The 109,807-nt window shown below is 42.0% G+C and overlaps 3 protein-coding genes and 1 long non-coding RNA gene across 4 annotated transcripts; 3 read left to right on the plus strand and 1 right to left on the minus strand.

The window, feature by feature from the left end:
* The first annotated feature begins 1,853 nt into the window (after positions 1-1,853).
* LOC117462830 (phosphatase and actin regulator 1-like) lies at positions 1,854-29,019 on the plus strand. The gene is made up of 10 exons (XM_034105167.2): positions 1,854-2,482; positions 4,444-4,599; positions 10,538-10,618; positions 12,268-12,471; positions 14,952-15,294; positions 17,902-18,104; positions 24,743-24,899; positions 27,387-27,442; positions 27,908-27,969; positions 28,858-29,019. The coding sequence occupies exons 1-10, from the start codon at positions 2,200-2,202 to the stop codon at positions 29,017-29,019; spliced, it is 1,707 nt and encodes a 568-aa protein (XP_033961058.2). The 5' UTR covers positions 1,854-2,199.
* A 371-nt stretch (positions 29,020-29,390) lies between these two features.
* LOC139435617 (uncharacterized) lies at positions 29,391-32,937 on the plus strand. Its single transcript, XR_011644844.1, has 2 exons — positions 29,391-30,382; positions 30,516-32,937. It is a non-coding gene; the product is annotated as an uncharacterized lncRNA (long non-coding RNA).
* Positions 32,938-35,342: 2,405 nt separating this feature from the next.
* phlpp1 (PH domain and leucine rich repeat protein phosphatase 1) lies at positions 35,343-83,455 on the plus strand. The gene is made up of 17 exons (XM_034104322.1): positions 35,343-37,284; positions 64,612-64,808; positions 65,717-65,842; positions 66,619-66,767; positions 70,696-70,842; positions 72,494-72,721; positions 74,254-74,456; positions 74,785-74,845; positions 75,481-75,576; positions 77,429-77,584; positions 77,878-78,078; positions 78,544-78,706; positions 78,837-78,967; positions 79,557-79,670; positions 80,131-80,325; positions 80,450-80,678; positions 80,790-83,455. Exons 1-17 carry the CDS (start codon positions 35,664-35,666, stop codon positions 82,098-82,100), a joined length of 5,328 nt encoding a protein of 1,775 aa, XP_033960213.1. The 5' UTR covers positions 35,343-35,663; the 3' UTR covers positions 82,101-83,455.
* A 66-nt stretch (positions 83,456-83,521) lies between these two features.
* Positions 83,522-92,364, minus strand: mep1bb (meprin A subunit beta b). The gene is made up of 13 exons (XM_034104863.2): positions 92,331-92,364; positions 91,497-91,571; positions 91,352-91,395; positions 91,184-91,262; positions 90,107-90,224; positions 89,769-89,947; positions 89,104-89,328; positions 88,713-88,865; positions 87,862-88,077; positions 87,290-87,757; positions 87,004-87,183; positions 86,576-86,717; positions 83,522-84,056 (listed from the first exon to the last, which is right to left on the minus strand). The coding sequence occupies exons 1-13, from the start codon at positions 92,362-92,364 to the stop codon at positions 83,834-83,836; spliced, it is 2,136 nt and encodes a 711-aa protein (XP_033960754.1). The 3' UTR covers positions 83,522-83,833.
* Positions 92,365-109,807: the final 17,443 nt, after the last annotated feature.

The following is a 109,807-nucleotide window of genomic DNA, read 5'->3' on the forward strand; positions in this document are numbered from 1 at the left end:
TTACACAGAGATTGTTCTAATTTATTAGATTTACATTTACGAGTATGTAAAAGTGCAATATAGGCCTAACAACTTAAATCTAACAACAGTTATTCTCTGATAAATGAAACCAAGTGATATACTGCAGTACTCAGCACCGCCTGGCACAGAAGGTAAACACACTGCCAAATACGACCATTCTTCCTCACAGCTGAAAAATGGCCTGTCTTGTAGCTTTAATTAATTATTTAAGGTTACTTGTAAAAATGATGTAATAGGAAATTGAGGCCGGAGTGGCTCGGGCTTAACGAGGCCCATATAAATCAACATACTTATGAGGTCATTGCCAGCTTTGAACCTTAAGTACATCTAAAGATAAATCAAGGTCTATATGCAGAATAATGGTGGAGGTAAGTATAGAGATAAAGGTACTCAATGTCCTGGTTTATGGATTATCAGAGCAGTAAAACAGCAATATAACTGTTTAAAGCCCCTTACTCTTTAGTTGTATCTCATTCAAACACACATGCAGGCACAATTGGCTGGATTCTTATCTACCTGATGCCTGACTTTCACTCCTTTACTTGTTAACATCTTAATCTTTGTTGGACATGTTTTCCAGACACAAATATTTCTTTCTTGCATAGTAAACTACCAAACGTGAATGCAAGAGAGTGTAATTGTGCACTGAAAAGAGGCAACTGAGGGCAGCCGCTGCATTTACTGCAGTAAATGAAGTGCCTCTGTCTCTCATTTCAGAGAGGGCTTTGATGTCGCTGGAATAAGCTGCAGCTCACAATTGAAGGAACATCAAAGATACTCTCCCCCCAGCCCACTAACATTGAATGCTCCTCTGTAGAAAACGTGATTGGAAATGCCATTGGGTCCGGTATCCTTCCCATGATTAACGCCTCATTAATTGGCCATTAATGTTATCAATTACCCACAAAATGTGCTCAGTAACTTCAGGGATCAACCAAATTGCTGTTTGGAATTTGTGGTGTAAAGAAGGAATATTTGATGCTGGCTTTTGAGCTCCCTCATTTGAAGTATTGAGCTTTATGATCACTGATTAGGGTCCCTTTGCTCTGTTTCATTTCTTTGATTTTAATTCTCTGAGCTCTTGTTTGTTATCATGCCCAACTGATGTAGAAGTTTTATTTTTGCACTCACTTCTCTCAGCGCTTTCATGTAAAGCAGATTTTTTAAACCTCACTCAATCTTTTATTTTTTGTAATAAATACACAGAAAATTAGAGGATTAGAGTAAGGGGGGGGGGGTCATTTGAGTCATTTGTGAATGATTTTGGGTTCATTGATGTATGTGTATCGGAAAACTTCATAGACAGAACATTTACTATCATGTTTTACGATTCAAAATCCATATTAAAGTTTTTAGGTACCAAAGGGCTTCATTTTTGATCGAGTCTCTTTCAGTGTTTACCTATTATAGTCACTCAAGTAGGAATTCAATACCTCAAAGGGCTGTTTAAGGAAATCAGTTATCAGTTTTTCATTCGTTTTTGACTTGCCAAATCGTCCAATAAGTGGCTCTTTGCCCCTTAAGTATTTACTTTATCTTTTTCTATAGTCTCAGTGTTTCAGATAAACTGACATTCTTTTTTGGATAATTCTCTGAGTTTAATTTTATTAGAACAAAAGTACACTATATATTTTTTGGTAATTCCTGACCAAATGGTGGATATAGTTGTTTTTCAGTTTTTGTATGCAGAAAGGCTCCGGCATGTAATTTAACCTGCTAAAAAAGAATTTGAATCTTTTTATCAGTCGAGTAACTTTTACCTCTGTCCACTAGCCTATAAGAGGAAGGCATGGTGCAGCCAATCACAAACGCTCACTGCTTAGCTCCTCTAATCGTGGATTAGCTACAACCGACTGCAGTCTGCATCTCTGGGAGGGAGAGGTGGTCACTGCCATTCACTACTCAGCCTCTTTTTTTTATTATTAGCCCACTTGGATCTGGCAGCAGTGTTTTTTTTCTCAGCAGCAGCTGTAGCTACTTTTGCATTGCGCACCCAAGTAGGCCAGCTGCACATTACTGTGATCTCAGGTAAAGGTGTGGGGGATTCAGCAGGGAGAAGCGGCTGATTTGGGCTCGATGGAAGCTGCTTCTTTACACTAGGTCAGGTAGGACTAAATTAATGGCCCTTTAATTTAAATCCACACCGTCGTAATCAAAGCGCACTGGTCCGTTTTCGCCATGTTTAGGACGGTCCATTACCCGACGGTGGATCCTGCGCCCACCATCATGCACGGCACTTGGCTTACCACGGGGTGCCGAGAAACGCCCGTAGCGGTGCAGAAACCTAAGAAAAAAGCGTTTAGCCTGGTCAAAATAATGTCTCTCAGCAACAAGAAAGGGCACGGCCAGCATCCACACCACAACAACAATAACAACATGCCCTTTACGATCCACTGTCACATCGGGAAAGAGATAAAGCACATTTGCAGCAATTGCAGCCGCGGGAACGACACACAGGACGGTGAGTAGCTCTGGAGCCTTGTGTGGTTTCGCCCATAGTAGCCCTGCGGTACTGCCATCAAGCATGTAGCCTATTTTCCCTCAGTCTGGCGATGTCCATGCCTCTGATCTCCATCGTTCAATATGTGTTGCGCCTCCTTGTTATAATATTCTCTAGTTACTTGAGTGCATACATTTCTACTGTGAGTCACTATTGCTGTTGTTGAAGCTGCCTTTAACTGGATCAGAACTTATTAATGCTCTGAGTTCAATTTGTTGGTTTGCATGATAACATTTTCTGTATTTTGTGGTCTCCTTAAATCACAAGATAAATTATATCAATGTAGCTTTTCTAGCCTATTGATGCCATTAAAATGTCATGAAGCTGTTTACACAAGGCCATTTCCAGTTCAGTGTCATTACATCATCAATGATCCATCTTGGTATGCAAACAAGTGTTTTTAATTAAAAGCAGCCACATCAGTGTGTGTGGAGAATCTAGGCTATGTGCAACATGGTGAATGTGGGCTGGTGTGTGCCTGTTGTCATGAAATGATCACCTGATGTTAGGATGGTAAAGATATCTGTTATTGAAGTGAATAAAAGTGTGTCATCTTTGTGTCTGTCAGTACATAAAGATGGTTGGTACTTTGCAGTTGGAGGTTACTCTGCTTCTATTTTCTTCCTGTCTTTATCTAGCTTTTGGTCCCCTAATGAAGTCATTTGAAATCTCTACTGGTTTCAATTAGCATCGACTGTAGATCTATTTATAGGGTCGTGTGGTGACAGGATGGCTAAGATGGTTGCTTCTGAGGCTCCGGAGCATTTCATTGATGTTTCGTGGGACTGCATTACTGTCACATTATTTATCCTGCTGTCACATTTAGGAGGTGACTAGGCTGCAAAATGATATGTCCATGTTGGCAAACATTGTGATGTGATGTAATTATTGACAGCATGTCACGGGTGATTATCTGACGCAATGTAGTGCCACTGACAACTGATGCAACATGCTGTGCTGGAGGTCATCATGCATCCAGAAGTCAGTCTGTTGAAAACTAGGCCATTTCTGTTTCTGAATAAATTTTCCAATTTTTTTTTATGTGTCCATTCATTCTCCTCAAACCTGTCAAATGTATGTGAATGGTCAGCTTTCATTGTTTTACAACCTATTGTTGCTCTCCAATGCCTGAAATGTTGACGTCTGGCAATGCAGGACTATGATATCATTGCAAATTAGGCTGTATATCAGAAAATAAAAGCAGACATGATGGATTACCAAAGCAAGTATCACATCTCTTGAATATTCATTGTATACAGTGAGGAATTGAAGGGCTGCCTAGAAAGCAAAGTCATTAAATAATATTTATATATCTGAAACATTTGTATGATTCTGTGAGTGCTGTTTATAAAGAAGACTATATTTAAATGTGTGTGTTATATCGGATTTGAGTTTGAAAACCTCTTTCCTCCCTTGTGTTTGGTTAGTGTTTTTTTTGTAGTCCTCGATTGCACCATTTTGCAAATGTAACATGCATTCATTTTCTCATTTAGTAGTCCGTGTTAAAATAAAATACTTAACATTCCTGGCCTAGGATATGCAACAGTATTTCGAAGTCTAACGGGCTGGGCCTTGTGAATATTTGATGAGGAGTTGAAAGATTTCCACTTAATGAGGTGCTTATCAGACTGTTGGTGTGTCTTGGCAAGCTAATGACAGCCACTCAATGTGAACTGTTTCGACTGGGAGCGTATCCTGCCTAATACTATCTGGTGTGCAGGTTTGTTTATACTCTCTCAACCTCATCCAGATAGAAGAATTCAGCAGGCTACTTGGCACAGATTTGTAATGCTTGGTTCTTTGTGAGCAAAATTGTCTGCTGCATTCACTTCTAGCTCGCCTGCATTACTACTGGAATATCACCTCCTCTGCATTCTCACCTAAACTATACCCTGTTTTTATTTTTTTGAATTCCCTTACAGCCGAGGAAGTAGAGAGGCTGGCAGCCATGCGTTCTGAGTCTGGCACCCACACTCCACCCATCCGTCGTCGGAGCAAATTTGCTACTCTGGGACGCCTCCTCAAGCCCTGGAAATGGAGAAAGAAGAAGAGTGACAAGTTCAAGCAGACATCTGCTGGTACGTGACTTTTTTTCCTCAATACTATGTTAATATAAGCACAAAAACAGTTGCCAGGTTCACCATAAACAACCATATTGTGTTCTACCCTGTCTGGTAATGGGAAGATTATTCAGTGTATATTCTTTAACAAAAAGTATTAGGTTTCAGTCTCCAGGGTTATTTAAAAAGCATCAAATTGATTCAGCAAAAGTGCAGCGTTGGGGTTTCGTGTTGTTAGTTCTCTTTGGAGTTCCTTTTATCTTACAGGCCAGTATTGTCAGGGGTAAGTGAAGGACATGCTCTGTTCAGATGTGCCTGTAGTTATTTTCCTTGGCTGCAACATCATGAATATTAACCTCAGCCAGGTAGACACACTGAGGCCCTTAGTCAGACTGCAGGGTGGAAGCAAACTCTTGCTTGTCTAGAATATGAGCAACTGTACAGACTTGTATCCAGGCCTACCTGGAAAAAAATGCTTTGATTAAGTAATATTAAATTGGCATATTTCAGGTGTTAATTTCCTGGATGAATCAGTCTCACAAGCACTATAAATGTATTTGACTTTTTGGTAGGTATTACCTTTCAGCAAGGATTTGACTGTTCCTGTTCCCAACATGTTTGGCTGTAGTCTGTTCCTGTTCTGTACATGATTCGCCTGGCTATATTTTCTCTTGAAAATGTGTTTTTAGCGAAACCCCAAAAATACATTACAAAATATGTATTTGCTTTAGAGGCTTGACTTTCCTATTTTGCTGTATTTTAGTAGTGTCTACTCATGAAACAATCATGTAGATATGTTCTGTTCATTGGTCCACTGAGCCACTGTCTATTATAACAGCATCTCCCCTGTTGCAGTGGAGGACAACAATGAAGATCTGAGCAAACAAAAAGGCCTTTTTTCTCCTACAATGTTGTTAATGCACAGTGGAGTTGAGCTCTCTTCATAACTTTTGTCTTCCACTTGTTTTGTATGCATAAAACGGCTGTCTCCACATCATTATTTTTCTACCGTAGTTTGATTAAAGCGTTTTTGATTTCAGCATGATGGTGGATTATAACCCACCAGTATATCTCACTGGAGCGACTAAGTGGAATTTCAGTTTTTTTTTTTTTTAAAGCTTAGGCGAAGTGCATTGTTGAAAGAAGCCCCAATGCTCAGGCAGGTTATTTAGTCGCTGTGACGCCAAAACATCTGCGCACACACTGTCACTTCAATTTCAGCAAGAAGTATTGACCTGACTCTCAAAGCCCCAAACAAGGGAAATGTGATCTGCACCCCTGAAGGCGGCAGTGGAAGTATAGAAGTCACAGAAGAGTGAGCCAGTGCAGTAAATTTAAATGACAGGAGGTGGTGCAGGGATTTTTAAACTGCAGCCGTCAACACATAATACATGTGGATTTCAACCTGCAGGAATAATTGCTGTCAAATAAACAATGTCTCAAATATCTACAACTGTGTAACCTGAAAGGGGTCACTAGTAGTGATGGACCTGCTTTAATGACAGACGTTTACTATTTCCAAGGAACATTTATTAAATTAAGGCTATTGAGTCCATTTTTACAAAACATATTTAAAAACTCTGTCTTTTTTATTTTATTATATTTACAGTATTTTCAATATCTAGGATAATATGTGCTGGTGCACATGATCATGTTCACCTTCTCAAATGTTAAACGCGCGCTGTGTTTTCTGCCAAAGTGTGTATATATATATATATATATATATATATATATATATATATATATATTCCATCCAGGGAACGGCACTGATTCCACTGGTGCATGAATAGCTCACTCAACAGAGTGGAGTGGATTCAGAGCAGTTAGGTTATCTAAATACATCTTAAATCAGATTTTTAAAAAAAAAAAAAAAGGTCAAACTGGATTTGGATAAAATACTTTGGTTGACCATTAGCCCCTTTTTATTTTATTTATGTTTTTTAAATGGAGGAAGCACACTCTGCCTCTTTGCATCTGCCATCATTTAATTCGTCAACAATAAAATTATGATCCTATTCATTTAGTTGACATAAGAAAAATGAGGACTCATTATTATTATTATCACCTATACTTACTGTACCAATACTTTCAGCCTTGTTCTACATGGGGAAAATGTACTTTATGCAAGTGAGCACTCTACATGTATCTCATTAAAGACAAAGTGCACTGAATAGTCAATATCAATGTCACGTCTGTCGCCCTATACTGTTGATTACGTTTCCTGTGTCAGTGGGTAGCAGAGCAGCCACTGGGCATGCAGATGTTGTCGCTGATAATTGGACACTGAGCACAGTAGAGGATTATGAATGTGTTGTGATATTAAGCAGATGAAGGCTAGCTCTGGGAGCCTGTACTCTTCACCTCAGGAAGGAAGGAAGGAAGGAAGGAAGGAAGGAGGGCCTGACAGTGAGAAGTCTTATCATGCTGTCTTATCATGCGGTCTTATCATGCTCACTAGATACTCACATCTAGTTTGTATCACAGAGATTTCACTGGGCAGAGATTCATCAAAAGAACATACATGAGGTAGTGGGATGTTATCTTCATTTTGTATTCCTGATCCAATTAGTAAGTATTTCCACATGAACATACCACATATCACAATGTTTGCTGTTGTGTTGGCATATTTAAAAAAGGAAATCTTACTACTACTATATCTACTGCATGAAGAGGAAAATGCCACAATGCTGTATACTTTTTATAAATAATGGTTGCATTAAGCCAGCATCAAGTTCCTGAAGTGTTGACCTTAAATAAGCTTCTCATTGATAAAATACTTCATGAAAGTTTTTATACAGTTTTTGTCAGGCTGAGGCTGAGCGAATTGCTTCAGTAAAAGCCTTCACTTTGAGCTACTGCGCCTCAGGGTTGGTAGGATGTGTTCTGACTATCTGGGTCACTTCGCCGTGGAATATTTTGTTCTCTTAAAACTAAGAGAAGTGTTCTCAGATCAATATGGCTGTACTCGGATATGCCAGTTTCATTTAATATGCTGTCAGCTGAGGCTCCCGGATGAACTTCTAATCTTCTCATCTTGGTACAGATTGAGTGGCTGTTGGACAGCACTTGGGCCACGGTCGACTGTCCAACATGGAACTTGGTTGATGTTCAATCGACAGTTTCTACTTTTTTGTACTTGCAGTTTGCTGCCCACTTCAATTAGTCGACCTCGTCTGTATAAAAAAACAAATTACAAGTTCACAGTGGATTCGAGTCCCCTGACAATCCTATTCATGATCAGATTCACACTAATATTCTGACTATCTGTTGCAAGTTTCCACACTGAATTTCTTTTTTTGTTATTGCTCTCACAGGACCTTCATGATGAAATGAACATGAAATTCCACTTATTGCACACTATTAATGGATTCATAAAATATTAAACAATATGTTTTTAACAAAAGCAGCCAGTGTTTTAACGCCAGACTCGACCAACTGAGGTGTCCATTTGAACAATTTCTTCTATCTTTTGTTTTATGAGCACACGAAAGCTGTCCATCTGAAGACTCATCCTTAAAAAGGCTTTTGAGTTAATGACATTATGTAACTGTGCACATCCAATCACAGAGCAGTTATGTCATAAAGCTTTGAGTAATTACTTTTTATTTTGGATAAAACAGCACTATAATCCCTGAACATATCACAGCACCGCCGGTCAAGCATCAACCTCTAGCCTCGGGTTTCCCACACTGGCAAAGAGTCGATGCTGATGTTTTTAAACAGATTTGTCATTTTGATTGGATCTGTCACCCAAAAAATGGTTATTGATTTGTTTCTTTTTTTTTGTAACCCATAGCATAGGTGTTAAAGTATTTATTGAAGCTGAATTCATGCAAGATCTTTTGTTCTGGAATAAAGTGTTATTGAAGGATTTAATTGGAATGAAGAGGCTGAACATAGTATTGTATAACATTTGCTTTTTGTTTTTAATGATGCACATCCTGTATAAAGTCTCACTAGTATAATATTGAGACTTCTATTAAAAAGCACAGTTGTTGCTTCTTATTGTAATAGAACAGTGGGATGAAAACCCAGTGCCAGGTGCAGAGAAGCTTGTTATAAACTTTCAGAGTACTACAAGGTTTACTTTTGTCATTAGCCAAGTACTGCTTGACAGGCAAACATTATTAATAGAAGCCATTCCACTTTCTGAACTGTTGTACCTTTTTTAATGAAGTTTGAGAATGCACAGTTACAAAGAAGTGAACTGTGTGTTGCCTCTGGTGCTTTGTGGAAAACATTCTAGTTGCTTTCACTCCGTTAGAAATATTCCTCTATTTTGTGTCACCTTCTCGTTAGTACATTTATGTATTTATGTTTTATCACTTTGACCTGACCTAATGTTACATTTGCTGCATCTGGGTGAAAGAAATCCCTTTTTTTTTTAGATGGACCGGTCAGCATTAGCATCACAAGTAGAAACTATAAATGGCACATTTTCCTTTCATTTCACACTTTTCAATTTCACACTTTTCAATTTCACACTTTTCAATTTAACACGTCCTAAGGCTCCAGTGGAGAGCATTCTCTGTATTGGTAATATTTTGGTCACGTATTCTGCTTTAAAATGCTTGCTCTGCTGCTTAACTAATTTATTGCTTGGAGCTGATCTCAAATGGGCTTCTCTTCAAAAACTTTTGAAGTATTGAGTGATATTGAACATCTGGTATCCTTGAGGAATTCATAATGGAGCATACTGTTTGGTGCTAACTCCCTCTGCTAGGGTATTTTTGAACACTGAGGATCCTAATTTCTGCCCAGCAGTTCTGCCTCTCTGACATTTGTTTGATTCTGATTTGTGTTTGTTAATTTTGGAGTCTCAGCAGTTGTTTTAATCCACTGTGTTGTGACTGAGGGCAAGGCAAAGAGAGGTCAATCTGTCAGTCTTTTCATGAATCCACTCTGAGGATGTATTAGCATGCAACACACCACCCTCTGATCGAGCTTGGCCAAGACTTCTGTGTCATGTAAAGCCCGCATGGCACAATCTATGATCTTTCTTTTTAAGCAGGAGCTACAGACGCCTGCAGGGAGATTCCTGCACAGTGTGCTCGAGTGTTGTTGCTGATCCCCGCTTCACATCCTTAATTAGTTTTTATGCAGGGGTAGAATCTGAATTAGCTAACATAATTTGTAACCGCTTTTGTCCACCTATTGATAGAAGATGTTAAGTGCCTCAACTTTTGAAGCCTAAAAATAGAAGCAAAAGCTATTATCTTGTGCATAATGAATTACAATGAGAAGTGGTGTAGGAATTTCTCCTCCAACCTTTATCTCTTTTCGAAATCATAGTCAATTAAGGTTTTTTTAGCTGAAAGTGGACAGAAGAGTAACAGATTATCTTGACACCAAGTTCCAGGATTTGTTCTCCGATTAAATTGCTTGGAATCTTTTTATATTATAAAAGATTGCAAGATGTATCACTACACATCCATGTACAGCAAGACCAATACTCTTAGTGATGCAGTATTAAAATGCATTTACCTAAAGGATACATTTGGTGGTAGTGCATATTATCTTTTGCCTTATTGTTAAATCACATAACAAAACCCATAAATGAATTGATCCTCCTATCCCCTGTGTAACCAAAGCCTGATAGACCTTTCTATCAACATCTATAGTTTGCCAAAAACGATACAAAAAACATACCCCCTTCCTTATTTTGCTGCCATAAATATTCCGGAGCCCACCACAGGTATATTATTCCACAGTGGAAAAACAGTCCCAAGAAAACAGTCCCCCTACTAACTTGAATAATGTATACTTAGATCTACAGTACTATTTTTAAATATAAAACTATACATTTGGGAACTCTTTAACACGTGTATGTCTTTAGAAGGAACAAAAGGATTGTGCCTGAGACTAATGCATGGTTACATTTGCTCTTTTCATTTAGTGTTTGATGGTTTGACTAATATGAAAAACATGAAAACATAATCATCCTTTTTCTCCACAGCTTTGGAAAGGAAGATGTCAATGCGACAGAGCAGAGATGAGTTGATCAAGAGAGGAGTGCTGAAAGAGATCTTTGAAAAAGGTGAGCGGATATTATACGGTTACAGTTTTATGCAACCGAGCTCCAAACTCTTAGTTTTAAGTGGGCACTGCAAAAATGGTCATCAGTTGTTCATCTTCTCATTAATCAGTAGTCTCTGAAGTGGTCTTTTCAGAATTTGGATGGGGCATTGAGATATAATCTTTCATTATAGACATTTTGTTGGATTTCATAAACTCTTTGATCTTGATTAGATGTGACACTTCATATGTGCATATAGCTGCAGAGTTTATTTGAGCCTGACAGCGGGGTGCTCCATGCCTCAGGACATAACAAATAAAGTTACTTCTGCTGAGAACGCACATTGACTCTAAACTCACAAAGGGAAAAGAGAAAATTAGGACGTTTGGGGCCTTTTTTCATATTTTACTGTTTCAATTATTTTCTTTTTAATTAAAAGAAATCTAATGTATATTTTCAAACTCAATAAATACAATTATAAAAGTTAACTTAATATTTATGAAATGCTTGTCTACTTGGCTCATGTGTGCCGTAAGTTTACAGAAACTGTCTTGCTCAGTTCCTACAAAAAAACCGAAACTGAATATTTTCCTCCCCTATTTTTGCAAAATGACTGCCTCTCCTTACGATGCCCAGTGACAATCTAGTTTCCATAATGAAAAAGCTTGTGTTCATAGCTTGATAAATGAGCAGTGGTTATTTGTATGCATGCAAAGCAAACGGTTACTCTATCTATGAAAGCAGTTACAGTTACAGTTAGCTCTGACATACCTTTGATGTATATAGATATACCACACATTTCACTTTGTTTTAAAAATGTCACTTTGGTGCGCTCGAAATGGATCCAAGGGCAAAAATATAATTATAATAAAATAGATCTCCCGTTGGCAGAATTGTGTCAACCTTTCATGTGATTGGCTGCTGGATTGTAATCGGCTTTAACTGGTTGCTGTCTTTGTCTGGCACTCGTTGTTCCTGGATTAAATGTGGCACACGTCAGCCAAACACTATCACTAGCCTAGTTTAGAGCTAAATGTTGCAGAGTCTGCCTGCTCAATGGCTGGATTTGAAGATACTTTCAAACTTTTCCTCATAAGAATGTTTAAAAAAACGATGGCCTTCTGCAGGTCTTTCTGTTTGAAAGCTGGTTACAAGAATGACTTGTGACTTGAATTTGAGATAATGCATTAGTAAAAAGGGCAAAAACTCCCTTGGAAAGCTTTCTGAATGTCTAGAGTCTTGCCTGTCTCCCCAAATCATACAGAAGTTAGCATTCTCATGGTTTTTGTTTGAAAGGCTGTTGAGTCAAGATTTAGGAACGGGATAGACTGCTCTGAATTCAAATGCATTGTTTGTCAGAAAATGTAAGCGCCATCGTGAATTGCATTGTCAGCCTTAAAATGTGATCATGCAAAAAACATCAAATGGCTCAGTGCTGTAAGGAATTAAAAAGAAAAAGTTCTGTCAAACTTCTTGGCTCTTCTTTTGTCTGCTGTGTGTCGATAAAAAGCTCATGGGTTGTTAAACAGTCATAGCTTTCTGAACCCACTCCTCATTGTCTCAACACTCACCACTCTAAGTTCATTTTTAAACTTTGTTTGAACAGACTTCTCTCTGTCTTAGTTGTGATGTTTTCACTGCTCGTCACACTTTCCCTTTGTTGTGTTTAGCAACCGTTGAGTTCCGATCCTCGATGGACGGTGGAATCTGCACTCAGGAGTCCTCAATTAAGTCATCCATGGTTCTACCCTCCAACAAATCTTTCACCTACTCGAATGACCATCAGGATAAACCCGCCAAGCCGCCGCTGTACCACAAAAAGCCTCCTGCTCTCCCTCCAAAGCCTTTCTCTAGAATCCCGAAACATAGCACAGGTCAGTATTCTTACTTGATTTCCCTTCTAGTATTTGTTGCACCCGACTTGAAGTATTACCAGTGCCGGCCCTAGACTTTTGGGGGCCCTAAGCGAGTTTTGGCTTGGGGGTCCCCCTCACTCGCGTTCTCACCACACACAACACAGAACCAACTTTTGTCTTATGATATTAGCATAAGCACACATATTGTATAAATAAGCATGTAAACGCTGTGGACCTAACGTCCTTTAGGGGGGTCCTCACCTCCTCTAGGGGGTCCGGGAGCATGCTCCCCACCTCCTCTAGGGGGTCCGGGGGCATGCTCCCCAGGGAAGATTTTTTTTTTTTAAATAATGAAGTTAAAAGCATCAATCTGGTACACTTTGAGAGCAAAATTAAGAGATCTATGGATACATCTCTCAACACCCATTTGAAACTGAACTGTAAACAGATTTTTCTTTATGGATATTTTACAAATCACTTAAACTGTATTCTTGTTTTGTCATATAGTATTTCATAACTGTTTTTCATTTATCCTCTCTGGCTGTCCATCTCATAATGTTCACATAGAAACTAGCTGTCAATAGGAATATCATTCAGAAGAATTATAATTTCTTCACAAAAAGAGGTTGCACATTTAAATTCAGGTGTTGTTATGGCAACGTCAGTGGCCAAACAGCCACATTTACTGCTGCAAATACGTTCAAACATGCTGTCAGCACGTAAAGCAGTGGCATGCCACCATTTCAGCTGACTTTTTCTCATAAATACTGTCACATAACATCCATATATTTCAGTGCTAGGTTGATGCTTAGCTAAGCTAACGATGAAACACTTTAACTGACAGGACTCAGGATCAACTGTGTATTGTAAGGTAGCTTCTAGCTTCATGTTGAACAGTAAGTCAACATTTCCCAGAGAGCTTTCTTTGAAATCACCAGATAATGCTAAAAAACATTACATTTAGATTGTATGACAAAGTGTTTATTTAATATATCTGGCTAGCTATAGCTACTTGCTAACGGTTTAGCTTACCCCCGCGATTCAAAGTAACGTCAACGTAGCTGTAAGTTATGCTTTGCTTACATGTTCGCATAACTTGGAAGTTTACTGACATTTACATACCTTGTTTACCTGGCTCAAGTGGTGGCTCTGGGGTTGTTGTGTGAGCCACCACTTGAGAATTGTCGTCTTTTTTAAGAAAATGTTTTCTTATGTCCATCTTCAAAAACTCTGAGTCCGACTGACAGTTTATTTTAAACATTGTCACAGCTCACAGGATAGGTACCTGTGAGCCAATAAGACAGATATTTATTTCCATTCAACTCTCTGGTTGGTCTGGTGTCTTGCCTCTGTTGCATTCACTGAACACAGGAAATTACAATCCTGCCGTCCTCTCTTGTGTCATGATGAGGTTCAGGTAAAAATGTATTATATTATTGACTCAATAATATAATACATGACTTTGAGAGTAGGCAATCTAGGCATATTAACACAATTAATTAAAAATACTTATCACAGCGACGGTGTACTGAGATTTTTTTTTGTTGCTAGGGGGCCCCTTCGTGGCTACGGGGCCCTAAGCGGCCGCTTATGTCGCTTAATGGGTCGGGCCGGCTCTGATATTACTATATTATTGTTCTTGTTTTGACAAATGAGCCCCGCCTTCTGTTGCTTCCAACCCTACCTGCGTTGCCACACATGGAGCACAGGATTATAGTAGTCTCATTCAATTCCCCTGTGGTCAGGTCAGATGGGCTGTCTCTGTCATTGCCAAACTGTCAGTCAGAGTGAAGTAGCATTACCCTGGCCTAATTCCTGCTGTTCTGCCCTGAAGTCTAAGCCATGTCTGATTGACCATGAGCTCTGTTTAGCTCTCTGCAACAACAAAGTGTAGTGAAAGCCATATAATACCAGTTAACCCAGTATAAAAGTTAAAGGTCCCCTATTATACTGTTGTTCATCAATATATTATAGGTCTTAGATATATACAAAACATGTCTCTGAAGTGGCTCGAAACACCAAACAGATCATTGTAGCATCCCATAACCCCCTCTGTTTTCAGCCCTGTTTCCAAAGTGCTGATTCTCTGTCTGTTACTTTAGATGAAAATAAGGAGCCCCTCCCTTCTGAGAGATATTTGGTTAAAAAGAACACAATGGTGCTCTAGGGGGAGATTCAGATGATAAGGTGGTGGTGGTGGGGGGGGGGGGGGTTACCTTGGTTGGTGATTGGCTAATGGTTGCACTAGCCAAAAAATCGTTATGACATCATTATGTGGCCAAAATCTGATCAGCTCATTTTCAGACAGGTTTATAAGGTATATAAATGGATCATGACCAAAAGAGAGAGAATCTTTTTTCCTGAAACGTTCAGAATCTCTTCACACAGAGGGGACACATGTTGATGTATAAAAGACATGGAAAAGTGGATTTTGCATAATAGGTGACTTTATAATTAATGATTCTGTCCGCCCTGATATTTTTTTTTTGTCTTTATAGATTCTTGCCAGCCAATGAAGTTGACTTGTATGCGTGGGGGAAAGCACTCTCCACCCCTGCCTCCAAAGAAAGTGATGATATGTGTGCCTCAAGGGGGGATGGACTCCAACTCCCCGTCTCCGTCGCCCAATCCCCTCTGCTCTATGTCCCAAAAGTGCGGCCCCCCCCAGGGCATGCCCCACCACCACGGGCCCTTGCTGCCCTCTCAGCTGGCGGCTCTCTCCAGTCTTCATCAGAGCCGGGGTCACCCGTTTCGGCTTCAGTACGGCAGCTTGCACGCACCCAGCCGGATCATCGAGGAGCTCAATAAAACCCTGGCACTCTCCATGCAGAGGTTTGAAAGGTTAGTAGACAGCAGTGCTCAGGACATTACATCTGATTGTGCTCCAGGAGGGAGGGATTATGGATCAGCATCTATTTGTGTATCAATCTGTACCTCCTTGATAACGTCTGGTTTGAAGTTTGACAAAACTCTGTTTAATAACTGCTAGAATCCACTTCAAGACAATGGTACTTGCGTACCATGCTGCGAATGGATCTGGCCCTTCCTACATCCAGGACATGGTTAAACCGTACACCCCAGCACGTGCACTCCGCTCTGCATCAACCAAACGGCTCGCTGCACCCTCGCTGCGAAGGGGACCCAAGTTCCCATCAGCAAAAACACGTGGGTTTGCTATCCTGGCTCCAAAATGGTGGAATGAGCTCCCCATTGGACATCAGGACAGCAGATAGCTTACACACCTTCTGGCGCAGACTGAAAACTCATCTCTTTCGACTCCACTTCGAGCGATAGAACTATTAACAAAGCACTTATATACTAATAAAGGGCTAGCTTATCTAAAGCCAGTTGAGTAGCACTTGAAATGTTTTTGCTCTATGAAGCCTGATGTACTTATATGATTCTGTTTTCTTCAAGGTTGTATTTTGTTGGTCGAACGCACTTATTGTACGTCGCTTTGGATAAAAGCGTCAGCTAAATGCAATGTAATGTAATACATGCAATGTTTCATGCTGGAATTTCAAATGTACTCCAAATGGAAGTAGCTTCCTACTGATTGGCCATAGGGGTGCCGCTCACAACACTTTTCGTTTTTTATAAATAATAATTGTCCTTCACTTGATTAAGACTGTGGATAATTAATCTCTTCTTTAGCAAAAGCTGTCACCAAAGCAGCACTAATCAGACTAATTACTGAAAAAACATTATAATTAGCCTGAGTGTCCTGTTTATTTGGTTTATTTTTGTGTCGACTTGGCCGCTACTCTCAAATACATCCTGGTGTTATTGAGGTCGCGTCCTGCAATGTAGAGCTGGTGTACTGGCCTCACAGGGCAGTTTGGCCTATTTTTGAAGTAAATGTGTGTATGTGTGGGCACCGGCTCATGGAGTAGGCGTCCCTCCAGCAGTGGGCCTGACATAACATGACCAGCTGCTCTTTACAAAACTGCATTTCTTCTTGTTTGGAGAAAGGGACATGGTAGCGGATTGGACATGATGTAATCTTTTACATTAGGATTGATTTTTCTCCAAAGCCATCTCGGCAGGGATAAGGAAGTAATGGTCTCGACATTGCTCACAATTAGTCTGAAAGCTAGAAAATGTTTTACGTAAAAATGGCTACTTCATAAGTAGCTCCAACTAGATTTCGCCTTATCAATCTGTCAAATATGCAACCTGTTAGCACTTGATGGCTCCTGCATGTTTATTTCTGTCAGTCTTGTTTTGAATTATACAAGTTGTATAATCAGTTTTCTGTGTAGTTCGGGGGATTGCATGGCATTGCGTAGGACTGCAGAGAATTGTACTTGGTCTGTATTCAGGCTCTTTGTACTCCAGTTTCATTCAGATGGGGTTATACATATCTTCTCTCTATATACTTGGATTAAAAACCCACTAAGCTATCATGGACCAGAAGCCCTTTTATTGTTTTAAAGGTCCCATGTCATGGCCATTTCCACTGATCATAATTCCATTGTTGTGGTCTACTAGAATAGATTTATACTGTGCAATTTTCCAAACTCACATTGGTTTCGCATACAGCATCTCTGTAAAGTATGTGTATTCACTCTCTCCACTAAACGGCTCGTTGCAGCTCTTGCCCCCCCCTCCCTGTGAGCCCAGTGTGCTCCGATTGGTCGGGACGTTGTGAATCGCGCTGAGCTCCGTGGAGGTGTGGTTTCCTTGTTTAGCGATACACAGCGAAACACAGCCAAACTCACCCTGAGCACACACAAAGTCACAGCCGAAGTAAAAACAATAAGTGTGGCTTGATATTGAGTAAGAAAAAGGTTGATAAACGCTGTGAGAATGGGTCTGCAGAGAGAATTTCGCCGCGATCCCAACTGTCTGTTATCAGCCTGCAGCCAGGGAGGAGAGATCAGCAGAGCTGCATGCACTGAGTGTATGAGGAAGTCCGTGGATTGGTCAATTTGGACCAATCAGCGGGGGCTTAACGTAACGGCTCCGCCGATTGGTCCATTTCGTTCCGGGGACGACATGACATCATGATGTCCCCGGAAGAATCAAATGGACAGTGACGTATCTCCAACGAGGCGTTTTGGGGAGGTATTTTTTGTTTTAGAGTTTTACTCCCTACATGGTGTACTTTGAGGGTTTTGACTCTGCAGACCGTTTACATGCATAAAAACCTTCATAACACACAAGGGGACAGGCAATAACCGGAAAAGCATGACATGTCACCTTTAAATCACTTTGTTTCCCGGATTGAGAAGGTTTGTGAGGGATATTGTTTCAATAATGCTATATATCACAAACCATATTGTAAAAAAGACAACCTAGAGCTAAGCTTGATGTAGGACGCTTCATTTTCCTGCACTGTTGAGGGGATGGGCAGGTTCATCCTAATGGCAGGGCCAAATGTCATGGTCATAAGTTTGATCCATTATTTGAACGCCCATAAACACCACCTCCCTTTCTCTCCACCAGCTCTGCATTGCACGGCGTTGGTCATTGTGTTCCCCTGGACCGGAGAGAAGTGCCGTCTGTGATCATCGACTACGAGGATGATAAGGAGAACATGCCCAACGAGTGTGACTATGAAGATCTGCCTAGCATGTATAAGGACGAGGACGATGAGGAGGATGATGATGATGAGGATGACGACGAAGATGACGACACAATATTTACAAGTGAGGGGCATCAAGAGTGTTTTATGTTAAATGTAATTGCGTTCATGAGTTCATAGCAAAACACTTCAGATATAAAGAGGGTCATTAAATCTGACTGACTCAGTATTGATTTATTTATGGTAAGGATAGCTCGTGTTTACATATAAGATGCCATATTTGCCTGAATAATCCTGATGGACAGTACTGCTAGCTTCACCTCAAGGCTTCTGGATCTCAGATGTTTGACCTTCAAAGGAGAGCCAACATATAAGGTTCACAGAAGTGTATCCTGCTGTCCCACATTGAAACACTTTCAACCTCTCAGCAAAACTATAGGTTACTTACGTAACCCCAGTTCTAACAGTAACATGAAGTGAGATGTCTCACTATGGATGCGCCTCAATGCGGAGCAAACAGAAGCATCAATCTCATTACGCCAATCCTGATTGGCTGGTGATCTTGACGTCAGCGTCAGGGAATCCACCCCTATAAGTAGCTTGCGCTACGTCGCATGCGTCATTCAAAATAAGCACCTCTTCTCGCTTCACCATAGCAAGGAGGGCCGTCTGGTGAGACATCTCACTTCATGTTACTCTGAAACTGGGGTTACGTAAGTAACCTATAGTTCTCATTCATAACACTCCGTTCGATGTCTCACTATGGGATATTGTAGCTCCCGTATTGCCAGGCGAGCTTATCTCGAAATTCACCAAACCAACCAGAATTTAACAGGTAGAGCTCTGACTCAACAAGGTGCCCAGCACTGCTCGGGCCACACTAGGAGCAGAGACGTCTAGCCTGTAAAAGTGGACAAAAGTGAGCGGCGAGGACCAGCTCGCTGCTGCACAAATGTCTTGGATGGAAACACCCTTGAACAAAGCCCAGGATGTAGCCAGACCACGAGTCGAATGAGCCCGCAGACCCGAAGGTGCTTGCAAACCCTGACTCGTATAGGCCAAAGCAATTGCCTCCACAATCCAGTGGGAGAGTCATTGCTTAGGCTTGCCCTTCTGAGGGTTAGCCCAGGACACAAAGAGTTGGTCATTATGACGAAACTCTTTTGATCTGTCCATATATGTGCGTAAAGCACGGACTGGACACAGCAAATCCGGCTGCTGTTCCCCGGAGGAACACAGCGGCGGAGGAAATGCCTCAATGTCAATTGGGGTACACGAACCAACCACCTTAGGTATAAAGGCAGGGTTGGGCTTCAACAACACTCTCGTTTGCCCTGGGACAAACTGAGTGCATGAGGGATGTACAGACAGTGCATGAATGTCACTGACTCGCTTGGCGGATGCCAGGGCCAGTAACAGCACTGTCTTGAGTGACAAGTGCTTCATGTCAGCTTCTTCAAGGGATTCAAATGGGGTTAGAGTGAGCCCACCTAAAACCACTGCCAAGTCCCATAAGGGCACCAGCGACCTGGAGACAGGGAGGAGCCTGCGAGCCCCTTTCATAAAACGGCAGACCAAAGGATGTTTGCTAGCCGTCTTACCCTCAAAGCCCACATGGCATGCAGCAATAGCAGCCAGGTACACTTTGATCGTAGAGAAAGCTCTGTGTTTATCGATCAAGTCCTGTAGAAATGATAAAATCACCCCGACAGGACATTGAAAAGAGATGTCCTTTTTGAAGGCACCACTCCTCAAACACCCTCCACTTACAGTCATAGAGAGACCTGGTGGAGGAAGCTCTCGCACTCTGAATAGTGTTTATCACCTTCCGAGGGAGTCCCACTGTATTCAGATTGTACCACTCACGGGCCAGGCCCATAGTGCCAAGCGCTCTGGGTGTGGGTGAAACATCGCCCCCCCCGCCTGAGACAGTATGTCCCTGCGTAGTGGGAGCTGCCATGGCAGCTGATATATCTCCGCCAGCCAGTACATTGGCCAGTGCAGAGCTATCAGAATAAGTGTGTGGCGTTGTTCCCTCACTCTGGCCAGAGTTGGGGGTATCAGAGCCAGGGGTGGGAACGCGTACAGAAGGCCCGGAGGCCAAATGTGCGCGAGCGCGTCCTCGCCTAACGGTGCGTTTAAATCGCGCATCGAAAAGAACAGCTGACATTGAGCATTTTCTTTTGATGCGAACAGATCTACAGCGGCTCTACCATAACGCACCCACAGCTGACTCACAATCCTTGGATGTAGAGTCCAGTCTGCGTATAGTGGTGCACCTCTAGACAGTAGATACGCCCAGAGGTTCATCACTCCTGGTACGTGCGTCGCTCTCAGAGAGAGGAGACGTCTGCCGCTCCATAAGATCAGTTTGCGTGCCAGCATGTGTAACTGGAGAGAACGCAAACCCCCTTGGCGGTTTATATACGATATATATTGTGGTCGTATTGTCTGTCCTCACGAGGACATGGTGTCCTCTGAGAAAAGGCAGAAAGCGTTTTAGGGTGAGGAACACCGCTAAAAGCTCCAGGTAATTTATGTGCGCCCGCCGGAGGTCTCTGCTCCAGAGACACCTCACCGGGCGACCTTCATAAATACCTCCCCAGCCTATCAGACATGCGTCCGTGGTGACCACCTTCCGTGAAAGGACAGCACCCATAGGCACGCCTCGTACTAGAAAAGTCGGGGGAGCCAGTAGCGCAGTGCCATTACGCATTTCACAGTAACCATTACTCGGCGCGCAGGGTTTAGTTTTAGAGCGGCTACCCAGCGCTGAAACTCCCTCATGTGTAAGCGTCCCAGTCGTACGACCAGGATGGCTGACGCCATGAGCCCCAGTAACCGCAGGCATGATCTGAAGAGAACATGTTTGCGCAGCTGGAAATGAGCGAGACCAGCTCTGAAAGCTTTCACTCTTTCCGCTGACAGGCGGGCTGTAAACGGCACCTTGTTCAGGCGTAAACCCAGGAAGAGTATAGTCTGTGCGGGGCACAACATGCTCTTCTCTGTGTTTATCATGAAACCCAGGTTGAGCAGGTGCTTTACGAGGGCATTTGTCTGCGTAATAGCCTCCTGCTCCGACTGTGCGTGAAGCAGCCAGTCGTCTAGGTAGGTCGCCAGGCGAATACCCTGTTGTCTTAACGGGGCTATCGCGGCTTCCGTACATCGTACAAACACTCTTGGACTGAGAGACAGACCGAAGGGAAGTACTCTGTATTCGTAACAGATCCCCTGAAATGCGAACCTCAGATATTTCCTGTGTGGAAATACGCATCTTTCAGGTCGACTGATGTAAACCAGTCGTTTTGTCGCACGAGACGCAGCAGAGATGTGTGAGTGAGCATTCTGAATTTGTATCTTTTTAGATATTTGTTCAGAACCCTCAAATCTAGTATTGGCCGAATCCCGTTTGGGAACGAGGAAATACTTGGAATAAAAGCCACTCTGCTCGGCGGGTACTATAGATATAGCCCTCTTTTCTAGAAGTGAGAGGATCTCTCTCGCTAGAATATGGGCTGACTCTCCCCGGGCTTGTGAATACAGAATGCCCGAGAAGCGAGGGGGGGGGTGACAGCGAATTGGAGTCTGTAGCCCCGTGTTACTGTCTTGAAAACCCAAGCAGATGTTGTGAGCATTTTCCACTGCATGCTCCTTAGAGCCAGCGGAGATGTCACGTCTCTTACCCACTGAGTCTCTATTTGTTGTGTTATGGGGCCCTCTAGTGTCTGAACACGGTGGTACCCCATTTCGACAATCCCCACCGACACTGCGCATGCGCGTGACGGTGGTGCCTTCACAGACCCATCTATTATCCGCCTTTTGAGAGAGGCTGTAGCTGCTCTCAGATGGGGAACAGTTGACGGACTGTTTATTGTTTTTATTGTTTTTCTTTTCATTTTTTTGAGCTGCGCCCTTGGCCTGAAGCCTGGATGCGTCAGCGGAAAATGGTTTATGTGAGAAACAACAATATTGTGACATGTGTTTTTGCGGACTTGAGGATGGTGTTGAGGCATCTCTCGAGGCGGCGGAAACACATCTAGAGCTGGGGAACCGTGGACTTCCAGCTCTGTCACAGAGGGGAGAAGGGGGGGGGGGGGGGCGCTGTCAGGCTGCCCGCTTCTTCCTCGACTGCTAGCCGAAATTCTGGGTTGGCTGCGCCTGGGCTGCAGCCGGAACCGGAGATTTTCTAGGCCAACTCGCCCTCGTCTCCTGCCTGGGCTGGGGACTCGGGCGGGCTGCGACCTCTGCTGTTCTGGTACTTTGAACCGAGCAGGGTTTGAGGTAGCTTGGGCGAAGGACTGCCGCTGTGAAGGCAGCGGCTGGACCCTTCGATGGAGACAGAGGTGGAGGGCCTCGTCCTCCTTCTTTTTCGACTCGCATTTCCTCTGCATGGAGGCGAGAGCAGAGCCGAAAATCCCCTCGGGAACGATGGGAATGTCTAGCATATCCTCCTTTTCCCGGTCTGGGAGGTGGGTGAGGTTGGGCCATCTAGCTCTTTCCTGCACCACCATGATCCCCATTGCCTTGCCCGTGGCCTGGACGGCGCAGCGTTGAACACGGAGACAAATGTCTGTGATCGCGGCCATCTCGTCCAGAACGGCCGGTCCAGGATTGCTTGACAGATCCTCTCAGAGCTCCGCTTGGTATGCGGTTAGCAGCGAGGAAACGTTCAAAGCCCTGGCGGACAACGCTGCGGCTCTGTAGGACCATTCAGTCATGGTCGACTGGAATCGGTCCGCCTTCGCTGGCAGCGTGGGGTTCCTGCTTGGTGACGGGACCAGCCTCGATAGGAGGTGGGCTGCCACCAGCGGATCCATAGGCGGTATGCGGAGCAGGCCGAGCCTCTCCATACCGTCACAGTCTAGGGAGGAGGCACCCTGGATTGGGGCCTTGTTGCTAAAGGGCCGGTCTCTCCACGAGACCGACACCTCATCCAACATCTCCGGGAAGACCGGGAGGAGTTGCCTCTTTGTCCTCGTTGCTTGGGGAAAATGTTTCCCCTCGTAACGGGACCTGGAGGTCTCCTTGGCCATTTCGGGCCACGGGATGTCTAGTCTGGACGCGGCACGCTGACACACGGCCTGCAGGTTCATGCTCAGACAGGGCGAAGCTGGTGTGCTATCGCCCGGGAGAGCAGCCATCGCTCCCGGCTTTGCAGCCTGAGCCGATGACACGAAGATATCGTCTTCTTGCACATCCGAATCAGACAGGAGGAACTCAGAGTCATCCTCTTCGTCTTCCATATAATCCAATTCCAGGACATCCTCCGCGGGCGAAACCATGGTGAGGTCCAGCCGGGAGCCCCAGCTTGGTAAAGCGTGGGGCTCCGTTATCGCATCTCTTGCCGCCACCGGGTCCCAGCCTGACACGGCGCGGGACTCCTGTTCCGCAGCTGCCGCTGTTGATGAGCCCCAGACCGACACAGTGCGGGGCTCAATCTTTGCGGCGGACGCCCCCACGTCTTGATTGCCAGCCGGCAAATCAGCAGACATGAGGGGGTCCTGTCCCAACAAGCTAGCTTGGCGTGCTAACCGTCGGCGGAGGCGCTTTACGGTGAAGCGGGCACAATGCCCGCACGAGCCGGGGTTGTCAATAGCCTCTTGGGCGTGTTCCCGCCCGAGGCAGGACGAGCAGACCTGGTGTGAGTCTTTGCCTGATATTTTCAACCCGCAGCCGCAGAGCCGAGCCTCCGAGTTCCTGACTCCTCTGGTGTGAGGGAGAGAGGCGTCCATCTTGTTCGCCGCGTGGCGTGGAGAGGACCCGCTCGTAACAGGGACGTTGTCGAGAAAAAAAATTCTTCCAACCAGTCCTTAATCCGGAGAAAAAAAGGACGGTGTAGATTTTTTTCTCAAAGAATATGAACTGGTGTGTTAATATTCTTTAATCTTTTCCTCCTCTGTGAGAGAAAAAGAAAAAACGTCCTTGCTACCATGGTGTCGGTAGTGAGGGAAAGCAAGCTAGCAACAGGTGTGTTGTTAGCTTGAAAAAATCAAAACCTTACCTTAATTTCCGAGGAAAGAAACGGCAAGGTCGATTGTAATACTAACTGGTGTGTTAGCATTAACAGTCTTCTTGCGAAGCAGAAGAGTAGCCGGCGAGCGCCCGTCGACCAAAAGTTAGCTTTGGGTTCAGTCTGTGGACTGTTAAGCTAGCCCGGCTACCATCGAGATGTGCTCTGAAGTGAGAAGAGGTGTTTGAATGACGCATGCGACGTAGCGCAAGCTACTTATAGGGGGTGGATTCCCTGATGCTGACGTCAAGATCACCAGCCAATCAGGATTGGCGTAATGAGATTGATGCTTCTGTTTGCCCCGTGATGAGGCGCATCCCATAGTGAGACATCGAACGGAGTGTTATGAATGAGAACCACTGAAGTGTGCAAGCTGTAACCTTGTTTTAACATGGGAGCATGTTGGAGTTTTTAAAGGTTGCGATCGGCCATGTGTGAGGGATTTGTTTAATATGCCAAACCATGACTTAAATGGGTATTGGGAATATGAGTTACACTTAAAGTTACAGGACACTTTGGAAAGTAATATTCTAATCAAACATTTCTTGTATTATACAAAGCATCTGAAAGTACCCATGAAATAATCAGTCATATCCACATACTGTAGTTTAGACCACGCTCAGAGTGGAGCAGTATTCTATATTTGTAGTCTTTGCAAACGTTTTACAAAATGTAGAGAAACAGCACAATGATGAAAGCAGGAAGAGAGCAGTTTGGTTAATGCTTTACTCTTGTTTAACCATGGTGTTTAGGTTCCCTGGCTCAGAAGGTGCTAAGGAAAGACTCTTTGGCCATCAAGCTGAGTAACCGTCCTTCAAAAAGAGAGCTTGAGGAGAAAAACATCCTGCCCATGCAGACAGACGAGGAAAGACTAGAGTCTAGGCAGCAGATAGGCACCAAACTCAAAAGGTGAGTGCACAGATGCATCTTTAAACATGTACACAAACATGCCTAATTCATGTGTCAGGTATTTTCGGTGACACCTGATTGATGTTCCTGTAGCAAACTCAACGATTATTTCTAGAAAAAGCACTGACACTACTCAACCAAACGGAGCATTTTGTCTTTCTCTGTGCCATCGATGGCCCAATATCCTGGCTGTTGGAACTGTGCCTTTTTTCTTTTGAAATGCTTTTATATCCTTTCATTATTTCCCTTCCCAACATTCGATAAGGATAAATGCTTTATCTTGTTAAAATGAGGCTCTGAAAATGGAGCTGACCTAATTTCAGCACTACATCACCCCCCCTCTCTTTTTTCTTCTTGTCATCTCTCTTGCTCGCTCTCACTCTCTCTACTAATCTTTATCTTCCTGACTGACTACCTCCCTCGCTAACTGAATCACCACGGTGATGCATGTGCCAAACTATCTCCACCCGACTCCTCCACACAGCAGCACCACGCAAGCCACTTCGTACCAGCAGTTTACACACACACACACTAGCCTGCTGCAGTGCGTACAGATCACAGGATTTTGTATACATATGTTGAGATCATAAATCTAGTAATTGAACAGATCAAACAACATAATGTTTTTCCCAAATGGATCGCACGGCTCATTTGATTACACTCTGCTCTTTGAACACTTGCCTCTCTGAATGTAATGTGTCGAGAAAGGAAAAGACCGCCAAGTGCTTGGGTAAAAAATGAAAGCCGGATAGTATAATAAGATATGAAATGTGGGAAATATTGTCGCAAGTGAGGGATGGCGTATTATCTAAAGACATTGGCACAACTCTCTATTCCCCACTGTGATTGGAACACAGTGCTTGTTCCCAGAAGGCTTGCCTGCTTAGTGGTCCTGTTCCCAAAAAGCTCAGTCAGTGTCCTTTGCACCGTGTCATCTGATGCACAATCCCTAATTCCATGCTTTTTGCTAACGGCATTGTGTCCTGTAATGTTGTTGCTTGTGCCAGACCACTCAGAATTGATTATGATAATGCTATTCTGGGACGCTCTGACCTCAACTTATTTGTATTGTAATTCAAGAATTGCAAGTATTATCCTTGAGAAAGTGAACTAGTGCGTTTTTAGCTAATAGACGGTGGTTACTTTTATAGGTTCTTTATGTAATAATTAGTTTGTCTGTTAATGGATGGATTTTGACATTTGAGAAATATTTTCATTGGCTTTCTTTCTGAGACTTTGATGACGAGATGGATTTGGCTGTCGTCAGATAAATGTGAAGCTACACCCGGGAGAGGCTTAGCTTAGCATAAATACTTATATATATATAATATAATGTTTACACTAGCTGCCTATTTGCTGGTGTGAGGCTGAGATAATTCTCCGACCATTCAGAGTGGCAGAAAGCTCTAAACAGAGATGTGAGTGTTTTGACTTTTCCCGAAGATGAGACAAGTCGGTCTGAGCACAGAGACTGTTGAGCATACAGTAGCTTGCGGGCCGAGCAGTTTCTGATCGCTGTCAGATCATGAACGATAAGGAGAGAAACATCGATCCAGTGTCTAGCGTTATGTCTGCTCCCGCAGGGTCCTGACACAGTGCTATAATAAGAGTCCCCAGTTGAGAGCACTTGGAGCGACCTTCCAGAAATTGCTTTTGGATATCTTAGTTATTCCCCTCACTTATCAAATGAAAATTGGAGATAGTCTGTGCAAAATGTATCTCTTCTGATGTTGCTAAAACAGTCGGACAGAGTCTGGCCCTTTTGCCCCTGTATCGTTGTCTGTGTAGATGTGTTTAGTAACTTTATTTTGTCTGTCTTTAGTGTAAAATACCTTTTTAAGTTGTCCAGTGTCATAGAGCCTTATTCGACAAGAGCTGAGTCTTCAGGAATAGCTGGCATTTACCAGTGTTTTTCCTCCCTGCATTAACCACTGCATTATCATGCAGTTATTCCGTTGGAAAAGAGGGATTTGGGATCAGAGCCGACTACATTTTTGGGAAGTGCACCTGTCAAGCTGCCGTGAGGCAAGAGCTTAAAAAAAGATGCAAATCTTTCAACTAAGAGAAAAACAACATTGAACTCTGTTGCTCATAAATAAGTTGTACTGTAAGTCAACTTTGAGGTAATGTTTATTTTATTCAGTTTGGGACTAGCACATTGCATTTTACTCTAAAGCCTAGGCTTGACAGTTGGAGAAGCCCTCATTTAGTGAGGCAAAATGTGAATAAGATAACCTTACGAGGAGCTGCTGTCAAATTGAATACAGGACGAAATGGAGGGAAGAAAGAAATTAAGTGAGCAGCTTCCTCTGAACTACACGGAAGAAGAACCAATGAAGTGTCTGCAAATATATTCTTTTGACAGTTGATGATTACATGATATTTAGTGTAAAGCAGGTTCATTTGCATCTCATATTGATTTAATTTTGACCCTCTGACCTCTTGCCTGTGAATATGTGCTGACCATTAATATATGTCTCTAACCAGGCGCTTGAGTCAAAGACCCACAGCGGATGAGCTGGAGCAGAGGAACATCCTCAAACGTGAGTGTCTTAATATATCTCTAAGCTGCTGAAGTCACTTCATAACTGTGAACAGTTTTACGAAAAAGGCCAAAATGTGCAAATTAGCTGACGTTGAATTCACTTCAACACCTGGATACATTTACGGAAGATCTAAAAACTTAGTGTGATCTGAATCTTTCCCTTGTAAAATAAAGATGTTTACTCTTCAATAGGTTAATCACTTGATCAGAAACATGGAACAAAAAGCCTTGGGACAACTTAAGAAGAACAAAGCAATCATTCTCCCCGGTTACCCATTCCTAATAGCATTAAACAGCCAATGATGGAAACTATTTTAGGCTTTAGGAAATTATCCAATTTAGTTTGAATCTAATGAGCAACATTATGCAAATGTTGTGTTAGTTTCTCTTTCAGTCATTTCTAAATATTTCTTATACAGTCTACCGTTTGCAGAATAACCTTCATCCCCTCATGTTTTTGCAGCTCGCAATGAGCAAGAGGAAATCGAGGAGAAAAGGGAGATAAAACGAAGGCTGACACGAAAGGTGAGTCTAAAATAGCTCCAAAGGTGCAAAGCCACATTTGATGTTTAAGCTTCTGGGGGGGGTAAATTGTGGGCCAGGATAAACAAACACTTTGGCCGTGACTCATGTGTAGCGAGAAGTAAGAATCTAGTCCGTTGGAGCCCCAGCACCGAGCGCTCGGGCCTCCCCTGGAGACGCTGACGTCCTTGTAGTCCTTGGCCCTTCAGCATGTTGGCTGCCAAATCTTTGGACCCCACAGGGAGGTGTTGAGCATGTTCCCATCACTTTAAATTAGATTATAGCACTTTCTGCTCACCTGCAGACATGCTGCTCAAAACAAAAATCTAACAGCTGTCGGAGGACTTTATTGTGTGCATCAGTCAATGATGCTGTGTTAAACAAAATATGTTTTATGCAAAACGCCCAGCCCTGTACTGTACATCTAACTAAATATGAATCTTTAGAACATAAAGCATTTATAGTATGTAAACCAATTTATGAACTTAAATACATTACCAACTTTTGTTTTTAGGACCTAAATACATTATTAGTATTGTCTGAACAAAACGGAATTTTGGAGGCCTTAGTTAAAATATAAATCTGACAATATATCAATTATTTCTAACCTAACTAGACAATATGGCACTTTGATGGGCATATATTGGTCAATTTGTCTGCTTTGATGTCAGATTAGCGTATTTATGATGACATCCTAAATACCTCTGCAGTATGATATAACTCCTCCTACGATACATTTGCTTAAGGAATACTGGATGGGCAAGTCTTCTTTTGTAATCTTTCTATAAGGATTTAAATGCAAATTCTGTGAAGCTGCCTACCGGGACAGTGAATAGAATTACTCTACCTAGTTTTATTTTTGTCCAACTTTTTTTTCTACTCTCTTTCCAGCTAAGCCAAAGGCCCACTGTCGAGGAGTTAAGACAGGCCAAAATCCTCATCCGATTCAGTGACTACGTGGACGTGTCCGTTGCCCAGGACTACGACAGGCGGGCAGATAAACCCTGGACCCGGCTCACAGCAGCTGACAAGGCCAGTATCACATACACTTAGTAAAATAGAGATAATCTTTGAATAATCTAAAAATCCCTTCTTGCCTGCTTTCAAATGTCTTCAATCATGCTACCCTTCCCCCCCCCCCCCCCCCCCCCGTGCCTCTTATGACGCAACCCGTAATGCAGGAGAGAAATAATGTTAGCAGGATGTGTTCCTGTGCTTTTGTTACGGCCAGTTCCACCTCAGCTGTTTGTTTTTCCTTTGTGAGTAAACACCCTGGAGCACTCCTGCTGCACACTTCCCACCTGCCCCTGCGTCTGACTTTTAATGAGCGACGCTTCCTCTTTTGTTTCTGATGATGCGCAGTTCTGAACACGGCAGGTCACACCTGAAGAGCTCTGTGTAAATCACAGGGATTCAGCGTTTTATTATGAAACAACTCCCCTTACATAAGAGAGTAATCGGACAGGCGCTTAGGACCCCTCAGCCACAGCGAAGCTCTGCTGACTTTTATTTTCCTGCTTCTATCGTCAAGCACAGATTTATACATTGTTTTGTTCTCGTGTCGCAGAAGCATCCTCATGGCAGAAGACATTCTTTTGCGTCATGCTGAATAGCAGAAACAATGACATCACTGGTCCGGGTTGCTGTCACAACTAAACATTTTAGAGCGGATGTTGGCTTTTTTATTTGCTGGAAATTTTACTCATCGCCACTTTGAGTATCTCTTTGGCATCATCTTGTCCTTGGGCAAGACACACAGCCCTCCACCGCTCCAGTGGTGCTTCTTAAGGCAATGATTCACTGGGTATTGTCCCAAATGTGAATGTGTATCACTATGAATGGGAAACAGCTTTGGTTAGAAGCTAAAAACCGCCCCTGCAAAGAGATGTTTGTCTTTTTTATTTAAAGTGATGTTAACCCTAACATGCATACATCGGGTGTTTAAATAACCCGGGGATTATGTTTGAGCTCCAAGGATTTACAGCCTGTTACACCTAAAACACTGTACAGCTTTGCATTGGTCGAATCTAAAAATGCGATTTCAATGGTTTTGCAATGTGTGTTTTATTCTGTGTATACCACTTCATTATAGTGTTAAACCACTAGATGACAACCCAAGTAACAGCGACACATTGTGTTCAGCTACTTGGATGTAGATTAAGGGCTCTTGTGATGCGAGAGGAGAATTCAGCAGAATAATAATTCAATTCATGTCCTCAAGATGGGAGTAAATGATGCATGAAGTAGCTAAAAGGAAGTAGTCAAGGCTTAGAGGCTGCAGTTTGTGTACTAAGCCTCTGCAGCTTTTCTCAAATGTCCCTCTTGTTTGCCCTCTGCAGGCAGCTATACGAAAGGAACTCAATGATTTCAAGAGCAATGAGATGGAGGTGCACGAGTCAAGTCGCCATTTAACCAGGTAACGGTTAATATTCATTACTATGTGACCATGAAATTAAATGTACACAGCAGCTTTTCACAGTATTGGCTGTGCGATGCAGTGAGTTCTTTCTTAGGTGATGATATTGACACTTTTTGTGTTCTCCTTTTAGGTTTCACCGACCATAGTAGACCATCACTGTCTTGAGCAACGCCATGCCGGCGCTCTCCTCCACTGAGAACCTTAAGTGCTGGACGGTAAAATGGTGGCCGTTTCTACAATAAGGCCATGTCTTCTGAAATGCCTTTTTCAAGTCCCACAAAACTGAGTCAGTACTACGCTGCAAGATGCAGACCCCCACTACTCCGTACTACGCTGCAAGATGCAGTCCCCCACTACTCCGTCCACTGTAGTAGCACACAATGACTCCATTTGATTCACATTGCCCCTCTATGGAAATTGCCTGGCTGTCTCTTCACCCTCTCTGCTGCGCTCTCAGACAGGCGCTCAGTTCTGCGACATTTGGAAAGCGGGTCTCTTTTTGTTCGGAATTGATTGACACTTTCACCATTTTCTGAGGCAACCGTACCTTGGTTCATCAATAGCACCAGTGGACTTGTCTCAGTGGAGATGTTATTTGTTCCCTCTTCTTTATTATGCTGTCAGTCTGGACTCCTCCAGCCCTTATGGACAACTCTTTTCGAGGATGCAGGCTGTATTGTTCCGAGCTCACTACATCAGCAGGAGATCCATATTCACTGCACCTGCTGGGACTCGTAAACAGCTTAGACGAAGAGGAGGGAGGTCAAAAATTAGAATCATGTGCAATATTTATTTGCTTTTCTTAGGCTTTAGCACCCCCTACAGTCCCCTCGGTGTCATTACTATGTACTGTAGTCATGACTTCTGTTCTTCCCTCATATCATATGTGCAATTCTCAATGTACTGACAATGTTGTCATCTAATTGCTAACTGTGAATTTGAGAGTTTGGGCAATGCCCCCACTCTCTCCAAATGTACATTTTGTTTATACTGAAGAAAGAAAGTTACATTTAAAGAAGAATTAAGCGTGACCAAGTTGTATTCATGTTACAATCTTATTCATTTATTGGAAAAACTTCAACTGGCAGATATATTCTGGTTCCAGTGAGTGCCACAATTATCCGTTTTTATATTATTTTTTCAGTTTTTAATTGTTTTTGATAGAGGCACCTAAATAATTTAATTTCCATGTTTGTACATGTCCTAGATAACCAAGAGTTTGATGATCACGACATTATGACTTACATTTGTTGTGTTTGAAGCAGTTTTCTTTGTTCATAATGAGCATTGTTATACATTTTACTTTTCTACTCATGTCATTATAAGCTTTTGACAAAGCAATATCCGTTGTTTGTAGAGAAATGGTTAAACTACAGGTGTACTCCCTACCATTTTTTTACTGTGCTTATACACTACGCCTCACTTCAGGGTTTCACTTTTCTTTTATACTTTACTTGAAGAAGGCTTTATTCAGGACGACCTTTTTCTGCATTTTTCTTCACTTAGTCTCCAAGAAATCCGAATCTTTAACAGCTTTCCAACACATTAGGACACGATTTGATTCAGACTGAAGTCTATAATTAAACGATGATGCACTTTCGATTTTAAAACAAGAGTACAGATACAGGTGAACTCATCGATTCAGGATTTTTACATTTTTATTGCAAACTTCTTTGCACTGTTAAGAGTTTGGCTTTACAATGGTCACTGTTTTAAGGTCAGGGCCCAGGTGTGTATACTATTGTTGATTATCTGATCTGTGACCATATTGTCTCTTCACTTTAATGCTCTTGTTAACTGATCACGGATCCTACACCAGTATTGAAATGCTCATAAGCTTTATGTATACTGATTTTTTTTAACTTTTTACTGTATTACTTTTAAAGTTGCAATATGAAATTCTAGTTTGTCAGATGAAGATAAGTAGTGGAAGTGAAAGGCTGTTGGCCTCCTTCTATAATGTATGTGTCTTCAAAGTAAAATGTGTTTTCCCTTATTTTCAAGGTCTCCATCATTGATGGATAGATGACCCGATAAAACCTGGAAACTGGGGAAATGAAAATTGTTCTGCACTTTATGGTTTGATGTAAACAATGGATGATTTTTTTTTTTTGGTTTGGAGCAGTTTATCCTCAGAATCAGGACAAAGTAAATTCTCATGTAACAATTTTTTTAATCTAAATTGCATTGGGTCATCTTATCTTAGAGACTTTGAAGTATGAGGTATATCCGAACCAGCTTCTGTATGATTCCAGCATCATGTTTTATTTTTATTTTTTTAAATGTTCCATTTATAGGTTCAAAACAATAGAGCATTAACAGGAATGAATCCAGACACTCCAGTTGTCATTTCAGCTCTAAGAAAAAACAACCTTAGCCTGAGGTTTTCCATTTTGCTGGAATCAAGGAACATGAATTCAGCAATAATCTGTTTCCTTTTACATGTTGTGGAGCAACTGAATGACTTTGAAAGTGTTCTTTTTTTCATTTTTGAAATACAGAATACCATGTAAAGGATACATCATGCCAATTAAATTCCATTTCTGAATGCATTTTCACTGTCATGATACTTTATTAGAATAGAAAAATCTGCCCAGTCCTGCCAAACAGTAATTGTACCACAGTAATTGTACCACAAAACATGTTATATTTATTTCCCCACAAGCTATTTGCAATAAGGCTTGCTTCACAAATGTCTTGCCCTGTAGTTCAGAGATCTATTCCCCATTCTTAAACAAAGGCTTTTATTACTCTTCTTTTCTATTACTGTACTTTATGAAATGCTGTCTTCAGATGTTCGGGTAGCTTGGTAAAACACATTCCAGCTCAGATACTTTACCCACTGCAAATAAGCGGCACATTTTTAAAAACTACTCTCAAATGTAACACTAACAAATAGACCTTGTATGTTTTAATCTAACCAGTTCAGCAGGACACTTTCTGTTTCTGCTTTTAACATTATAAAAAGTTGATGTTCCATATTACCATCTTTCAGAGGATAGAATAGCCCAACGATTGTTAAGTTTGTATTGAAAACAATTATTAATCCACGCAATTGTACATTTGAAGTGTATTAGAAAAAGCCAATTCACTACTTAAAATGGTTTGGCTTATTTAAAGCTAATGAACTTGCAAGATTGTTGCTGTTCTGCATTGGTATATTCATGGTTAAGTGCACTTAATGTTAGTTGCCTTGTACAACAAAAAAGCTACTCGATTAAATGTAATGAGCAAGCAAAATAAGTGCATATGAGGATGTGAATATTGTTTGAGACAGCCTGGCAAAACTAAACCTATTCTTTTATGTGTCACTTTCTGTATACTTTTTGCATCCCCATGATTAGGCTACAAGAAATATAAAACCTCTTCAATCTCAAATGAGCACTTTCAATGATGTGAACTGGGAAGAAAAATATGTCCAATACATTTTCTGCAGGCATTCGACTAGTCAAACTCCACCTTTTTCCCTTAATAACTTTATGCTAAATTCACATGCAAAAACTGAGGCGGAATTAGGTTTGAAATTGGAACAAATGCGCATTTAGGTAGGACAAGTATATTGAAAGCCTGCATGCATCAAATGGTTGACACAAGGTGTCATCACTACCTTTATAAAAAATAGTTGATTATACTGTATTTGATACTGACAAACGTGTTTTACACTAGATGTAGCCTACAATATGTGTCTTAACTTAACAAAGGCAAAACTATGTCTGTTTTATTGATTTGTGAACATAATATATGAACAAACATTCCACTGTACAAGAAAACAAGCGAAGCGAGGCTATATGCAATTTGTTTTTAGATTTAGGTAAGTCTGTAAATCAGTTTAAGAGGCAAGCTTAACTATTTTTGTTCTAACAGGTTATGACTTGAAGATAAATACTCAATCACATATGGCTACAGGTCCGGAAACAATTAAGAGACCAGTCCACATGTTTCTTAAATCGCAATCTCTACATAGGGCAGCAATTCCATTGCAGTGTCTGTTTAATTTCCAACACAGAGAAATGCTGTCAGTAGTTTATAGAATACAATAAAATACATTTTAATTTGACTCAAACACATATGCCTAGTACCTATAGTAAAACCAGAGAAACTGAAAATGTTGCAGTGGTCTCTTCATTTTGTTCAGAGCTGTATCTGAAAAAGTTGCAGCATTTGCACCAAAGCCAGTGTGCATTTGACGAATTATTTTTGGATTTGCAAGTCTTATAATAGTAGGCTATTACCCCTTTGGCTAAAACTAAATTAGAAAAGATTGACCTGAAAAAGACCAGGGTCGTTGCGTCCTCAACAGGAAAAAGGTCAAGCTTTGAGGTTTGCTCCACTAGATGGCGAGAAACACAATAGAATAAAAGCATGTACACCGAGGGGCTGTATGGTCTTGTGAAATGGCGTCCTGATGAGATGGTGCTGAAGTTATTTGCCTCGTCGTCACCACTAGTGTCAAATAAATACACCTATAGCGATGTTGCACATTGCGATGCATCATAATTGTATTAAAGTTAATGAACAACCCATTGTGTGTAACTTCTCACGGACGTAACACAGATAAATGAGGTCAACGCAACAGTTGACTGCTGATACGTTTCCGCAGCGTATGCAGTAGCTTAATTTGAAAGATCAGGCTACTAGCGGTATGCTAGTTTAGCTTCCTTCACACCAAGATAACACTACAGCAGATAAGAGGACGCACTTCGGAAGCTGCACACCAAACACTTTATACGAGCTATGTTAACGCCCCTCATCTGTTCACCGCCTTACTTGACTGAAACTAAAGAAAAGCTTCATGGGAAATGAAGTCATTACATAATGGCTTCCCTGCAGCGGCGACAGCAGGGCGCTTTCTAGCTCAATACACTTCCCACAATGCACTGCGTTGTTGTTAGCGACCCCATCTTGTGTCCTCCTCATGAATATATATCAGTCAGTATTTGCGTAGGAGGTCGGCCGACGTTCATTTCATATTCCAGCACTGTATTTCGGTCCAAATGGGACGCACAGTCACGTCTCCGCCCTGATCTGTCCCCGCGCGCCCAGCCTCTTCCAAGCGAATTTCATCGGTAAAATGTTTGTTTGGAGCAGCGGAGGAGACTCTGACGGAGAAAGGAAGGCAAGAAGTGAATGACTACTAGTGGAATAAGTCGAGAACACCGCCCAGTCGGCGGATATTTACCACGGTGGGAACGCTTTTTACGGCTTTTAAATGTAGACGTAGGTGTAACCAAGTGCGCACCGTTATTTATTTAGAGAGGGGGACTTTTCATTAGCAGAGATGGAAAGTGTGCAGACTGTCGCTGAGGATGGTGCGTCGGATAGAGGCGCGACCAAGTTAATGAAGAAGCCCAGCGGACTGTCTGTCGCCCGGGGGACTCCAGCGAATGATGGCGGTGGACATTTGGCACACTCCCGCATAGAGGCAAAGAACGGGAATAACGTTTCTCATTCCGCCACTTCAGCGGGGTCTAGTGCGCCAAAGCGAACTGTGGCGTCTAATGGCCGGGGCTCATCCAACAACTCCAGCTCCCTCCTGTTGAGACGGAAACGCTTGAAGAGGAACCTCTCCGTCGCAGCTGCAGCCACCGCCACCTCAGCTGTCACAGCCGCCTGCGGCGCCAAGATGAACTCGGCCCTTTCCTCTGCGTCTCTACACACTCGGAGTCTGGATCGGAAGACTCTGCTGAAACACCGACAGAACATGCAGCTGCAGCCCTCCGATCGCGAGTGGGTGAGAGCAGATCTCCACCGGGGCTCCATACACGTCCACGACCGACTGACGCCCTCATATCCCAGGCCGGTTCTTTGCACTATGGACACCACAGCCGGCGAGGTCGCGCTACGTCTGAGTAAACTCTGCAGTAAGTCGAGCTCTGTCATGCGCATTTTTTGTAAAGATAACCCTAAGACTGACCAAAATGGCAACTGCAATGTGAAGTATGATTATAACGATGACCCATGCAAGGTGAACGAAGACTTAAGTATAAAATGCAACCACCTGACTCCCCATGAATCCACTGAATTAAGGGGCCATCCAAGTGACAGGTTGAGACTGCTGCTCATGGAGAATGCAAACGAGAGGCAACAGGACGTTGATGGGAAACTTTTCAGCCCAGAGTCAGAGTCACAAGACAACATAGCCTGTTCACTGTCAGATTTAAATTCTAACTCCAACATGGATACCCCCAATGATGATGACTCGGAGCACAGGAACTGTTTAGACAGCTATGGATTAAATTCTGGCTCTGATGTGGAGAGCAGTGCTTTTGATGACCTGAGCTCCGGGGCCCGGCTCAGCGAGCACAGGGACTCCCTCAGCGATGACATGGTGCTGGGCACAGAGGCATCCATCCTCAGCCCCTCGTTTGATAGTGCAACAGAGGGCCACGACATGTACGGCAGCTCCTCAGACGAACTGGACCTCGACTGTCCTGCGTCGAGCACAAGCATGGACCCCATCGCGCAGCATCACACGAATGGAATCAGTGCTGTCACTGCCAACTACACACAGTGCAACATTGGACATTTAAACGACATGGCTAACAATATGGGACCAGATAGCAGACTAAATCCCCACCGTCTGGGCAGTCTGCCACCCAGCAGTAGTGCCGGCTCATTGTCAAGAGCCTGTTCTACAGGTAATACACCTGATATCCAAGACTGTGGCAAAGGTGATGTGAAATCAGGGCTGACAGCAGACCACAATGGAGGGTCCTCTGATCCCTGCCCCACACTGTATGTTCAGCTGCATGGTGAGGCTGTCAGGAGGCTTAGCCCAGATGAGAGGCCTCTGCAGATCCAGAATGACTTTCTCTTTAAGCTTGGATTTAAGGACCCGTGGAGAGTTCAAGAGGAAGGGCTTAACACTGAAATTGGCTCCTTGTTACGTTTCTATGCAGGTAAGTGAAATGATGCGTTCAGATATTATCACATTCTCTCATGATCAGGTTTCTGCTCATTCTGGGACTTGTTGTGGCCTCTCTGTTGCACACTACGTAGTTTGGACTTCAGATCCTTAATGTTGATTGTAACGGGTTGGCACTGGCAGCCTCTGTCACAAAATGAGGCAGGTGCAAACATGCAGGTGTACAATTGGATATTATAGAGTAGAGCAGCAGTGTATTTAGTTTCTTGCTTGTCATTTCTTTTACCAGGAGGACAGAGCATGTTCTTCTTTATTTATTTTATTATTATTCATTTCAATGGTTATTATTAAAAATGTGTTATCCTAAGTGCACTTCCCAGCGATGACTTCACTTTGCTGTGGCATGAATGGGTCAGAGCAAGGTCATATTCCAAGATCTGCCAGATCGACCTTGCCTCAGGGGCTAACTTTAAATTTCAAGTGTATTTTTTGTTTCTTCTGTCCCGGACTGTCATTGTCGGACCATAGCAGAACACTGTGCTCCCATCGACACGCATGACATCACCACAAAGCCATCACCACAACTTATGGTGCTCAGACATGGGGCCCTTTCCGGCTTTTGCCCCATTATCATCCTAATGAAAAGGCTGAATGCCTTTGTGGTTGGATGGAGAGTAGGGGTGGGAGCGGTATGGCTGGGAGGACCATAAACCCTCTCTGTGTGTGTACCCAGTGAATTCTGGTCATTGAGATGCTGCGCAGTGCCTGTCCTAATTGGCATCTAGCATGGCTACTGTCACACTAACTGCCAAGCTGGGTTACCGTGCTCCTCCAAAGCTCAGGAAGTCCTTTTCTTCAGTACGCCACTGCCTCAAGCTATTACTGCTATTGCTGTTGCTGCTTGGGGATGTGATATGGGGAGAGGGAAACTAGTGTCTGCTGAGGACAGTTGGTGAGAAAGTTGTTGTTGGGGCTGATGTATGTAAAAGAGAGGCTATAACACTCTAGCTTCCTGTCCAAAGAGGCTGTTGAACCAGAGGTCACTTAATATGAACACATATGCCCCTTTTCACTTTCGCAGTCACATGTGCTTTTGAATACTAACTTGCTTCAGGTAGAATGATTTTCATTTAGATTGCATCATATGGCAGACTGCATGGATGCAATATAAGGGAAAACTAATGAATCCTACATGAGCATGTGCAGTCAGCTGAGCTCAAACGGCAGCAGCAACAGCCAATAAAGGCGGGCAATTGTAGACCTGATGCCCTTCTGATGGCAACGCCTCCACATCCCATGTGAGACAGCTTAACTGTGGTCACCTGAGCTCTCTCACCAGCCCCCCCCCCCCACACACACACAGATGAATGCACTGTAAAGAGAAAGCATGGCTGACTTGTGACTCATCTGGTCTGCTCTTCTGCCCTCTCCTTACACGATGGAGGCATGTGAGGAATGTACGCTGGCTCGTCTAGAATGTCAGGCACGTCTGCTGAGGAGGAAGTGGAGCAAGAGTGTTGGGGGGGGGGGGGGGGTGTGTGTGAGGGGATACCGCACAGACACACATGTTGCTCTGGCTTTGAATGGTAGTCCTGCTTAGATAGTGGAGACAGTCCCAGTCTCAGCTGACTTGCTGGCTGACTCTCGGGCGCAGCTGCCACAACTGTAGACCTCAGTCACACTAAGGGCCTTTTTGTCTGCATGCCTGTGCATGCAAAGCGATCTTTGATACAGGAAGTCCAGTATCTAAACTGTTTTATTCTTTAGTTGCTCAACACTTTTCGCTTTTATTACTATATGACCTTGATATTAAGTACATGAATAGCCGGTAAGCAGTGTCCTACATCTTTAATAAGAATGACAGGAGAGGTTCTTCTCAGTATGCAGCGTGATTGGGAAGCAGGAGAATGATGTGAAGAGGCTGTGAAGTCAAAGTGTTGCCATGGTGCATTTGGCTAGATCCTTTGGACAATGCAGAGGCCAGTTTAACTTTGAAGGGTTCAGGTCATGGTTTGAGTGTATAGACTCTGCAGTGGCCAGCTGAGAGAACTCACTTTGCCCTGCTAGACACTCAAACATGCACACATACACATGCACATGTACAGAAGGCTGCCTAGATCAAAGGGCCGCTGTCCTCTTTGGCAGGCGGACGAGTGATCCTTTCAGAGCTGCCCACACAGGAGCCTCTTGTTATGCCTAGCCAGCTTTATTAGAGTTTGAGTAAAAGGGAGAAGGGTAAAAAACAACAACCACACTCCTATAATAATACATGCACATTCTTTAGCTAGGAGGCCAACAATGCCATGGCACTAAATAAAAGTACACTTCCTCAGAGATAGTAGGCTACGAGTGTGTTTGTCTGTGTAGACTTGCAAGAAAAAAGGAAATGGCACACTGAACCCTAACACACCGTCGGCACAGGGGTTCCCTCAACGCGGAGGACCTAGAGTCTTTACCAAACCAAAGCAGTGCACTAAATAATTTAGATTGATTAGCTACTCGGCTTTACAAGCTCTCTCATCCATGCACTCCAGCATACCCACTGCTTTTTATGAGTGTTCCACCCTGTGAAAGTTGAAATGTATGCTTTTAAAAGCAATTCCATGTAAATCTAGAGTGTTGTTAAGATGATGCCTTTTTTTTTTACAAGCATAATTAATGACCACTGGCGTACACTGGCCTGCAAACTGTAAAGGTATTCATTCCTTCTCAGCTCCACTCATATTTACAGCTCAAGCTTCTGTGACACAAAGTCAGGCCCGATAACAGTTTGCTGCGTCCAGGTATTTCCCCGTGTTGTTTTCAGAATCTGCCTGCAGGTGAACTTAGCAGGAACAAATGTCTGTGCAGAACTAATAAAAGCAGAGATATTAAAAGGAATGTTGCAGATAATAACTTGGCTTTAAAAAACTGAAGTGAATATACCCGCTTACAGCTTTGCACATTCATAATTTGGTAAAAGTTGTCATTTCACAAATGCTAGTGATCATGATTAGTATAAATATAAATAGTTTCTCAAAATACAATATAATAGTTTTTTTACAGGTTGTAAAGTTTTCTTAAAACAAATGGTGATGTCATGCCTCACTTGTACCGAGTTGCTTATCTACAAAAATGTAATAATCACTTACTATGTTATTGTTTTGGAGCCAAGCTACAACTCAAGGTAAACATTGCACAGATGCTTCATTTCTGTCATCTCCTAGCTTAAATCTACAGCATCCTTAAATGGCCAAAACAGTGTGTGTACATTGAGACTTTGAAGGACAAAATATCATTTAAATGTGCGCCTGCTTTTAAAAATGTAATCAATATTAGAATCAATAAACAAGAGAACAATCTCAGTGTGATATGATGTTCCATGTCGACACAAGATGTTTAGGTTATAAGAAGCGAAAGAATACTTCAGTGACTGTAACAGCTTAAAGGTATCTGAGTTCAGGACAGTATCTTTCCACTCTTTCCTCGAGCCCTCTGAGGAGGCAGCGCGGCTGGTGACGTGATGACTTAAGGACTCGGCAGGTTTAACGGCTTAATGACGCTCCAAACTTTCTCCAGCAGGCTGTGGCAGCTTTTAAGCACAGAGCCACTCACTCTTGTCTGGTCTGTGCCACGATGCTTTCGTCATACAGTCATCACGCCAGATTGCTCTCACACTCACATCTCCATGAAAACGTTCTTTCGAGGCAGATGGAGAACAGTCTGTGCACATTTCGTCATTGTTTAGTTGTTTGCTTCTTATGATCGGTCACTTGTTATCCTGATAACAATATGGGGTTCCCTGCCGTTGGATTAGTTTGAATGAATATAGCCGTTGAAATGATGTGTGACTATTCTCAGTGATTTATGAATTGCAATATTAAAGTGTCAATGTCTCTTGAACAGCGTTTCCGCCAAGGGGCCGTCTTGCCGTCATTTGACGCCCTTATTCAGCCCTGAACGCGAGCCGAGGGCGTCCAAAAAATATTAATAATTCGAGAGAAGATCGAGAGTTTTTATTGCTTGAAATGACGAGAAGGACATCCCTCTGTTGGAGGGGCAAAGGAGTCTGGTGGGATTATTTTTGGAGTATTGAAGATCGTTTCCCCGACATTGAAGGCACCTGCTACAGGACAACACGGAACGTGCGCGATTTGGACGCGATGAGCGGGGGGGTTTTAGTGGAGCACGCGCGTGAGCTGCGAGCACCAGAGCCTCGCAGCGGCGAAACTGAGGCTCCGTGGTAAACTGTGGTAACACGAAGAGCCGAAACAGCCGGCGCTTTAAGAGAGCCGAGCCAAATGATCCGGCTCACTAACGTAAAAAGACAGTATCTATCTTGAGGGACGGCTCAAGTCAAAATTCAAAACAACCCCCTTTAGACATGGCCTGCGGAGTCATTATGTAATTGTGTAATCAGATTTCACATGTTCCAGATCTCAAACCCAATATGTGTTTGTCGGTGGCTTTTGCATTATCTACAATAATGTCCGTAGAGCGAGTAAAGAGTAGTTTTACGTTTTTCACATCTCTTACCTTGCTGCCTGCCCTTATAGACGTGGTCCTATATAAAATGTGGTCATACGTCTGTGGATTTGTGTCTCTGAGGATTCACACGTGTGTCTACTGAGGCAGACATGGAGAGGATGGTGTGTCGGCTTGTAGCAGTTAAAGCCTGGGGAACTGTTTGCTGTCTCATATAGATTGCCTTCTTGGCCGACATCCTCCCACCTTCCTCTCCTCTCGCGTCAAATCTTCCTCCCTCTCAATTTCTCTCATGATTGATCCCCCTCCCTCTCCTCCTGCTATCCATCCTCACATCTCCTCCTCCCTCACACCATCTGACAGCTTCCATTTATCTTCCCATATCTCTTTATCTCTCCCTAGTTTATTGCTTTTCACTCCAAGAATTGCTGGTCACCTTCATAATTGGCTCTTTTTTCTACCAGTCTAGCACTCTTCCTAATGACTCCTCTGTGTGAATGTGCATGCTTTGGTGCACACTCGTTACCCCTGTGGACATAAGTAAAAAAGAAACGGAGAGGTATGCATTTTAAATTATCTTTGCTTTGTGGTAAGCAGCTTAATCCAGGTTGAACAGTGTCATGCTGATGTGCCACTCCTCTCTGCTTACCGGCACATTCTGAGATAGGGAATTGTAAAAAGGGGTTATGAAAGGGCAGCAGGCTTCCTTATGTGAGCAGACAGGCCTCGCAGCAGTCTGTCAAAAGGCCCTTGCCAAATGCTACCCAGGAACCTTGGAGGGTTGCATTAGTTCAAGAGCAAGGGCAGAGAAAGGTTTCCCTCTTCTGTGGGGTCATGGAGTGGACCCACTGTCCCCGCGTTGAGCACCAGTCCCTGATCTGACCACATGCAGGTGGGGGGGGGGGATTAGAGGCAGGCCAGCAGGGGCTCACTCTCTGCAGCTTTGATCAGCGGCAGCACAGCCTAATGCCAGACAACATCTGCAACTCTCAGCATTAAAGAGGCCCAAAAAAATTCGGATTACAGAACACACAGCCTGCTTGCTAGTGTACAGGACAGAACTGTGTCAATTCCTGGATGGGAGGTTTTTAAATGCCACCACTCCAGTGGTGCTTACACTCATTTGTTTTTACAAAGCCAGAGTCTCCAGGTTATTTGTTAGATTTTCTTTAACACACATTTAGTATTACACAATAATCAGTTTTGGGGCAGCTGTTTTATTTGAGATTTTGTTTTGAGTAAATAGTGTTGTGTTTTGTTACACGCTGTCCCCAAATCTGTACACTGCTATAGATAAGGTGTGTTTTGGGTGTAGCTCAGCTTGTTTCTATGGACTCTGCTTCAATAGAAAGAGGCAGAGCTGTTGATATGAAATGACCTAGTTTAAAGTTCATCTCTCTTCAAAATGGCTGAAGCACAATAATGATACTTCCTTATTGTCAACTGAGGGAGGCATTGAAAGCAAACAGATGGACTCTGACACAACCCTATAGATGTACTGTAGATAACAAATGTTGTAAACCTTTTCAGCATCAGTTTAGCATCTTTGTATTACAAATGAGTGTGCATTAAATGTTTGAAGAAGTATTAAGATAATTTACTTATGTAAAGTTGGCAACAGAAGTTAAAATGCTCTACTATCATCAGAATATACTTACTGTAAAGCTGCTGTAATAATTTGTTTTTCATTTTAATTCCAGTAGTTCCCCCAAGCTATATGGTGTTTTGCAACGCCTCTTGAGCTCCTTGTTTTGCTTGTCGAGTCAACGTCACTTTCACTGCTTTTGGATGTAGAGGGCATTCTGCAAATATACTCTAAAAACCCACTGTACCTTTCCTGCTCCGCACCAAACGGCTGACAGACAAAACTAACATAGTGGAGCGTCAGAAGCGAACAAGACAGATATTTCCCTCAGGAATGGAAACGGAGCAAAAATAAAAGTGAATATTGGAATTCTGTTCTTCTATTGGACAGAGCTGTCAGATAATTATAGTTCAGTTTAAACTACAGTATTTCTCTACCTCTACCTGACAACTACCTCAACATTATATGTAAGTATAACACAAACAGAAAATAACATTATAAGCTTTGTAAACATAGTATTCATGTATTATAATGGATCGCCTACATTTGACTGATGTCCCTAATAAATTGGTAGGTATAAAGACTGACATTTGTGAAACTACGTCCAATTTAAAGTCCAGAGAGACCGAGAGAGACATCGCTGCATGAGCCGCTAGTCCCCATCATTAACGTTGCAATTTGTCCGTCTCTTGCTGTTCGCGCTGCAGTTGGATAATCACCCAGACCCTGGAAAAAAATTGGAGCTGTCACTTGCCGCACCAGGAAGTGCTTTCTCCCTTTCTCAACCAATATGCTTCCTTGAATTTTATTTAGTTTTCTCTCGCACATGCTTATTCTTTTAGCTTGTCTTAATCTCTTTGTAGTTCCTGTTTAATTTGCGCTGTGTCTCTCTCGTAAATACAGTTGTTTTATTAACTCTCACTCGGCAACCACCCGGTTCTGTTCTAGTTCTCACTGCTTCCCAGTCGCTGTGGTTAAATACTTCCCCTCTTTAGTTCTTTTTTTTTTCACACTCGCCGTCGCCCTCTCTCACTGCACCCCCTCCCTCTCTCTCAGGGCCACTGTGTTCACATGGCCCCTGCATGTGACATGAAGCTGAGCCAAAACACCCCGGATACCCGCTTCAGCCCTCCACTGTTCCAGACCGTGTTACATTTTAAACAAAACGAAAGGAAAGGAAAGAAGGGAGGGAGGAGAAGAAAGAAAAAGTGAACACGTGGGACCAGGAGAATGTGCAACAGCATCACAATCTCATTCATTCATTTGTCCTGTCCCTGTGCATCATCTGGGGAGAGTGGCCCTTTAATTCTTGCTCTCTTTCTCCCCCTGTACTCCCGCTTGTGTGAAAGCCTTCCTCTCAGTCTCTCCCCCATTCCTCTCGGCTCTGAACTGGCCTGATAGCTGTGGCTTTAACCACAGATCTGGGGTCTGATTACTTTGCAGCCTGTCCTTCAGTGGGATTAAGGAACAACTGACTCGAGCTGCTGTCTTCGTGGACAGCTTCTTCCCCGATTACCCAGAGGCAACTGCTGCCCATCATATGCATTTTTAATACTTACTGGAATGGGAGAATAGCTGGACTTGAAATAATAACAGTGACTGTTTACCTTTTATTATTGCTTGTGCTCTTCCTATGAAGCTGCTTATTACTTTCACCATCAAAGGCATGCCGTACATGGCAGCCTTTAATATAAAGTGTACCAGAACAACTAGGATGCTGCAACCTCCCAGTGGCCCATTGCCAGATTTAGCTAAGCTGCGAGGGACCTTCATAGCCTCTGATAATGAATGGCATTAGAGGTTAAGTACAAACAATAACAACAATGTGCTAATCTGTGTGTCTGTGGTCTACCCTCGGGGAAAACGTTTAAAGTGGAAGTGGTTTGATTGCCTTTCATTGTGGATTAGTTGGGAATAATTCCAATCAGTGTTACACATGATGTCATTGTCACACACTACTCGTATAGACAGTTTACTGTGGTCATGCTTAATGCATTACGACGCATGAGACACTGGAATCAGCTGGGCTGAATTGGTTGGCAACCTGCTACAAAAAGCATGCATTGTTACAAAGTTGATGTTAAGTAAGTTAAGTTCAATTGGGCCACCTAATTAAACTCGGGGTATATCTTCCCAGCAGTTTACAGCAAAAAAAACAACTGCTTTGGATTGTGTGGGATATCAAAGGGTACAAATACTTCACCTTCCTACCCTTGTTTATGAGCCAAACAAGTTCAGACAGGAGCCTCAAGCGGGTTGCAGCTGTTGTTCCACCCAGCAGTCATCCCACCAATCATAAACTCACTCCTGATGGTATTATAGTACAGTACACTGCGCTGATATTCACCCTGTCTCTTGCTCTCTCCACTGCTCTTCTGGTACAGATTCTATGAAAATGTTGCTGCCGCCTACTCAAATCTGCTTTTCTTTACTCAGGAATCTCTCTACTCATTGATTGGTAGCTAGGGATGTCCCGATCACCTTTTTTTGCTCCCGATCCGATTCCGATCATTTGATTTTGACAATTTGCCGATACCGATTTTTCCCGATCCGATCTTTATGCAATGCATTAAGAAAAAAAAAAGGTAACAGATAACGGCTGGTCATCCAATGCGATGAATTCAGCTATCTAGTTATTTGTTTGGCCTTTTCACTGTTCTGGGGCAGTTTCTCTTTCCTTTTAAAAGTCTCTGAAAGTGTCGGTTGTTTCAGTGCCGTTACCTGAGTGGCCGCTGTGTACTCGCCGTGTTGTTGTTGGTGTTTGTTTCTCAGGTAGCGTATTAGATTGGTCGTGTTGAACGTAGCTCTGTTCTTTCCACCACGCGGAACCTCCGCCTTGCAAACATTGCATCTGGCTGTTACACTGCCTTCGCTTTCAATTTTATAATACTTCCAAACTCCTGACATTTTCTCTGTCCCGACTCCCGAGTCACCAGCTGAACGTAGCCTCTCGTTAGCTTACTGCTACTATTAGACACTGCGCCCACTCTGTTGCCAGATTTCAGAGAAATAAGCAACCAGGTCTATGAAAACAAGCCCAAAGAAAGCAACACATACATGATGTTGTGAAATTTTAAACCAAAACTAAGTCCTCAGGATGACTTTAAGACGTGAACATGGTAATTTTTGTTTTGTAACATTAAATAAAAAAAAAAATATTTTATAAAAAAAAAAAAAAAGAAAATCCCGATCCCCGATTTTTTTCTCCCGATCCCCGATCTTTTGAAAATCACGTGATCGGCTCCGATCCCCGATCACGTGATCGGATCGGGACATCTCTATTGGTAGCACATGCTCAACGCAGTACATCAAGTCACATCTGGTCACAGGGAAAAACAAAGGTTTACATGCAATCTTTTCCAGACGCAATCTCCTGTGTCTCTTATAACCCTACTTGCATTATCAGCTATGTGTCTCTGTGAATAAGTCAACATATAGCATTGGAAATTATTGTAATGTCTACATATAACAAGATTTGACACATGTGACAATGTGTCATGGTTTTTACCTTTGACCTTTACAAATCTGACCCTGCTGCTTCTCATCATTTATCATTCCCACAGTGTTCGGCACATGTCATCACTTCTTAGCCAGTGCTGCAACAACACACCCGATTATCTTCTTGACTATCTTCTCTCAGTTCTACTCTTTTTCGACCTTATTAAATATGCCTCCTTCTATAATGGACATCGATGCTGGCCTCGGGCTAGGATTGGGAAGATGTTGCAAAGTCTTCATTCACGCGCCCAATTTGTGAAAGGTCAAAAATAAGATTCAATTCTTTAATGAAATGACTTGCTTAACGAAATGTAAGCAAGATTAGTATTGCTGGAGGGACTTGCTGAAATACAGAAGGTAATTCAGTTAATGATTTTTACTTTCCAGCCAGTTAAACTTTAATAGCGTACTTGATTCTGATGACTTTGAAAAAAAGTTTTCGGCCATACCAATGTTGAGACTCTTCCCTCTCTTATGTTAAACCATGACGATGATCTTGTTAAAAAGACCGCTGAGATTGACGAGGAGAGACCAAATGATGGAGTAGTGCAGTGAATGTAAAATGTCCCAGTTTTTTTACTATCAGCGACAGGCATTATTAATGCAGTGGTACAAATGAACAGGGAAACCCAGGGTGACAAACAGGCCGGGACTCCCTGCAAGCAAATTAATCACTGACACAGACATAGACACACACACATAAACTGTCTACGCGCCTATGCACACACATTCAGCTCTAACCTTTTTTCGCAAACCTTCACTGGCTTACCAATTACCATTCTCATCTCGCCTCTTTAGCCTCGGTATCAGAGGGAGGTGTTGTCAGCCTGCTCCTTTATCGCTCCTCTCCCTTCATCCCTGGCTCTCACATTTCACCCTCCCCTGATGCACTTCCAAGGGGGGTTGAATGCTAGGTGGGTCTAAACCTCTGTCCCTGGAAGGGGGTTATTGTACTGGTGCTTAACACGACAATGCCTCGCTCCATCTCTTGCTCGCTCTCTTTTAAGCCCCTCCATACAGTATAAGGCGTTGCGCTCTTTATCAAGGCCGTGTAGAGTGCTGTAGAGACAGGCTGCTGCTGTATACAGGCCATTAGCAGCTGCTGAGTGACAGAATGCGGAGGCTGTAGTGACACAGTTATGCTGCTGATGAGCAAACCAGTGTCCTGACTTATGAGATAATGTGTGTTTGAGAAAATACTGCAAAATGCCAATCAACATATCCCAGACCCAAGGTGATGTCTTTCATTTTGTCTGATCAGTTAGTGCTTCAAAACCAAGGTTAGTTAATTTGTCACATGAAGTAGTTCTACCGTTTAAGAAGGTCTTCTTTGGTTATTAAAATACATTTTTCAAAACTCTGAGCTTGTGATGTCAACAGGCTTATGTTGGTTATGTTTTCCTTGTTTTCTCCCCCTTTCCTAACCTTTGCTGTTGTAAAGGCAAAAAATCCCCCCCAGAATCTTTATAGAAATAGAATACAAGATCACTCATTTAATAAATACCTTCACATTAAGCTCTACTTATTTTCTGTCAATTTAGAAATCAGGTTATCAATAAATTGTGAAGCAACTAAATCTGAGTTGCATTAGGCGCGTTCACACCGCAGTACTTTTCCCACTTTAGTTCCGATATGTTGCGTTCACACCAAAAAGAGCCGGAACTAAAATTAGTTAATGAGAACCTTTTTTCCCCTTTTAGTCCCTGCTAGAGAGCAGGGACTTTCGTGGGAGAAAAAGGTTCCTATGTCTGATTGGTTGGGCGGAATGCAAACCACGCCCCGTAAAACTCCAATAAAGTTGTGTGAAGCCGCCATTTTATTATCCTTGCATTAGCATTATTAGCATTAGCTTTAGCCCAGCGCACAAACGCAGAGAGACTAACGTATGGCAACACAAAAGGAGATGGAGATGAGGAGGTGTCGGCGTTCTAGGAGTCCCAGCAGCTACTACTGAAGCCAGTCCCCAACTCCTGGGACCTCCGGCCGGGAACTTTGGGCGGCAGTATACACCGTGAAGTTGTTTGCGGCCTGCCAGTAAACCCAAAGCAGAAGAAGAAGAAGTGACGTCAGCGGCTTCATTTGCCTAATCCTCCCTCAGGGACTTATTCCGGTGTGAACGCGATCTGTACTTAGTTCATGAGAACTAACGAGTTCTCATGAACTAAGTTCTGATGAACCTTTGTGGGAAAAGTACTGCGGTGTGAAAGCGCCTCGTGATCCTTGAAAACAAGTATGAGTCAGGCTCAGTATAATGGAGCCATTAGCGGGGATGTATTTCCCTGTTCATACCTTGTTTAAAAGCTCCTCCAGGCATATCATATTTCACAATGTTGCCTTCTCTACTGGCTTATGGGACTTCTTCACCACAAGTTGCGGCCCGCCTTTTTTGTCGTTGTGCATGATCAGGCCTGATTATGTGTTCTCATGTGTTAGTGAGGGAGCAGTGGTGAGTGCTGCATCATTCATGAGTGTGTGGCACCCTGTGCCGGGACTGCAGTGACCCGTATCTGTCAACAGCGTATCCTTCAGCGTGATGGCACAGGCTGTGCTGAGGACACACTGCAGGTACCGCTGGCATGTGGAGGTCTGTGGGTGGAGCTAGGGCAGCGTTTCTCAAAGTGTGGGGCGCGCCCCACTGGTGGGGCGCAGAGATGTGATAGGTGGGTCGCGAAAAAAAATAAATTATTTAAAAAAAAATAAATCAAATTTCTTTTTTCACATTTTTTTTTCACATTTATTTATTATTTATACACTGGTGGAATATCAAAACAACGTCCCGCCCGGGGTGCAAAACGTATCAATGAAAAGCGACCCTCTACCACACAAAACAACACCTGTAGATAACACAATTTGTGTTCTTTGAAATTGAAAAGGATATTGCATTGTGTTTGTTACTTTCGTTGCAGTTGTATGTCTTAAGTGTAATTTGGCATGCTTTTATTTTGAAGGCGAGTTTACGCTGTTGACAGTTGTTGTTGCTATGGAAACAAGAAACTTTTCACAGCGGGCGGAACTTGTCATAAAGTCCGCGATAATAAAGCCCACCCATTTAGAGGGAAGAAATGATTGGTCAATTGTACTGTCATTTGACATTACTCTCGTTCAGTTACTATAGCTGGCCCTCTGTGAATTCATAGCTGGACGTCCAATCAGCTCCTGTCTTCACAGACTCGCAGAGAGGAGCTTCTTTCATTTAACCCTTCACATTCAAACTGAATAGGCAGATTCAAAGGATTTGAAAAAAATCATCAAAAAGTTATTTTTGGTAAAACTATTGACAAATATTACTAAAAACATATTTAAAAAAAATATATAAATACAAATATAATTTGTTTTAATGTTTTTAAATATTATTTTGTAGAATATCTTAGGCCCTCAGAGACAGGCTCGCCACTGGTAAAAATCTCTCATACACACGTGTGAAACGCTCTCACAGACACACACAACAGCGTTGCAGTCGGGAGGAAAAGCAATGTGTAGCGAGAGAGCAAGAGAGAGAGCACACCTTTATCTATTTAATAAAGTTGTGCAAAATAAAGTAAGAAATCATTCCAATGTGTACTATAGGACAGTAAAAAGTTTAAAAGGGGAGTGATTAGTCAAATATGCATAAATAAAAAGAAAGAATGCTAACTAGGTAACATAAGATAAGAATAAACAAGTTTAAATGATTTGTTGTGATCATATTCTAAAGATGTTTGGATTATTGAAAAGTATACAGCTCCCTTTCATCTGAGTGTTGAGAGCTGTATCCATAAATTCATGTTCAAGTAGGGCTGCTCGATTATGGCAAAAATCATAATCTCGATCATTTGGGTCAATAATTGATATCACGATTATTAAAAACGATTAACCATTTACTTTGAAAAACATCAATTTATTGAAGAAAATAATTTGAAAAGTATGTTTTAAGAGTTGATTACCCTGAACTTTAAGTATAATTCAACTGAAAAACCTATTTAAAAAATAAATAAAATCGTTTTATTTCGATTATGTTGTTTTCATAATCGTTGCAAGCCAAAATCGTAATTGCGATTAAAATACGATTTAATTGAGCAGCCCTAGCTCAAAGTGCACCAGATTGATGCATTCAACTTCAACATTTAAAAAAAATCTTACTGGGGGTGCATGCCCCCGGACCCTCGAGGATGTGACGTCCACCACCAAATAAAGCAGGTTAAAATAATTAAATTGCATACATTTTACTTTAGTAAACACTGAAAACGGGTCCCACAGACCCAAACAGCACTCAACGGTTAAAGGTAGCATATAATAATGTTAAAATGTGCTAAATATATACACTGCAAAAAAACAAAAAAGAGGAGTAAAATTAGCTCACGACTTGTTTTATTTTTTTAAAGTAACCCTCATCCTAAAAAAAGTTGGAGAACCCTGTTATAGAACGATACATTTGACAATTTTAAGCTTGGCCTACCATTTGATTGGAGCGATGAGGAACAGGTGGGGCTTGAAAAGGCCCACCTGTTCAAAGTGGGGAATGACAGAAAAAGTTTGAGAACCACTGAGCTAGGGGAAGGGTGTGCCATTCTGGAGGCTAGGGAGGAAGCAGTGAACAAAGAGGAGGGCCGAATATGACTCTAATAATAATGTACTATATGATGTGTCCTTTTTTTGAAGTTCTCTTTTCACTTCTCTTCCCCTTTGAGAAGGTCAGAGAAAATGATCGAATACAGAGCAGCACCTACATAAGAAAAGTGAAGCATGATGAGCCCTATAGTGATATATCTTAAAATGCTTTAAAAGATGTAAGGAGAGAGAGAGGTCAGGTCATCTGTAAGCTTGGCTAGATGTGGTGATTCTCTTAAACAACTGCCACATAAAACCACTCAAACTTTATATCTAAGCAGGAGAAAGTAGGGAGAAAAGAATCGGTGTGGCTGACAGCGGGAGATATTGAACGTAATATACCGTAGGGAATGAGTAATAGAGGGTGATAAGTTGGAAAAACGCAATTTCTGTTCAGTCTTGCTCTCTGGAACATTAAGAAATGCACACACATTTAAAACTGTGTGTGTGAGCCTGCAATGAAGAAGCACATTACACAATGCTCCCTGACTCTCATGCCAGTTTACTATCACACAACAGAAACTCAGTTCACACGTGTGGAGGCTTGCTGTATTTGTGAAAGCACAGCCTTCCATTTGTTTCTCACGCATTCATGACCTGCTGGTTATTCATTATTTCCCAACATGGAATAGCCATCCTCTTCCACACTGATGAACACGTTTGTCATGCACTTGAGCTCACTCTACATGGAACAGCGTTACATAAACACTTGAAGGGTTTGACAGAGAATACATTTGACCTTTTGCTGGAAAGATATTAGGCGCTCGCTGGAAGTGAGAGAGACATCAAAGTATTTTCTCTGTAGTTAACCTTAGAAAAAACGATAAGCATTATCATAATTTTCCTGGCACTGTGTGATGCAAGGTATTGTCAGACATCCTACTTGTTTATGTCCTCGGTAAAAAGACCTTATAGCTCTTTCTTACGACCGCTGTTTTCGTCTGCCTGTGTTTTGTGTTCATTTGTTGTAACATTGTTCATGCTGCCCTCTTGGCCGGGTCGCTCTTGAAAAAGAGATTTTAATCTCAATGATGTTTTTACCTGGTTAAATAAAGGATATATATTTCTTGTTAAATGTCTGCTGATAAAGAAACACTTTTCATTTCATTTCAAACCTTTTATTTATACAGATAAATCCCATTGAGATCATTGATCTCTTTTTCAAGGGAGACCTGATCAAGTAGTTCCACATGAAACATAAAAACATAAATAGAACAACAAAAGGACATCATACAGCATCATTTACATAATTATCCACATAAACAGGTATCAATAGCTTCCGATTGACTAGCATCCAACCGAACTTTAAAAATTATTTTACTTTTTTCTAAAGCAATCTGCCACTATAGGTACTGTATGGGTCTTTGCTTTTTAAAGAATAATTCGGGCATATTTTCAGTCTTTTCTTGGTACTTTTTGCCTTGATTTCTATCTGTTGGGATATTTTACTCTGCAAGTTATTTTCTGAGATTTGCGAATAGAGGGATGATCGCTAAAAATAGTCCGACGGAGAAAAAAACTGTCTGAGAGGCACAAATATTCTCAAGTTATAATTATTTCAGTTCAGATTCAAGGTGTTACTCGTCATAATGCTGATAACCCTTAACAGAGAAGAAGTCCCATTTAAAATATATTGAAGAACTGCTTTGTTCATAAATCAATGAAGCTATTATTTTTAACCAACCCGTCAATTATTTTTCAAAAGACCAGACCATAATACTAAAACAGTCAGAAATCACCCATTATAGTTTTCTGACTGGTTTTCTGACTTGGTTGATCTTTGATCTATTGTACTTGTCGAGTTGTACACACATACATATATTATCATAAAGGATAACTATAAGTGGCAACAATTAGATGACCCAGTTTAGCTGTGTTTATCCTAATAATGTTCATGAAAGCTAATACAAATGTAATTGTGTGAGCATAGGAGGATGTAGTGTGTGGTTGCCTGGTTTGTGGCATCCTTAATATTGACACTAGTTGACTGAGAATAGCTAACCTCGCCTTCAGCTCTTAACTCTCCTGACATTTTCTGCCGGATGTGACAGGATATGCCTGTAGCTAGAGATGTCCCGATCCGATCACGTGATCGGGGATCGGAGCCGATCACGTGATCTTCAAAAAATCGGGGATCGGGAGAAAAAAATCGGAATCGGGATTTTTTTTATTTATTTTTTTTTATAAAATATATTTTTTAAATTTAATGTTACAATGTTAATGTAACAGCCAGATGCAATGTTTGCAAGGCAGAGGTTCCGCGTGGTGGAAAGAACAGAGCTACGTTCAACACGACCAATCTAATACGCTACCTGAGAAACCAACAACAACACGGCGAGTACACAGCGGCCACTCAGGTAACGGCACTGAAACAACCAACACTTTCAGAGACTTTTAAAAGGAAAGAGAAACTGCCCCAGAACAGTGAAAAGGCCAACACAATAACAGCCAAGATAGCTGAATTCATCGCGTTGGATGACCAGCCGTTATCTGTTACATTTGTTTTCTCTTAATGCATTGCATAAAGATCGGATCGGGAAAAATCGGTATCGGCAGATTGTCAAAATCAAATGATCGGAATCGGATCGGGAGCAAAAAAAAGGTAATCGGGACATCCCTACCTGTAGCCAATTTATTTTGCCCTGTTAGTCCGTGTTTTTATCTTCCTTTATATTTTTACTCTCCTCCATATTAGCCATCGCCGTTATTCCTTTCTCTTTACATGGTTCTTTCTACACCAACATAGCTCCAAGTATTCACACTTCTACTGCAACATGCAAATATGTACCCTTATTATTCTCGTTATGTTCTTTGTTAATGTATTTTACACGCTCACCCACAACCATACTAAATCATTTATTTGGGAGCTCTGAACACTTTTACAGCCTCATACACCCATGCATTCATTTAATGTGTAGTAGATATAAACACATTGTATGCATGAGCAAATACACGGACACTTTAGTCCACTACGATGACGACGACGACAGTCACTCGCTTACACACAAACAAGGCGGTGAAACCTTTTATGTGCTCTTATGTGTGTGTGTGAGTGAGTGTGTGCGCTCTGTGCTAGCTGATCAGGGGGCTCGTGTTTTCCTATGTAGGTTTCGTAACCCACACTCATTACATAACAGCTCCAGGAGTACAGCTGGGAAGAGGGGGGGGTTTAGAGAGGAAGCACACATCTATGTCAGCATCCAACCACCACTGACAGAGGGAATCACTGGGGAAAATCTCTTTCTTTTCAAATATGAATGCCTACACCTGTGGTCCTAAGCATCTCGAACACAATTATCTCTGTCTGCTGCACCTGGGTCTATTTTTAGTGGATAGTGATTGAATTAACAAGATGAAAAACATTCACAGTGCAGCTGGTGGTGTGAAGGACGGTGCAGCTGATGGAAATGCGGTTGTTTATTTTTACTTAAGGGTATAGAAGTAATTTATTTAGAATGCCATAGCTGCACAATATGATTTATCAACCTCTTGCGAGGCCTTTCTCATTGTAGTTCCTCGTTCCAGCTGTCGGGTGAATGAGTTATGATTGCATATTTACACATCATTTGCATCCGTTTCTGCTGCAGCCCATAAACACAGATTTGCATTAGGTAACATGACCTGCTATGAGCAGATAGGAAATGCCCTGTGTATGAAGTCATGATGGAGAAAACAATGGAGAACAATGCAGTGTGCAAGTAGGTCAAATTATAGTTAAAGATAACTTGGCATTACTTAAAGGTCCCATATCATGGCCATTTCTACTGATCATAATTCCATTGTTGAGGTCTACTAGAATAGATTTACATTGTTCAATGTTCCAAAATCACATTGGGTTTCTCATACAGCATCTCTGTATAGTATGTGTATTCACTCTGTCCTACACACATTGTTGGAGCTCCCCCCCTCCTCCCTATGAGCCCACTGTGCTCTGATGTGTGTTTGTGTTACAATGGCATTTGATAGCAACCAGAAAATGACACCAGTAATGACAGACAGATGAGAATGCTGCGTGGGGTCTGGGTGCCGTGTTGGCGGGGCTCGCTGCTCCGCTCGAGGAGCGGACAGTGTGAGCTGGATTACTGGTGTCGTTTCCTGGTTGCTGCGTGGGGTCTGCGAGACACCGCGGAACTCAGCCTGAGCACACACACGTGAGTCAGGGTTTCCGTTAGCCGGTAATTACCGGTTTTTAGCTGGTAAAATTTATAAAAAACCAGTAAATTCAAAACCTGACGGTCAACATGTCTGGTAATAATTAGGGAGGCTCCGATCGATCGGCCGCCGGTCATTATCGGCCGATATTCACTCTTAATAGTTTGATCGGTGCTCTCTATAAAGGCCGATCAGGAGAGCTGGATCTGATCGATATGGACATAAACGCGAGTGAAGTGTAACCGGACGCGAGAGAGAGATCAGATCAGCTGCTGAGTCTGACCGAGACACGCAGCTCTGCATGAGCACCTGAAGCCCCGCCCTCTGTTTAGCGGGCTGCAGGAGCTGCATGAGAAACTGAAGTGCTGTCAGGAGAGAGAGAGAGGGAGGGAGAGGGGAAAAGAGAGGCTCCGTTTCTCCCGTGTTATTATTCAAAGTTGATGTAAACTTCTGAATAATGTACGTTATCTACTACAAGTAGTTTGTTTGAATGTAATAATTATGTTGTTTGTTGTTTGTGGAAGCATTTATTGAAAAATGAATCTGAATTTTTCGATCTGTTACGATTATAAACTGAAGCAATATAAAAATGAGCCCCATGAACTGAGTTTTAAACTGAAGCATATCTGCTCATAGTCCGGTAATTACCTGCTAACGGAAACTCTGCTACACAACTATTATTATTATTATTATTGAAATATGACCGGTAAGTTTCAAATTAGTCCGGTAAAATAAATTCTGCCCGGACATTTGACCGGCGAGAAAAAATCCTAGCGGAAACCCTGACGTGAGTGTGTGGCAAACTGTGAGTGGAGATCCACAGAGCCGCAGCTGAGAAAAGATCAGGCTGAGTAAGTGTGTGTGTGGGTGTGAGGAGCTCCAAGCATTGGTCCATTTGGACCTGGGCATGGTTACGTCACTATACTCGGGAAGAAAAAAATGGAAAAATAAAAATCTCCAACGAGGCGTTCTGGGGCAGCATAGACGGGTCTTTTCTGTGTTAGAGTTTCACTCGCTACAGGGTGTACTTTGAGGGTTTGTGACTCTGCAGACCATTTACATGCATAAACAGCTACATAACACACAAGGGGACGGGTAATAACCGGAAAAGCATGACATGGGACCTTTAACATACTACAAATCCTCCTTGAGGTCATCCCTCTGCTATAACACATTCACACAGTGCCTCTAAAGGCTGTGGATGGTATTGCCTTGACCTGATAACTAGAGAAGTGCATTGCCTTTAATAGCAAATAGCTGTTTAGCTCTCTTCTCCCCAGGGGCAAAGGGTAATAATGGTTTGATGTGGAAGATATTGCAGGCTGGGACCTCATTTAGATTCAGGATGTGTTTCACTGGACTGAGTGACGAGGGTTTGTACAGTGTGTGTGTGTGTGTGGTTGTGTGTGCGCGTGTTTCTGTCTTCTTGTGTCCTTCCTGACGACATGAGGTATCAGAATTTGAGGGCATCCATCAAATTATCCACTCCATCCTCTCTCCAGGGCTGGAGGGACATCTCATGGTCAACATACTTTCCCTGAGCCCCCCCCTCCCCCTTCCCTCAGTGTCTCTGGCCCTGATCCTTAATGCTACATCACCATCTGAGAGTAGTGCAGACAGAGACAGAGGCAGAAGAGAAGAAGAAGAAACATCACCTCGACTGAGCTGTTTAAGCTAAAAGATGTGCAGTGTCTTACAATAGACAAAGCGCCACTCAGCTTTTCCTAGAGGGATTGGAAGCACTTTTCAGCACTCTGGAGAACCAAAAAAAACAAATCCACAAACACAAGGCAGCCCTTATCCTGAATTATTGATAGATATTGTTTAAGTTCTCTCCAGATAATTTAAAATCTACAATTTATACACTATAAAAATGGGGCGTCACCCATCTGAAATGCATAACAATATAATGATGTATGTTTTTTGATTAACTGAAGAGAAACTCAAAGCAATTGCAGCATGGATGATTGATGAAATGCTCATCTAGCTAATCAACGGCGCATGGCGCTGATACTGCAGAGTTAACAGTTCTTTATCATGGTTTTAGTGTTGACTGCTGTACTGTAAAGTCAAAGTGTAGATCTTATAGTTTCAGCCCCAGTTGGCAACAGTCTGACTCTGAGCCTCCTTGGCAGTCAACATTTTTAGAGCATTCAACAAGATGCTTCATCTGGGTTTTTGAAAAAGTGAGAAACTGATCACGAGAAATGTTGATCACGGTTCAAAGTCAGAGCACACCGATTGGCCACACGGTGATAATGCGTGACATCCCATCTATTTCCCATGCAAACACATATTTGTATCACTTTCACGCAAGGGACAGCTTGACACATTTCACACATCAACACCTTCTGAGTCCCAGAAGAGGCAGCCCCTTTTCCACCATGGACCCATTTGTGTGACAACATCTGGGAACCTTTAAAGAGGAAGTTTTAATGATTACGAAGCGCCACTAAAGCCACATTTCCACTGCATGGTACGGCAAGGCTTGCCCTGATTAAAGTTCAATGGAACCAATACTCTTTTGGATTTCGATCCTTTGGCAAAAGTTGTGGATAGTACGTGACACCTTGTTCTTTCTTTGGACCATGACATTCAGTACAGAGGTGCAATGTTTAAAAAGCTAAGGTAAATAGCGGTCACAATTAGGGCTGAACGATTAATCGATTTTAAATCGAAATCGCGATTCGAGATGATGTGATTATTAAATCACAAAGCCTAGGATTTTTTTTAACTTTTTTTTTTTTTAACTTTTTTTTTCTTCTTCTTGTGTGTCAGTCATCCACACCAATCAGAAGTGCTGTGGTCCACATGTACCAGCCATTGTTAATCAATCAGAAGTGGCCCGTGATAGACAGATTGATCCAATCACCTGCCAAGTGCTTTTGAAAGTGCCTGCCCTTTCCAAATGGCTTCCAATGGAGCTTTATGGTTTGGTGAAACAAAGCATCTGAGTCAGGTTAGTAATGCTCCATCACATGTTCTACATCTAAAAGGGTGAATCTTTAACTGAAGCTTGACTTTAAAGCAACCCAACGGAAGTTTCATGTAAGTTTAGTTCTTTCACTCGTAGCTCGGGCTGCGGGGGTGCTAGAGATGGGAGTATGTTGATACGACCTTCCTAGCCGGAGTTATGGCCGCATTTTACAATAAACTTCCGTTGGGTCGCTTAAAAATAAATAGCGCAAATCGCAATCGCAATATTTGTCAGAAAAATCGCAATTAGATTTTTTTTCCCCAAAATCGTGCAGCCCTAGTCACAATTCTGTATGTGTTATAGACACATTTCTTATTCGGGGTTTTCCTTACAATTCTGCCACATTGACATGGTACTATCTGTAGTTGATACTAACATGTATTGAAGCACCTGGTTCCAAAATGTGTTGGGTTGATTGGAGCTGACTCATGCAGTGGACATTGGCATTAAGGTTTTCTCTATTTAGAAACTCTTACACTTTAGGACCTTCCAGAAAATCTGTATTTAGTGTGTGCACATTCACAGTTCATGCTCATTGTTGTGAAAACTGCAGAGAGGTAGAGTGTAATGTGCAGACAGATGTAGGGCACAGTCTATCACCCACAACGGCCTTTGCCACCTTCCAGCAAGACTCGTCAACTGCTGTCTGAGCGGCCAGTTGGCTTAACACGGCCTGTCACTTCGGATCTGAGTAATCGGCGAGAATGAGAGAGTGGGGGCAGAGATGGAGAAAAGAGTGCAGCGCTTTTGGCCAAGAGACATAGCTGCTCAGATATAGAAATTCTTCTTTCTTCCCTTTCCTGTAAACACAATTTTAATCAACATTTTGTGGACATTGTGTGTGTGCATGTGTGTGTGTTTTGTAACAGAAGGACAGTGTAGCTATTTGTGTCACAGAGTAACAGCTGGCACCGCATCTCTTTCTATATCCCTTCTTAACTAATTGTCCTCAACCGTAGTTTGCTTTTTATTTGATAATAGCTCCAACACGAAGCATTAATTGTTGATGTTTGTCTGATAGTGTCTCCTATCAAGTTCTTACAAATGCGTCCAAATGGTAATTCTCGAATGAGATCCTGAGGTTGGGAGGAAAAAAGCGTATCCTGTAGATATAAGCGCCCAATATAGAAGCATTTATAAGTCCTAGAGTCTTTCCATCCGGTACATAACATCTGTCACTGCCTATAGAATAAGAAAGTGTGTTTCTACGCAATGCTCGTGCTCCACTGTGACTTATGTGGGTCATCGATGCCCTGCGGTACGGCATGCCCAGTCCTGTAGTAGAGGTGTGCCGATGGCAGGTTGCATTTAGCAGGGCAGGATTATTAACCAGGGATGTGTCCTTGTTATAACAGAGCAAGGCCAGAAGAAAATAGTGATCTGTTAAATTGGGAGAGTGATGGAGAGAGGTTGGCCTGGTACTGATCACCAGCAACAGTGATGATGGATAGCAGGGAAGCTGGAGGGAGCTTTATAGCCTGGTCTTGGAAACAAGAGCTCTTAATACTGACCTAAAGCAACAGTTGTTTCCTTTTATGTGAATCTGACTTTTGCAAAGATTACACAATAAAAAGACACACTTGCTACAACACTTGCTCTAAGGTTATAAGATTGTATGTTTAAAGGCAACACAATGTATTTTTCTGGATTTTCTGCATTCGGATCGAACGCATCAAGGGTATATTTCAGTACCATGATTTTCACATCGGCCAGTATTCTCAGTTACAAGTTGCTCTACTGTTGTTTGTTTTTAATATACATCGCAAGGACTCCCTGGATAGCTGTATTGTCACTGAGTGGATTATACTGTATAGTAGATAAAGTGAATTGATTCATAATACACACCGTGGAAGTCAAGTGTATTCAAGCGAAGGATGTTTACGTATTATAATATATACTTGTGTGAACAAACCTTTTACAGAGTTTAAAAGCTTTAATATCTTGGATTAAGTTGAGGTTTTATCTGAGTGACCGCAGCCTGATTGTGTGTGTTGTAGCAGTAGGGGTGCGCACACATGGGTATTTAAGCCTAGTGTGGAGGGGAAACACTCTTTTCCTGAGCTTGGAAGGAAAAAGGAAGGAAGCCATCTCCAGTAAGCAACACACACACACACACACACACACACACACACACACACACACACACACACACACACACACACACACACACACACACACACACACACACACACACACACACACACACACACACACACACACACACACACACACACACACACACACACTGTACTCCTGCACGCACATACAGTATGTCTAGGAATAGAACGACTTCTGCACACACCCACCTTGCAGGGCCGGTCTATTATATTAAAACTCATGCTTCCCCCGTAGATTATGGGATGACCATGGTGACTAAGGTCATCCCTGCTCAGAATATTTCTAGTGTAGGTGGCCTATGGTTCATACATTTGTAATAAAGTAACTGTCTCTTATGATTTCCTTCCTTCTGCTGGAGGGTTACGGAGAGATCCTGCCTCACTCTGGCGCACCCCTGTAAACAGGATGCTCACGTGGGCGTCACACCCATCTCCCTGCTTCCTCCACTGTGCATTCCCATGGTCAGACTGAAGCGTTTTCCTCCATCCAGTCATCCCACGTCTGTTTGATACGGTTGTAAACGGCATCATCCGTATAGGAGAATCTTTCAAACTTCTTTTATCACAAGCATCCCACTTATCCTGTCTGTATTTGTATATCGCTACAATATATCTTGCTGATATTGGTCCATCAACATTTCGGTGTGGGGGGGGGGGGGGGGATGTTATATGGATGCACATATGGAGATGGTTAATCACTGTCACTGTGTTAGTGTGTGTGTGAATGTCATTGAGGGGAAGAGTGGGAAGGGGAGTAGTGTGGGTGTGCATATACTAGTGTGGGAGAGCGCACGTTCCAACAAAGGGCCTAAAAATAGTAGGAATTTGCCCATGTGACATATTGAGGCTAAAAGCTCGTGAATAATTTGTATAGTGAAACACATACCCCCTTCCAAAAATGATGGGCCTGCTGGTTACCTCTGCCAGCCAGTGAAGTTGTAACGGGGTAACCAGTCTGCTCAGAGAAACCAGTCAGTTTGTCTGTCTGTTAGCAAGGTTAGGTTTAAATAAGATATGCTGTTAATGTACTCAATTCAAGAACATATTAAATAGAAGTCTTATTATTCAAGTAAAGTTAGATTGCCTCGTAATAAAAACAATGTATTCATTATATATATTTATATATAGTCAGTCATGTTTTTTAAACACATGCCGGTAGAACTCTTTCTTTCAAAAATGATACCAAGCTTCCTCCTTAATCTTTATTTTCTTATCTTTCCCCTCCCCATGACACCTCGTGAGGGACAGGTCAGTCCCCAGTTTAACTCACTTATCTAAACCACTGATTTGAAAGTTAAAATGAGAATGGACACCTCTTATATTTAGGGGGGAAGCTTGGACAAATTGTGAAGGAATCGAGTGGCAGGAATTGACTTTATCCTTTTGATTTCAAATGTATCATATTTAAAATAGATATTATTGTATTATATTCATATTTGGGTGAATTTTGCTTATAATATAATGCTAAATGGAATTTCAGCTGTGTTTTGCTCATGTATCTTTAAATACAGTATACAAAACAAAGACATTGGAAAAAATACAGATGTCTTTCATATCCTCATCGTAATATTTTACGATTTAAACATATTTATCCATATTTCTCTGTAGATAAGGATTGCCAGCTTTGTTTTTACTGCTGTTAAGCCAAGGCAGACTGCCAGAGCACAGAGAGAAATGATTAAAAACAGGTTATGCTACTTAAATTGTGATATACAGGTTATTATAGATAGCTTCACAGCTTTGTGCCAGGCAGAACTACATTTACTATAATAGGGCCATATTTAAATTGTCACTGCCTTTTTAAATAGTTCTATAAAAAGTCCTTCACAAAGAAGACACATGTATTTTCCCCTAGAACCATCCACTTATGTTATAGCAGTTAAAGCACAAGTGTATTTGTACCTTTGTTCCTAACCAATGTCTGGCCAATCCACAGGGATTGTTAATGCTAGATTGCAGTATTATGTGACATGTGTGTATAACATGTGTGACTTTGTGTAATCTTCTGGCAGCGATGCATTCTCACACTTCTCCTCAGAAGATTAGTACTAGCCAGTAAGTAGTAAGGCGGCTGCACGTTGAATGTTTTTTCTGAGGCTTGTGCTCCTCTGCATGCGCTGTAGTTATGTATTACAGTCCTGCTATTTACGCATATCAATACAGCACACATCAAACATGACTCCTGATCAACATTGAACAACAGTGTTATGTTACACACTCGGCATTTAATTAAAAGCAAATATCCTTTTGCAAGCTAGGCAAATGATTCTGCTGTGAACACAAGATTAGCTTGTAGCCAAGAGCAAAGGTCAGGACTCAGACGCTGCGATGGATAGCTGTGTGCTGTATATGTTATTGAAAATCTTAAGAATAAAATATGTAGAGCTCTGGTCAGGATGTTATTTAACTCTGCTGAGTGTTGGACGGGAGCAGCGTGAAGTAGCCCACTCTACTGCGCTAGCCTTCACCGCCGGCATGTGGAAGACCTAAATGATTGAAAAGCCAAGAGAGAGTGTGTAGGTTCACACTTGCTGTACCCTTCTTACTCTTTCTTCCTCCCTCTTATTCACCTCCACAACCCCCTTGCGTCAGTTCAGTTCATGTGTTTGGTGATGTGAAACGTGTGACACTCAGTGCAGGATGGATGCAGCTACTTTACCAAAGGCAACAGTATGTAAGACATTTTCTATGCCATCTGTCGCTTGGAAAAGATAACTTGGTAAACCACGGCATGAATCTCTTGGCTGAATTGGGCAACACATTGAGGTGAAACATGCAGACGAACACAAAACATTTGATAGAATTGAGAAACCGAAAGTCAGGCAGCCGGATAGAAAAATAAATGGCGGGGGGGAGGACTGCCCATAACAGCCCAGGGACGTTTTTTGCGGAGGTGGAGGTAGACAGAAAGCAGGTGGATGTTTGGACAGAACGATAACACAGCCTTGCTGACATGCAGCCTGACTGTCAGGTTTGGCCGGCTGGTGGTGAAGCGAGAGAACGGGTTAGGAAGAAGGCCGACAGATGGGTAAAACTGAATAAAGGAAGATCAGTCATTGTAAAAGAATAATTTAAAGAGGTGCACCTGCTGCTGTGGAATTTAAGTATATTAATGTAGAGCTACGCTGAATTCAAATCGAGAATATTTCAGTCCAAATGCAAAGTAGGACATTTGGAGCAGTTGCGCTGAATGTATTTAGATCTTATGTCAACTCAGCATTGTTTGTCATTTGGTTGCTTTATTTAGGGGCTAGCTACCGCATTACTTGTATTGTGCCTTGTAATATAAAACCAATACAATACAACAACTATTAGATTGATTGGAAACTGTGTATATAGCTCAAAAGTGTAATTTGTCCAATGCAGTACCTTTTAAAACAGATTACATTCCTATACTTTATGTTGAGTAATATTACCCAAATGTTGATAAACATTATACCTGCTAAACATCGGCAGGTCATTGTTTTTTTACCCTGCTGATATTATCATTAAGCTCCAAGCGCCATTGTGTCTAAGTCTCAGCCTGGCCTGGCAAAAGAAGCAGTATACTTTTATTAACTCGTGGTACGCTCATTATTTAATAATAATAATGGGTTCCATTTATAAAGCACTTCATATTTGATTTCAAATCCCGAAGTGCTACAAGTAGTGAGTATGAACAGTATAAATAAACATTACACAACATGGTGGAATTAATAAAAAGCAATAAAAAATAAATAAAAGGGTGATAAAAAGGTCTAGGCAAAGGCTCTTTTGAAGAGATGGGTTTTGAGGCCTTTTTTAAAAGCCTCCACGGTCTGTGGTGCTCATTTGGTCGGGGAGAGCATTCCACAGACTGGGAGCAGCCGAGCAGAAGGCCCGGTCTCCCATAGTATGGAGCTTAGTCACACAGTCAGGTATTTACCTGGAACAATAACAAAACAATGTACTGACACATGTTAGTCTACAGTGCTAATTCTTATACATTTTTCTTTGTTCTAGGGAAGCCCTCAAGCATTGAGAACTCGGAGCGTGTGCAGCTGTCGGGGACATACAACGTTCGGAAAGGGAAGCTCCAGCTACCGGTCAACCGCTGGACCAGACGGCAGGTCATCCTCTGTGGCACCTGCCTCATCGTGTCCTCCGTCAAGGAGAGCCAGACGGGGAAGATGCACATCCTGCCGCTCATTGGAGGAAAAGTATGTCTTCATCACACCACAACGGTGTACAACTGGCATCACATAGTGTTTCTTTGTCCCCATGGTTCTTTACAATGATGTAATGTCATCATGTTTTGGATCATAAACTCATAATGTCATATCACAAGATAGTGACCTGATTAAATACCAACTTGTTGTCCTTGACATACATTAATGCTCCAAAGAGTTTCTACAAAGTCAAAATGTTTCAGTATTTTACACGGATGTGTTTGTGTAATTCTAATCTGGAGTCATAATGCCATAATGTTCAGTGTAATGGATTCAAGTATCCTTATTTCTCTCTACCATTTGGAAGAAAAAATACCTTATCTGTTTAAAGCTTTATGGATCTGTTTATCTCCAAGGCCACACAATTAGGCCCGCCTTACACAAAGGACACTCTGCCACACCCAGTTTTTAAACATTTCACACACCACACGTAACCTCTAGTCTAGTATTCTCCCATTCACCTGCCGCTGCATGTGTGGTGAGATAGTTTGTATGTGTGCCAGTATTCAAACACAGATCCATTCATTCACAGAATCCATGTGTGAGTGAGACTCTGCGTGTCTAAAAACAATTTCCCACAGATGTATTCGTGCTTACAGTATATCACGCACATACTCTATATATATAAAATGATCACCCATGCCTTATGCATTAGATTGTTATGTGTGCTTCTGCTTGACTGCATGTTTACCCTGCAGCCATTAAGCATCGTATTTCCTCCTACAGAAGCTGTTTTCAAATAAGAATGAATCTATTAAGGCATCCATGTGTCAGCATTTCCTCTCTGATTTATGTGACTGTGTGACTCTAAACTTAATTGCATCGTTCTGTATTCATATGGGGTCCGAGATGTCAGATTTCAGACTCTAATGTCACTCCTGTGTGTGTTCTGTGGACAGGTGGAGGAGGTGAAGAAGCACAATCACTGTTTGGCCTTCAGCTCGGCAGGGCCTCAGAGTCAAACCTACTACGTCAGCTTTGACAGCTTCACGGAGCACCTGCGCTGGCACAGACACGCTGCCAAGGTACTGTGAGGATGTGCACGAGAGTTGTAAGGGGAAAAAAGGAAAATATCAGCGTATGCTCTCAGGCCCTACTTACGGGTCAGCTGCATTGCATATCAGAACATGCGTGACTGCAAGTGCAAAAGTATGAAAATATGGCACCCACCACAATTTCACTGCCTGTATGAGCTGAGTGAGATTCAAAGAGCTGCACATGTCTGTCCGATCGGTGGTAAAAGCAAGTGTCTCTAAGTGCACTCACACATGGCTCTCTTCTTTCTTTTATTTGAACTCAAGTAGGCCACAGCCAAAACAGCTCTTCTCGAAATATGAACAGGGACATGCGTGTCACCAGCACCCAGCGGGCCATTCAGAATAGAGGTAGAATTAGCACGTGCCTCAGTGACAACTGCTGAGCCTCCAGCGAACTCCTTTCTGAAAAGCTCAAATTCACAGGGTGTAGATGTTCTCTTTTAAGATCAGGTGGTGCCTTCATTTCCTTTTTGATTAGCTTGTGTTATCCCAAAGATTTGACTAACAAATCGTAGGCTAACTGCTCTACACACCTGCAGTTAACTAGATTACAGGATGATGTAATGTCTGATGTCAGGTCACTAACCTGTCAGACTTTCCCTCTACTTCTTAAAAAGATTGGCCATTGAATGACATTTGCCCACTTAGCAGCAGCCCACACACATCCACAGTAAACCAGTTAAGTCTTGTGGTCGTGATGATCCTGTTTAACTGCATATTTCTCATTCACTCTGTGACCTCTCGCTTCCCCCCCGCCCATATAGATGGTGTCCCAGAGGATTAACTCCGTAGATCTGTCCTGCTGCAGCCTGGAGCAGCTTCCTCCCAACCTCTTCTACAGCCACGACCTCACCCACCTCAACCTCAAACACAACTTCCTGCCGGCAGACCAGCGGCTGCAGCAGCTGCAGAGGTACAATGCCATCATAAAAGTACAGTAACACACCTGTGGGTAAACTAAAGAGGGAGCAGTAGCAGGAAGAGGTGGAAGATAAGAGAGGAGAGGACAGCGTTTAGGGTTGTTCGGAGGGGCTGGTGTTGGCAAGATGAGACATGAGAAGTTTTATCAAAGCTTTGCATCATTTGTCAACAACAGACTGAAAACAATGAGTTCTCATTGGACACAGCAGGTCATGGCTGGCTGGTTTGGCCGTCTTTATACTTTAACCTAAGTATTCTCAGACTCGGGCCATTGGCACGCGGTGACCAGAAAAGGCTAGCCAGGGCTGTGCTTGACCAGGCAAGGCCAAACGAGCCCAGAGCCCAGAAGGCTAGATGACTCCGCAGGGAGGCTTTTAATGTGTGTGGTCTCCCTCACTCTCTCTCTCTGTGGGCACCATCTGCTGCATGCTTATCATGGTTCCAGATTAAAGCCCACAGCCAAGGTGTGTGTGTGTGTGTGTGTGTGTGTGTGTGTGTGTGTGTGTGTGTGTGTGTGTGTGTGTGTGTGTGTGTGTGTGTGTGTGTGTGTGTGTGTGTGTGTGTGTGTGTGTGTGTGTGTGTGTGTGTGTGTGTGTGTGTGTGTGTGTGTGTGTGTGTGTGTGTGTGTGTGTGTGTGTGTGTGTGTGTGTGTGTGTGTGTGTGTGTGTGTGTGTGTGTGTGTGTGTGTGTGTGTGTGTGTGTGTGTGTGTGTGTGTGTGTGTGTGTGTGTGTGTGTGTGTGTGTGTGTGTGTGTGTGTGTGTGTGTGTGTGTGTGTGTGTGTGTGTGTGTGTGTGTGTGTGTGTGTGCAATGTTTGCAGAATGGAGTGTCTGTACATGTGAGAGGGAGAGAGAGTCGCTTGCTTGTATGCAACAGAAAGTGGCTGCAGGCTACAGATTTGGGGTCAGTGCATACAAAGTCCTGATACAGTATGGCGTTTGGTTCTTACTTAAGATGACTGCACTGAATGGAATGTGTGTCTGTGTGTACGGCTGTGTGCATTATCTGGCTTACTTGTGTGCCTTTCTGAGAGTATTGTGAAGGAGGTCAGGATTTATCCTTTTCTAAATGATAAATGCTTGTGATAAAGACTGGTATTAAAAAGATGATGATGCAAAGGAAAAATCTGCTTTTTAAAATCGGGTAAGTGAAGCACAGCTCCCCTGATGGTCAATGGAGATAACAACCATTTATCTTTGCCAAACCTAAGTAGGCTCATCCGTATTTGACCCAGCATGACAGAAAAGGAGGTCAGTAATGAGAAAGAGATGAATAGTAAGCTAAAAATAGAGGCGTTTTGACAAAAACATGTAGCAGAGTTATTTAAGTACTTGCTTTGCCCCTGAGAGATTTAAGTCAAAAGAGCTGGAGTCAGGAACAATAATGCTCTGTGTTTTGGTGTGGACGTTATGTGAGAGCCTGTTTTTGTTGCAGTATAAACACTGGCTTTCTCTGACATCTAACATGGGGTCATAGTGCTTTGTATTTTTCCAAGAGGAATGGAATGTGTGAACCTGCCGCATGCCTCTCCCCCTCCCTTTCTCTCTGGCCAAATACTAGCTGGTCGGTGATTTGCCAATCAGACATGCATAATCAGTAGTCTGGGATATGAACTCTCCCCTCTGGCATGGGACTGCCTCCACACCCTGCGTCCCCCTGTCAGACAGAGGTCACCACTCACCGAGGGGATATATGTGACGTTCCATGCATGTGATTGCATTTTTGTGCCTGTTTCTTTACATATGTATGATATTTTAGCAATTCATGAAGGACATAACACATCACAGTAAATGGGAGAAGGCAAAAGAGACGGAGGAAAGTCGGGCAGAAAAGAGGCAGAAAGATAATATATGTATAGGAGTATTCGAGACCAAGTAAAAGGAGTTATTGTATTCTTTCGGCTACTAAGGTGAAGGAGAAGTATATTGTTTACATTAATATGTTAATTTATGGTGTACGGTTGGTTTGCTTGTTGGGATACTCAGCTAACACAGAGCAACATTAGCATTCATTTAGCGTGTGTTTCTGCTCACCGAAAGAAAATATAAATCCAATATCCACTTTCCCTTTTTCCCATTATGTTTTTTTCGCCAGCTCCTGAGAAATATATATATATTTTTTTCATGGTTGCAGCAGTTATAAATGAGGTTGATGATAGTGGAGTTGTGACTGGAATACTAAAGGAGGCTGAAGGTCTCTGCACAGCTCACAAATATTTGTTGGTAAATGTGCATTTATAGATTTGTGTTTGTCGCAACATTGGGATGTTATGTGATAAAGTTGTATTTGCCCAAAGAACAGATACAACTGCACACCGCATTAGCCTTTTATTTGGTTCTGTCCACCTGATGAATGCAACTCCTATATCCACTCCTTTCAGCTCTGTAACTTCAACAACAAATATACCGATGGTTACAAGCTAGTAGCTAACTTTGTCTTTAAGCTATTTGATACCGTAAGGCGTGAGCTAGTGTATGGAATGTTTTTGTCTGATAGAAAGAAAAACGTCCAGATATTAAGTTAGTAATAGTTGAATATGAGAGATGTGAATCCAAAACAATAAGCTAAAATATGCTAAAAAGGCCTGCCAGAGCCAAAGCGTAACTCCATATGTTGACATAATTTTAATTTGGATGTAACTACAAGCACAACCTATAGTCAAATGATCCAATAATCAGATACAAAATAACTAATGCCGCTTTAAATTGTGACTCCTCCTTTCCTAACTCCAGGAGAGGAGTTAGGAAAACTCAACAACAACAACAGCATGATAGGACAGAATGACAGAATATGACACAGACAGGCAAAGTCGGAGGATGGGGTATGAGCATTACTCAGCAGATTGCAGAGGTTGATTTAATGGTGGAATGACATTTTCCCACACACACCCCCCACCCACTGCCCGTAGGAGTCACCCTCAGCTGGAATTACTTGGCCACCCTAATCAATAGCCCTGACGTCTCGTTGCCTTTTTCTCCATCACCATGATTTATAGTGTGTGCAACCTGTGTGTGTGTGCAAAGGGAGGTAAATCAAGTAGTCTCAGTTGAAGCAGCTGCTCCTGCCCGCGGTGCTTTTATGGCACGCTGCCCATCTCCTGCTCGCCATAGCTGCTCTCGCTGTGCAAATGATAGGTGATAACGGGTCCCATGTGTGTGTCTGTATGTGTGTAGATGGATAAATAAAGACACAGAGTCATTTCCCCTGCGTTGCTTTGTTGTCTTGCTCCCTCCCTCTCTAAGGGGCTTACCCCTCTGAAGGTCGCTGCTGTGCCATAGGACACCATGCCAAATAGCACTGGTCACTAGTGTTTGAATGAACAACAGAGACGTCAACGCTGTGCTTGTTTCCTAAACAATTCAAATGTGAGGGGTTTAGATTGAGTTCAATCCAACTGTGTGTTTTTCACTGACACAAATCTTGGGTAAGCTATACTTTGCTCCGTTGCCAATGAATATATTCATGAATATCTTCCACTCTGTTGCAATATTCATGTTGACAAGATGCAACTACAGCTCCAATCACTTGCTCGCCTTCTCTCAGCTCCTCTTTACCTCTCCTAGGGCTGCTCAATTAATCGTATTTTAATCGCAATTACGATTTTGGCTTGCAGCGATTATGAAAACAACATAATCGAAATAAAACGATTTTTTTTCTTTATTTGTATTTGTTTTTTATTTTATTTTTTTATTGGTTTTTCAGTTGAATTATACTTAAAGTTCAGGGTAATCAACTGTTAAAAACATACTGTTTGCATTTTTTTTCCAATAAATAGATGTTTTCAAAGTAAATGGATATTCGTTTTTAATAATCATGATATCAATTATTGACCCAAATAATCAAGATTATGATTTTTGCCATATCGAGCAGCCCTAACCTCTCCTCTTATGTTTCATTTACACTTTTATCCTCCATTTGCAGATTTTCTCGTCTGCGGAGCCTCAACCTGTCCAACAACCACATCGGTCAATTCCCCCTGGCCATCTGTGACATCCCCACGCTGATGGAGGTCAACCTCAGCTGTAATTACTTGACCTGTGTCCCAGGCTCTGTGGGGGCCATGACCAAGTGAGTAACAGAAGGAAGTTATTGAGGATACAGACCTGATGTTTGACTATGGTTAAAACCAACAGTGTATATGTTGCAAGATCGTAATCTTTGCCAAACTCAGAGTCTGAATAAACATATTATCTAAATGTCAGACATATTGCAGCCTGCTTTTCCTCCTTCGTTGTTTTTTCTAAAATGTATTTTGTGTCTGGTGTTTACCTTACATTTATCTGCAATTGACTTGTAATGTTTGGAGTTATTTCACTGTTTCTCTTATTGTTTTGGGTTACTGCTGAGTTGGGGCCTGTGCTTGCTTGCATTGATGCCATCTCATGTGGTGGGAAGTCAGTGAACCCTTTCACAAACCAACCTCATAGCCAAATGTGGGAGTTACCTAGCAACAGGTACATGGCATAACAACCACCATGATGTACTTTGCTGGTTTCAACATGTGAGAAAACAACGACTCCACTTGCTTGTGGCTTTTTGCCTTTCATAGCCTGTCCAGCGTTTAGTTGTTGGTTTATGCAAGTCAATTTACTCCAGTCCGTTAGTCAGCTGTTTTAAAGCTGTTACCAGTGTTTTCTACAAGTTTGTTTAGTTTCTTGTTGGGCAAACCTGTTGTATGAAAATCCAGTTTTTACCATCTCCTTTTTTCTTTTGGCCTCAACTTTTTATGGAAATGTGTGCTGCATTTCTTGAGAACTTTACTGTCAGTAAAGTATTGATCCCTCATTGAGGGACCACTGAATTAGATGGTTGAAATGAAAGATGTCAATTGGTTCTGGTGTTATAATAGGTTTACTGGGTGACATTGGTACTCTATCCCTCAAAGTAATCACAGATTTATTTCTAGGTAAAACTTTTAAAGAGAATTTAACAAATCAGATTTTGCTGGCAGGAAACCAGTTTGTTCTCATGCAATGCTCAGATCATTTGAAGTGTTGGTAGAGATCCAGTATGAGCTCCCCTGCCTGTGGAAATCAGTTGACTCACTCTTTAAAGGATTGTCAGAAAAAAATTAAAATATATACAAAAATATTAATAATGCATTATATTGAATTGGGCCTTTAATCCTACTCAAGGTCACCTTACATTGCGTAAAATATGTAATAAAACAGAAAGTCAAACACAAGCTCCAGTAATAAAAAAAACAATACAATTAACAATAACAAATGAAATAGGCCACAGAGCACTCGTTAAAAATACATCAACAAAATCAAAACTAACACATATGAAAGGCGGTAGAACTAATGGACATGACAATTAATGCATTTCTAGGGTGTATTTACACCACCATGACATAAGCAAATACGTAAATGATTTGGTCAGTACTGGCTCATGGGAAGAGCCTGTGCTTTAGAGTCAAAGCTCATTGTAAACTTATAAAACAGGTATGTGGGTAGAAGCTGGGCTAGATGAGAAGTTAATCTGCAGGAATGATCTGGTATGCCTGTTAATTCCTGTAGTGGCCGGTAGGGCATTTAACCCGCTACTGTCATCTGCTGGACATGAAGTGTACTGAATGCTGAAATTGTTGCACAAGTTCTATCTAACAAAGCGTCATTGATCCTAAGCTAAATAAAAACAAATCTTTATTGAATTGCCATCTTGCCAATCGCCTCTTTCATGATGTGGTCAAACGTCTGATTTGTTGTTCCTCTCTCAGTTTGCAGACTTTCCTTTTGGACGGCAACAGTCTAGATGAGCTTCCCAAAGAGCTGGGTTCCCTCCAGAGGCTGAGTTACTTAGGCCTCTCCTTCAACCAGTTCAAGCATGTGCCGCAGGTGCTGGAGCAGTTAACCTCCATGGAGAAGCTGTGCATGGCTGGAAACAACCTAGAAACACTCACACTGCAGAATTTCAGACTTCTACAAGTCAAACACATCGATCTAAGGTACGGCAATTTAGGCATATTACAAATATTCAGAAAAAAAGAAGAGAAATCATGATCGCTTATGTTTGGGATTTTATGAATGATCTACTAGAGAACTATGTCATTAACATAATGACATATGTGGTGGCGAAGTCAATAGGGACTTGCCTTAGCAACTGGAAGGTCACCAGTTCAAGTCCCGGCAAGACCAAGTGCTACAGAGGTGTCCCTGAGCAAGGCACCGTTCCCTACACTGCTCCCCGGGCGCCGTTCAAAATGGCAGCACACTGCTCCTAACACAGGATGGGTCAAATGCAGAGAAACAATTTCCCCACGGGGATTAATAAAGTATATCAAAGTGTCCCTTAAAGTCCTCTGTAATGGTTTTTCCAGAACTCAAGGAAATCTGTTATCCCATAATTGATAGAAAGAATAACATCAAGAGGAAGCCAAAACACAAGCAGACAGCCAGACAGCACGGAATCAGGAAATCATCAGGTGTCTCCTCTTTGTTAGTAAACACATAGAGCTTGAGTGACTTGCACTATTCTTCAGTTAATACTTCACCCCTTCTCACTTTGCTTAGACGAGGTCAGTAAATACGTTTTCCAGCATTCCTGTTTGAGCAAAGATCACCTGATGAGATTGATGTGGGCTGCAGCTGTTTGTTTCTGTTGATATATTGCCTGTTAACGCGTCCAGACAAGCTGAAATGATTAGTCAATTAAACCCAGGGAAAGCATAACCATACAATTTACAAAAAAAAAACACTTAATCATTTTTTTTAAAGTAACTCAATTTCATATTAACAAAGTTCATTTTTACCAGTTGTTTAACTTCTGTTTTGGCTGTTTTTATTTAAGTTTAAAAACCAAAGCATCATTTTCCCATCAGAGGTTATTGCCTGTTAAAGGTGGGGTAGGTAAGTTTCAGAAACCGGCTCGAGATACACTTTTTGTTATATTCCATGGAATGCTCTTAACATCCCGATAGCAATGAATATCTTAAGTGCTTTGACAAAAAATCCATAAAAAAAATGTCATCTGTAGAAGCCGTAGTACTGTAAAAAAGTACGAACGGCCGGCCCGGTTAAACGGATTGGATGGCCTACCTGCCTGTCACCCTTCCATCGGGGCACAAACTTATCTCGTGCTCTCATTGGTCATGTGCGCGTTCGTGTGTGTTGGAGGAGGGGCTCTGTAAGGAAGTGGCAGATTTTCTCCGGTTGTGTATTTTCAAATTCTAGCGATCTCGAGCCGGTTTCTCAAACTTACCTACCCCACCTTTAATCAAGACAACCAATGCAATGATGTGAGGGCTGATGCTTTAGCCTGAATATATAATCCACATTCTGGTTATTGTTTAAGAGTCGGAGTGATATCAGTTTTTGCCATAAATGATGACAACTGAATATGAAACCAACTCAAGTAGCTGCTGCACTATATATCAGCCATCTCCTGAGGCATGTTCCCTGCCTTGCAAGAAAGGCCACAGCCTGTGCGGTTCAACCTGATCCAATTGGAGCTGAACCTCCTCCCTGCTTCCTCTGTCAGGTTGAATAAGATCTCCAGCATGGTGCCGGATGAGCCTGACCTGCTGAGACACGTGACTCAGCTGGACGTGAGGGACAACCGGCTGACGGAGCTGGACGCCTCGGTCTTCCCCCGGCTGGAGGTGCTTCACTGCGAGAGGAATCGCATCAGCTGCCTCAAGACCAAGAGTTGCTTGCTCAAAGGCATCTACGCCTCCAACAACGGTGGGTTTGGCTCGCAGGATTTGTATGTGTGGATACAAATACTACACTCCTCACCGCCATGTCTAAACTGAAATCCAAATAACTTCTATCCCACCTCACAGATGTCACTTTGTCCTTCTATATAACTTTGTTTCACCGAATGTCCTTTTGTGCAATTAAGTCAGTGCTGCAGTTTCATTGTCTTTCTCCGTCATCCATCTCTAACTTGTTATTAAAGAACCCCCCCACCCCCTCCTCAACGCTTCCCTCCATTTTCCATCTACCTGCTTTTGTAATAGGCCGCGTCTGTCCTTGCTGTAGGTTAATGTGTTTGGATTTCTCCCTACAGAGCTACGGCAACTGGATGTCAGTCCTGTGCCCTCTAATCTTAGTTACATGGACATCTCGAGGTAAGAGAAATCACACAAGTACAAACACACTGACACACAAGGACAGCTATAATTGGGAAAGTATTTTAGAAAAATGTTGCTCATTTATAGTATGTCCTCTCTGCCCTAAAATACTCAGGGTAGCATCAACAGTTCAGTGAAAATGGGAGAACTATCTTTTAAGGTTTTGTAACTACCAAATAACTTGCTAAATAGATCTTTGAAAGTGTGGTCGAATGTTGACGTTAGAGGGCTGTCACTCTTTAACCGTTTCAGCCCTGACCTTTCACATGATCTCTAATTGTTATGTTAGTGATAGGCCCCTTTACATAGAGTCCTTGTGGTCAATAAGGAAGTAAACGAAGAAAACTCTGCTTTTTAACTTCAATTCTTTTTTCCTTTCCTACTACTTTAAGGACCTCTTAAGAGTTGAACATGTTTTATGTGTCTGGAACACAACACAGCTGAGACTTACGTTACGAAAATATGGAGACAAAAAAAGCAATCTTTCAATCAGAGCTAAAGTTGCTTCCTTTGTTCGATTTTAGAGCAGTACTGTTGGGAATTCAAGCACATGCAATATTCTGGTACATTATGCAAGCCATCTCGCTTTACAAACCGAGCGTAATTCATCATCATCCCCTCTTCTCATGTAGGAACCATATGGAGTCTTTGCCTGAATGGCTCTGTGAAGCGAAGAAACTGGAAGTTCTGGACTTGAGCCACAACCTCATCACTGAGCTCCCGGCACGGTGAGTCTCTCCCTCTCAGAACATGAGTCTGTAAATGGAGTACTGTGCTGCATTATTCTTCATGGCCTTTGTCGGAAAGTCATCTATCCCCCATAGGGCCTCATAAATCACAGAGATAGCCTGTGACCTCCGTCCATCCTCTTCCTTCCTCTTGATACTGCCTTTAGAAGGTCAGATTCAGCTCACCTCCTCTCTCTGTATCACATTGGTTTTGTCAACCTTCTTCCGTCTGATTCTCTCTTTTCATTTTCCTCTGTCTCTCATCAACGGGTCCCCTCATGTCTGCAGATTTATTTTTTACCCAATAGGCGTTCAGTGTTTCTCAAACTTTTTCATACCAAGGACCACTTAACCAATAAAAAAACACTCGCGGACCACCTAACTCCACAAATATCCAAAAAACACATCGTTTTTTTACAAATCGCCTGAAAATGGTAAAAACAAGTGGCAACATGTGTGATGAAGGTGTTTATCTGGGCTATATCATGCAATCAAAAGTGAAACTTAAGCTCGCTCCATTGGAGATATTCCCGCGAGAGTGCGGAAAACTTAAATGTATTTATTTATTTCAAATGTGAAATGTTACCAATATACTCACAGACCACTAGGGGGCGCTCACGGACCACACTTTGAGAAGCACTGCGTTAGAATGATGAATTTCAGCTGCAGGCTACACTAGAGGCGCTGCTATTTTTCCGTTTTCATATCCTTTCCTCGCCCCCGTTGTCACCCTGCACATTTCATCATTTCAATGACTGTTTCAGCCTAAATTCAACTCATGTCATGCCATTTGTGTGGAAGAATCACGTGTTTCTCCCTGATCAACAGTGTTGGGGAAGTTACTTTTAAAAAGTAGTGTTTGCTCGTTACTTCTTTAAAAAAGTAATCCCTTACTTTACTTAGTTGCTAAAGGAAAGTAACTTTTTACGTTACTCGTTACTTTTACGTTACTTTTATGTTGCTCGACTTTGGGCAGAACCCCATCTCTGTTCCTAAATGTGTAGGCTTACATAAAGTTCTACTATGGAGGACATAACAGATATTTCTTTTGTGCTCTTTATTATAAAAAAATGCCACAGAGCACTTAACAAAACATTGGGCTATAGGCGTCAACACCACCACTACACAATAATATCAAACAATATCAATATAAAATCATAATCATTAAGGGTTACAGGCTAGCCCCAAAATAGGTGCAAAGCTAGTGCAAATCATATCAATAGGCTACTAAATAGGCTTGGACTCGAAATATCATCATTTCCCCGGGGATCTTGAGCTACTAGCTTCATGCTAGCATGTTTTCCTTTCAAATGCTTGGTGAGGTTGGCAGTTGAGTTAACGGCAGTGGACACAAGTTTCTGTCCAGGGCACAACGTACACCTTACACTCACATTTTCCCCCTTAGTTTCAACAAGTTCGAAGTCATGGGAATACCTCCATCCCTCGAATGTTAGCGTTGGCTGCGCCTGCTTCTCGCTTGCCATCACTGTTCTTCAGTCTTCATACCACCACCAGCGGCCAGCCTCTATCACGTACAGTGTGGAATGAGAGCTCGTGCCTAATGCGTAAGCACACAGCTGAGTAGGCAGTGTCACTGTCACTCGTCCCTGGGAAAAGTAACGTTGCGGCGAATTGAAGAAGAAACTACGTTACGTTACCAAATTTTCCGTAGTAGCGCGTTACACTACTTTTTACCCGGCAAAAGTAGTTACGTTACACCCAACACTGCTGACCAACAACGTCACCATATATCTGTCATTTATACATCTATCTATACGTTCATAACCCTGTATTTGTTTATCATTAATGTTCTAGTACTGACCCAACCATCTGTATATTCTTCCTGCGGCAGGTTGTTATGCAGCAACAGTCTAAGAAAGCTGAGTGCAGGACATAACCAGTTGCAGAAGCTGCCTGAAAGGGTGGAGCGCCCTCTGCTGGAGGTTTTGGACGTACAGCACAATCAACTGGTGGAGCTGCCCTGCAACCTGTTCCTCAAATCTGACAGGTAGCATTAATCATCCGCTGAAGTGATTTGTCTTGATCAACTAATGCACCTGACACAAGAAGATTAAGTGTAGCAAGAGATTAAGATGAAGGACAGAAATTATGAATAGGATTTTAATCAAGGGCTAGATAGATATCCAAGGGCAACGATGACAGGCCTATAAAAAACAACCGAGCAAGGCAAGGATGAGAGAGGGGGAGGTTTTAATGGAGGTCATAGAAGTAGGATTCCATGTAGAAGTTTGAAATTAAAGTGACTCAACTTTTTTACTCTACCCTTATTATTACTTTCAGTTTACGGTGTGTAAATGCGTCAGCCAATAAACTAGAGCACCTGCCGCCATCCAGCCTATCAGAGGAAAGCAACAGTATCCTGCAAGAACTGTACCTGACCAATAACCGGCTGACAGATAAGTGTGTACCCCAGCTAACCGGCCATACACATCTTCGTGTTCTGCACATGGCCTACAACCATCTCCAGACCTTTCCAGCCAGGTAAAGAACTTACATTATCCTTCGTTTACTCTTCTCTTCATTTCTGAAACTGTATTTTTCATTAAGGCTAGAACTAACAATATGTACTAAACAATTAATGTAATGTGACATTGTCTTTAAATTACATCATAGTGTACATACTCTTTCTTTGACATTGCTGTGGCTATTGGCCAACATATACACAAGATATATTAGCGATTGATAGCTGGCCGATACATATCTCTATCTTTACGCTTACTTTGAAATATACTGTATGAATATCTTATATTCTATTTTAAAAGGAATACTAGTAATTGAACAATTATTATTATTTTCTACAGAAAACCAAAAAAGGAAGATAATAATTTACAAGGATATAAAGAATGAGTTATGCAGTTAATCTGCACATGAAAAAATGACCCATTAGCTAATGGATTTATCATCATTGTACATACTGAACTGAAATGCTTCCCCCTCGTTCTTCAGTAAAATGGCCAAGTTGGAGGAGCTGGAGGAGGTGGACCTGAGCGGGAACATGCTGAAGACTGTGCCCACAACCATCATGAATTGCCGGCGAATGCACACACTCATCGCCCACTCCAACGCCATCGAGGTGTTCCCTGAGGTCATGCAGCTGATGGAGATGAAAGTAAGACAGTAGTAATGCATCATAACATCTCTGTGCATCTTAATGTACAGTAGGCGTACGAGACCCCCAGTTTGAACTGTGTGAGTGAGTGTGTGTGTGTGAGTGTTCACATATTTGTCTCTGTTGCCAGTGTGTGGATCTGAGCTGTAATGAGCTCAATGAGATCACACTACCAGAGAATCTGCCTCCAAAGCTTCAGGAGCTGGACCTGACTGGAAACCCCCGTCTCAACCTGGACCACAAGACCCTCGAGCAGCTCAAGTATGTCATTGTTGGTCTCTGGAGGTCTTTTGTTACTGTAGTAATGTGACTATAACCTACATTTTGCACAGAAGTATTGCATTTTTCATCACGTGTTGTATTAGCTCTGTTTACATTTAGGTTTAAAGGTTAAAAGGCTTCATTGTCATATGCAAAGCTACAGTGTAGTTATAGCAATAACAATGTTAAGTCCCTGGGTCCTCCAACAATGCAACATAAACATCTATAAGACAAAAAACTATTTAAAAAATAAGAAAACTATAAGAATAGGTCAAGAAGTAATGTAAGAGATGAGCTAAAAATAGAAGGTAAAATTAAATGTTATACGGTGAAATAAAATACTGCTTATTGTAATAATCGATACATTTGTGAGATTTATATATTTTTGTTACTTGCAGTTTTTTGTTCTTCTAACATATTTATTGCTGTTTTTATGGTCCAGTCTCCCAAATAACTTTATTTGTACATATACTTATCTAACCTTTAATGGTATAAACCATTGTATAAAAGTACCCTGAGTAAAATACTGCGAGTGGCTCCTGTGTCTTTACAGTGAATGTCATCTATTGTATGTTTTGTTGTTTTTCAGTAATATCCGCTGCTTCCGTATTGATCCGCCTCCAACCTTCTCGTCGAATGAGGCATCTGGTGGGCCTGCTGTGTGGAGTCATGGTTACACAGAGGCCTCGGGCGTTAAGAATAAGTGAGTCAAATTCAGTCAATGACAAGAAAACCAACCACCTTCACACTAATCCAGTGAAGCAACACTAATCCAAACCTCTCGAGGACGTGCATTGTTAAAGCCAGAGGACTAAAACGAGGGAAATATTGAAACGGTGCCTTTTGTGAAAAATCAATCCTGCATACTTCCGTGCCAGAATTATTTGTATGGGCTAAAATGTCAATTCAACACTTTTAACGTGCTTTCTAAAGGAGTGATTCGAGCAATTGTACCTAATGTTTCCACTTAAGTGTTCAATCACATCTGCTTTGATGATGGAAGTTCTGCTGTACAGTCAAATGACCATAGTTTTCCCCCATGATTATTAGTAAGTGTGGTACTAGATCAATGTTGGAGAACAGTGGATTTTTGAATCCCTCATTGTTTCCTCACTGAGCACATGCCTCAATAACGCCATGGCCTTCTTTTGATTTCTTTTCAGACTGTGTGTTGCGGCTCTTACAGTGAACAGTTTCTGCGGGAGTCGTGAGGCTCTGTATGGTGTGTTCGATGGTGATAGGAATGTGGAGGTGCCCTACTTGTTGCAGTGCACAATGAATGACGTGTTGGCAGAAGAAATACACAAGACCAAGAGCGAAGAGGACTACATGACCAACACCTTCCTTGTTATGCAGAGGTACAGTACATGGCACTTTTATCAATTCATACTTTTCAAAGTTCTTGCACAAATTACATTTGAAACAAATTGAGACTAGAACTTTCAAATATTGACTCTGTCCACTCTTTCTTTGCCACCATAGAAAACTGGGAACTGCGGGGCAGAAACTGGGTGGCTCAGCGGCTCTGTGTCACATCCGCCATGACCCCACTGACCCCGGGGGCTGCTTCACCCTCACAGCTGCTAATGTGGGCAAGTGCCAGGCCATCCTGTGCCGTGATGGAAAGCCATTATCGCTGTCTCTGCTACAAAATATTGGGCTTGAGGAAGAATACCGCAGGATCAGGCAGCACAGGGCTATCATCACTGAGGTAGACATCCTTGAAATCCCTAGTATATTGAAATCGATGTAAAGTACATTCATGTCATTTAAAATACAAGCTGCATCAACTCAATATTGATGTTTATACTCTATTCTACAGGACAACAAGGTGAATGGTGTGACCGACTCAACGCGAATCATGGGTTATTCCTTCCTCTATCCATCGGTTATACCCTGTCCCTACGTGCAGACAGTCACTCTCACCCCCCAGGATGAGTTTTTCATTCTGGGTAGCCGGGGCTTGTGGGATGCTGTGTCTCCCACCGAGGCAGTGGAGGCTGTTCGAAGCGTCCCTGACGGCCTGGCTGCTGCGAAGAAGCTGTGCACGCTGGCGCAGGGATACGGCTGCACCGACAGCCTCAGCGCAGTTGTGGTCCAGCTCAGTGTGAGTGAGGACTGCTGCTCCTGCTGCTGTTCAGAGCCTCCCCAGCCCCCTCCCAGCCCCGGACTGAGCCCCTACCCCCCGTCGTCTTCTGCCATCAAGGAGCGGCCCTCAGACGGCTCCCTGCCAGTCCCTTCCTCCTGCAGTGAAATCAGCAGTGAGATCAGCACCAGCGAGATGAGCAGCGAGGTGGGCTCCACAGCCTCATCAGATGAACCACCGCAGAGCTCCTTGGTGCAGCTGCACGAGCAGCCCCACCATCCAAACCTCCCCCTGCACCATCAGGCCCACTCGCTGTCCCTGCAGCACCAACAGGCCCACACAAGCTCCCAGCACTGCCAGTACCTGTTCCCGGGTTCAGAGCTGCCGTCTTCCCGCAGCTGCTGTGCCCTCCATCCTGCATGTTTAGCGGGGTCCTTCCAGAGGCAGCTGTCCAGCGCCACCTTCTCCAGCGCGCTGTCTGACAACGGGCTGGACAGCGAGGACGAGGAGCCCATCGCCGGTGTGTTCTCTAACGGGAGCCGTGTGGAAGTAGAGGCGGATATCCACTGCCTCAAAGCAGAGTCCGCCTCCTCCTCATCACCGCAAACATCATTACCTTCATCCTCCAGCCAAGAGGGCCCCATGCTGACTCACCCCCCTCCACCACCGTGCACCCCAGAGCCCCTGGAGGAAGCGCTCGCCATGGGCCTCGGGGAGGCTGAGAATGGGTTCGAGAGAGATGAGTCATGGCAGGGAGTGGGAGCAGGAGGCGGGGACGGCGGGAAGTCTGCAGGCAAGAGGAGGCCAAATGGGTCGGTGGCACGTCAGGAAAGAAGTCACAACCTGATTGAGGTGGCCGCTGATGCTCCCTCTAAGAAGTCGGGGGGTTACTTCACAGCTCCAGCCCAGCCCGACCCAGATGACCAGTTCATCATCCCGCCGGAGCTGGAGGAGGAGGTGAAGGAGATCATGAAGCAGCATCAGCAGAAACAGCAGAAGCCGCCTGGGACCGATCAGCCCACAGACTACTACGACACCCCTCTCTGAACAACAACAACACGACTACAGCCTCATCTCACTCCCAGCTGCAGCATGCACAGAAGCTTACTGTACCATTGACCTAACCAGTCTGATGTACCGAACATGGACACAAACAAATGAGTTTCCTCAAGAGGCTCTAAAATGCACAGTTGGATCATTCTTCTTCTTCTTTTTTTTTTTAATATAGCCTTCTTTTCTTTAAACCGCCACATCATTGGAGATCATGCACTGTAACCTGACCCTCCCACTTCTACCCAAACAACTCGTAGAGTTTAAAAAGCAAATGATCCCTTTAATGACACTCAACCCTTTTGGAAAGGCTGTGGACACAGCTTTTGATGTTCATAGTTGTGCCCTTCTCAAAGACTGTGTAACGTTGTTTTTACATTAGACGACCAGCTGAGTATGTTTGCAACACTAGTCTTTTTGCAATAGCATTAGCTCGCCACAACACTTGTTTATATGGATAACAGTTCCATGGTTTGTTTGTTTGTTTTGTAAGAACTTACCATATCTTTTAATGTGAAAGCAGTGAAGTTGCTGAAAGAACTTTTTAAAACCGAGACGCATCATCTTTTTATTATCAGTGAACTTTGTTGAATGGTACACCAGTAATACCACACTTAACTGTTGTAGATAGGGCACTTAAAATACTGTATTTCTTCAGTAAATCATGGCTCTTGGCCTGTAAAATGGCATAGAAATTTTTTGTAGAAATGTGAAATACTAACTCCTAGGAGTTGCATACTCTTTATGGTGACTCAGTCACTTTTACTAATCTTCTCTGAGAGAAACGGTGATTTTTTTCCAATGATTGTAAATAAGAGAAATGTTGTATACTGATGCTTTTAAAAGGAACTACGTACCTGTATGTCGGTGAAGGTTTTAGTGGTGAGGAGGACGTGAGGTTCACCAAGAATTTGCTAATTTGCTGTTATGGAGATGTCACCCCCTCTTTTTATCTTACAGCGTAGACCCACAAATACGACACACACATACACACACATACACATGTTAATGTGCAATTGCAGGTCAGAAAAACCCAACATTCCATGCAATATAACTACACAAAGTTGCCATGGTTTGCTCCACTTTGTTTGATTGTGATGTCCTGTAGTCGTCACTGTATCTAATGAACACTAATAGACAGATTGTTGCATGCACACTTGCATGCACGCACATACATATACAAAAACACACAAACACAGACTCCCACACACAATATTAGTCCCAGCTCCCTCCTACAGTAACTGTTATCACCGGCATGACTGTGTCAAGTTCAGTAATACAAACAAATATATCCACATGGAAAAGAGATGTTCCTGTCTTTGGTATAATAAATTTTAAATTTGTGAATATAATTCATGCTGTCTTGGATGTGTCTTAATGATGAGTTTATGTTAAATGTGAAAAGATTCATATTAGACTTTGGAATTTCAAAATAATTTATTTGAAATGAGGATCTTGGTTTGCTTGAGTGTTTTTACATTGAATGACCAGAAGAGGGCAATCTCACACAGTGGTATGATCATCTTCTACACAGTATGGAATTGCTTTACCTTTAAGCACTGGAGTTAAAAGTCTTTCATCTAGAAATGCAAAGTGGTTTATCAAAAGCATTGAACATGAATGATCAATTTAGCATAATCATTGAACTGAAAATATCATTTTTTTTCTCTTACATTTATGTGGTTTTCTTTTGTTCAAAAAGTTATCAATGGAAAGTTGAGGGACTTGCACTACACTTTGTAATTGGCGCCTGTGTTTTCCAGGACAATACTGTTGCCATCACTGCGTTTCTTATACTTCTTCTTCAAACAGATGACACTGACTGCTGTAACCACTAGCATTACTCCCAGTACAGACAGAGAAGAGGCAAGTGCAAGGGTGGTTTTATCTGAGGTTGAGCCCTTGTGCTGACAGCTGTTCCCGTAGTGCCACCAGTCATCGCCCACCACACATCTGGAGATCAGAAAGGAGAGGATGAGAGACAAAAATGTACCCAAAGGTTTCCCCGGCATTTATAGAAAGTGATGGAAATTGTGTGGAAGAACTTACAGTAAACTAATGAAACAAGTTGAAAATGAATCAAAAAGGAAACGTTTTGCTATATTTTTCTAGCTTCATTTATATGAAGTGCTGTTCGGGGAAATTGACCATCAAATATTGGTACCAGTTCTAATCAAATGTTCCTGAAACATTTTATATAAAAAGGGACAGTGTGTAGGGCTTGGGGGCATCAATGGTTCTGTTTTTGTCGTGGTGTATCCTGATGTAGATTTTGAAGGGGATCATTTTAAGGTTAATGAAAAAACACAATGATAAAAAGTAAAACACAGAGCACTGAAAAGAGTACCAAATATTACACAGTGATCCCTTTAAAAATGTGTTTTGCAATGCGCTTATTTGCTTTCTAGGAGATAATTATAAGATACAACAATGTATTATGTACTGGGCGCGAAAGAGACACCTTTTTATTAAATTTTAGAATTAAATAAATTCAGCCAGGTATTTCTTTATTGATTTTTATTAGCTAATTATTTTCTCCGTTAATAGTTTTTGTGCAGCAAAAACCTTAAAGGGGACCTACATGTATCATGCAAAATGCACTTTTTTTTTCTTTTATACATAAATATGTGTCCCCGGTGTGTCAGGGAACTCACGCAGCATCAGAAAATAAAACCCTCTCTTTTCCTTCGTACCCTAATCTCTAAAAACGGGGCTACAACGGAGCTGATCCAGATTTGCGTCCGATATGACGTAATATCGGAAATGTACTTTAACACCCACGGCCCTATCAGAAACAATGCCCGACTGTTTTGGACGTAATATGGTCGGTGCATGTTTACATTAGCATCGCTAGCACTCAGAGCTAACCAGGGGCGGACTGGGGGGAAAAAGTGGCCCGGGGATTAATTGACAGACAGGCCCACTTAATGCGCGGCATGTATCGGCCGGCCGGCGACGAAAGTATGTTACTTAACAAAAAACCCTATGCCTTTAATGTTATTTTGGACAATTATTCATATAGTAATCACATTGAACCCTTGAGTTGCCTAGAGCAAAAATAGTTACGGCATATATTTAGTGATTTTAATGTTAACAGATCATTGATGCAATAACATTTTGACCAAATTTGCCTGACTTGACACATGGAATAAAACATGGGCGATGTACGAAGCATCCTCAATGTGGGTGAGACAATTTAACAGGGGGTGTGGGCAGGTGATGGACCTCACCTCCTCTAGGGGGGTCCGGGGGCAAGCTCCCCCGGGAAGATTTTTTTTTTTAAATGTTGAAGTTAAATGCATCAATCTGGTCCATTTTGAGAGCAAAATTAGGGACTAAATCTATGGCAGTCAGTAGGGGCTTGGACTGTGAGCCGTAGGGTCGCCGGTTCAAGTCCCCGACCAGACCTATTTGGAGTGTGGATTTCTACTTGGAGAGGTCCCAGTTCACCTCCTGCCCTGCCGTGGTGCCCTTGAGCAAGAAACCAGACAAGGCTGTACCTTTAGTAATGAATATTACATGTTGTGAGGAAATCTTTCCACCAATAATTCCAATAAGTAATCCAAAATGTATTCACTTCAGGTTTACGAAAGTAACTGTAATCAGATTCCGTTACAACCCAACCCTGGCCACACCCCACTGGGCTGGGCTGGGCCGGAACACTTACAAATGTGGGCCGGTAGGATTTAGGCAAAAAAAAAAAGAATTTTTTTTTTTTTTAGAAACTTTTTTTTTTTTTTGGCCCTCCGGCCCACACACAGCACCGGCCCACCGGGGAAACTCCCGGTATTCCCAATGGCCAGTCCGCCCCTGGAGCTAACCTGTACAGAGCATGTGTGTGAAGAAGCAGGACATAAAAAGGAACTCACCTTGTGGTGTAACCGGCAAGAGAGAAAGCCTTTGAGCTCCATACTGTTTCAGAAATAATCCTTGATAATCCATGATATGGCGTTTCATCACAGCAGTATTTAGTTTAGTAAGTAGCTGCTGCCGGGTCCCGCATGAGCTCAGCCCCCTCCTCTTTTTTTTGTATCAATTTAATAAAAAAATGTAAGCGTAATACATCAAATCAGCACTTTTGAAACAGGAAGTGAAATAGAGAGATATGAGGCATGGCTAGAATCGGTGATCTGTTTGGTATTTTGAGCAAAACACTTCATAGACATGTTTTTTTATATATTTATCTGAGACCTATGCTATTGCCTAAAAATAGCATGATAGGTGCCCTTTTAAGATCTATAAAACAGCTGATTTCTTTCATACAAATATAGTACAAAATAGACAAAACCGATTGAAAACGTGTCTGTCTTATGTTGCATTGATTTTTACTCATTGGTTTGCATAACATGGAAGCTATGAAATAAAAAAATGAAATTATCTTATATTATAATACCACAAAGCCATGAAGAAGAGCGTGAGAATGTCTTTTGCATTAACAGCATAGTGATTGCAGGGTCAGTCAGAGCTCTCACCTGCAGGCAGCCTTCCCTTCAGCCACCACACACACACCCTCATTCAGACACTGCACATTGAGGCAGACACCAGGGGGTGCTGTGGTGTTAGGTTGCTGGGTCGTGGGAGGTAGAGGCTGGCTCAACGTCAAATGAGACACATCTGAAGAAGAAAGCAAATGAAAGAGCAGGTATTGCATTGACTGCAGTGTTTTCTGACAACTTTGTGAATAAATCATGGGTGTAATCATGCCCCACAGGTGGTAATGATCACACAAATATGCAATGTCGTGCAGTAGCCCATGATGATTATTTAGCATATTAATGAATACATATTTTATATGACAGGATGGGTGTGTTTCTTTTAACATAAACAGCAATACAGTCCTCATAGCTTCAAAGGGACACATGAAATGTATTGAGTTTATAGTGCAATACGGTGCTTTTACCCTCCATGGTAAGGAGAAAGATGGCATCTCCCCCCTTGATAAAGTCCCTGCTCTTGGCTCTGAGGTGGGTGAGATACACTACAGTGCCGGCCCCTGGCCCTCGGAAATACTTGGACCCATCTGTTTGTGTGACCTCAACGCCCACCTTGCGAGGGTCGTCCCAGAAAAACGTGTCGGAGCCTGTTTAAAGGAATATTGAAAGGTTTTACAATATAGTATTTTCATTATTTTGTTTCATGTAAACAATCATCAACCTGAATCTTTTTGACAGTTGATGTTGCTGCACCTGTTGGCTTCATGTTGGGGTCAGTGGTGACACTGCGCTGGTTGGACATGCGTTTTTGGATGTGTGCGTGTTGGTCCATCAGCATCATGGTTATCTGTTTCCAGGGGCATGGCCATTTCTGTCCAACATCGCCTTCACGGGCCACTAAATGAGCGTAGGCCGACAGCTCCCCAGGGTAGCCTGTCTTACCGCTGGGGTACAGCTCCATTTGGAAGGTGTAACCTTCCTTAGAGGTGAATGGTGGGCTGAAGATAGATGTGTTTGCCGGGGTGTTGTCCATAACGTTAGCGAAGTCTTTCACCCGCCATATAAACTCTGGGCAGGTGGTCTCAGAGAGGTTGATGTCATCCAGTGACAGTCCTCCTGCTAAGGGCCCAGAACCCTCTTTGGTCCCTTGAAAGACAACTCGGAATTTCTTTTTGACGTCAAGACTCACATGGTGCAGTTGCCACTGCTCCTGAGGGGACCCTGTTGAGATAAAACATTGATTTGATTGAAAAGCAATTATTTGATAGCCACACTTCACAAGCAAAATTGTAACACTTTGAGCTGTAGTGAAATGTAAAATGTACCATCTATGGTCTGTATAAGGCGCAGTTTTCCGTTGGGGTTAGTTGTGTCATATTCTCTGACATGGATCTTCAGTGAGTCGCTGGGGCCGGCGCTGTTGTAGTAGAAGAACTGCAGACACTGGTATCCTCTTTTGGGGTAAAGGATCCTGCCCTCCAGTAGAGCCGTATCCCCATTACTGGCTGCACTAGTGTTGAAGTGCATGAAATACCCCGAGCCTAAAGATGCAAATTTCACTTGATTAAAAAGGTCAGTACCTAAGCATTAGGTCTACATTTTATTGTAATGCTTTTTGCACAGAAGGTTATAAGAAGAAGGTTACAAGCCAATGTATCATATAGAAATGATTATATAATGTATTAACCGTGATCAAGTCTATCTCAAAGACCGTTCCCTTCCAAATGTATATTTAATATAGGAGATTTGGAACAAAACATTTTTGAATTGCATTTTAGAGTTCAGTGGTGAAGAGGCTCCATCCATTCAACAAATAAATCAAGTGGTTATCTTTTAAAATGTGGGTGTTGAATTTCCCTCTATTTTTTCTAGTTGCTTTGTAGTGGAGGCATTTTATCATTTATTTATTAACATGAGAATGTCATACTAAGATGACAGTATCAAGAAGGTACCCACTTGATTTGGCTGCTGAAGCGAGACTCTAGCTTTGGAAAAACCTTTTACAGACAAGGGCTGTTTTTTTATCACCCGGAATTGTATTTCAATTGTTTTTTCAGACATGCAGTATAGGTATATGCATACGTTTCGGAGACAGACTTGAAACAAATGAAAAGGTAAACCTTTGATGCAGAGCTGTGCAACTGACTACACCATGTCCGTGCACAATAATTCTCACCGGTGCATTTGCCCATGTTGGAGTAGTCAGTGTTGGGTCCTCCCTCAGCTTTGGCAATCCTACCCCAGTCTGCTGTTTTCCCTTCTCCCTGGATCATACCGCAGATGTTCTCACGTTCAAAGTCACATGAGTCCAGAAAAGTGGACCCTTCGGCTATAAGACAAGACAATAAACATCCACAGGTTTAGGACTTTGAACTGCTATAAACTGATCAACTATTCAGGACAATGTTTTGCTTATCTACCTATTTCCAAACAAATCTAAAGATAAGCCATCTAATTGACATTTAAAAATGACATAAGAGAATACGGTGTAAGAAGAATGGTGGTATGAACTGGCACAACACTTCTGCTCAAGATAATACAATTTCACTTTTGTTGTTGCCTCTTACTGCAGTTATAGAGGCGGTGCAGCTTGAGCAGGTCGCTGTCACTGAACTCCATACGCTGGCCAATGACATCACTGAAAGCAGGGATCTTGGTGACGATGGTGGGCTCTGCCTCTGTGCCATTACGGAAAGCGTTTTTACTGTAGTGCATCATGGAGCCGTAGTCATAGGGCACACCCAAAGAGCTGGAGGTGGTGTCGTCGTAGGTGTTAAAGTTGTGTTCCTTTCCTGTGGATCAGGAGTAAAGAGAGGTGTCAGTGCAGTTCCTTATCACAATGTGGGGGTGGATTAGAGGTGTTCATTAGGATCACTAATCAAAGTCGCCTATCATGCTGAACCTCTTTAAAGACCTGATAAAACATTGCTTATTCATCAAGGTACAATTTGCTTTAATGACAGATCATAGGAGGAGCATAGGTCAATGCAACCAAGATACAAGATGTGATATTCCTTTATGTCCTCATAATGATTATCTAGCTAAGATTATTCAACAAGTAAACAACAGATGCATCAATCAAGCAATACATTAACTGCTGGATGAAGTCCTATGTAACAAACTTCTTCAATGATGTGTGCTTTTTTTTTACTGATTTATTAGAGTATGCATTCAAAGAATCATCAAATCCTTTATTCTGCTTTAGTTGTCAAAGTAGTGGCAGGTTCATTACCCTCTAAGATGCGGTCCCACATGATATTAACATAATCATCACGGTCTGCCCTCGACTGCTCATGCCAGAAACCCAGAGCATGAAGGAACTCGTGTTCAATGGTGGCAATGCGGTCACAGTTACTCCCTATTGACAATCTCTGCTTCCCAACTCGCCGGTTTCCAACAGAGGAGAAACAGCTTTTGGATCAAATACATTCAAGGCTTTAATGAACATCACACTGAGAACTTTAGTTTGAATCATAGAATACAGTATAAATAATGAATTGATCCTTGAGAAAGTACATCTTGTCCTGCCTTCTAAAGACCATAACAGAATACAAATTCGTTTTTCCTTACCCGCCGCCTTTGAAGATTGAAATGTAGTTGTCTTCTCCGCTCCAAGGATTGAACTCAATGCAGGTCTTGAGCCGGTACTGCTCAAAGGCTTTCAGAATCACACCTTTTGCATTGATCTCTTCAGAGAAGATGATAAAGCAATTATGTTGAAGGTTATGAAAAATGTCTCACAGATCCTATACTATACTGTATAAAGTAATGCTGTGAATATTCATAAAAGGCCTTTAATTATTTAAATGTTAAGGTTCAAGATCACTCCCATAAGACTTGAATGTCTGAATCGACTGTAAATGACTGAACATCAAACATACAGTACATCATACCCCCTGTGGTGTACATGTTCTCACTCACTCGCTCTAACGCTTTGAGCACAAGTTTGACATAATTAAATATAACATACCAGTATATACAGATAATGGAAATATTTTTTCAAACAAAATCAGTTTGTTTTAATGTTTCTGCTCGTTTAAACATTAGTCACTTAATTATGTGTTAATGCACACCCATATAACATGTAAATGTTTCCTTATTTGGTCATTAAAAAGTATTTCTGGTTGTTTCTATATGTTGTCACTTGCAAAAACACAAGCTCAGTCTATAGCAAAGAGAAGTGTCACCACTTTTCTAAATATCGTATTTCAATGACATAAGAAGAAAATAAAAAACTAATTTAGGTAGGAATTCTTTTTTGACTTTTGCAATTGCTATTATTTTTTACATATACAACAGTAGGGGCAAGGGGACCTACAACAGTGAGGGAGTGGAGCCAATGTCACTAAAACACAAGGGCTGAAGTCACTTAAGATTGTGAACTTTTTTAAAACACTATATAAAATACTTAACTGCAAGTCCTGCATCTAACAATGTACTTAAAGAACCAAAAGGTAAAGTATTCTTTATGCAGAACGACCAGTCATTATTCATCATTGTATGATTGGATCAGTATTATCAATACATTGACGTGTATGCAGCACTTTAAAAACCTAGTTGGTAAAGATGAAGCTTTTATAACTGCTTTACTGCATGTAGTGTTGGGTGAAACAGCTTGTGAATCCAGGCGGCAACAGCCACTCTTACCTAAGTCATCTTCCATGTAGTATGGGATCGTCTTTGGCCACCTGTACTCATCTCCTATTATGGAATTTCTCGTTTGCCTCTGTAGCAGTCAATAAAAACAATCACGAAGACAGGAAATTTAACAGCTTTATTCCATATCGAAAAATAAATGAAGTTATATTGACATACCTCATCAAGCACGATGTCCCCCTCTACAAGATTCAACCCTGCGTCTATGGACACCAAGCACAATAAACAAATGGTAAACAATGCTCTCTGAAAAGTACATAAAAAAACAATAATGGAGGTATGAGGACTAAAAATGTCGACATACCTTCATTGATGTCAAAAATGTCGAGGTCACGTCCACCGTCAACATCATAGTCTGTGAAATTGGTAGTGAAAATAACTGTTCAGAAACTTTACTGAAAAGAAAGAAAATCAGAATAGTGACAAAAGTCAATCTTGCTTGAAAAACAAAATAACTCACCTAATATTTTTGTTGTGGGCTAAACAAAAGATAACAAAAATGTTATTAATTTCAAGTTGATTTAAAGTTTCCAGTTATCAAACTACAGTACAACAAAATGAACCAATTCCTCACCAAGCAAAGGGTAGCACCACATAAGAGGCAGGCAATGTGAAGAGCAAATACACTCGTAGGTTTTCCCCCTGCCATGTCCTAAAATGTCCCTCTACATGGGACAGTGCAGACGACATGTACTGAGCTATTACTGAGCAGAAATAAGAGAGGTGCATGCAGGGGATAAAATGAAAGTGTATAATTGACAGAGCTGTAGAGGTTCTGGGTTATAGAGCAACTTTAAACTTCTCTGCTATCTGTTCACACATCTTTATACTTTTGCAGATAAGATGCATACAAACACTACATAAATCATGTAGCCTACTTACATTCCAGAATAAGACAAAGGAACAACGTAAAGGGAGTAATGTACTGTATTCCTAAATTATAATGATTTGTTTTAAGAAACTTTTCTTACAGTTATAGATATTAATTGCAGCTGTTAAAACAATGATTTTGCTACTTTTGGTATGCTGCCTCCAGAAATTCTTGGGCAGTTTTGTATTTTCCTCAGGGCTCTTACAGGCAGTACAAAGCTCATTACAGGCCAATGTTTGGTTTATTCTTGTCATATATAACCATTACCTTGGACTCTCTTGTTGCAAGGCTTCATGGGCATTTATGAAACGGCAGCTCTGACATAATGTACTAGTTCTATACAATTCCTTTGTTCTGCCCTCCAACAGTTACAGCTTAGAGCAGATTGCAACAATATGCTTTTTGAATACTTAATACTTAATCTTTAGTTAATCCCTTACACAGCAGCACATGCAGAAGATGCACACAATGTTTACTGCCTATTGTTAACACTGCTTTGTGCTACATCGATTGTTGACTGATAGAATATGAACCTCGGGTTCTTATCAACACAAAATGATTACATCAAATCATACCCCGCCGTCACTGTACTGACTCCAGAATCCAATCATGGAATCAAAGAAGCATAATTATAATTGCCACTCAGCTGTCGCCAAAATGAAGTGGCCAAGGAGGCTTGCATTTTCTTTGAGAAAGGGCAATTTTTTTTTAACCTCAAATAAATTAAAACATGCAACAGCCTCCATAATGCGTATTAACAACAGCACAAGGCGGCTGTTTCAATATCAAAGAATACATGTATTAACCAAATATATTTTGAATTCTCCCTATATTTTTCTGTCTCTCTCTCCCAACAGTATGTGCCTGCCACACTGACAAAGAAGCCAAGGTTCCTCTTGTTTAAACCTTGAAAATGTTTGTAGGTATTGTCCTCATTAAGGCCATAACATACTTTAGTCAATCCACTTTTTGGAGGTGGTTTTTTGCAGATATCTAGAGTTTTTAAATATACGTTTTAGCTATCATGCTCATGTCTTAGATCATTCAAATGTAGAACCTCAGTTCAGAATTAATTTAAAGGGGCCCTATTATGCTTTTTGGGGGGTTTTCCCTTTCCTGTAGTGTCTTATTATTGGCTGTTGTGCATTTAAATGGTCTTCAAAATCAACTAAAATCGCAGATTCCCCTCCAGAGATGTAGTGTTATCACTTTGTAACACTCGCACTTCTATTGGCTAGCGCTCCAACACATTGTACATAAGCTAAGGGGTCAACAGCTCAAAGCAGATGATCAATCACAACCGAGCCGGCCGGCTCACCAATCAGAGTAGACTGGGCTCTGGTTTCAGACAGAGGGTGAAAAGAGGTGCTTCAGCACAGGCAGTATGAGAAAAATAAAGCACTTTTATATCATTAAAGCTTGTAAACATGTCATAGTAGAGGCAACAAATACAACTATCAATCTGAAAACTAGAGAATGCAATTCCAGAAGAAATTGCTAGTGGGAATGCTTTATGCTGAAATGTAATGTGTAAGATCGATTTCGTTATCGTATCATCGGACCTGAGGCCGTATGTCTTGGACACTCAGGTAAAGAGAGGGGCGGAGTTGTCAACTGATCACCATCTGGTGGTGAGTTGGGTCGAGTGGCGGGGGAAGCCTCTGGATAGACCTGGTAAGCCCAAACGTGTAGTTCGGGTGAACTGGGAACGTCTGGAGGAGGCCCAAGTTCAGGAGGCCTTCAACTCACACCTCCGGCGGTGGTCAGGGAAGCCGTCCGACTGAAGAAGGAGGCCTTCAGGGATTTGTTATCCCAGGGGACTCCCGAGGCAGTTGCAAGGTACCGACAGGCCCGAAGGGCAGCAGCCTCATCCGTGGCCGAGGCAAAGCAGCGGGTGTGGGAGAAGTTCGGAGAAGACATGGAGAAGGACTTTCGGGCGGCACCAAAGTTGTTCTGGAAAACTGTCCGACACCTCAGGAGGGGGAAGCAGGGGACCATCCAAGCTGTGTACAGTAAGGATGGGACGTTGTTGACCTCAACTGATGGAGTGTTGGGGCGTTGGAAGGAACACTTTGAGGAACTCCTGAACCCGACAACTCCGCCCTCTATGTTAGAGGCAGAGCTGGAGTATGACGGGGGATCAACACCAATCTCCCGGGGGGAGGTCACTGAGGTCGTCAAACAACTCCACAGTGGCAAAGCCCCGGGGGTGGATGAGATCTGCCCGGATATGCTGAAGGCTCTGGGTGTTGAGGGACTGTCATGGTTGACACGTCTCATCAACGTTGCGTGGAAGTCGGAAACAGTACCGAAGGAGTGGCAGACCGGGGTGGTGGTTCCCCTTTTTAAAAAGGGGGATCAGAGGGTGTGTGCCAATTACAGAGGCATCACACTACTCAGCCTCCACGGGAAAGTTTACTCCAAGGTACTCGAAAGGAGGGTCAGGCCGATTGTCGAACCTCAGATTGAGGAGGAACAATGCGGATTCCGTCCTGGTCGTGGAACGACGGATCAGCTTTTTACTCTCGCAAGGATCCTGGAGGGGGCCTGGGAGTACGCTTATCCGGTCTACATGTGTTTTGTAGACTTGGAGAAGGCGTATGACCGGGTTCCCAGGGAGTTACTGTGGGAGGTGCTGCGGGAGTATGGGGTGAGGGGGTCTCTACTCAGGGCCATCCAATCTCTGTACTCCCAAAGCGAGAGCTGTGTCCGGGTCCTCGGCAGTAAGTCGGACCCATTTCCGGTGAGGGTTGGCCTCCGCCAGGGCTGCGCTTTGTCACCAATCCTGTTTGTAATATACATGGATCGGATTTCGAGGCGTAGTCGTGGGGGAGGGGGTCTGCAGTTCGGTGGACTAAGGATTGCACCACTGCTTTTTGCAGATGATGTGGTTCTAATGGCTTCATCGGTCTGCGACCTTCAGCACTCACTGGATCGGTTCGCAACCGAGTGTGAAGCGGCTGGGATGAGGATCAGCACCTCCAAATCTGAGGCCATGGTTCTCAGCAGGAAACCGATGGACTGCCCACTCCAAGTAGGGAATGAGTCCTTACCCCAAGTGAAGGAGTTCAAGTATCTCGGGGTCTTGTTCTCGAGTGAGGGAACAATGGAGTGTGAGATGGGCCGGAGAATCGGAGCAGCGGGAGTGGTACTGCAGTCGCTTTACCGCACCGTTGTGACGAAAAGGGAGCTGAGCCAGAAGGCAAAGCTCTCTGTCTACCGGGCCATTTTCGTTCCTACCCTCACCTATGGTCATGAAGGATGGGTCATGACCGAAAGAACGAGATCGCGGATACAAGCGGCCGAGATGGGTTTCCTCCGCCGGGTGGCTGGTGTCTCCCTTAGGGATAAGGTGAGAAGTTCGGTCATCAGGGAGGGACTCGGAGTTGAGCCGCTCCTCCTTCGCGTCGAAAGAAGCCAGTTGAGGTGGTTCGGGCACCTAGTTAGGATGCCACCTGGGCGCCTCCCTAGGGAGGTGTTCCAGGCACGTCCAGCCGGGAAGAGACCAAGGGGTAGACCTAGGACCAGGTGGAGGGATTATATCTCTTCGCTGGCCTGGGAGCGCCTTGGGATCCCCCAGTCAGAGCTGGTTGATGTCGCCAGGGAAAAGAAAGTTTGGGGCTCTCTGCTGGAACTGCTACCCCCGCGACCCGACCACGGATAAGCGGGAGAAGATGGATGGATGGATGGATGGATGGATGGTATGATACAGCGGCTTTCTCTAAAATCTCTTAACCAGCAGGATACTGGACCCGCACAATCCCTGGGGATCCTGCAAAGAAGTAATACTAACTATAATGTCAAAATGGTTGTGAAACTGGCCCATTACAGTAGAACTAGGACAAAGCTCAAAGCTCAAGGAAACAATCAAACACAGCTGTCCCATTGATGCAAACTTTGTTATGTAGTGTCATATTTTGGGCTGTGGTGATTACTTATTGATGTTTCCTGGCCTCTGCTGTATATTGCTCAAAAGATGGATTCATGCATTATATGTAACTATTAGAGCAGAACTTATGCAGTTCAGGCTCTGCATCTTTCCCCCTGTCACTGAACCCAAGAAGATGTAATACTAATATGTGGAGCAACTGAACATCTTTGCCAGAATGAAACCAGGTATACATTCCTGGTATGAAATCATGGTGCACCTCACTCCCTTATATGTATCAATCTCCCGTTACAGTGAAGTCCATACTAGAAAAATGCTTATGATATTGCAGTTTGAACATGACGTGAATTTTAGTAAGCAAGACAAAAGGCAAAGCTTAGTTTCCCTTTACTCACTAAACCAGCTAAAAACCAGCACAATTGAAATGCTTCTGTATTCACATAGGCATACTTCTTTATAATAGAGGCAGTACTAGTCACTCACACTTATAGAGAGAAGGGCTTTAAATAAAATATATGATCTGTATATATGGGGCTGGGTAAATCATGTTCACTGACGCCAGATGAGATCAGTCCTGCTGTGAGCGCCTTCAGCTCAGCAGGACTTCAACCTTCCCTCCCCCACATTAATAATAGGCTCACTCCTTTCATTGATCTGGGGATTAGAGGATGAATGCATCCGTACATTTCGTCCACATTCATATTTTAAAGTTTACACATGGATAGCATTTGGTAAAAAGGGTTTTTGTACACAGCATCTCTGTTAAATCCTCCATTCAGTTGAGGGTTCCAGCAATGTTATATTACTTTTCAATTAAACGTTGAAGGCATCAACGTACCTATACCTAGGATAAGAGCCCGTCTGAACATATAAAACAGTCATACACATGTATCAGCACGCAAAAATAGTTTTAAAATGAAAAGGATCATAGTTATTTGCAGGTTGTTTTACTGAAAAAAACCGAATTTACGACTTCATCTATGAGCTCTGAATTTGTATTGGTATTTATGTCTGTGTGTGGGTTTAGTTCTTTAAAAAAGCAAACTCATAACTAATAAATCCAAAACTTCTCATACACACAAAGATTATGGCTAATGAATCTAAACAAATGTAAGTAAGAAGAAGAGCTGAAAGGTGTTAGCACTTGATGGGGGTGGTCCCTTTTAAGGGCAGGCGATTATCCTCAGGACTTTTAACACAGGCCTTTGTGCCTCTCATTAATATAAAAATAGATCATCATTTCCAAATCAATGTGAAAAAAAACACCTTGGGTTGCTTGTTTAACTGTGCAGAATCTGAGAGTATAGATGGTTATGCATGGTTTATGTATAGTTTGTTTTGAAAATAGACTTATTTTTTTAAAACCTAAGAACAAAACACAACCTTTTAAAATCTAAAATGGGACAAAAGGAATCTAGGTGAGAGTTGTAGGAAAGTAATTGACAAGTATTATACATATACAGAAATGAATGTCCTGATAATTTAAAACACAACTAGTAGAAACTTTACGTTATCGGTCTCTACTGTTAATATGCTGATTTCATTTCCACGCAATTCGTTCTTTTTTTGCAATGTCTCTACCCAAAACTGCCAATAACAAGAAACCCCTTTTCGTCATCCTAATGTCAGTGGACACATGCACATACCACCAAACCACACAGTCAGGCAGAGATGGGAATTCATGGTCTGCTGATTATTTCATCTGCCTGCAAAGGCCAGAATTATTCCTAAACTTTACAGTCAGCGCTCAATGATCTATGAACTAACACATTTAAGCACTGGCTGATGGTGTTAAGGCCCTGACACACCAACCCGATTTTGGGAGTCAGAGGCCGTCGGGCATTCGCGGCGCCGTAGTCAGGTTGGTGTGTCCCGCACCGTCGACCGTGACACGCCTTATTTGGACTGCCAGACCCGATGCATGGCCGATTCAACATGTTGAATCGGCCATGCATCGGGTCTGGCAGTCGGACCAAATAATCACTCTGATTGGCTTTTCAGCTAGCAAATCAGTGCATGAGAAGCGAAGCGGAAGTGAGGGACGTAAACAAACGATTTAAGAAGGCACACACAGACTGCTATTCATTTTCATCTCATCATGGCGATCTGGAATGATGCAAACGAAGACCTGCTCATCACCTTGATCCAGGAGAGGCCAGCTCTGTATGATATTACGGAGAAAAGATACTCTTCTTCTTCTCTGTCTTCCGGTTGTTGCCTCTTTTGAATGACGAATACACACTACCGCCGCCTGCTGGTAAGGAGAGTTATTGCCACTCATGCACTGAAGTCGGTGCGGTGTGTTCCCGTGCGACACATGGCCAAAACGCAGGAGAACACGGCCAGGCAACAGCCGACTTCAGCGTCGGCTAGTCCTCTGGTGACTGCTTGGTGTGTCAGGGCCTTTACTGCGTTGACACCCTGCAGGAAAACTACTGATATCTGAGTTTGTACTGCTTTTATGTAAGTGTTATCATTTAGATTCCTATTATCATGTTTACATAATCTTTTCGATTATGTGTTGTTTTTATTATTATTATTATTTATTTTTTTAAATTATATTATTTTTTTACTTTTTATCTCTTAAATTTGATCAGTGAATTTGTTGTGAAGCGCTTCAGGATTTGTCTTGGCAGAGGAGAAGTGCTATATAAATTCAAAGTATTATTATTATTATTATTTATTATTATTGTATTATGGTTTGAATTGCAGTGTGGTGTTTCTGGGAGGTCTTGAAGCACAATGTCATATAAAACCAGAGGCCAAACATAATTCTCAGGGTTTGTTGATATTGGTCTCTTGATTTCTAGTTCCATATTGCTGCATGAAAAGTCTCACCTCTTGGGGCTAACTGAGACTTAAAATTAATGCAGCAAAAAAAGACAAAAAGTAAAAAACTCTTTAGAGGCTAACATCAAACTTGAATGAATATGTAAAATTCATACAATGACGCCTAGTGATAATGAAGCTCAGAAGAAATGCATGCAACGCATTTTAACAATAACATGTCCTTCTGTTGTAACGCATTTTCAAAACATGCACTAACCAGATATTGAACTTTAAATGGAAAACATGAAAAATGTATTGGCCCAAATATAATAAACACGAATCCTCTTCAGAGACTGCACTCACATACACAAATTGCAGGTTATAATTGAAATGTTAATCAGATGGAAATCAAACTCTGGTGCATTTAATTCCCTGTGTGTGTGTGTGTGTGTGTGTGTGTGTGTGTGTGTGTGTGTGTGTGCGTGCAACAGGTTCTCACTCCCATCCCGTCACATATTGACGGACGGTCAGGGCCCCTCCCCGTCGCTATATTACGTACAGGGTACCCCTTGACCGTCAGGCTTCTATGGGCAGGGCGTCCAATAGACCTTCATTGCGGACAGCGGACCCCTTGACCGTCAGGCTTCTACGGGCAGGGCGTCCCATAGACCTTCATAGACCACGTGATCAACAACAATGGCCGACCTTCGTGTTATTCTCGGTGGAAAATGCCTATTTTAAGATTCATTTGGCCATTAAAATGCGTTTTGATGTCATTTGATGTCAGAGTGAGGAAACATCTCCTAATCCAGTTCTACACAGCCATCATCCAAAGCATCCTCACACTATCCATCACCGTCTGGTACAGCAGTTCAGACAACCTCTCCCGGAATAAACTTCAACGAATCATCAATAAAGCATCAAAAATCACCGGCAGTCCCCTTCCATCACTCGAATCACTTCACCACCAACGAACTGTCACAAGGGCAAAGAAAATCATTTCTGACCCCTCCCACCCAGCTCACCATGTCTTCCAACTTCTGCCCTCAGGGAGGCGCTACAGGTCACTGTCCGCCAAAACCGCTCGCTTAAAAAACAGCTTCTTCCCCTCTGCAATACGGACACTAAATGGACTCTAAATAACCCCAATGAACAATAATAATCCACCACACCTTGAATTTTAAATTATGATATGTCTTTGCCCTGTGCTGTGTGTTGTACTTTTTATTGTCTGTTTATTGTATGTTGAACTGTATGGAACAAGCTGTAATACTCTGGACTGAACACAAATTCCACCAGCCTGGCTGTGTGGTCATTAAAGATTCTAATCTAATCTAATTTTATGCGATTAATATGAGTTGTTATTTCTGATTATTTGTGCACTAGATGTACATGATGTTTAGTTTGCTAGTTATGACAAAGATTACTTCATGAATGTGTACACATTCATGGTTGCTAGGTGGTTGCTATGGACGCTGCAACAGCTCCCAGACCACGTGATCAACAACAATGGCCGACCTTCGTGTTATTCTCGGTGGAAAATGCCTATTTTACACATTCATGGTTGCTAAGGTTTTTTTGGTGGAAATGTGTTTTTTCACAGCAAAGTCACCCTCTTTACTTGGACTTATTGGGAGAATCTAAAGGCAAGAACATCCCAAATATTAATTTAGGTCTTTATTTTAGACCTTTAGTGTTGCCGTCTGTGAGGAAAATAAATGGGGCTCAGAGCCTCAGGATACTGAAATCTGTATTTTTTAAATCTTTTTTTCCTTCTAATTTGTTATTCTTTTCAAAATAACACACTGTTATTTACTCACCAATAACACACAATTATCCTTGCTTTTATTTATTGGTTTAATTCCATAATCTCGGGCTTTTTTGGCGTCCGTCAGGAACTGAATTTCAAAATAAAAATAACCGGAAACAGACGTAGGCCTATAAGGGACATTTCGAGCATCATTGCGATTGTCAACATTTTTGAGTTTAGGATGGCCGAAGACACTACACTACCCATAATCCCCAGCTATCGTTTAGGACTACATTCCCCGTGATTAATCTTCAAGGTCTGGGATTGGATGTTGGAGTGGCAGTGCGCCAAGAGTACGCCGAGCGTCTAACAGCTGTTTGAAATGGAACAAAACCACGCCAGACTATCCAAAACTGGAATTGAACGCCCCCCCAGAACTACACACTACACTATTGTGTTTCGCAAAATGTTCTATGGGACGTCTCTACTGAACGTTTTCGTTTTTCCCACAATTAGAAGTTGCCAGTATTAAACACATTGGTGTTATCAAATGTAAAACATATAATTAATAAATGGGTGAAAATCGCTGTCCATAATGCAGCATTACTTTTTTTACTTTGTAATTCTACTCCACTACAATTCAGAGGTTAACCTGGTATTTTTACTCCACTACACTTATTTGAGTTACTTTGCATATTCTGATTAATGATGTGAAATATAAACAACCCTTAAATCAGACTTTAGTTACACCTGAGTAAAATTCAGGTAAGGTGATTGTCAAGTGCCAACAATCAGGAGAGATATTTGATAGTTGGTGCTTGAGAAGACTAAACATGTATCTGCAATTGACATGAATGGAAACTGTAAGGGAAACTTCTGTGTAGCAATGTAGTGGGAGTCACCGACTCAGGAAGGAGACACCATAGAGCAGGAGCTTTGATGTCAAACACTGGAGGTTTATTTGGAGTTACGGCCGGAGAATTCACATCACAAGTCACAGCAGTCACGGTCTGACTGCACGGGTGGTTGCCACGTCAATTCTGGAGAACCTCTCTCTCGTTAGCCCATTTAACTGGTTTCACAGAGAGTAATCAACATATTTAGATAAGATAGTTTAACCAGTTGGGCACACTGAGTCACTTGTGTCCGTCACTTATGGCCTCGAAGACGTCATACCTTGGAGTCCACAAACAACAAAGAAGGAAGTGTCCCAGTGCACCCACAACAACAGACCATCTGTGACCTAGTGTTGACCGGTCACAGAATGGTAACAATAACATTATGGCTCAAGCAGCCTATGTCCTTAAAGGAGATAAACAAACGTCAGGGTTGGTCCTGTACGTCATATCTAGGAGTCTAGGTCAATAATTTCCCTAACAGAAACGAGTAATAAAGTATATTCATTACTCGTTATTCTTTAATAGTTCATTAAAGACTGTATATTATGGCTATTTTGCACATTCCTTTCAAGATTTAAAGATTTTCAAAGGTTTATTGACATAATCATATACACAACTACGGTGTAGTTATGCAATGAATGAAAAACTTGGGTCACAGGTTCCTCAACAGTGCATTACAAGACATCTATCAATATGTGTGTACCTCCACCATTAAACTGTCATATTCTGCACATTTCTTATTCTATCTACATACATAAGAGTATAATCCATATGTATAATATCAGTTAAAATAAGTGCTTCAACATAGTTAACATTGCAGGAAAGCAATATATTAGACGTTAAGTACTTTGTCAGGCTTAATATTTATCTGTAGATAGATACCCCCAACGTGTTTTTCTTATTTAAAAGAAGACCTTAATCTGTTATTTAATGTTTAAATAAAGGTTAATTCGTTTTTCTGTTTTGCACCTCCTCCTATTAATATCTTTGTACATCCTGCACTTAACTGTTTTATTGTAGAGATCATTTATAGTATCTTCTTGATTTTTTACATTTTATATTTCTATCACAGACCTTCTACTTTCCCCCTATGCAAGTATGTACTCTTAATATGTTTTAAATCAAATATAACACATAAAAACAATAATTCAATAACGTGCTTTAACCACTAGGCGGTGCACACAAGGTACACACAGCCATAATAACTTGGTATTATTAGTGTAGGACACTTGTGTATGTACAACATCTGAAGATGTGTAGTTTTATTCATGCCTTCACATAATTTTACAGCATATTGCTATACTATTTCAGACTCAGTATTTACATTCTTACATTCAAAATTCAATTCAATTCAAATCAGTAATATCTTTAAAAACTACAAGTCCTTTTATATCAGCTGTGCACCATTATGGTGTAAATATAACCCATCTATGAATTAGATCAAATGTAAAAGTCAGCCGAATTAGTGTTGATACTGCAAGGAGACGTATTGTGTGATGACTTTCAAAGAGAAAAGCAAGAGCACTCGGAATTAAGTATTATTTTATTCTTTTAAAATGTTTTCCGGATTTCATATAATATAAACACCAAATCCCAGCATGCATTGCGGCTAAAATATCCAATCAGCGAGCTTAAACCATAGCTGAGTATCTTGGGTAATCGCTCGAAATGCCTATGTCTGTTTCCGGTTATTTTTATTTTGAAATTCAGTTCCTTACGGATGCTAAAAAAGCCCGAGATTATGGAATTAAACCAATAAATAAAAGCAAGGATAATTGTGTGTTATTGGTGAGTAAATAACAGTGTGTTATTTTGAAAAGATTTAAAAAATACAGATTTCAGTATCCTGAGGCTCTGAGCCACATTTCTACCAAAAAAACGTTAGCAACCATGAATGTGTACACATTCATGAAGTAATCTTCGTCATAACTAGCAAACTAACCATCATGTACATGTACTGCACAAATAATCAGAAATAAAAACTCATATTACTCGCATACAATGACATCAAAACGCATTTTAATGGCCAAATTAACCTTAAAATAGGCATTTTCCACCGAGAATAACACGAGAGAGAGAGAGAGAGAGAGAGAGAGAGAGAGAGAGAGAGAGAGAGAGAGAGAGAAAGAAGAGTGCAAGTGGTAAGGCAATATTTTGCTTATAACTCTTTTGAAGATAATTCATCCCTGCTTCCAAGGTCTGCAAACTGGATTGTTTTCCTTCTCGGGACAAATTAGAAAAATCATTTTCACGGGCCACTACTGTATGTGCCCTTGACTCACAGAAATGTATTTCATTTTTTTTATGGGGGATATGTAATATCGAGATGTAATTAAATGCTACACATCCTTGCTGGCACAATGGGTGATTCAACACGTACAGGATGATTACAGGACTGAAATTCACATTCATCCTATAAAAACGTAAATATTCACATTTAACCATGTCAACCCCATGGACCCTTTAGAAAGTCAATTATTACAAACTAATGTGTCTTGAACAGGACTGCTCCGTCTTAAATAATTTATATTTAAATTCCTGAGCAGGAACAAGGTGTCCAAAGATTAAATGTTACAGTATTTCATGCCAAATGTGTGGAAAACGAAAACAACAGAAACGTTTGAATACTTCGCTTGTGTGCTGCGTAAAGGTATTTTGAAACTCACACATTGTGGTTGAGTTGGCTTTGTGTTAGAGGATGTTGTATTTGATAAGAAACAGAGGTTGTAAAGTTAATGTGGTGACTTTGGGATTTTGAAAGTGAAAAGTAACCCTCTTATTGTGTTCCACAACCATTGGGGGATGTTGTCTGAAAAGGGTAACAAATGCCAAATGTGAGTACCCAAAAGTCAGCACTTAACCTTGGTTAAGATTTGAAATTGAAATTGCAAAAGCAATATGCTTAAGGAGTATAAGGAGCATAATGAGTCTCTGTCCCCTATAGTTTGTTGCCAAACAAAGTACAATTCTATTTTTATATATCATATGATAATAATTCTAAACTCTCTTAACTCTAATATCAATACAAATTGATCATGATGCATTTTATGCTTTAACCAGATTAAAAATAAATGTACTGTAGTTCCAGATGTCTATTAAAATGAGTGATTACTTGAGCGTTTGTGCAGTTATGAATGGGTAAAATCCAAAGACCATTTATGAATGTGGAGTGGGGCATGTGCACTAGCATAAATGAGTTTGCTGACACTAGCCTGTATACATGCACATTGTTAAGATTAAACAAACCCATAATGTTCTTCCAGGCATGAAAGCATTTTAATTTTGGAGATTATGATGACCAAAAATAGATTTACGTGAGTGAGCGTGTGTGAGTGTTAATGTGTCTGGAGCTGCAGATCATTACAATTAAGTCTCCGGCTTCTCTTTACACCGAAGTGAGAGTGAGATACGCTCTCTCTGCTGCAGAGGAGCCACAACACTTCGGAGACTTCATCTGGCGCAAACTATACCCAATGGAGTTAAATAAGGTTAAAAAGTGATTTCGGAAACGGAATGGATCAGAAGCATTATTGGAGGACGCGGATATAAGCAATGCAGCAATCGTTTGTCGAGGTAAGCAATGTTATGTTCGTATTAAACCTATAAGACCATGTGGTATTGTAATCAATATAAGGTTGATGTCGCCTCCAGGCTGGACAACTATTCAAATAGTCTACAAAATTGACAAGACTACCATAAATCACTACCGAACAAGGCTATTAATGTATTCTTCATCCAAATAATCTGCTAAAAATATACACAACTTTAAGCATTGTGATTACCTTCTTGAGGTGATTCGTTTGTGCTGTTCGTTATTATGCGCGCGCGGCTTTGCCGCTTCAAAATCACAAGAACAGACAAAACAGCAACAGGAGAGACATTATGCACAGCAAGATGTAGATATTACAGTCGGAATGGGAATGGGAATAAGCGGTTGCACACAAAAAGCTATTATCACACACTGTTAATTGTCTCCTTATGCAAGAACACTTTAATCAAAGCAATATAATTACTTTTTTTTAGGAACATTTGCAAATCCTGCATTTTTAGGTTCAGTTTAAAATATTATACTTTATGTGTGAGAAAGCACTTATTATTGCTCTTTAAAAAACGGTGATTCTTTTTCCAGATGGGCCTGTTAGATGAAGACATTGCCTTCCAATCCAACATACCTGTGCCACTGGATATAACCGTGGCTGTGGTCTACTCTGTTTTTGGTGAGTAAACTCTGCAGTAATTCAAAACCATGTTGGTCTTATTTAATCTCTTAACAGACAGTAAAGAGTTAATAACACCAATATTGCTGTCAATACGTTTTTTACTCGTTCTGCTGAGGCTGAAACGGGAAACAGCACGGAGCAAGCCAGCACACGGTGAAGCCTTGGAGCAGGGCCGGCCCTAGACTTTTGGGGGCCCTAAGCAAGCTTTGGCTTGGGGGTTAAAAGCATCAATCTGGTGCACTTTGAGAGCAAAATTAAGAGATCAACACCTATTTGAAACAGAACTGTAAACAGATTTTTCTTTATGGATATTTTACAAATCACTCCCCACAGAACTGTATTCTTATTTTGTCATATAGTATTTCATAACTGTTTTTCATTTATTCTCTCTGGCTATCCATCTCATAATGTTCACATAGAAACTAGCTGTCAATAGGAATATCATTCAGAAGAATTATAATTTCATGCAAAACTCTGTCACAAAAAGAGGTTGCACATTTAAATTCAGGTGTTGTTATGGCAACGTCAGTGGCCAAACAGCCACATTTACTGCTGCAAATACGTTCAAACATGCTGTCGACACATAAAGCAGTGCCAACTATGCCACCATTTCAGCTGACTTTTTCTCAGAAATACTGTCACATAACATCCATATATTTCAGTGCTAGGTTGATGCTTAGCTAAGCTAACGGCCCGTCCACACGGCGGCGTGCGTTGAAGCTTCAACGCTTCTGCCCATTCACTTTGAATGGGGTGACGTCACACTTCGCCGAACTGCATTGTGGGAGCGTTGCTTTGCTTTTCTCGCGTTGCTCGCTTCAAAAGTTCTTATGTCCATCTTCAAAAACTCTGAGTCCGACTGACAGTTTATTTTAAACATTGTCACAGCTCACAGGATAGGTACCTGTCATCAAATAAGACAGATGTTTATTTCCATTCAACTCTCTGGTTGGTCTGGTGTCTTCTCTCTGTTGCATTCACTGAACACGGGAAATTACAATCCTGCCATCCTCTCTAGTGTCATGATGAGGTTCAGGTTAAGCACGGTTAATGTATTATATTTTTGACTCAATAATATAATACATGACTTTGAGAGTAGGCAATCTAGGCATATTAACAAAATTAATTAAACATACTTATCACGGCAACGGTGACTGAGATTATTATTTGTTTTCATTTTTATTTTCATTTTTTTATTTCTTTATGCTAGGGGGCCCTTAGTGGCTGCGGAGACCTAAGCGGCCGCTTATGTCGCTTAATGGGTCGGGCCGGCTCTGCCTTGGAAGGCATGTTAATTGTTGTATCTTGCCAGAGTTGTATGTATATGTATAAGTACTGTATATGCATCACTTCTATCAATATTTACTCTATTGATGTCTAAATCCTACTGTAAACACACATCAATATACAGAGCCTGTAGTGTTGCAGCATGTTTAAAGCACCAAAGTCTAGGGCACCAAATTGTCTAGGGCCGGCTCTGTATATCTGGGCAATGTATTCTGAAAAACAACAACCTGCCATTCGGTAGTATTACTGGATAAACCTTACATTTGAAGATAGCAGTGATGCACTATTAGAAGGTAACCAAAACATGTTTTTAATGTAATACGTTTTTGAATTAATGTTCAGCTTAATGGAGTTTTATGAACATATACTGTAGGTGTGTTTTGCTTCTGCTGTAGTTCTCTTTGTGTCATGTGTCTGCGTCATGATCAAAGCCATACAACTTCTGAGGCTGTCTCTGTGTTATGCTTTGCCTTTTACTACATGAATTAAAGAATCATCTGCAATTGTAATACTTGGTTCACACTAAGCAATGCTGGTTATCACTTGGGATAAGTAACATGTTTAAAAAGCCAGCAAAAGTAGAGCATTAGTTAGATTTTTTAAATGTATCCAACAGAAAAACCAAGGTGGATGTTGCTAAAATGGCAACACTGACACCCTATTCTTTTAAGCCACCTCCTAGGGAACTTTCTCATAGCTATATCTATTTGTATATGAACATAAACAACAACATATATGGCTTGTGAGTACACACTGCTGTCAAGCTATAACAGCGTGAGAAAGACTTCAAGGACGTGCAATGAGTGCCTGTGAAAGACACATTTAATGGATTATTTCCCCAGAGAATTATTTATTGATACCCACCCTAGTATTAAAAATGTATATTTATGTATTTATATGATTATTTAAAGTATCAATGGATTTGACAGTTTTTAATCATGATTTTCTTTAACACAAATACTGCCATTTTGAGCAGCCAATCCAGGTTTAAAACGTGTGAGTCTATTTGTTCATTAGTCTAACAAAATAATAAATACATGAAAACTGTACGCCATAATTAATTACATTCCTGTGGCACACAATTTGCTCTGAAATCATTCGGTCTGTTTTCCAGGAGTATTATCACTGTTTGGCAACAGCACACTGCTGTACGTCTCCTTCAAGAAAAAACACCTTCTGAAACCAGCCGAGTATTTCATCATCAACCTCGCCATCAGCGACTTGGGCCTGACTCTGTCCCTCTACCCCATGGCCATAACTTCAAGCTTCTACCACAGGTATTACATATGGCACATACTGTAGCATTAACAGGCATGAAAACTACCAGAAAACGAGATACATTGATGTAAACCATATTATAAATATTGTGTAGGTATAGCTTTTAAATCATACTCTCTTTCATATTTCATGGTTCATTTAACTATATGGTTGGTTGGGGTATGATTGCCTGTGAGGTTACAGATATAGAGTCATGCTCATGCTATTCTTCTTTTACCCCTCTCACCCTCTCCCGCATTGATCTTTCCTCTCTGTCTTTGCTTTGTTCTATTTCTCTTTATCCCATAACCTCCTATGTAGGTGGCTGTATGGGAAAACAGTGTGCTACATATACGCTTTTTGTGGCATGTTGTTTGGCATCTGCAGTCTGACCACTCTGACCCTGCTCAGCATCGTGTGCTTCGTAAAAGTATGTTGTCCACATTACGGTAAGTTTTGAAAGAAGATTCTATTTCTTCCAACACAATGACACAGCATTTACCATCACATCCCTAAGTGGCTGATTGTTGATTTATCTGTGCAACAAAACAAAATGTTAATCCCCTCCATTGCACATTAGCCTTTCTTTGATGACTGACTCAGGAGCTGCACTCACTTTTTGTGATGTTGGTTAATTCAGTTTATTGGACCCTTCTATTTGAGAATGAAGATATTATGTTTTCCCGAGCACAAAAGGACTTCTATACATAATTCTTAATTATAGGCACTTTGTTTAGCAAACCTTATCTGAATAACTTCAACCCTCGAAAAATACCCTTTGAAAATGTGAGGCAGCAAAACAAAGATTTTATTGCATGAATTGTAAAGTCTTACTGTGGTCTCCCACCACTGTATATTTACAGAGGTACTAATTTCATCACAACTTGACAGTAATGATGTCTGAGTAGATTAGACATTTAGGAGAAATATTATATTATATTCGGATACAAGCGGCCGAGATGGGTTTTCTCCACAGGGTGGCTGGCGTCTCCCTTAGGGATAAGGTGAGAAGTTCAGTCATCCGGGAGGGACTCGGAGTTGAACCGCTCCTACTTCGCGTCGAAAGGAGCCAGTTGAGGGCACCTAGTTAGGATGCCACCTGGGCGCCTCCTTAGGGAGGTGTTCCAGGCACGTCCAGCTGGGAAGAGACCAAGGGGTAGACCTAGGACCAGGTGGAGGGATTATATCTCTTCGCTGGCCTGGCAGCGCCTTGGGATCCCCCAGTCAGAGCTGGTTGATGTGGCCAGGGAAAAGAAAGTTTGGGGCTCTCTGCTGGAACTGCTACCCCCGCGACCCGACCACAGATAAGCGTATATATATAATAAAGTATATTCATTACTCGTTATTCTTTAATAGTTCATTAAAGACTGTATATTATGGCTATTTTGCACATTCCTTTCAAGATTTAAAGATTTTCAAAGGTTTATTGACATAATCATATACACAACTACGGTGTAGTTATGCAATGAATGAAAAACTTGGGTCACAGGTTCCTCAACAGTGCATTACAAGACATCTATCAATATGTGTGTACCTCCACCATTAAACTGTCATATTCTGCACATTTCTTATTCTATCTACATACATAAGAGTATAATCCATATGTATAATATCAGTTAAAATAAGTGCTTCAACATAGTTAACATTGCAGGAAAGCAATATATTAGACGTTA

The sequence above is a fragment of the Pseudochaenichthys georgianus genome, chromosome 17, assembly GCF_902827115.2.
Source record: "Pseudochaenichthys georgianus chromosome 17, fPseGeo1.2, whole genome shotgun sequence".
Taxonomy (NCBI): domain Eukaryota; kingdom Metazoa; phylum Chordata; class Actinopteri; order Perciformes; family Channichthyidae; genus Pseudochaenichthys; species Pseudochaenichthys georgianus.

Coding starts and splice junctions, on each gene's coding strand:
- mep1bb (XM_034104863.2), bottom strand. CDS start 92,364: ATGCCCATGAAGCCTTGCAACAAGAGAGTCCAAG. Junction 91,396..91,496: donor CATTTTTGACATCAATGAAG/GTATGTCGACAT, acceptor TGGTGTCCATAG/ACGCAGGGTTGAATCTTGTA. Junction 88,078..88,712: donor CAACATGGGCAAATGCACCG/GTGAGAATTATT, acceptor TTGCATCTTTAG/GCTCGGGGTATTTCATGCAC.
- LOC117462830 (XM_034105167.2), top strand. CDS start 2,200: ATGTTTAGGACGGTCCATTACCCGACGGTGGATCCTGCGCCCACCATC. Junction 27,443..27,907: donor GCAGAGGAACATCCTCAAAC/GTGAGTGTCTTA, acceptor ATGTTTTTGCAG/CTCGCAATGAGCAAGAGGAA. Junction 27,970..28,857: donor AACGAAGGCTGACACGAAAG/GTGAGTCTAAAA, acceptor CTCTCTTTCCAG/CTAAGCCAAAGGCCCACTGT.
- phlpp1 (XM_034104322.1), top strand. CDS start 35,664: ATGGAAAGTGTGCAGACTGTCGCTGAGGATGGTGCGTCGGATAGAGGC. Junction 65,843..66,618: donor GGCACAGACACGCTGCCAAG/GTACTGTGAGGA, acceptor CCGCCCATATAG/ATGGTGTCCCAGAGGATTAA. Junction 79,671..80,130: donor GCCTCGGGCGTTAAGAATAA/GTGAGTCAAATT, acceptor ATTTCTTTTCAG/ACTGTGTGTTGCGGCTCTTA.